At 32.3% G+C, this 128,682-nt stretch overlaps 1 protein-coding gene across 2 annotated transcripts; it reads left to right on the forward strand.

Moving 5' to 3' along the window:
* Nucleotides 1–33,341: 33,341 nt before the first annotated feature.
* On the forward strand, nucleotides 33,342–101,668 carry LOC129948026 (homeotic protein ocelliless). 2 transcript variants are annotated; one of them, XM_056058835.1, is made up of 4 exons: nucleotides 33,342–33,748; nucleotides 83,842–84,068; nucleotides 91,270–91,424; nucleotides 99,969–101,668. In XM_056058835.1, exons 2-4 carry the CDS (start codon nucleotides 83,897–83,899, stop codon nucleotides 101,094–101,096), a joined length of 1,455 nt encoding a protein of 484 aa, XP_055914810.1. In that variant the 5' UTR covers nucleotides 33,342–33,748; nucleotides 83,842–83,896; the 3' UTR covers nucleotides 101,097–101,668. The 2 variants fall into 2 exon arrangements, with proteins under 2 accessions (XP_055914810.1, XP_055914809.1); XM_056058834.1 differs by having other exon boundaries at nucleotides 33,352–33,748; nucleotides 83,842–84,077; nucleotides 99,969–101,666.
* The last annotated feature ends 27,014 nt before the right edge of the window (nucleotides 101,669–128,682 follow it).

Below are 128,682 nucleotides of genomic sequence, written 5' to 3' on the forward strand. Positions count from 1 at the left end.
TCGAATCGAGACATCAAAATCGAAAACATGATTATAAAAAAAGATTAGACAAAAGTTAATTCATCAGGTCATTGCAAAAAAGCAGTCAAAAGTTAGTTCAAATAATTAAAAAAAAAACGTTCTGTCAAAATGTTAAAATTAATTTGTGCCATTTTTAAGCATAGAAAGACTTAGCAGTGCACTCAGTAGGTTCTGTTTCGCCTTATGAGCTCTGATGTAAATGACCGATCTAATGAAATAAAAAGCTGAGTGTGGGTAACTTAATGGCTGAATCACAAACACGTTACGGTGGGCCTGCTTCGAGGTTGCTTTGAATGACATTTCTATTAGTTCATCCCTCCAAAGAGCAAATATTTTGTTTGTTGAGATTTTTTTACAGCCGTTGAGCTGTCAGACAAAGAAAATGTTCAGATAATTGAACTAGAGCTTCCGTTTGGAGTCACATTACGTGCTTTTCCTTACGATTGTCGAAGATCCATTGTGATAGTATGCATTGAACTCATAAACGTCAGGCGAAGCCGAAGCTGAAGCGTGTTTGTGTTTCAGCCATAAGGTATATTCGTGTTGGTTTGATAGAAACAGATGGCAAGTTTCAAGACTAAACAGTTCTGTTCTCCAGTCTATGTCATATGCTATGTTTCCATTCGTTATTATCAATATCATATTCTCTGTCTTCTTGGACGAAGAGATTTGCATTATTTCCATTAGTTTTCAGTTAAGCTATGAGAACCTCCAGTATTATCACATAAACGACACTCCCCATACTTTTAACGTATATGTTTGCTCACGAGTCCAGTCGTTAATGTTATAAGTAATCATATCTATAAGGGTCTCGTTTTTATCAAAGGATTGTAAAATTGCAAGCTTAAGGTTTTGAGTTTTGTTCCCAATCATTTTTGTTGGCTGTAATTTTTGGTTGAGTTGTTCTTCAGATCGAGTTTCTGGCAATAAATGTCATTAAGGCCAACTGCAATTAATTTCGTAGCTTTTTACGGTTTTGCAAACCTTTAATCTTTTTTCAATAATAAACTTCGGAGTAAGCTTTCCAATCTAGCCATTGTCAGGAGCGGTAAAAAGAGGTGTATGCGATCCGAATTACTAAAATTTATCCATACAACCATTCCCATTAACACGTCCTCCTCGAGGTGATGTTCATTTCATTGTAGACCCTTGAGTTCACTTAGCTTCAAAAAGTGTTTGCTTGAGCTATATTCTAGGGCTATGGTTTTTATTTCAGGTAATTCGCAACTAGCGCAAACAGTTGTTAGATTCAAAGCATTTCTGAATAAAATTGCAGCAACCATTGATTAATGTTTTCATATTCAGAAACGACGCAGGTCCCAATAACTTCTAGATCGTTTCAACACTCAATTTAATTGTACTTGAATACATAAAATCGATTATGAGTTTAAAGGTATCAAATTAAATTTCACTGAATACCAATTTTTCCGTGTTAAAAGAAGTTTTCTTTTCAGAAAATATATCCGTAAAGTACCCACAGGACAATTTTATGAATTTGAACAATGGATCTTTCCCGTGGAATGGTGGCATGGTGGTTAGTGCGTTGGACTGTCATGCCAATGGTTGAATCCCTGCCTATGCCATCTAAAGTCTTTTTCACGGGTACTGCCTCTTGCAAGGAATTGACAAATTCTCCAAGAGTAATTCTTATCATTAAAAGTACTTTCTCAAATTTGCCGTTCGGATTCGGCTTAAAAAACTGTAGATCCCCTCCATTCCTGACAACAGTACTCGCACAAAGGAATAGTTGAGAGTTGTAAGTCACTAGGCCCTAGTTCTCAACGGACTGTTGCACCACCCAATTTATTTATTTATAATGGATCTTTCATTTCCAATTCTAACGATAGTGTGTCGAAGAGTTTATTTTGATCGTACAAATTTTAAATATCTTGAGTAATAACTGTAGGACGTTGATCGAATTTAATGATAAATATATTTGATAGTCAATACAGTTCAATCAATTAGCTTTGATCAAATCTTGTTCAAGATTTCAGGAAAACGCCTTGTTAAAAAAAAAAATCAAAACCTTATCTTAAGCAGAATTTCACTTCTCCTTTATCTACTCTGGATTTTGTATTCGTTATTCCTTTATGTTTTCACTGTGCTACTCATGACTTTTTCAAGCAGCAAATTAACGTTAAAACTTGTGACGCAGATTTGCGAGATGAGAGGGCTTAGCTTAATTTTAAACAAAATTGTTTACAAAAGCTGAATTCAGTATGATACAAATCTAGTTCTGTGTAAACCCAGCATTCTTCAATGAAAAAAGAAGCAAGTTTAAGTTCATACAGTAAAAAAGTGAGGTAGCTTAAATTAATTTGGCCTATAATCAATTAAAGTAACATAATTTTTATTAATTTGTCAACGGCTTTCAGTCAACTTCAAGTCTATTTTTCAATTCATTCAAAATTACGAATTAGATATTCATTCAACAAGAATTACTTCCTGAATTCTGACCATGTTCAATGTCCAAAATGAAAAAACAAAACCTAAAAATAACAACCAACAACCAACATTACCTACACTCAATCTATGACCACATAAAAAACCACAATTAAAAACAAATATAAAATAATAAATGGTCTTTCTGTATAATCAATTTATAATGAACAGTTTTTTTTTCTTCCATTTTTTAAATCGATTGAATTATTGACTGAAAATAAAATTACATCTAATGAAACCAATTTGATTGATGATATTTTTTAGTTCGGTGAAGGTTTTTCTGCGTCTAGTTACAAAAATAAAAATGTATATGAAACATAAACCTGAAACAAACGCAGAAATACGGTAGCAGTAATCTGGACAAACAAGGGACTATACATTCCAATGGTACACACGTGAAGTCTCGGAGTGTACCGAACCGACCGACCGACGCACGATTGGAACAACGTTGAAAGGTATTTTATGTCAAGTTCCTGGGATGGTCATGTGTCGGTAGATAACCTTCTAATGCGTAACTCAGTTGACATTTTATGTCCATTAGTTTGAATGGACCGAATGGGAGAGGATGATTATTTGTACCTATGATGATACTACTCGTATATTGAGTTTCTCTTGTGGGATTATACTTTTGAAATAAATTTAATTGTTTTCTATTTTTTTTTTAATTGTTACAATTAGTCTGATTTTGTCTTCAATATTTAAAAAACAGAGTATTTTAAAAAGTTTATATAGTTGAAACGTGTTTTTTGTTTGAGGATATCATTTTCGTTAAATAAGTTCTCAATATTTACAGGGTAAATTAAACTAGCAATTAAACCAAAATACCGATATAGGGTGTTTTTATTTATCTATAGATGATTTGACACTTGAGAATGTCAAACTGTGTTGACTACAGAGAGAGATATTTTGATTTTGATCTAAAATTAAAGCTATATTTTACAATATTTTGATCTTTCAACACTGCTGCAATAAGCAACTAAAAGAATTGGCTAACAGTTGTTAAGAATTGTATCACATTTTAAAACCATTTAGGTAAGTTTTCAAGCTACAAAGATGATTTTACTAATTTTGTAAGGCTTACTTTCTCTTACAACCTAAAATTGAAGTCAAAAAATGACTTTTTAACTCATATAGGGTTTTCCATTAAAAACGGTCCGATTTTGAAATTAAATAAAACAAGTTGTTTATATCCTTACTTGAGGGCTGATGAAACTGCTTTTGCAGCATATCGATTGTTTTTTAAGCTGTGTGGTACGTAGCGTCATTCCGAATCATATGTACTTGGTTTCCATTTCATGCAATTCAGGTCACAAGAAGTTATTGATCAACGACATATAGCGGTCGCCGTTGACGGTTTAAAGAAGTATTTAGTACTTGATTTTTTTGCAAATAATTAAAGTTATGTAGAATTGTAAGTAAATTGCAAAATTTGCTAACTAGTAAAATGCTTGTTAAAAATTTTAATAAGGATACAAAATTGTATAAACTGTAGATACTGTATCATTTTTTGCTATTTTCTTTTTGGAAACACAGGTATTTTTCGCGTTGTGTATTACTATTAAACATTTAACCAGGAATCGTCTCACAAACGAATAACGAATTTTAAATTTTATTATCAAAATTCGTTCTCTGTTAAAAATCATTGAGCGCTTTTCCTATTTCTGATCATAAATATTCGATCCACTTAGGATGACTAAATTTGAATTACGGGACATTAAACCACCAATACGCTAATGCAGAGTACTAATTAAAATAAAGCAGCTGTATCGGCCAGTCTTAGTGATGACCTTGAATTATCGCTTCGGTGAAGTTCATAGTATTTGGGCCCAGGTTATTCCACCAACGTGGAAAGCTTTGTGAAAAAATATTGGTGGGCAGCTTTTCAAAATAAAAAAATTATATAAAAACGACCTACCATGGGCTTGAATTGGCTTTTGAAAAGGTGGCGACTAAACTCACATATGGCGAATCTGCCGTATCCGGAAAAATGTAACTTTTTAGTGCGGAGTGTGAGCTGGAGGAATCATTGGGCCTTATTTTTGCAAAGATGACGTTACTGTGAAAGGTGAGCGTTATCGTGCGATAATAACTTGGCTTTATTAATATTTGGTTTTAACAAGATAGTGCCACATGCAACACAGCACCAGTAACAATAGACCAATTTTGATAGACCAGTTTGTTGAACACTTAATTTTACATTTAGAGACGGGTAGGGGTTTGGTGGGGCTATGTTTAGGCTATGTCTATAGCATCAATTCAGGGTCCTGGATATGAGGTTCGCAGCGGATTGTTTTCAATTCTACCTTTTAAAATTCGAATAGCGTCGCATTTCCTTATTAACGAATTCGCGGCGAGATGAAAATAGTTCTTCCTATATTCCAGTGATTTCACACTTTTGGTTTGACAAATTTTGATTTGTTTTGATTGAAATTTTGAAAGTTGGGGTGATTTAATCAATAAACAATATTAAATTTTAAAAATGGAATCAATTATGGGGTATATTTATTCTGAAAGTGAGGAATACGAGGAATCCCAGGAATCCTAAAGTATCCAGGAGACTACTCAGAAACAAATCTTCTCCTCTGGATCTCCCTTCAACTAAGTAAGCATTGTTTCTTTTAGTTTAAATCCCACAGTTCACTTGTTTTAGCCCGATATTCATTATTATTTTTCTTCATAAACTCGACGAGAGCCAAAAATTGATGTAAATTTGTTTGCATGTTTTTATCGTTCCTTGAATGAATTTTAAAATTTTATATTTTATTCTGGATAAATTATAAGAAAATTAAAATAAAGCTATACCTCACATTTTTATATAATTAAAATGAAGAATGAATCCACGAAATCCAACAGTGAATAATAATAAACACTCTTTCACCTGTGAATCCGCAAAAAAGCTGTCGGATTTCAACTCGCCACCAAACATTGTGACATTTCAAATTCGCCTTCGAATTCGTTAATATGTCGAATTCAAAACCAAAAAGGAGAAAGCGAAAGCAATAATTGAAAAATGGCAAGCGCCCCAGCTTCGATTGACGCCCTGGATAACAACATTTAGCATTTATTCGTGACATAAAGTCCGAAATTTTAGAAAGAGTATGCCCATGCATGTTTTTTAAATTTCGGATAGCTCTTGAAAAAATCACTTGTTTTATTATTAAATGGTTTTCAGATCATATAAGATAACTAAAAACTTTTGAAAAAAAGTAAGAAACATTTTCAAAATGTCCAGGCATTCGGCTGTTTTCCTTAATTATTGATAGGTTTGCTTATTTACTCAAATGATAAAACTAACCTGACGATGAAATCCACTTGGGCTAACATACAAAATGAAAGGTTCTCTGTTTCTATTGATTCCTGCGTAATTTGTATGAAATAAACTGACAACTTTTGTGCTGAAAGATCTATTTTAAAGAGAACGTAATCTTTTATGAGTCGCGTTCTATACCAGCTGAAAATTTGGCCGGTTTATATTTTAAAGAACCCAGGGATTTCTCTATTCCCATAAATATTTACGAAATTTCTCGTTTTTTGGTGTCAGCTGCCAAAACACTGAGAATAGAATTTTTATGATTCGATTTTTCAAGTATTCTCTGTCGCACCTTTAAAAAAAAAAAAGGAATCAATGCTTAAACTCATTTCAATCCAAGGTAAGAATCAATGAATAGCGAATTCTCTCTAAACATATTTCATTTGTCAATCAAACTGAATTAAAACATTCGCAGAAATTTCAGATACATAAACCAGCCAATTTTGTTAGAATTAATTTTGTTTTTATTTGACAGCATTGTATTTCTTGATCTTTCAATCATTGGTTACTTCTACCGAAATATCATTATTGGGTTTGAAGTTGAAGTATTCGAAAAGTAAATCTTTTTCTTCTTCGTTAAATATTTTTTTTATCAAGAACTAAATTCGATTTTGACTGCAAAGACAGAATTCATTATTTCTGCGAACATGTTAGAATTTCAATGTCAACTTAAACACTACTAAATAAATTAGGTGGCGCAACAATCCGTTGAAAATTAGGGTCAAGCGGCGTGTAATGTTGGAAGGGATATGGGGGACCTACAGTTTTAAAGTTAATTCAAAAGGCTTATTAAAGAAAGCACTTCTCATGCGAGAATTACTCTCGGATGATTTGTCAATTTCTTGGAAGAAGCAGTACACATGAAAAAACTTTAAATGGATCAGGCAGGTACAGAACCCAAGACTTCTTGTATGACAGTCCTACGCACTTACTTGTAACCATCACGCCATGGATACTAAATTACCTAAAATCCTACTGAAATTTATTCTAGATCAACTTAAGTTGGAACCATACAAATTAAAATGATGCCAAATAGGTTAAGTTAGGTAAATGTTACACTTACTCGTAGTTAGAATAATCCAAACATTGAAGTTGGGGACAATTAATTGACTTTCGGGATATAATTTTCCACAATTTTTGTTCACAAGTGGCAAGATCTCAGATTTCATAATACAACAAATCCTCTGTTTTTAATTGAGTTAAAACTTGACGTGTGAATATTCGACACATTTAAAAATCTGGAAAAATAGTTTTTTTTTCATGTTTTTAACTAATGAGCTAGTTAAGTTATTAGACAAAGCTGTTAAATAAAAGTCTTAAAGCAGTTATCAATTTATCTATTTCTCATATTAAAACTTCTCCAAAAAGAAAAATTAAAAGATTGGAAAGAAATTATAAAATAAATTATCTTTCGTTGGTATTTGTCACTTTTTAGGTACCTTATGAAATATTTTTCTCAAAACTTAAAATACTAAGAAACAACTGCTTGTAGCAGACTTTTGAACATCCGAGAGTGGAGTGGGGTTGAAGGGCCATTTGTAATATTTGTTGCTGCCTGCATGTGACATGCGTTTGGTGTTTGGAATACCACAGACAGAGCGTATCATCTTTTCCGTTTATAAACTACATCATGGAATAAAAAATAACACCATCACTGTTCACACTGTTCAAAAAATGGTCATCGCCTTCGCCACTGACGACTGCATTGCGTATCGTTTCGGTTTCGGTGTCGGTAAGTGGGACAACATCAACAAACCCATAACATGCTGGACTAGCCGGGAGTCGAGACGCGACGCGATGCGAAGAAGAAGCGCATTAATTATTGAATTGGACTCCGACAAAAAGACTTCTAATGATAACTTATGGCCGGTATTAGAATTAAGCAGACTGCTACCGTGCGACGCTCCCTTTACTCATATTTATATAAAGTATTCCCAGCTTCGAAGATGTTCTTGCCACACCACTACTGTGGTCAAACACCCAATGCCCATTGCCCATGTCCACTCCACTCCAGTCCATCGGGTTCGACTCCATATTCATATACAGAAGGTACATAAATGTGGATATGTGGAGCCATTGTTCAGAACGCGGCTTCAATGGCTTAAGAATAAATGACTTGAAGCGAATGGCACTTATTATTATTTTTTTTATTTTTGTAAATTTTAATATGTATTTCTTTTTTTTTAAATATTTTATATGTCTTTGAAATATTCCTCGATTTGTCATGATAGTTTTTGGTGGTGGACTGGAATTTTTCGGCAGCATTTTTCTCTGTTTAGATTATGAGCTTTAACTAATTGAATTGCAGTTGTAGGTTTATTGATATATGGAATTTTGGGTTTGAATAAGAAGTACATAAATGTAGGAAGGTATATACGAAAATAAAATAAAAACGGTAGCTCAATGCGGGACAAATAAGACATCTTAGATGGGTGTTTTGGGATTTAAAAAAAATATACGAGTAGATACTTTTTATTTATTTTTTTGAAATACGTATATAAATGGCATCGATTTCAGTTTTATGATTTTTATTATTTTATGATAAATGTTAAGCCTGCTGAGATGTCTTAAAGAAATATTTGCTGTTTAATTGAGCTCATCAGAAGTTTATGTTAATCAAATCTATAAAAAGAAAATACTCACCTTAAAACCATATCAATTCGTTTTTGAACAAAAATTTTAAGATTACAATAACTGTAATAAAATCAGTATAGAAATAATATAGTTATGTGAATTTATTCTTTGAGTTCAGGTGATGATATTTTTAATTTTGTATTTATTGAGATAGAATTCAATTATGTATTGAAACGACAGTCGTAAAAATAAATACCGTTGTGGAAAATTTTAAAAATAATGTCAAACGATGCATTCAGTAATTTCTCAGCACTGAGCCTTATAAGGCAAAACATGAGCATTCAAATATTGTACAAACTTTTAAGAGTTGAAACTGAAGGTTGTTGAAACCTCCTGGAATTCATTTCAATTGAATAATTATTTTCTGTAAAACTAACATTCTGTGGCGTATGTAAATTAAGCAAAGTAGTTGCTTTAAGAGAATATTAATATTTTAAAAATTCTTATTTATTGAAACAGTTTGGTTTGTTTCAAACAAATATGAAATTTGAAAGTCACTTGCAAGCTCTTATAATATAAGGAAACAAAGAAAAGTATGTTCAATTGGTAGACATGTGCATTCAAGAGGACACAAGCGTCCACAGGTTTTTCTCAAAACTCACCTCTGTCTATCAACTCCTACTCTCACGTGAACATCGGGTGTCTAGTACCTCAACTGGAGATTGGGTTTCAACCCCAGTGGAAAATTGTTGGGGGCAGCAAACGAGAGAGGGGGAGGTGTTTCCACTAATGCATTTCTCCTTTTCCAGACGGCAGCGGAGGAATTCCCGAGATGGAATCAACGGTGGCGTCTACAGTTCCAGTAAGGTTTAACTACTTAGTGAACACCTTATAGGGCTTCTACGAATTATTCTAAGCTCAGGCCTATAATAAGCGGTTTTATCCGGCTCCCCGTCATTGGAGTTATACTAAGGATCTGGGCCTTCAGGTTGGGGATTGTGCAGTCAGGGTGACTTTTTGACCACGTACTAATATCCTATAGTTGCGAAGCACCAACAAGCCTCGGATACGGACGGATTTACTGTTGACAACCTAAGCGATATGCACGTGGAATGTTAGGTCCATTAACAGACCACGTGCAGACGAAGAATTAGTGGAGGCCCAAGACTGCTATAAAACAGACATCACCACCATTCATTAAATACGATACGATACGGGCCGGGCAAAAAGAGGATGAAAAACTACGATATTTACTATGTTGACTGCTACCGAAAAAATCAACAGCGCTTTGTCATTGGCCAGACTTAAGTAACAAGTCTTGAGCTATAGGTGCATCAACGACCGCCTCATGACCATACGCATCAAGGCTTAATTCTACAGCATTAGCCGAAGGCTGCACAGACGAAATTGAAAACATCATAGTTGAACCGCAGTCAATGCTGAGGATATGGAAGGACCACTTCTGCAGACTGTATAACGGCGACGACAACCCGAATTCCGCTGTCAGGCAGGATGATCCATTCAACATAGACGAAGAAAACCAACAATCCCGTCCTTCCGACGTAGACGAAGTAAAGATTGATATATCTGAGCTGAAGTCTAATAAAGCCTAACTAACCTTTTTTAAATTGAATTGCTTTATGTCGCCAGATCACTTTTGGCAGCCTGTTATTTAACATTTTGGATAACCTGATCAGATTTTCCGGTTTCAGCTGAAGGGTTGGAATAAAGAGTGTTGCTAAACCACTTTCTAAGTAAAACATATATTTTGGAGTAATTATAGAGAGTGAGAACATTTTTCTAAGAAACAAACGAAGTATGCTTTCCAAACCATCGATTTCTTTGTGTCCCAAACTTGTGCATTGCAAAACAAAAAAGATTGCGCAGTTGCGTTGAAAGCCCTGTACTTTGAACTTAGAGCAATGTTCTTATTGTAAAATATGTTTGTCAAATTTGCAACAATAGCTCTTCTTGCATTATTAGCTTTTAATTTTAAGTGTTTTTTTATATTGAGATTAAAAGTTAACTCCATTTCAAGGTAAATGTACTCTTTTACTACTTCCAAATCTCTTCGATCAAACCTCCATTGTTCATCACTTGAAAGTCTCCCACTGTCCCTTTGGAAAACCATAAATTGAGACTTATTTATGTTAACTTCTAAGCTCCATATTCTACAGTATTCTGGTAGTCTATTTATCATCAGTTGAAGGGATTTGCCTTCTCTGCTAATATTTCTTCAATTGTTATATTAACAATTTAAACTCCACATGGTAACCAGATACAGGGCAAAAAGTCACGGGCTAAGATTGCATCCCTGTTTAAGGCATTGTTTCATTTCCAATTTTTCAGATTTATTTTTTCCATCAAATACTTGTTTCTCTTAATAAAAAATTTTGCTTTACACTCCTAAATTGTACAACTTGAAGAACAACGCGTTTCGTTCAATTGCGTCAAAGGCAGCCTTAAATCAACGAAAAATGCATACAGTTTTTTATTGTAACTCTGCTTCGTTCTTGTCATACCATTTAATACGAAAATTTTATATAATGTAACCTCTGCGAAAGCCAGCTTGCCGAATTGAAAAACGATATATTTCGGTAGTTTTTGGGATCAGTTGAATGAGCCTTTTGACTGTCTCCTTTGGCTGTTCCGTTCTGGCCAATGTGGTTTTTAATGAAGTACCAATTAATTATACCACCAACCCGTACATCACACCAACTATAGTCAGCTTTTGTGGACAAAATACGGATGTTTTGATATTAACGTATCCATTAATGGGTACATTCATGTTCAAATGTCAAACCAAGCTAAAAATATATCGCTTAACATCTTTCAAAATGGCCGCCAGTCAAAAAGTATTGCCAGTTCAAAATTCTATGCCTCGAAAAAAAGCCATTAGTAAAAATAGTCATTAGTGAGAAGTTAACTATTTGTTCCTGATATGGAAAAGACAAACTAAATTTAATTTTAAGTCCTTTCTGTTTCGTGTGCACCAATAAAAATATATTTCACTACCTTTATTCACCTGTCCTGAAGTCACTTTTGTCTCATTGACAATTGCAGCAATAACGATGACTTCCTTCCTGTTGCATTGCATATGAAGTGATTATGATGTTTAAGGTGTTACTCTATGTTATTGTTCAACAAAATTCACCTGACCGAAGGATGACCATTAATAAATAACGTGTCACTATAAATTGACCCCCGGTTGCCATTTTCACATCCTCTCTCCGGTTTTATTTCACGTTCGGAAAGTCAGAAAATGAAATATGACTTTCTCTTCTCATCCGAGCTGATGCGGATGACCCGTCTGAACTCTGAAGAATATGGCATCCTTTCTTTATGACATCCTTTCTCCCATTTATGTTAGTCGTAACAATGACAGCGCATTAAAGTTGGACGTTGTAAGAAAGAGAGTCTTCTTCGGGGGAGTTCGAATTATTAATGAAATGACGTAACAAGGGTATCGACTCTGGACGATTTCAAATAAATACAATTTTTTGAATCTTTTGTTATGCGGTAAACTAGTTTTACCATCAAACGAATTTGTATATTCTCGCTCGATCAGTTTTTCTTCTTTAACTTTTCTTTGTTGGAATTCCAATTTTCTAGTAAAATGAGAAAATCATTCGGTAGCTCAGAGCAGTGTGTAAACATTCATCGGGTTTTCCCAGGCCAACCACTCTATTACAATAAACAATGGGATGTGCATCATGTGGAATCATTTCATGCATATCTCAGTTATGGAATGTGTCATGTGAACTCTGAAAGGATAAATAAACTAACCCTCGGTTTTTGGTCTTGGAATGAAACTAGTGCACTTGTGGTATTGTTTTTCGAAATCCAACAAAAAATAGAACTGGTCTAAAGATTCAACCTTTTGTTGTTTGGCCAAGTGTTGTAATATTGCTCCCTTGCATTATCGATTCTATTGTATTCACTTTTTCAATTTGAGATTCATATGTTTATTCTTTTATGTTTTTCTTTTAAATTGTATTAAGAAGAAAAAAAAATATATTTATCTGACACATCAGCATATTCTGACATTTCATAAACCATCTATAGCAGCTATATCTTTATGGAGAATGACACATTTCGAAGTTTGCCTCAGATCGGGTTACAAAATCTCTCTTTTTCGATGGCTAACACCGATTGCTCCTAATTTAAATTGAAGAAGAAAATGAGTGGGTCCTTTGAAGGCTGATGATGGTGATGGTGAAGATGATGCATGAATAAGCATAATGGTAGGTTTAGTTGGTTACCTGAGAGCATATAATTTGATTTGATGGAAAGATAATTAGGGTTTTTAGGAGAATCCTTGAGGCATAGTGTCACTTGTCACGGACAACAATTGAAGGTGACATGGTCACAATATTTGTATAATAATATTTCAATTTGATTTTTTTCTTATTAAGAAATGTATGTGTAGCATCAAGAATTGTTTGATTTTTCAAAGAATTATATAGTTTTCAATATTTAGAGTTCATTGTTACGGTTGATACAATTTTTTTTTTATAAACTCATGAGATACACATTTTTTTTATAAACTCATGAGATACAAATTGAATTAGGCGATTTAAACCGTAAATGCAATTTTCGGCATACGTATAAGAAAGCATTCTGGTTATGAAAATTATTTGAGGACAGATTAGAAATCGGAGAACGAAAGTGCTCCAAATTTTAAAATAAAAATACAAGGTCTGAAAGCAAAGAATATACAATTTAAAACAAATAATTTGTTCACTTCTTATGTTGAAAAATCTGTTGTTTTATTTTGTTTAAAAATAAGTGCTGTTCTTATCACTATTGTTCACAAACCAAAATATATTCTAAATCAGTACAATTTTTCGTTGTCAAGATTTCTCAATCGATTAGTTTACAATTTTGCTCATTTGCGTGTTTATGCTGAATGTTTTGTGAAAAATGTAATAATTTTTAAAATGAATTCTTTTTTATTTAGATATCTGAGTCAAAAGATAAAACTTTTTAATAATTTGTATAGTCTTTTATGTTTTTCTGTCACTTGAGTTTTTAACACGACGGCTCAACCTTTGATACCCGCATAGTTTTACGTTGCGTACTCTCTAAAACAAGACGCAAGCCCATTTATAGCTATAGACAGTTTCAGAGCTTAGTTTTAAAAAGTTTTTCCTTTAGCTTTAGCAAATTTCATTCTTATTTTATTGGAATTTTTTAATAACAAATTAAGAGTTTTAGTTAAAAAAAAAAACAGAGCGTTTGCAGCTTAAAAATGTGCACATTTAATTGCCGACTAAACTTAATTTCATCCAGTATTTAAAGTTGTAACCACTTACCAAAAAGAAACTTTAGTGGAAAATTCAATTATTCAAAAACCATGTGAGCTAAAAATTTATGATTTGCACATTGACTTAGCTACAAATTTTGAGACTAAAGTTTTTTTTAACTCTGCCAGAAACAGAAAGTGTGCGCCGAAATGATTTGTAATAATAGTGAAATGGTACGAGAGGAAATTGTGGCCTTATGCCCAAACTCCAATGGAGGAATACAACGGCCTAAAACTACAGAACAAAACTAAATTCACTCCTTTTTTCCGAGGAAAATTATATGTGTTTAAGCAAAACTGAATATTTCATAAAGGAGGCGCATAAGGTGCACACAAATGCTTATCGTCAATAAAAAAAAGAAATTTAAAGAACCTTGGTTTGATTCAATTTGTGCGCGAGCGAGAAAATTATCAATCATTTGCTTGGCTTAACGAGTTTAGACGAAGTAACGAATGCTATGCAAAAAACCAATATATTGAATACAATAAAATTTATAAAGCGCTTTATAAGGAAAAAAGAGTAAACTATATTATGAAGCTGAGGCAGAAAAGCTAGCTAGATGTAGTAATCCCTCTGAACATTAGAACTTGGCCCGAAAACTAAATAGATCGAAGTTTATTATCAGTCGTGGATTGGATACTTCTACTCTACGAAATCATTTCAATCAACTGCTAAACCCAGCAATGTTAGACCCAGTCATGATATACTATGCCCAACCCTATATTAATGACGAGATTTTAGACAGTGCAATTCCTAGCATGAGGTTCGCGTATCGATCAACTCACTAGCATATTTAGAAGCGGCAGGTGCAGACAGAATACCAGCGGAATTCTACAGATATGGCACTGACGAACTGATTAAGAACCTGGTAAACATACATAATCAAATTTTTGAAACTGGAATCATCCCTCAGCAGTTTAAAGATGCTTTTATTTTCCCGATACACAAAAAAGACAACATCGAAGATCCAGCCAACCATAGAGGAATCTAGTTTTTGAACGCTTCCTATAAAATATTAACTATAATTCTACTAAAGCGGCTGAACACGTGGATAGACTCGAATAATCTATTATGTGAGTCTCAAGCCGGATTCAGGTCGGGTTACTCAACCATCGATCATATATTCATTCTGAGGAGCATTTCTGAGTCCTTTTTGGAAAAAAATTAAAAGCTATACACTTTTTTGTAGATCTTAAAGCTGCATTTGACTCAGTTGATCGAAACGCATTGATGTTCTAGTTGTTTGGACCCGAGATGTCGTTTAAGTTTGGAAGAGTTATTCAGAACTTGTATACAGACACGAGAGAAGCGGTATGGAATAAAAAGGTATCTGAATGGTTTCAGACGTAGTCGGGAGTAAGAGAGGGTTGTGCTCTCAGTCCTAGCTTGTTCGCACTATTTATAAATGGCATCACTGACGCATTACCAGGAGGTGTTAGATATGCTGGAGAGGTAATTAGAGCCTTGTTTTTAGCAGATGAAATAGTCTTGCTGGTAAATTCACAGCTATCCTTACAGCTTATGATAAATCGACTTTCGGAATACAGTAGACGATGGAGCTTGGTAGTGAACCTGAACAAGTCGAAACTGATGGTTATCAAGAAAGGTGGAGGAAGGTTAAGCTCAAGTGAACAATGGTACTTCAACAATGAGAACATAGAAAGAGTGAAAGAATACAAATACTTAGGAGTATATTTTACCCAAAACTTAAGTATGGAAAAACATTCAACGTAAAACTTCTTAAAAAACCGGGATCAACGTGGCTTGGAAAGAATGTTTCAACAACAAGAACATTGCGCATAGCAGTAAATATAAAGTTTTCGAAGCAGTATCCAAGTCAATCCTGTTCTACGCAGCCCAAGTGTGAGGAGCAAAGAAATTTAAGACTGTGGAAAAACTCACAGAACAGGCATCCAGCTCACTTCATCGGATGATCTATAGCAGGCTGAATTAAAATCTTAATGAAATAAACTACTTCCAGGACATAAATACTGTAGAGCAAATCTCCAACATGTTTCGGCTAAGAGGTAAACTGCTAACCATAAATTACGTTCCACATCGCTAAGATCTTCCACTGCTATGTGATATTTGCAACATGGCTAAACGAGTGGATATTTTTCATTTTGTCGGAAGGTGTCTAGTCCTGAGAGAAACTAGAAGAAATGTTCTTGGTAGAGACTTTTTATCAGAAAACGAAACTTTAGCAGACGGCAAAACCATGCCTTAAAGATTGTTAATGAAATTGTTCAAATAATTGCAAGTAAATAAAAATCTAAACTATCTAATCTATCTATCTAATAATGGTGCCAATGTTGTTTTACAAGTCGTGAATCTTCTCTGCCTTAATTGTGTAGAACTGCGACTGCACATACCCTCACATAGTAATTCCAAAACGTGCGGACGTGGCAGACAATTCTTAGTTTAAAACGTAAAATTGTGCGCTTACCAGAAAATTTCTTCAAAAATCGACATCACCGACAATCTCGTTTTGACCCCATTTTCTGCGTTCAAGCTCAGACAAATAGGGTATCCGGATACCTTTTTGATAGTGTTTTACGTGTAAAATAACAGCTGATCGAAAACAGCTGAGATGTCAAAAAAGGAATCCAAAGGTGTCCAAGAATTTCTGGGGTACGTAGGTATCAGACAGAACAGCTGATTCAACACATGGTTGAATTTCAAGAAACTTGAAAACAAAAAAGATACAAAATGTTAGTTGAAGTTGTATTTGAGGATGTTCCGTACATAAAGACGATGAAGAAGGTATTTGCCTCAGAATTTTAAAAAGTAATTATGATCTATTTTTTGAAACTTTAAAATTGAATTATTTATCAAATTGTTACGCACATATGAATTCATCAAGATACCCTATCCAAGACGAGATTGATCGCAGCTATTCTCGGTTGTCATGATGAAATGACAAACCCAACTAAGGTTTATTCACATGACAGGTGAGGAAAAATGTCAATGAAAAGGAAGTTCGATGCTTCTAAATCAACACTGGTTACTAAATTTATTTATCTTGAGAATAAAAACCACCTTAAAGGGCATTTTTTATTCTTATTCTTTTTGAAAGCACCGTTCAACCTTTTTAACTTATTTTCAATTATAAATTGCACATCATAATTAGGTACCTATGAAGATTACAACTAAAAAAATATAGCCTTGAGGAGTACCAACCTGAGGGTGTGATCAAGTGGAGTAAATATTATGTTATGTGTCGTTCGTGGGAGAAAATTGTAATGTAATATAGACATTCATGACCTTCCGGGAAAAATATTGCCTCAAACTATGTACATTACATTTTATTATAAATATATTTTGTCGTCCTCATATAAACCGGTGGGAATAACTTGTATTGACACATCGCCTTCTGGTGCCCTTTCATTGCATCGCATTCATCCGAGATTATTGGCCTAATCCATCCTTTCATAAGCTGTCGACCAAGTTGTTGGTGATGCGACTCCAACTCCAACTATATACACATCAGAGGTACACAAATCCAGCCAGACATCATCCAGACCCAGACCCAGACAATAGGGTTGCCGAATGAGTTCCTTTCTTTTCCTTTCGATTTCATTCCTTCCTTTCACTTAGGTATATGTGCGAGCTTAGCAAATGGAGGAAATCTCCAGACTCCAGGACACACAAAGATACCAATAGAGATGAACATTTAATTTCGACATTCGCAATTGGCAAAACAAAGTTACATAAAAAAGAACTTCCTTTCAGGTGCATCAAGGCTAATAACAATAAAAAGGTCCTAATTCCCTCTTTGACCTATAATATGTGATGGCAGAGGAATAATTTCAATTTCTATGCAAGGATTTATGTAATTATTATTGTGTTTTCATCTTTTTGCTAAAAATAAAGGATAGTTCACATCATCATCCCAGATACGAGTAGGTATAGTGCGGGATCATTAGAAAGGCATCTGCCTGGAGGGCAATTTTGTGGCGGCAAAAAGGGAACAGTACTCATTCGCAGAGGGTAAATATTTATCGATCCTTTTGCTGATTGATTGGAAATGCAATATGATTGTCTACTTCTTGAATACTTAACCCAACGTTCACATATCGTAAAAGATGTACGTATACCTTTGGTGGCCTACTTAATTCTTAACCCACTACCCTTAACTTTTTCACATGAGTGCAAGTACACTTGGTTGGATTTAAATTCATATATGTGCTCGACTCGTTCGTGTACTTACCTTTTCTTCGTCTTAATATATACCTCAGGTAATATTGACGAAAGGTATAGTGTTATTTTTTGTTCTTTAACGCACAATTGAGCTCTAATGCATATGGCTTCGCATTTCTTTAAAGTAATAACACTGATGAAAACTCTGCCAACTATAAGTTATAAGAGTGTAACCAAAGCCATGGACTTATTACACTTAAAATAAGGAATAGCATGTAAAAGATGTATTATGCTTAAGATTTGGAAATAAAGCATCTTGCACATGAGCTACGAACTGCGAACTGTGGATGTTCGCATATTTTGACTTTTCTTTCACATGAGCTTTATTTTTATTGCAGACAGCAACGAATTGTCAATTTATAATTACCCTTTTTAACAAACAAAACAAGAGTAGAATAATTTTGAGGTTAAGTTGAGCGCGAACAATTTATTCGTTGCAGTGTGGATGGTATGTGGAACGTGTATAGAGTTTGACAGTTCGTAGCAACCACACTGCAATTCGTTACTACCAAATTGTTTTTACAAAATTGTCTTGTTTTAGAGAACAAAATGCAAATTTTATTTTATTTTGGGTTTTATGAAATTTGCTGCCCAATAATATAAAGCCAAGGTATTAAAAATGTCATATCGCCCAAAATAATATCTTTAAAGCCTAAAAACTTTTTCAGGAGAAAATGCCACAAGATCAAATTGCCCAAATCAATTTTGAAAAATCATAATAGCTTATTTACTAATCTTCCAAAAGATGTCATGTGTTTCAACATTTGGGCATTGATAAAATGTTTTTGTTATTTTGGCACTGCTAAATTTTGAGTTTTATTATTTATCGTCTAAAAACTTGGAACGTCAAGTAAGCGTAACAAAGCTGCTGTCAGAAAGTGAAATAAGTCCAATTTTTAAAGTGAAATAAAAAGAAAGAGCGTATAAACAGTGTAACATGTATCAGGGAACGCTGCCCCCAGCAACCACCTTCAGGGCTCAATATAGGATTTGGGGTGGATGTCAGGACGTGTTTATGTAAAGTTTCCTTAAATCCACAATCTTTAAAAGCAAAGAAACTTTCAATACACCAAACTTCGCACCTCCTAAATCCTATATTGGGCCTAAGGAAGGGGTTTGCTGGTTACGCCTCTTAAAGCCTAAGCACTCGAAATGCTTGCTAAGTAAAGATTTTGGGCGTTATGACATTTCTAAATTTGAGCGTTACGACATTAGGAAGTTGGTTTGAGTGATATGTGACTTTTCTTTGTGATATTTTTCAACTATGTTTCTCCTTTTGATTTTAATGTCATTTTATGATTAAGGTTAGTGTCTTTGCGTTTTAAGATATAAGAAACACAAAACTCAACTTATGTGTCATAAAACCCAAATTGAAAATTGAAAATTCTTTTGGCCAAATAACAACTAAAATGTCGGCATTTTTGTATTTAAAATTTATTTGTGCGTTACGATATTCGCTTTCGGTTTTTTTGCGATTTTTGGATTTTGTGACAATTAAGGATTTGGCTGTTATAGTTTTAAGTGAAAAGACCTTACGCCATCGTTATATATAAAATTGGTAATTTCTGCGTTTAACACATTAAGGATGCTTTTTTAGATGTGTGATTTTCATGAAGATATAAAACGCATATAATTTAATTATTTTTGCCAAGAATCTATCTTTGTTAAGGAGACAAAAACTGTCCACTATATTTTACAAATGATTTTGGGCAACCGGTCAACGCGGTTGGCTCTAATAATTTTCGAATAGATCCCTGATTTTTGACCACCGGATATTCTTTTTCAAGGCGTCAATCACCTCAGACTTAAATGCGAAGACAACCGACATCCTATAACCCTACACAAAATTTAAAAAAAAATCAGTGTTAAATCGCACGATCTCGGCCGCCACGTCACAGAACAATGATACAAGTGAGATATTTCGCTCACGAATAGGAGAGCATTATTATTAAAAAACATTTGTGGCCGTATATCAGAAATAACGCGGAGAATTTTGTCCTCCAAGTGTCCAAAAGCGTCGGAATTATCGGTGTAGAGTAGGGACTCCACATATCACAATTGGAAACCAATTAATGGTCCCGAAGTATGCGTTGCGTTTACCAAACGTTTCTTTAGTCAATACATTCTGAAACGAGTGTAAAGTGAAATTTTGGTGTCGACTTTTTGAAACCACTGAGCCTGCACTTGAATGGTTGTTTAATTGATGAACCAAAAGGTCAGTAATCAAGGCCCTTTCAGTGGTACGGTGACCATTCAGTGTAACGTTTTAGCTTCATTCTAAACAAAATGTTCGAGTACATAAATTGGACTCAACGGCAATCTTGTTTTGGGCCAATTTACTTCAAGTTTTGAAATTCCAAATCAAAGTTAAAATTAATCATTTGACAGATGACAAAATGGCCACCAATTAAAAAATAGTGTTGTCAACTTAAAGTTCCATACCTCTTAAAAAACACCCTTTTTCAAAATTACACCCATAGAAAAGCAGAGTATCAAACGAAGGTGACAGAAGAAGCAATAACGTTTGCATCATAAATTTGAATTTTTCAACTCCTTATTTAAAAATAAAGTATTCCCTTATTACTTGACTTTCTCAGGAATTACATTTTGCAAAATCGATACGATAAAGCTTCATTAAACCAACATTAAGTAACATGTGTAAATCTAAGGTGTTTTTCCTTGCCACCTCAGAAAATAATTATTTATTTATCATAGCAAAATAATGTCACAAAAGATTGATTAAACTCTCAAGACCGTAGCTTTACTCTTTTCATTTTCTTCGAATGCAAAATACCAACTGGTCCTAATAGGAGAACCAGCAAAACAACATATCCCAAACAAGACGACAGTTAATAAATTTGATATCATTTTTTTAAACTACCAGACCGCCGCGCCGCCCCCGCCGCTATCCTGCCAAGACCGCTTATGTCTGATGCTGATGCTGATGCTGATGATGACCGCGGCGATGAGTAATATTCGGTAGGGTGGACACCCGCTGGGAGGACAACAAATTTGAAGAAACCACACGCCGCTTTATTACGCTAATAATATCGATGTCTCTGCTCCCTGATATGTTGTGGTGATGCGATGGATGGCGTGGCGGGGAGATCCCGAACCTACGTCCAAGTCCCAGTCCCTGGTCCCATCCCTCATCACAATCTCACTTTCCTTAATTCCCTTGTGTTGGCTTGTTTAGTGCTTGCTCTCCCTTTTTGATGATTGTGACTTTGTTGTTGTTTTAGGTTGGACTCATCTCAAAAAGTTAGGGAGTTAAAGTCGATGAGGATCCCTCCTTCTGCATCAAGCATCAGGCATCAGGCATCACATCACATAACACTGGAATACGCGAGGTATGCGTATGTATAAAAGTTATATCCGTGACTAAAACACCTGGAACTCTGTCATGATTACGGAACGATGAAATGCCGAAGCTGGGATTTGGGGTCGCCTTTGTGGTATAAACTGCCATACGGAACGAATATACCTACAACAGCGACGTCGACAAAGCGGTGCACAGAAGCGCATTCGAGACACATTCCGGCCCTGATAATTTATGGCTTTTTCCCGGTCACACATGCCCGCAAACCCTTGCAAGGCCTATAACATGGTCCTGTGGTCTTTTGTGACTTATTTGCTTATTATTAAACTACCTCTGCGATTGCCCGTCCAGCAAGTCTCTATAGCTCGATGCATTCGAACTTCAGTTCAGGTATCATCATCGTTCCAAAAATACACCAAAAAGTTGTCAGTTTTCCAGTCGCCACTGTGACTGCGACTTCGCACAGCGCCGATCAAAGTGCGATCAATGCGAGCAGAAGCAGAAGCCTAAAGAAGCCGCACCTTTCTCGCTCTAGCGCGTTTTTATTTTTATGTCCACAATGGCCATATTTTATGTTCACAATTTAATTTTGTTATTTTGGTTTTATTGGGATGGGATGGTGTGTCGTCGTTTCGTTTGGCAGTTGTTGGAACTTTGGGAGGACCTGATGCTGAAGATCTGATGGTGATCATGGCAGGGAGTAGAAGTCCTTTTTCATAATTTTACGGGCGGCGCGGCGTTGATGTGTTTGACTGTATCTCTGTATCTCCAACTGGGTATCTGTATCCCTCGGACGATGATGATGGTGTATCTTATTTTGTCATATTCGGGCTTTTCGATTAAAAACTTTGAAGATGCAAATTTATGGACATTCTTCTGTTATTACTTTTGCACCGCGATCGCGAAGATGATCTTCGACTCTTGCTTCTGCTGTGGCTCCTGCTGCTGCCGCCGCCGCCGATGATGGTGCTACCTTATAACATTTTCGGCTTCGGGCTTGTGATCTTTTGTATATATGACCACTTTCCCCTTCCTCCACATAACCATTCATTTCTCATATCAATAATGTCGTTTATTGTTGTTGCAGTCTACAGATGTCCCCTCTCGGATCCGCTCCTGGTATTCTCTGCTGCCGCCGCTGCTGTCACCTCTGCCCAGTGCCGAGTTTTGGCGTGGGACTAATTTTGCATTTAAATGTTAATAACTGATATGCAAATTACAGGGAAGGGAGTTGGGGACATCCTGCGAATAATATACTCATGTTATGTGCACTGGGTGCCATTTGTTTTTTTTTAGTTGAGTTGAAAATATGCAAAGTTAATAAAAATTTTATTGCCGCCCCAGTGCAAGTTAATGGCTTCGAGCTGGCCATATAAACTATATAAACGGATACGCGTTAAACAACCAGTGGCCGTTTATTTATGATTTGAATCATTTGGAACGTGATGATGATGGCTTCTTGACTGTGTCCAACATACGTGCGCGGAACGAACGAAGCTTCCACTGCAAAAACTTACGATAACGACCACAACGATGATGATTATGATGATGATGATCAGAAATGTAATAAAAAATTAGAATGCCACCAAGTAAACTCATAACTAAGTCATGAACATGAAAACATGGCTGATGGTTGTCATAGTCGTTAGGAGAGAAGAATTATTATTCTACTTTCCGTGTCTCGTGCCAGTGCTGTCTGAGGTGCTATGAGTTAGTATCATGTAAAATATTGCATTTGGGAGAATTTTATCCTTCATTTATTTTGAGGTAACTATTTAAAAAATAGTTTTTAGTTTCATTTTGAGTTACAGAAAAAATATTGAAATATTTCAAATATCATTGTATTGAAATTAACTTTTTCCAGAGGTTATGACGAATTTTTTAGAGGAACTGAAAGACTAGACTAAGGTGTTTCTAGAAACGATGTTTTTTTATTATATTCTTAAAATTCATACATTATGGCCAAAATAATTAGAGAGTTTCTAACTTTTCAGTTCAATTCTTCTGAAGGATGAATTGATTGCCTTGAGACTGTTGAAACAAAAATAAATTGATTAGGAATGGATCTTAAAATTTTTGTTAGAATCCCAATGTTGTTTTCTTGGGTAATCGCGGGACCAATCGTTGTTTTTAAAAATATACCCCTTAGGTATGGTTTTAATAAGTATAACGACCTCAGGTGACTCTTATAAACAAAGCGCTAATTTTAAACAAAAGATAATTTGTTTTTGACTGGTATTCTTTAAAACTGGAACTGAATTGAGGTCAGGATTAAAGAACACTAATCAATAAATGAAATTCATTCAATTAAATTAAAGGACTTTTCAACTGTAATGTAAAAATTGTGTGTATTTTTAATTTTTAATCAATTGTTCTTATATTTTTAACCAGGGTTTTTTAAAGCCTTCAGCAAATAGATTCCAAAATCTTGAAAACAAAATATTTCTTTATAAAGGTCAAATGCAAGGGACATAATATCATAAAAGTATTTTAAAGTTTTAAAAGTACATTTTATTCATAAAGTTCTAGATCGTTCAGTTTTCCATATGAAATAGAACTGTTTTTTCCTTTTATATTAAAAGACGTGTAGTTTTAAGTTTTGTCGTGACCATAGCCATGACGGCGTGTAAAGAATTGTGTATATATTTTTAAATACAATTCGAATCTCAAACGTGTAAACGAATCAACGGACTATTGTGCCACAATTATTTATAATTTATACACTCGTAGTTTTACAAAGCCATAACTTAATATTCACCTTGCAAAAACAAACTTCTTAACATTTTTAAAATATTTAATAACTGGTAGGGTACTTATTCCCTCTTATTAAAATTGGACACATTTATTTGAAAAGTAAGAAACTCAAACCTTTATACGAAGATTTAAAATGATTGGGGACAATAGCATCACTACCACAATTCCGTCACTTGAACATCATCGTGAGGGTTTTTGTCTCTCCCTTTTCACTGTTATTTTAACGGACTATGTTCTAGTGAAATAGCTAGTTGGACTCGTTCACTCAAACAGTTCAACATCAATACCTGCGCTTCGAGGAATTCCTATCAGTTTACCCATAATTCACAGAGGGTCATTTTTTAGCCGTACAACGCGAATTTGTAATGCTTTACCGCGCTCTATTTTTTCCTGTAATTGCAATGTTCAAGAATTTAAAACCAATGTACACCGACACTTTCTTCCTAATCATCCTTTTTTTATAATGTTCACATTGTGTCTCCAGCATATTAAACCCTTTGAGTGTGTTCTTAATATTGAAAAAAGCAGTAACTAAAAGTTAATGTAGCCATCTTTTGATCTGCACTTAAGTAAAATATCTTAATAATTTACCAAATAGTAAAAAATTTAGTGGTTATGAAAAAAATTTTATCATAAATTCCAATTTCAAATCATTGTTATGGTCAAATGATTTGTCAAATTCAACATTTTCGCATTAATCGACGTCTAGAATATATGCAAGTCAATGATATTTAATGATATGTCTTTGTGTTCGTACGTACGTGATATCATTTAGTCTGTCACAACTAAAAAATAAATAAATTAGGTGGGGCAACAGTCCATGAAGAACCAGGGTCTAGTGACTTACAACTCTCAACCATTCCTGTGTCCGAGTAATGTTGTCAGAGATGGAAGGTAAGAACTAAAGTCACCTCAATCATTTACGAATGGAAAAAGAACAATTCATGCAACTAAAAATAACGCTTTTAAAAAAGAAGTTTACATAAAATCAAAGCTTCAACTCTGCTTCCAAACATTGTTTAACATTGAATTTTGGCTCAGAGATCTTGAAAATACACAAAAATGTATTTCTTCTGTTATATTTATGTTTATATTTCTTAAAAAATCCATTTATTGTTACATAGACTAAAATCCTTTTAAAAATGTTAATTAATTTATTTAACGTCTCGAATACTTGACAGAAAACAGCCCAAACTTAAATATTTCACTGAACACTTTTCAACGGAATAAGAAGTATGAGTCGTATTCCAGACTCTTTTCCATAGAATTTTTATCAACGACACTTATAATAAAAAAAAAACAATATTTTCGTAAACGATTAGGCTAACCAAAAAGCTACTCTTTTCAACTAGCCAACTTCTTTGCTTACACTTTCTGTGCCTTAAACTTTCTATAATTAATCATTAATCAATTGCTATTTGTTCTTCTCTTCAATCATTTATTATAATTTACGCCGACGACAGCACTGACTATCACCACCATTCCGCCCCTACTTCCCACACGCCCGTACTTAATTTAATATACACCATGCGTGCGGAAGCCAAGTGGAGCTAATTATTTGCGGCATTAATTGATTATACTAATTTATAATGAAATGAATTGCTGTTGGTATAACGTGTTTAAGTAGCAGGGACGGGCTGCCACTTTATTTAAAAAATTACTAATGGAACTTTCAATGAGATTTATGACAACCAACGTTCATAATATGGAGGTTTCCACAATCTATACAATAAATACATCGCTGGAACTACCGTCTTCCATATACCAAGCTCGGCAGGTGGTTTTGTAAAAGTATTGTTGTTGTTGTTGTTGTTGAGTCTTGACCTGAGATGAGCTGCGAAGCTCTTTAGAGACTGAATGATGCTGGTCACTCTTCTTCGTCTTCTTCTTCTTGACATCAGAAGCATCATATTAATTGATGTAAATCAGAAAAGTTTATAAATCCGTAATAATAATAAATATATGCTTATGCATATCTTATGATTGTTGTTTCTCTTTTTATTTTGTTCGTCTTTGGTTTTGAAAAATATTGATGGATTTAGTTCCATTAACTCTTTTGAAGACAAAACGAAATTTGACCGCTATATTCTGATTATCATCTTCATCTCCAGAAAAGAATTGCATCGAAACTCAGCAATAGACGTTATCTCCCAAAAACATCAACCTTTTTTGTTGACAAAATGGTTTGGCTACTTGAATTTGACAGATCGAAAAGACGGGGAGAGAAAGAGACAAAACACAACAAATTTGATTCACCTACTTTGACATCGAGCTCATTTTTAAGCCCGACTTGATGTGATGGGACAGGGAATCATTTCTTTTAATTTAACTTAATCAACCATCATCTCTCAGTTTTTTTTGTTTTGCTTTTAAAATGAAGGAAAAACCCTTTTCAATCAATGTCCAAAAATCATTTGGGTGTGTGAATGTGGACCAAAAACACCGAAAACAAAAATCCAAATGCTTTGTGTAGCTGTCTGGATGAAAGGAGTGCTGGAGCTGGAGTTGGAAGTCTTTTTTAATGTTCCAAAATAAAAAATTGTATTTTGTTCAATGCGAGCAACACCCGCGGAGATGGGTAACTTCTCATCTCATTGTTATGTTTTTTTTGTTTACTTTGTCTTTGGAGTATGACAAAGTATTTTTTGAAGTAAATATTTTGGAATTTATTTCACTTTAATTTTAAGCATATTACATATCAGATCGTAACTACAATATTGACCAGTTCAGTTCTTGTTATCTTCATAATCGAGTTGGGAAATAATGATTACTTTTTGTAATTGATTGTAATTAAAAGTAATTAACAATTTACAATATATAGTTTAGTTTAGTTTATTTCATCAATCAGATTACAATCTTATAGGCTAGATACTAATACAAAATATACGATAATTGTTGGTTAAAATATACTAATATTAATAAATAAATATTACATTTTTTAATTATAATTTACAATTAATAAATACAATTTAATGATTTAAAAAAAAATATTAAGTCTTAACATTTTTAAGGATGTTACAGTTTAAATATTATTTAAGACATATTTTTTAAATGATTCTCTCGAAACATCAAGATTAAAATCAATCCTATTGCAAATTAAATTCACTTCTCTTGTGCAACGCGTAATGGGTTCATTCCTGCCATAATTTGTACGATGAAACTGCTCATAAAAATGAAACCGGTAGCGTGTAGTTCTAGAGGGTGCATTTACACAGTTAACTAGTCTTCGTAGAGGAGGACAATTGATATGAAATGTTACAATGTCTCTTATAAACATTACTGAAAAATAAGTCCTACGATCATAAAGAGATTGCATACCAAACAATAAGCATCGCGTATAATAAGAAGGCCTTACAATCCTCCAGTTTAGCTTATAAAATGCGAACCTTGTAAAATGTTTCTGAACTTTCTGTCTATTGAATTATTGTAATAAGGGTTCCAAATAATGCTACAGTATTCAAGAACTGACCTTACTAGTGAATTGTACAAAGATTTTAAGCTATATGAATCTGAGAATTCCTTGGTGTTTCTTTTTAAGAAACCAAGCATTTGATTTGCTCTGTTTATGATATAATCAAAGTGCGGTAAGAAGGAAAGTTTAGTATCTAAGATTACTCCTAGATCCTTCTTTCTTGTTACACGCTCTAAACTTACATGGTTGATAGTATAATCAAACACTATGGGATTAAAACTACGGAAACACGACAAGACTTGACATTTAGAGGCATTTAACAGTAAGTGATTTAGCTTGAACCAATTATCGAGCCTTAACAGATCTTCCAAAAGAAGCACACAGTCGGCTTAACAAGAAATCTCACGATAAAGTTTAAGATCATCCGCGAAAAGAAGGCAGTTTGAATTATGAAAAATATCAGGTATATCATTTACAAATAACAAGAATAATAATGGACCCAAATGGCTTACTTGAGGAACACCAGATGGGACCGAGATATATGTCGAAAGCGAGCTATCAACTTTTACTATTTGAATTCTACCAGCTAAATATGATTCAAGCCACTTTAATAGAGAAAAGTGAATACCTAGAGAAGTTAGTTTGTTTATTAAGATTTTATGGTTTACTCTGTCAAATGCCTTTGCAAAATCTGTAAAAATAACATCTGTTTGCAACCCTTTTTCCATATTACAAACCAATGTTGAGAAACCGAAATAACACAGTTAACCTGTTGCAAACTAACTTTTCAAATTCTTTTGGAATGCAAGAAATTTTACAAATGGGACTGTAATTGGTTACATCCTGCTTCGAGCCCGATTTGAAAATTGGCGCTAAGAATGAAACCTTCCAGCAATCCAAGAATTGCCCTTTGGCTATTGATGGGTTAAAAATCCACGAAAGTGTTTGAGCTATTGCAATACCACATTTTTTTTACAAAACAGCAGGGATCCCATCAGGCCCTTCACTTTTATTAGCATCCAATTTAGATAAAACATCTTCTACTTCAAAAGGAGTAAAAACTAGAGAACCTACATTGACCAATCTACTCATATAAGGTAGATTCTGGATTTTGGGAGTATGTATCTAAAGAGTAAATCGATTGAAAATAGTCCGCGAATAAATTACAAATTGTAGGTATATCACTAGTAATTGTATTTTGATACCTCATACAACTAGGTAATCCGCTCGATTTACGCCTTGAGTTTATAAAATTCCAAAAACGATTGGCATTTAATTTGATATCACATTCAATAGAAAAAATGTAATTTCGATATAAGAATTTATTGAGAATATCGAATTCTCGTTGAAGATTTAGATAGTTTGCACGAAGCTCAGAATAATTTAACAATTCCACATAATTGCAGTTGAAATAAAATGCATTTCAATTACTTGTAATTTGGCGTTTTTCTTTTTAAGTTCAGAGCTGAGCTCTGAGCAGAGTCTGAGCGAGCAGAGTAGAGTAGATTTCTGAGCAGAGTATGTTTAGAGGTCAATGATATAATTATGAAACAACTTGAGAACTAAACTGTCATAATTTAAATGTCGTCTGTTTGAAAGCGTTCAAAATTTTCTTTAATCAAATTAATTAATAAAACAGTCATAGAGTTGGTACATTTGACTCCTGAAATAAATTTGATTCATAAAAATGCTATATACAATCATTTTTTTTCTAATTATCTTCCCTTTTACACTTATGCGACTAGCCTCTTCCGCCATTTTTATTGTTTTAACGATAATTTTTTTAATTTCCCGGCTTTCAAATACCAAATTATTTGTGTTCAGCATTTTACTCCGCTTACTCTGTAATTTTATTCTGAGCTCACAGAGCGGGCTCTGAACATGTTCAGAACTAAAAAATAAACGCGAATTCAAAGCTCTGAACGATAAGACCTCAAAAAGAAACACAATTATTCTTTTGACAGTTCGAGCTCTGCTCTGAACTAAAAAAGAAAAACGCCAATTGTAAATGAAATATGAACTTGCTTTATGACTTGTAATGAAAATTGTACTTCTTTTAAATTAGAGTCAAGGTTATTGATTTACTTATTTGTTTATTGATTTAAATCAATACATTTAACAGAACTTAGCATTTCAGGAAATTATTGCGCAAAACTTAATTGCCGATAATAATATTTATACATTTTTGTTTGATGATTACTGGAAATAATCATTACACAAAAATGTAATTTATTACATTTATCATTACTACTATTTTTTTGATCAGTACTTTTGTTTTCCATTACATTTATGTAATCTAATTGCAAGTAATTAAAATGTAATTAGCATTTCAATTATATTTTAAATTACTTGAACAATTGCTTGGCGATTTCAAATACAAGTTTTTTTGTAACAATTTTTTCCCAACTATGTGACAATTTATGTCTCTTTCTGATATGTTTTTAATAGAGAAATTTTATATTGATAATGTATTTTTTCTATTTCTGATAGTATTCCACTAATTTAATTGGAAAACAGTGCTATTTGAGTAAGAAAAAGTTAAATAAGTTAATTGCAAACCATTCCAAATAGTTTTGAGAAAATTATGCATGAAAAACTTACGTTCTTTCTGACACTTCGAAAAACCTTGACATTTTATGAAGCAATAATAGCACTATATAAATTTACATATTTTTCGAAGGCTTTCGATAGGATCAAATATTTTATATTTATAAATTAAGAAATATATTTCTCCATCTAGCCCTACTATTAAAAATTACTTTTTAATTGACTAGTTATATCTATCATTGGTTCTTATCATTGAAGCCAATCATTTGAATTTTTTTGACAGGTTGCCTATAGCTTTCATTGAAAATTTCTGTCATTGTGCAAAAATTTGTTGATCGTGATTAAGCATTTTCTGATTAGTATCAAGCATTTGAGGTTAGAGTTGATCATTGAAAGTAAAATTAACAGGTGGAAATAGAAAGACAATGGAAGCCTTTCAGTGGAACGATTTGTTCTGCAATGCGAAATCAGAAATGAGCTGTTCATTGAAATTGATTTCATCATGGAATTTTTTTAAAGAAAAGTTCTGGGTTAATAATACTTATTTTTTTACTAGCAAAAATCTTCAACTAATTTTCTTCATTTGGATTTCAAATTTTACAAAATTTTCAATGATGAAAACCAATGATATGTATAACTGGCCCCTTACTCTACTGTTTGGCCCGACAGAATTAACTTTGATTAAATAATCTTTTTAGGGACATATCTCAGTTTTTATCGATTGTCATACAATTTCAAAAACTTGTGTACAAGCATTTCCTCTCCACATTCAGTCAATTAGATTTTAGTCTTTAATCACAGTTTTCAACAGTTTCAATCCTTTAGAATGAGTTAGTGCCGAAAATATCATTTACCCACTTTGCATATTAAAACGAATAAAATCAAAAGTGACTTTATTTTCTTCAATCAAAATTTAGCAAATTAAAGAAAAGCTATCAATCGTCTGACCTGCGTCTCTATGAATATTTCAGTTCGATAGATAAATGAGAATTCTGGACACATCCCCTGCAAAATAAATTCAAAAAGTGACACTTGATGTGGCATATTCTTTGTTTAGAACTAAAATTAAGAGTGAGTTATTCTAGTGAGTATAGCGTTCTGTAGGTACTTGTATTGTTGCACTAATTATAAACACATATGTATTATAAAGACACACGATTAATAACTTATTCCTTGAAGTAATCCATGCAACGTTTGGTGTTCCTCAAGGCAGTCTCTTGGACCCTATTCTATTTCTGTTGTTGAAGAAAGATGACGCGAACTTTTATCAACAACGCTCTCTGCTTAATCATCATATCAACATTTTTAGTTGTATCAAATCTTTCGAGAATTGACTTTTACTTCAAAGGTACCTTGAGCGCTTATCTAAATGGCACAGCTCTTTTAAAAAGTCTCCAAATTTCAATCCCAGATCTATTGTCTTTGAATATGAAATTGAAAAAATAAAGCGAAAAGAAAATCTTTGGTGTAACATTTAATTCCAAATTAAGTTTGACGTTGATTTTGCGATTTTTTAAGTCAAACAGAGTAGAGGCCTACATAGGTAATAAAATGTTAAATGGTATCTCACTAATAAATGTTTCAATGTTGTCTTCCAATGAAGCGGGCTTGTCTGTATAGACATGAGCATTAACATAGCCCCACACAAAATAGTCTAAAGGCGTTAAATCGCATGATCTAGGCGGCCAATTGACCGTTCTCGAACGTGAAGAAAAATATTCACCGAATTCGCCTCTCAAAAAGTCCATTGCTGCACGTGCTGTGTCGCATATGGCACCGTCTTGTTGAAACCACATGTCATGCAAGTCAAGCTCTTGCATTTTGGTAGAGGTTATCTTTGAAGAAGTACGGTGCAATGATACCATCACCAGCCCATAAAACGCAAAAAACTGTGACTTTTTCTGGATGCATTGTTAGCTCTTGCAATGCTTCTGGCTGATATTCACTCCAAAATCGACAATTCTGTTTATTTACGTACCCATTGAAACCAAAATGAGCTTCGTGGCTGAACACAATTTATCGGTAAGAAAGTAGATCTTCGGCCAACTTTCCAAGTGCCCATTCACCAAAAACTTTACGTTGCAGTAGGTCGTTCGACTTCGTTTCTAGCACCAGCTGTATTTTGAAAGGCATTACACATAAATCCTTTCACAAAATTTTACACGTTGTTGAGTAACAAAGGCCCGATTGCCGATTGTGCCCGATTGGTCATCGATATTTTCTTCAGATCGCACTTTACGTAGGAGTGTTGGTGGTTCAATGTCCAACAATGTAAATTTGGCACGAAATTTAGTCACACTAGGTCAAATAGCCACTTCAGTGGGTCGATTAAACTGACCATAAAATGGAAGAAGCGCGATGAACTTTCTTAACAGAGCACGCATTTTGACAATAAAGTTCAATAATTTGCAAGCGTTGTTTGTTTGTAAGACGATTCAAGGATAAATTATAGACCAATCTGAAGATGTTCGACAGTGAAACAAAACGTGCATCAGTTGTTTAAACCAGTGTTGCCAAAAAGATAATAGCTAAAAAATCACCCTTAAAAACTTTGAAGCAACAGTTTTCCTATACCAGATCAGAGATCCTTTGAAACTTGCAAAATTTAGAAAATCTCAATGAAAATTATATAAATTAGGGGGATCAACAGCTCGTAGAGAACCAGAGCCTATTGACTTACAATTCTGAACCATTATTGTGTGCGAGTAATGTCAAGAATGGAGGGGACCTACAGTTTTTATATCCAAAAAGGCTAATTTGGGAAAGTACTTTTCACGACAAGAGTAGCTTTTGGAGGATTTTTCAGTTCAAATTAGACCGCTGCCACAACAGTCCTACGCACTAACCAACGCGCCGCGCCGCCGTGGGTACAACTGTTTATGAAAGAATACAAACAATTATAAAATTGTTATAAGTCCAAAAGAAAGCAACGAGGAAGAATTTACCCTTTTTCAATTTCACACGAGTTCAGTACGTGAGATAAACAGTTAAAATTTGACATTTTTATTTATTTTCAGAAGTGCTACTTTCTATCTTTCTTTAAATTCATCGATGTCACCTGTCACAGAAAATAATAATACAACAATTGGCAAAACTTGGAGCTTCAAACAATAAAGCCAAATATGCAATCCTCAAAATTTAGATAAGAACCACTCTTCTACTTTACAAATTTAACAAGGTTTTTTTTTGCACCTATGACCTGATGCCAAGAAAATTGGTGTTCCTAAATAAACTTTTGTAATTTTAACTCAGAACTCATCTTCTAATTTTTAAAACCAAACAGAACTTTTTACGTCGTTGGTGAAATGTTGTTTCTTTGTTCGGTGTTTAAATTTTAAATATTTTGTTCCTAAACTCAACAACAACAAAAAACAAAAACAAAAAAACATTGCAATTCACATCGTCCCGTGTTTAGGTTAGTCAAGGTGTAATATTATGATTGTGATAACGTTAACTGTAAACTTTATGACAGTTGATAAGCCCGCTCACAGTAGTTGTTGATAAAGCTTAATATTTTACTATTTTCATTCAATTCCATTGATAAACTTTTGTTTAAAGATTACTTATAGTTCTTATATCACAATCATATCGTCTATCGTTAATAATAGTTTTGTTTTTTCTGATTTAAAATAATTTAATTTTTCATTAACTACACAAAAATAATTACTATTGTTACAACTATTTTTGATTGGTACAGTGTTTCGAAAAAAAATAAAAGAACTCGCATTTCAACAGACGTGTGTTCCTTTAACATTTAATATATTTTAATATTCTTAAATCATATCAAAAGTCAAATAAAAATATTAATAATAATCATAATCATAACAAAAGCAGAAGCAACAACAGACCAACCAAAAATTCTGGTATGTATGTGCAACCTTTTTATAATAAAAATAAAAAAAAATAAAATTTCGGGCTTCTTCATCTGAACAAGTTTTTTAAATTATTTTTATGGTCAAAATAGTTTTAAAAATATAAAAGAAACTGAAATCCAATTAGGATTCAGCTGAAAATAAATCGGAAATTCCAAAATTGCCTGCACGAAAAAGCTATAAAATTATGATTTACATGGTTGCTGGGGGATCGCATTGGTTCAATTCTAACATAGAGTTACCACCATTTCATTTTCAAAATGGAAGAAGTTAAGAAAAATGTGCGTAAATTGATTGAAACTTTAGTTTACAACATTATAACTATAGGGCCCTGTCTAGATTGTGGATTAAGTATAGTGAATAAATAGTGGGTGTTGCGGGAGACGACGACTCTCGTAAAATTCAAAAAGAGATTAGATAAAATAGGTGGAATTTGCCTTATTTGTTATTGTTTTTCAAGTGGGTGCGAAGTGGTGAAATTGTAAGTGTTTCAATGGGTTTTTTCACTATCAATAGGGCGCTAGACAAGTTTCAAGAAAGTAAATAAAACTTGATTGCGTTTTTAAAAAGTGATTTAACTACCACGACACCTATAATTAACTTTTCGATAGCAACTTGTGAAGTACCTGCTTAATATGTTCTGATGGACATAATTTTTGTAAAAAACTATCATAACCTTAAATCAATTGATGTTATGAACAGTTTACACAAATTTTAATTTCATATTAAATCTTTATCAATAAATTACGAAAAATTAGTCACACACATAGCCTTACTTTGAAACAATGCCGAAAGAAAGTTGAGTTTTAGTGGAGAGATTAATTTATGCGTCGTTAGTACTGAACAAAAAGTCTCTTTCTTGAAGTGAAGCAAGAAAACTTAGGCAGTGCCACTGTTATATATTTTGAACCGTTTTTGAAGAATACCTTACAGCCCTTAAATTGAGCCCTACACATGAATATTGGATACATTATAAGCAATGCAAAATCTTTCTTCTCTCTCAAAATTTTTCGCGGTTCAATAATTCACTGAATGAAACGATAATTAGTCTGATATTCATGATTTTGAGATTTTTAAAGGTTGAAAGGAAGAATTCACAACATATTATGAGAACTATCTAAAACAAAAACTAAAGGTATTTGAGATTCCAGAGAAAAAGTCCAAGTTTTCTTCAATCGTGAGGTTTGTACGGCTAAAACCTAATAACTTATTGGGATATTCATATCATTGATTTTTAAAACATAATTGTTTCAAATGTTGCTGTTAGATCAATTTCTAAAAAATATATTCTTCTTGAGACTTACTAAGCAACAAGCAAGGTGGCCAGTAACACACTCGTGTTCGAACCTCTATATTTTTTTTAAGACTAGCAGAAAAGTACTAAATTTAAACATTCAATGTTTGGCTTGGAATGCTTATGAAGCCACAAATACTTAAAACTAGAAGAAATAAATTTTTTTTTCATTTTTATGAAAGCTAGTGATTTAAAAAAATATAAAGTGAACGAATTTATAGTTTTGTTATATTTATAAAAACAGTTTAATCATAACAAATTCAATAAGTAATAAAAATCAAAATTGATTTTCTCAAATTCCAAAATTTACTACGAAATATTGTTTTAAGAGATGTGTTCGAAATATTATAAAATTAAGGCAATGGCACAACTTTTTGCATTTTCGTTTTTCGTCAATTTAAGTATAGTTAATAAAAATAATTTGTTTTCATTTCATTTCAATTCGATAACTGTATTTTAGTATAATTCGAATACTTTTATTGCTCTATAATTTAAGTATGCATTCGTTTTTGAATCCAAGAAATATTTTTTTTTGGAAAAAGTTGTTTTCTGCCAAAATATATGACTTTATTGCTATTAAACACTGAGTTACATAAAAGGCGATCACTGGAAATTTCGCAATAATTTTAAATATGTACAAACGACTTTTTTTTAAATTCAGTATTGTTTATGTACAAAATAAACAAATAAGAAGAACGTTTAAATAAAACACAAAATAAAATAATTTTTGTTCACTGAGTAGAGTGATGTTGTCTCTTCTAACATCTATCAAAGCTTTGATTCGCCTCGGCATGCCTTGAATAAGGTTTTTACAATAGCGTCATCAGTATTATCCCACTCTTCAATCTGACCGGATATCAGTCAACTAAGTGTCTCGGGAACAGCAAGGCGCTTTCTTATCATTTTTGTGCAAAAGAAACCAAATACCCTTTCAAAATGTTGGTGATGTAATAATTGCACAGCATAGTTATTTCGTGAACGGAAATTCCTGTCCACACCATGACGTAACCTCCCCAGAAATTTTCCCGCTAGGCAGCTGTTGTCTAATATTAGGCCTCGGTTCAATCTTGGTGGATGCGAGCAAATTCCAAACTTTAGTGCTATATCGTGAGTCTTGATATACGACTAGATCACTCTCAATTAAACTCTTGCCGCCCCACCGTTTAAGCACTCAAAGTGATGTCTCTCACTGATTAAAGTCTGTGAGACACTTCAACCGCTGTTTGGTGACGATCTCGGCCTTGAGGCACCTAACATCCCTGCAAAAATAAAGCGGTATATTATTAAAATAATAACAAAACATCTTTGGTTTGACAAAATTCACTCATCTCCAATATTTTCGACTTATTTGTAATTTATCGTAAAGTTTCCTTGAGTCTATTTAACGCCCTCCCCGTCAAAATTGTTTGTTCAAAAATAGGACTTTTAAGAAGAGAATTTCTTCACAATAATTTAGGTTTCTTCGAAATGTTTCGTGGTAAGTTTTGTACTATTTCTGGTCTACTTGCCCATAATATTTTGTATGCTTTTAAAATTTTATGGAGCCTTTTAAATATTTCAGTGCTTCGCTTAAGTACTTACAACTTTCAAAATAGTTCAAATTGGTTTGAAACAGGCATAAGGAATTATTTTTATTCGAACGATACTTCGATTCTCAAAAGATACTGCTACTTGCTACATAATATTAAGGCTTAAATGATCTTAGGTACATTTTCTGTTCTTATAACATTCTTTTCTCTCTTAACCTTAACCTTAAAAATAAAGAAAATGTGTTAAATGACAATAGCTTAATTTACTTCATATAAGATTAAATTTTGAATGTTTAAAAACTACAAAACAATATGAAAAAAAAATATGTCTTTGAAAGCAATTTGACGCGAATGGTACTTTAAATTATTATGTTTTTACTTTGTTTCATTAAATTTCCTTTTGATACTATTGTATGTATTCCGTCATATTTGTTGAATTGAAAATTTTTGAATTTTTTACATTTCAAGTCGCCTAGGAGCCAGTATATAGCTATTGTTGGTTTCCATCATTGAAACAAATTATTTTATTTTTTTTATAGGTTGGTTTTAGCTTTCATTGAAAATATCTGTCATTGGATAAATATTTACTGATTAGAATCACACATTTAAATTTAGAATTGTTGATTGAAAGTAAAGCTGACAAGAGAAATACAAAGATAATATGACGCTTTCAGTGGAACGATTATGTTCCGAATTGAAAAATCAGGCATCAGCTGTTCATATTGAAAACTTTTTCATCATTAAAGAATTAAAATGAACTCAATGATATTTCTGAGTTATTTAACACCTTTTTACAGTAAATACAAATCTAAAACTCATAAGCTTCATTATAAAATGAAAAAAGAGGCTGGGATGCGACCCACACTGATAACTTCCCATCCTGTCTGTCGATTTGTCTTGCTTAAAAGTTTGTCTATATGTACTCGTACCAATTTTTACCAAATTTGCGTTCTATTTTTTGTAGATTTTTTTTAATGAAAAAACGGACTGTTGGATTTTTATATACAAATTACTGAATATCGAAAACAATATTTTCTGTGAAATAAATAAGTTTCAAGCCAATATTTTTAAGTTTTGAAAAGCTATTTGAGTCGAAAGTAAATTTTTACGAAGTTTTAGTATTGTTTTTTTTTTAGAATTTTATTTTTTGTAAAAAAAACTGTCAATTCGATTTTTTTCAAAATTTTATCAAATATTGAAAACAATATTTCTTATAAGATAAAATTAGTTTGAAGAAAATATTTCAAATTTTTGAAAATTTATTTGAGTCAAAAATTAATTTTCACCAACTTTTGGTAATTTTTTTTAGGTTTTTAATTTTTTGCACAAAAACTGTCAATTCGATTTTTTTCAAAATTTTATTGAATGTTGACAACAATATTTGTTGAAAGATAAAAGTTGTTAAAAGCCAATATCTACAATTTTTGGAAAAATATTTGAGTCGAAAATCAATTTTTACCAACTTTTATACATTTTTTTTTATGTTTTTATTTTTTGTAAAAAAACTGTAAATTCGATATTTCTTAAAATTTGTCCTAATGTTGAAAACAATATTTCCTATAAGTAAAAATTAATTAGAAGCTATTATCTCAAAGTTTTGAAAAGATATTTGAGTCGAAAATAAATTTTTAATAACTTTTATACCTTTTTTTTAGGTTTTTATTTTTTGTAAAAAAAAAACTGTGAATTCGATTTTTTTCAAACTTTAACTGAATGTTGACAACAATATTTTTTGAAAGATAAAAGTAGATTAAAACAAATATCTCAAAGTTTTAAAAAGATATTCGAGTCGAAAATCAATTTTTACCAACTTTTATTAATTTTTTTTTTTAGGTTTTTATTTTATGTAAAAAAACTGTCAATTCGATTTTCTCAAAATTTTTCAAAATGTTGACAACAATATTCTTTATAAGATAAAATAAGTTTGAATCCTTAATTTTAAGTTTTTGAAAAGATATTTGAATCGATATTCAATTTTTACCAACTTTGAGTAATGTTTTTTTTAGATTTTTATTTTTTATAAAAAAAAACTGTCAATTAGATTTTTCTCAAAATTTTATCAGATATCAAAAACATTATTCTTCGTTGCACAAAATTGTTTTGGAGATGAAATCATATTTCAGTCGTAAACATTTGGAGGTGACACTTTTTTTTCAGTTTTATTGATTTATAAAAAAAACTGTTATATTGATTTTTTCAAAAATATACTTGTTTGGTATCACGTTACAATCTATTATATAAAATTTAATTCAAGTCTCTAGCGTTTTTGGTTCGTAAGATATTTAGGGTTAACCAAAATTTTCACCTTTTTTTCAAACTGCTATGGTAAAAAAACCACCTACGCAATTTTCTTGAGAGCCCTTTCTGCATCTTTCTGCCTTATTATCTGTATAACAAAATTTATTTGAAATCGATATCTCTTTTGGTTCGTGAGCTATGGACGACGAAAAAAACGTCGCGAACGTACGGACGTACAGACGTACGGACGTACGAACGTACGTACACACGCACGCACAGACATCTTTCTAAAAATCTTTTATTTCGACTCTAGGGACCTTGAAACGTCGAGAAATCTCAAAATTTTCAATTTGACAATTCGGACCCATTACAATAACTTCCTATGGGAAGTTAAAAATGAAACATAATAAATTCGACTTTCTTAGTCGCTTTTAAGCTTGAAACTAAATTTTGAATGATGAAACCCAATGATAGCAACAACCGGCAACTTAGAACATTAATTCATGATTTTAGGATGTCATGTCACTCATTTCTCAATATTAATGTTTTGGCTTCAAAACCATTTTTCGTTAAAGATAATAACATTAAAATGTTACAAAAGGACTTAAAAAGGTGAACAATTTGGTCGATCCCAAAAATCTGATAATACAAAAACGATTTTGACTTGAATTTTATTTTGTTTTACCTTTTACATAATAAGCATTAATCCAAAAAACCCTTTTTCTATAAATCAAATAAACGGACACAAATATTTACCAGTAAAAATATTTGACAAACAGAATAATTCAGAAAAAATACGTTTTTTAAATATGAGGGCAACATTTTAAGAAAAATCCATTTGACGATGTTTATAAAAAATAAAACAACTGAAAATATTAAAAATTGAATTTCAACTAATATATCTACTTGAAATAAAATCCAGGAAACTAATCAATTTTCAGTACTCGGTATGTGTATCACAGATCACCTCTTATATAATGATCACATATTTGATATTTCCAAAAATGCTGCTAGGTGCTGAGGATTTCTCCGACGGCGCAAGAAATCTTTTACCCCTTCTGATCTGGGTGTATATTAAAAAGCATTAATTCGTTTAAAACTTGAATATAACGCGCATATTGGGGTAGAGGCCCCCAAAACAAGTTTAAGTATTTTGGACAGTATCCAAAAAGGGCTTTCCATGCCTGTCATTGTTTTACCGATATTTTTATAAACAGTGTTCTGTCGAAATATCCAATTGTAACCCCCCCCCCCCCCATTCAACCAATACAGCCGTAATACTGGAACTTCTAGGAATGCACATCATTTTAACCTTGAAATCAATTTCGGGCGTACTGTCAAGTATAGAGATTATTTTTTTAACCGCACATCGCGAATGTGGAATGCCTTACCCAACTCTGTTTTCACCTATTATTTTGATATTCAATACCTTAAGCCCAATGTGCATCGGTATCTCCTCTTTAATCCTTCGATATGTTCCTAAAGCTCGAGCTGTGTTTAAACTTGAAACATGTTAAGGGTATCAATAACCCCTTGAGCGCCCATTAATTATAAAAAACAAAAGAAAGATATTGACTTTAAATTAACTTCATCCCATACAAAATATATTTATTTTTATTGTTGTTAATATTTTGAGTATATTTGTTAAAAAACTTAACTATGAGATTGCTTTAAAGTCTCAAATTTCTGGACACAAAACGGCTTAATATTGACTTTTTTTTTATTGAAGTCAAGGAACAATTTGGCTTACAAGTAAAATAATTTGTAAATTTTTAAGTTTGTTAGTGGAAAGTTGCATCCCAAGCTCTTTTTACTTTTGATACAAACAATGAAAAATTATCATTTTCATAGCACATGAAAAATCTAAGTGAAAAGCTTAAAAGCCTTTTTTGATCTGTAAATTCCTTGGAGAAAAAATAGTACCATCCAAAATATGAATTGTTGCTTTTCAATGCTTTTCAATGTGTTTCAATTAAATTATTATTAAATTAAAAGTTAAAATTTTACTGATAATCTAGGAGTGAACTTCTAGTTTTGTAAGTGTACTTTTGGAAATTCAAGAAGTTAAGACATGTAAAAGATCAAATACAAAGCTTGTTTAAAAATTATACATATTTCATGGTAAAAAATTAGCGTCAAATGCAACAACATTTGAATTACTTCAACCCATATTAGTCTTTAAAAGAAATGAAGCAGTTATGTATATTAAAAGAATTTGAGTTATAAATTTTCTTCTTTTAAGGAGCTGTTCTGTGGCAACCCTGCCAGCTTCAACAGTGAATTCCAAAACATCCAAGGTTAAATATTTGATTTAAGAAAAAAAACTAAACTTATTAAAAATTTTTTGAAAAATTCAAGCTTAACTTTAAAAAGCCTGCATATTAAATTCATCTTAATCGCAGGAGTTACTTTCACCCCTCTTATAACATAAGCTTTTTTTTTGTTGTTCTTGTTGATATATTTTCAATTCAAATTCAGGTTCGCCCAAATATGTCGATCTTGTCACATCACATAGCACTGCTATGGCATGGCGTTGCTATATGCGGTGCGCGAATAAAAATTTTAATTCGAATTCGAACTCCCACATCTTGGCGCATATCTTATCTCCTCATACATATCTCCAATATAATTGTGACGTATAATTCCGTAAAATTGCTAATTAAACAAACATTCGTAGGGGCAACGCCTACACGCCTACTGTTTGACAGCCTCATATTCTATAGCAGCGTGGCATGGATGGCGTGGCGTGGCGTACACCTAACGAACAAAAATATCAATCAGCCTGGCACTCAACCCATTGTGTTGACCTTCCATCAAAACCAAAAGCCAAGTCAAGTCAAATGCTCAGCCAAATACAACTCCTCTCTAGCCGTCCGTCGACCGCATCTGAATCTGCGTCTGCGTCCGCGTCCGTGTTTTGTATACCTTTGCCCATTGAGATACCTCGTGTAGACGGGACGGGTTGTGATCGGTGGTAATATAGAAATACGAGCGTAGCTGTCGCACATCAAACTACCTCCAGTCCATTTAACACTTCTCTGACACTAATCCTGGCTTGATGAAACTAATTTTTTATGCCCACAAACAGTGACTGGCTTTTCGCTTGTGGATCTGGCTATGACTTTGGCTTTGGCTCTGGGGTATGTGATGGCTATGGCTCCGGCTCTAGCTGCCTGACTAGTTGGCTCGACTAGAGCTCTTGATTTTGGTTTGGTATTCCGTCTCCATTCCTCTTGGGATTCTGTGTGTCAATCAGGCGTTACGACCGACTCGGCGTCCGTCGCCGCGTCCTTTGCGATGCAGCGTCATGGTTGATTTCCTACTTGTCAGTTGTTCTGACGTTTCATTCGGACATTTGGTCATCTTGAGTAATTTAAAAAGAAAAATGTTGTTGTCCGGTGAGACATTGATTGTCGTCTGTTATACGAGTACACAGTCGAAGAAGGTGATGTTGTGTTTTGAAGCCCTCCCGGGGGAAGCAGTCTGTGGCTGATGGGATGGCTGCTGCATGCCTCTGCATAAAGAGAGATCTTATCCAAGTTCAAAATCATTCACAAAACGAACGGAGGTAGTGCCAATGTTGTCATATTCATTTCACATTCACTCTCGTGCTATATTTTCCTGAATCTGAATGACGACTAAATTTTGAATGAATTTCAAAAACAGTAAATTTGGGAAAAGCGATTAACAATTTGAATGTCGTATCTCCCGGCCGGATGTGTCAGTATAATTTCAGTTTTAATAAAAATTAATAAAATGTATAATTTGTGTTTTCTTGTTTCGTCTTCATATAAACTGTGCGCATACATAAATTTGTATTTTATTTTTATGACAACTTGATATGCGATACACTACTCGTATCGTAGGTATATGGCAACGTCGCCGACGGACGGATCTTCCATTGCTCAAGGCTTTCGCATCACAGCATCAACATCAGCAACAGCAACAGTATCATCTTCAACTTCAGGTATAATAAACGAATATGAGTCGTAAAATGCTGATTATATTCAAATCAACTGGTTCTCACAATTACTTTAATTATTCAATCAATAAGAAAACTACTAAAAGACATCAAAACTTTTTTGTTTTGATTTGACTGATGATTATACGAATGTGAAATTATGAATTTTTGTTTTGATTATAAACTTATGTCAATAATATGGCAAATGGCAATAAACTTTTAAAGATGAATTAAAAATTGTTTTTTTTTTTTATTTTTGTTGTCAAAATTTGAAATTGAAATTTTTATTGTTTTTCCATAAATAGATTCGATAAAATAACCCTAAAAGTTATTGAAAAATATTAATATTTATTTTTGTATAAGAGGAAAGAAAAACAACTAACAAATTATTGACTACATACAACATAGTTTAAAAATGATAAAAATTTGTATGCTAAATTGGGAAAAATGCAAAACCGGATATAAGATCTGAAAATGTGTACATTTTTGATGTCTTTTTTGAAACGTTTTGGTTTAAATTAGAAGAATGTTTTCTTTCAATTAAATCTTCTATATTCTTAGCTATTTAAGTATAAATTCCATTTTATCTAATATCAAACATAATTTATGATTTTTATATTAACATTAGACTTCAACACGTTTTCGGACTATTGCTCTGCTTAAACAAGTGCAAGGTCTCTTTCGTTTTACTTCAATTCTGCGATAAAGACTTCTAGAGAAATGAAATCACTGAAATTTGTATAAGAAATTGTGCTTGTATTTCTTAGAATACAGAAACAAAAACTGGCCAAATTGTCCAATATCTCAAATAGAAATTTTGACAGTTCCCGCCGTTTCCAACTCGACCTTTCTGCTCTAAAATGTTAAGAACAAAAATTGGTAATAGGATAAAATACATAATTGTATACTACGGAGAATATCATATCTGATATTTGATCAAATTATTCATGTTATATTTTATACCCGAATTTATTTTAACTGGAGTCCTAATTTAACAGACACAGCTGTTATTCATAAAGAATTTGTCAGCTCTGTTTAGTTAGAAACATGTTCAAGGTAAATTCTACAACAATTTCAGTACAATTTCACTTAAACCTATAAAAACAAACGGATTGTAGAGGGGAAAAAAAATGCGTTAGCTGGAGAGCTAAAGTCTTTGAAATCCTAACTTTGCTGTTAGGTTTGGAATTTCATGTAAGTCGCCTATTGTAACAAAATATTTGTGTTTTGTGGTAAAGATGCGTACAGTAGCAAACATCACATTGCATTTTAGTGAATATACGCGCTGACGCTGTTAAGACTTGGAAAACCTTTCATTGAATATCGATCTTCAATATTTAGAAGGCCAATCATACATTTTTTTTATTAAATCCATACCTTTCATAATTGTCGTCATCTATTTCAAAGGGGTCGATTCGGGTTAAGAAGTAAGAGAAGAAGGTAGCATTCCTAGTTTCCAACATTCAGCAAAGTATCAAAATCTTGTTCCATAATAAAATCTGTTCTTATATAAAATTTTTGTTTTTATATTTTATATATTTTTTATAAAAATATATCGAAACGTGGTTTTCTCAATTAGTTTGTTTATTTTTGAAGTTTTATAGGTTTGAAAAAACTTATACATAGGTCACCTCGTATTTATATTTATAGACTTCATCATTCTATAGATTTAAAATGGGTTTAAATTGTTTATCAATAATTTAAATTTGAGTTTAGTTTATGAAAATAAAGTAACTGTTTTACTTAAAACACATTTTAATAATACAAATTATTAAAACACGAGAAACAATTGATGATAAATTATTTTAATATTTCATTAATACTGAAGTTTAATTTTTCCTGTGTAGGGAACAGATGTAATACAATTTAGGTCTCAAAAAATACCCCAACATTTTTAAGCGTGATATTTTTTTAAGGGACAGTCCATGATGTTCAAATACCGATCGCGATATTTCAAGGAAATTTGTTATATCGACAAGAAGAAAATAGTGGGTTCTACAATTATTGTCTGATTTAAATAAAGGCAAATGCTATACGACAAAACATTCCATTCTTCTACAAATTCTGTGATGGGACATTTAATATAACTTCCAGTAAAAAGTACCTACATTTTGTTCTTTGATGTTTACATAAAGTGTATCATCAAGAACGCAGAGATAATATTTTTATATTTCCAAAAAAGTGTGTAACGCAAAGTGTACAAAACTGTTCGGTTGCCTTTCGTAGAAAGATTAAAGCTATGCATTTTCTTGAGGGAAGGGTTTTAAAAATTAAATTAATTACACTGAGCATTTATTTAATGTCCCGAGGCCAAGTAAAACTAAACTGAAATCAATTTTCGACTCGAGTCTGAAAAAAATATGATCAAGTTTTGGCACAGACAACTAATGTCGTTGTTTTGGTTAAGCTTGATGATTTAAAACAACTTTTAGACAGTACAATTATTTATAAAATCAATTTTTAAGTTTTTAAGTTAGTGGTCCAAAGTTGAGTTTTTCAAGAATAAATTAGTTTGGTAATTGTTCTGTCTTCAAATTGTTTTTAAATCGAATGTATAGACAGAAATAACTTTTTTCAGGATTGTAGTATTCGATTTCGGTACCACTCTAAGACTTGGTGTAATAGAAAATTGAAGGAGAGCGAATTTTTCTAAACTTAACTCAAACAAAAGTCTCTTTAATGAAACTCCAATGTTTCCAAAAAAAAACTTAGTTCTATGTTTCACATTTAATAAATTATAAAATTGTAATCGATTTATGATACAAATAAACGTTCTAAAATTTATTTTTATAAATTCGATAAGGAGAAATTATTTCAAATAATAATGTTGATTTATTAAATGGAAATGAAGCTTAACTAATTTATATAATAGACTTCATTAAAGGGAAGATGCAGGTTCTGCTTTGAATTTAAGACAGTGGAATAAACATTGAAAAGGCTTTTTCGGCGCAACAAATAACTTCCCTTTAATATTTCGAGTAGAACTATGTTGTTTTAAAAGCTCTCAAGAAACGTTAAAAAAAATGTTCGTTTTAATTAACTGATCCTTAAATTAATTTCTACCGATTTAGAAATCTAAAGGAAATAATTAACGGATACATTATTTAAGTGTATAAAAGGTCTGTGCAAAGTATGAAAAACAATTAACTTAGAAAAAAACTTAGCTGTCCATTTAAGAACTTTTAATTGTGTGGAAAACTTAAGGGTCTTTAAAAACCTGTTTTTAAAGATTGCCTTCTCTAATATTTTATTTAGTTAAAAGGCACACAACTAATAATAACTTAAGAAATTATATATACAAATTATTACAATTAACAAAATTGTTTAAATATAACTAGAAGACAATGAAACCCCTAGGGAATTCCAGCTTAAGTTCTGAAAAACTGTGGAAGGCATTGTAAAACTCCTCTACATAAAAAAGGAACAAAGGATCAAATACAAAATTATCAACCAACAGCTAAGCTTTTTTCAATTCCCAATATTGTAGGCATTTTATTTTTAAAAACACCCTGTGTTTGTCCTTGTGCAAACTCGTTACTTTTTAGTACTTAAAACCTGCATTAATGATTCTCCAACAATTGCTAAATACTCTAATCGTGTGATCTTCCCGTAAGCTATGTTAGACAAAAATTATTTGAAGTTATAAATACAGCCTTCGCTTAATATTTGTCCTCTTTCATCGAATAAAACTGTACTTGAACAAGCTCGAATTAAGTGTTTTCATCAATGGTCTGCGAAAAATTTAGTTTTTATACCAAATCGATCATTATTTTCCTAACCAACATAGTTCCTGGAAGGGCCATTTCGACTTTAACTATTTTTTGGAGTTAACGGACTTGTTTATGGATTCATTAAAACATAGAAAGCAAACGGAGTATGTTCTTAAAAATGTCAGCAAAGCATTCGATAAAATATTTAATGGCTACCATTTATTGTTGCCAACTCTATAGTTCCCTGGGCAGCTATTAGGGTCCAGTTCTTTTTATATTATTTATACTTCAGTTAGATATAATCTATCCAACTGAATTATCTATCCTTATGGTGTTAATATTTTAAGAACCATTTCTAATATAATCTTGACTGTGAAAAGCTTTAAATTGATTTGAATGCTTTTTACAATTGGTGTGTACAAAATTATTTGTTGTTAAAAATATTGACAAGTGTAAGATTATTATAGATTTTCCAAGAAAGATATTGCTTTTGTTTTTTGGTTATAGTTTGTCTTTAAATTTGGGGTCTAGATAGTAACAGTCTAAAAATTATAGATCTACCTACAGCCTGAAGAGAAGACGATATTATTTATGCCTTGTTTTTATATGGATGTGTTGAATCTTTTTTTTCGTGTTCATTTTAATATTCCAAACGGTTATCTTAGAGGGCTATCTGAGCCAATTCATATTTCGCATTATCGTACAAACTATACGAAAAGAATTCACCTTTAAATAATATGTTCAAACTATATAATGTTAATAATAATTTATTTAATACATTTTGAATACTTGTTTTTAATAATTATTGGATATCGCTGCTTAAATTTTACTCACAGTGAAAAAAAAGTAAAAAAAAAGAAAAATATTCGAAAACAATTTCTCACGACATTAAAGTTGGACTTTGATTTATTTTAGTTCGATAGATTCAGGGTACCTAGGTGATAATCTCTTTTGTGTAGAATTGTATACTAAAAGAATTGTATTTTTAAAAAATACAATAGTTTTCTAGTTTTCGAAACATTTGAGCAAAACTGCATCGTAAAATTTGTTGCTCCACTTAATTTGCATGGTAGTTTTATTGACGTTCCTAAAACTTGTGAATGAAGCTATTTACCTATTTTTCCACGATTTTTTGTTTTTGTTCAAGGCTTTATTTTAGAAAATGTATGTCAAAAGTTAAAATTTTATGTGTATTTCTAAATCATCAAAATCAATTGAGTGGATTCAGTTTGTCTGCCAATATTTCTGAATAATAGTGAACTAAATTCCTCAACCATTCAATTTTATTATAATTTTGAATCCTAATAAACAATTCCTGGTAGTCGATATATTGTAATCAGAGTATCAGGTTATGTATTTTTCAATGAATGAACAAACATTATAACAACTTTACCATCCTTTATTCATATTGATTTTCAAAAACCAAAATATCCCTTAAATCACGTCTACCTAAGAGTCGAATAAAATTAAACTCCAGTGAAATTAACATTTACCAACTTTTTTTTATGACTCTTTGTGGTAGTAAAACAAAAATTCTTTTGAATATTTGCTCAGCAAAAAATACAATGAATTGGCTACCGATTGAGCAGAACATGATATTGGGCATTAACCTAAACTCCATCACCTCACCATTAGCACTTTTCACGTTCATCTCCCATTCCATAAAATCAAATTTGCTAAAAAATTAACTTCAGCCCGATTTCAAAATAAAAATGTAAACTCGTAATTCGAACAGTGCTTAAAAGTATTGAAACAAAAATAAGGCATAGGTATGTAAGATTTTCGTAAAGTTAATAACAAAAACAACAAACGTTAAAATGTATTCATTTCTGAATTTTTATGATGCAATTACAAAACCACGGTCGTAAAATTCACTGCCGAACTTTTGCGGTGGCGAGCGATGGCGGCGGTACGCGGGCGGCTCTGGTGGTGGTTAATCCGTTTATGGTGCAATCACTTTTCCTTTATTTTTATAGACCATCTTGTTTGCTTTTTGTTAATTTTTCATTGGTTTTTATTGTTTGTGTTTTCTGAATAAAAATCCAGTCCGGAGGAAAAAGGATCCTAATTAAGGGGGAGAATGTAATTGTACCTAGCCTAGTTTTATATAGGGTAGGGTTGATTTATTCCTGGAAACACTAATGACCAATAAATCTAAGCTGCTTGTCATTGTCAATTGTTAATGCGAGTGTAGTCGTGATAGTTTGATATTTTACTTACTTTTCAAAGAATTTAATTCAATACAGGACACTTTGGCAGAATAGAAATTCTTTAAAACCTTTAAATAAGTTGAAATGAAGATATAATTCAACACCTTTACTGGTTTTTTGTTTAGATTTTAATTCTAATGTTTTTCTTTTAAATGAAGAAATGAATAAAAAAGTGACAACAGTCTGGTGTCATGCAGTATTCTAAAAACGTAATCTACTTCAGGATTATTTTTATACATTTTCATCCCTTCTTTTGAGACTCAAGAAGTCTAGCCTCTCTTGTGATGATTGGATGAGAAAATACAAAGGCATATCAGTGCGAATATCTGCGGTTTTATTTAACCAAATCCATCATCACAAATGACGATCAATGGAAAATCTATTCAATTGTATAGTTTTTCTTTTGATTACCTTGTTAATAGGCTTTATGGGAATAAGTCCTTGTGGAAACAGTCGACTTATAAGGAGATTAATTAAATCTATATTATATACGAAAGTATTTTTATGTTTCATTTATAGACATACTTGACATTTTTGTTAAGGTTTTCTTTTTATGTTGTTACCTAGAAGACCATAATGTATTTCTCGAAGTTTAATTTGAATAAAGATATTCTTGTGATAAAAATAGAAATACAAACATTTAAGTTGTTAAATAATTTATTGGCAAAGAAAAACATAATATTTTGGGATTTTAGAAAAAAGAGTAATAAAATGATAGGCATTTTTGATTTTGTTATTTATAAACGAAACATATTTATTTGTTTATGGAAAACAAATGATATTTCGTTGTAAATCCAATGAAACCATTTTTAATGGATTTGAAATATAAAGTGAAATTATGTAACATTAAGTTATTCAATCTAACAATAAATTTCATAGACATATCATATCATATCATCATAGTACAATCATTTAGCTATTTTTTTTAAAGTACGTAGTTAAAAAGATGATTCAAGTTTAACGTTTTTCATCTTAATTCATTAATTTGCTAGAATTGTATGAGTTTTTGACATTTCACATTTTAGTTCAAAGCCCCAAACTCTGATTTTTCGGAGGACACGCTCAGAACAATTTTTTTTCCTGAAAACTCAAATTTTCTTTCAAATCTTTAAGTTGGCGAAGTTCTAAAATAAAATTAAGCACTCGATCTAGTAATACTCGGTTTATCTATGCAAAGCTTTTTTAAAAATATTTAGATCTCGAGCATTTGTTCACATCTAATTGTGTCTGGAGAACTAGGTTTAATAAGATTTTTTAGTTCTAACAATTTTAGATCCTGGTTGAATGGAACATAGTTCTAACGTGTTTTTGCTAATTTGGTAAGACCCCGTGGATAGAGATGACTCAAAATTCTGAGTTTTCGTTGGTGCGGACATTTATTTTGGGATTTGATTTTAATATTGATTACTTTAAATTAGATATTATTTCTTGAGTTTATAAACGCTAATATCTATAATGTGCCCTTTATGCAATAATGTGTAAAGCTAAAATAAAGCGCATCAAAAGTAAGGATTCTAATGGGTGTAAATGGTCATGTAAATTTTACACTTGAAAGTGTCAGCGTCCACAATATTTTACATCATGCAATTGCTATTTATGACTGTTTGCGAAAACGTCCAGATATGTATTTTCTGAAAATATTTAATTATTGCACATAAAATGTTCTTCTCTTCTAAAATTTACTCCAAAATCGTAATTAATCTTAAAATAAGGTCTTTGCAAGAAGTAAAAACATTGCAAATTGAGATCTAAATCAGAGTTCTAACGCTTGAGAACTTGATGAAGAAATGAGTTAAAACTTAAACAATTTCAAATTTATCAATAAGCAGAGTTTCAGAGACTAGAACTTTGTCAAGAAATTGGCCATTAAAATCTTAAATTTAGAATTTTAGAATGAAAATTAAATATGATTCCATTTATATATTAATATTTGTCCATCTTTGATCCTAAAATCTTGAAAAATTTCATGTCCACCTTCATTTAAGTCTTTCTATTACGTCAATTATTCGGGATTTCTTCATTTATTATACTTAAGCTGGTTCTAATGGAAGGAAAAATCCTCAATGTATGGTTAAGAGTATATTGAGGATTTTTCATTTCATTTCCGTCTGACAGATCCTTATAGATGGCCATGTGATCTTGTAGTTAAGCTAAGAAAAGATGTTTTGTATGTTTTCTTCCTCCCTTAAGCTGCACACAGTACATAATGATGATTCGTTCTGGCCAAATCCGTTTCCATTAAGCTTGATCAAATGTAAATCTGTCCTCTTAAATGATCCAGATGTTTGTAGATGCGCGTACTACTCTCAAATGCTCTTTGTAGGTTTTCTTGTTGACCCTCTGATTTCAATTGCAGCAATAAATCAATACCTTTTTGGATCCAATCAATTTGAGAAACAGATCTCTCATCCCAACGCAGTCCAAAACAATATCCAAGATTGTTCAATTCTCTTACCCAGAACAATTTTTCTCTTAAAAGTATTTTTGTTAGCTTATGCGGTAGTCTTGTTGCACTGTATTCGAATATTGTTTTTGATAAATATCTGAGGTAAAGATCAAGGGTATAGTAATGTCCGTCCTTCAGTTGCTATTGACAAAGAGTAGTTTGGAGTAAATGTAGGCAATTTTAAAATTCGTTTCTAAAAATAGCTTTGAAGTTTATCCACTTCTTTGAACATTCCAAAGCCCCAGATCTGAGCACCGTAGGTTTGCATAGCTCTACAAACCGCCTAAAATAGTTTCCATTTGGTTTTTAATTTGATATTTCTTTTTGCTAGAAAGCATTTCCACGGCGAGTTTATACTGTTCTTGGCTGCAGTGTTCCTCTTTTCTACTTGCTTTGAAAACTACATCTGTGCTGAAAGTAAAACTCCTAAGTAAGTATAGTTAGAGACAATTCGAATTCTTTCTTCATTTAATTTCTTGACTACATAACCTTCCCCCATTTCTGATTTAGATATATTTACTTCTGGGCTCCATTTAATGCAGTAAAATTCCAGTATCGTCATCATCTGCTGCAAGACCGTGACATCATCAGCCAGTTGCATAAAGCAACAACCTTATGTTGAACAAGTCAATACAGAGTCCTCCTCCTAAAGATTCATGCAAATCGTTTGTATACAGTGCGAAAAGCAACGGTGATAGAAAGCATCCCTGTTTGACTCCAAAAAGTATCTTGAAACTAAGCTTAATATTTCTGTATGATAGATACATACACACATTTATATTAATAAAACAAGCTTTTGGAATAACAAAAATATTGAACTGTTTATTTATAAAAAAAATGTATCGTTCTTGACAAAAAACACCTGCTCTAATCACATTGTTTCGTTTGTTCTTTCCGAATTCTTTGTTGATAACACTTTAAACAAATATATCAAAAAGCGCCCTCTGGTCGAAAAAGGTAATAAAATGTGAACACATTGAACAGAAAAGAAAGTTTGACAATTCAGTATTTGTTTATATACAAAAAAAGATTTGTTAATACTTTAGTTTCCTTGATTTAGGTTTATTTGTTTTTTTATTTGCACGAACTGTCACTTTTTAGACGTGACTAATCTGCAAAGTTTTCAAAACTTTGAACAGTTACTAAATTGCTCAAGATTAACAATACTGTTAAATAAAAAAATTAGTAAACTAACAAATCAGTGAACTGCCTGCAATGGCCCAATCGACATTATGCAGCTTCTGTTATTGAAGGTATTTCTAAACCTTCTTAATTTTCAGTAAATTTAAACTCAAGGAGCTTAGCATTTACAAAAATATTAGGAATTTTCAAACATATATGTGACCCAAAAACACATTTATGATTTTAGGACCAGTTCTTAAAATTTCTTTACTCGAACTTTTTTTTCCATTAGAAATTTTTTTGACATTTAGGACTCAACGAAACACTTCTGTTTTTATTAGAACATCAGAAGGATTTCAAAAATCATACAACATTCCTAAAATTATTTCAAGACATTCCTGAAAAAGATGTCAACATAATTCTTAATCGACTAAGCCAATTAGCTATTCCCTTTTTTGCCACTAAGCCAATTGCAGTTTAATTTCCTTTCCTATATATCATTAACTTTTAAAAGGTTTTGGCTTTGATTAATCATCAAATCAAAATGGCACCCTACTGTTATTGGCCTCAACTCCAAACAAATGTTCACCAATATATTTTATACCTAGAAATTCCATCGATCCTTCATATATCACGCAACGAACATTCCGACCAATTGTTTTGGGCCTAAAAGATGAATGAACTTTGCAAAAACTTGGACTCAACTAAAAACCACAACAAAAAAAAGGTCCCAATTCTTTTTCCTAGAATTATCACTCCTGTTTCAGGTATCAACACAAAACATCGGAATATCAAAGTTCCAAAATTTTAATATAACATTCATCCGAATTTTATGTAAAATCAAATGCGGGAATGGGATACGACTGGAGAAGATTATAGGTAACAGAAGTCGTTCATGATGGGTCTGTTGATGGAGGAATTTCTTGTCTTCTTGGGTCTTCGGTCGGTTATATTTTTGTAAGCAATCAAAACGCATAAAGTAATAACAATAATAATACATTTTTGTTGGTTTGAAGAACTGAAAATAAAAAACGGCCTGTTAAAATATTCCATTGATACAATTCAATGAAACACCCAATGTTACGCACATCAACCTTCCTGTTTAACCCCGAATTCGAGAATCCGAATTCAGACAACACAATATATCGCCTAGTAGTAAAATTTAACTTTAAACCACACCGACTATATGAACTCTGAAAGATTGACCTGGCAGGGCTATTATAGACATAATAAAGCCTGTGCTGCTACATAGAAGCAAACATCGGACATTGGAATGCGCGCGAGAGAAGAGTCAAAGTCGAATCTAAACAAATTTCCGTTAATAATATGATATCGTTAGTTATGATAATTAAGGTGCATATAATCATATGAACAAGGAACACAGTCAGTGATGTTGCTGACCAGGTGGATAGATTTATGGCAGGGTTGCATTTGTGTTGATTGAGGCCTTCTGTATTTTAATAAATAGTTCTTCCAAAGAAATGCCCAACATTTAACCTCATTTAGACAAATCTAATTGTTCTTCCAATTTTAAACGATTTTTGCATCCTAATATTCTAATAAAGTTTAAATTACAAAAAGGGCTGCTTTAACTTTCAGTAATTTTCGAAATTAATTTCGCTTTTGAGTTTCTGATAGTTCAAATTAATGGCTGCGTTCCCCACTTTAAGGTTTGTTTGTTTAGCTTTTTTCACGAAATGTAATTGTTTAGATGTGTTCAGATGTAACGTTTGCAGTCTAATTGAGTTCTAAATTTCTGACGTTTTAAATAACTACGTCTGTTCTTCGAGTTAAGGTTTGTTTTTGTTTTCTCATGAAATGTCAACGTTTTACAAAAAATAGAAATACTGCTTTGGATTTGCTGGGAAATTGCTAAATATTGAGACAGTTGGAAACTAATAATTGGTCACGATATTTTGACAGGTAAACACAATTCTGAAACGTCATATAGTGTCATTTTTACTATGATTTGTTTACACACCAAAGGATCACGAAAATATTAGCGCCTTTCATTGAAAATGATCATTCATGTAACAAAATAAAAGATGGAGAGTCTGATTTTTGGCACAAAATTTTAACGAAGAGTAAGGTTCATTTAAAATTCTCCAGTGGATCTATTAAACGAAATTAGTGAATTTTAAGAACACCGAACAGGTTGGTCATTGAACAACACAACATAGACAAATGTGTTCCAATAGAATCATGAGGCCTTATTTCTTCAAAGTGTTGTCAACAAAACGGCATTCATTGCCACAACACAGACTCTACGTGCGACCAAGTTCTTGAGGGACAAGATCTCATTTTCCATTGTCGAGACGTGATTTTGAGTCTGCTCTTCGTTCTCCAGATTTGACAGTATCAGAATTTTGTCTGTGGTTTTTTTTTAATAAAGTTTTCGTCATCAAGCCGAAGAACGTTTTCGAACTTAAAGCTAATATACGAGCTAAATCAGCTATTACAACGCCTAAAAATGTAGTCAATGTTATTAGTATGAATGTCTACAAAATACCTGCTTTTTGTGTTTCTTAAAAAGGGGTGTTCTATTAATTGTTCGATTCTAAGCCTAGTTTGAAATGAATAAGATACAATTACCCAAAAATTCTAGTGCACTTCTTAAAATCGTATACAAAATGGCGGAGTTATTCAATGTTGAAATAAGGATGCATCCAAATGGCGCTTATTAAACTTGAGGAAACGATATGTTAAAACAGACTTATGTGCACTATTTTTAGAATTCTATAATACGTTTCAAATTCTTTAAATTGCATACATTTTAACTATTTTTGAGGCGCCCTTTTCACCTTTTCTTTTAGTATCTATAAACCAACCCTGTTTTTTCAAATGGTTATTCTCTATTACATGCGTGAATAGCAAAAGATGAATTTATAATTTCGTTGGGCGCGCATAAAATCATCATATATCTCGGGATGTGTCGGACTGAATTTTCCCATTCATATCCGAAGGTAGAGAGAAGGAACATTAAATCGTAACAATGTTATTAGCCACTATGGGATTAGGCTACCGGTCATACCAACAAAGCATCACCAGATCACCACCACCGACCGAACCTCCTTCGCTGTCCAGTCCATGGTACTGATGGTGTGCTGTGCATCATCCTCATCAACTTGTTTCTTTTTTTGTGTTTCTTAAGTTGTATTCTTTTTGTATTTTGAAAATTGATGCTGTGTATATTTCCCTTTTTCTAAATGCATCATCAGTATCATCTTAAGGCCTATATAGTAGGTATAACTTTAGGTTGTTATTGAATGTATATAGCTTGTGTTCCCGAGCTATACCTATTCAAAATCATATTATATGTTGTTTTTAGTAGGTACGGAAGTTGACCCAGCGGGGCTATTCACTTATAAACCATTAACCACTGAGTAGGAGGCTGTTCGAACTCATTCTTCTTTCGGAAAGTGATGATGCTGTGATGGGCTTCTGCATTGAATTTGGTATAATTTTGGGCGGGTCATCAAGCTCAATATTGCCAATGCGCTGTGTTGTTGTTGTTGGTGCTGTTCTGGGTGCAGGCCTCGTTTGATTAGAAATTAATGGTTTTTGATTAAATGTTACAAAGTTACAAAGTTTTATGATTCAAATGATAAATTGTTGTAGCGGAATTATTTAATAATATAGAATTTAGTTTTAGCTTTAGGTTTTTCAATTTTATGGGAACTTTTATTTGAAAGATATACAAGTATACGCATCTACCTCAAAATAAATGGGTATAGTTGTTAAAAGTTGTGAAAGTTTATATTCGGTTGGACTTTTGTGATATACCGTTTAATAAATACACTGCTGTAAATTGAATGAGTTTACGGTGGCTAACGGAAAAAGAAAATGTACATTCGGTATAAGATATAAAACTATCTTAGTGCAATATTTTGTACCGAACATTTTATAAATAAAAGAAGCGATATTATTTAAAGGGTATTTTAACTGTTTTTGAGAAGAGTTCATATCGGTTTAAGTGGTTACGAATGGAAATTCTAATTTTGAACAATGGAAAAAAATGCATACATTTCTGATATTTGTCAAGATTATCAGAAAGAACACTCGATTTTTAATACTTTAGAAATAAGTCATTGGCTGCGTTCAATCTCGTGTTGGATAGGATATCTTGGATAGGTGGATTTTTAAATACCTTGTTGAACGAGTTGGATAGCTGTATTGAGATAACTATCAAAAAATAAAAACAACTTTCAGCTGTTCACACAAAGCTGATAAACATTTAAGCTTCGAAGTCAAAATTGTTGTTAGATAAAACATTTAATGGATAATTCAACTTATTCGTTGGAAGATGATGAATTGATAGGTGCGTAACAATTTAATAAATAAGAAATAACCTTAATCTGTAATCTATTTTCTTCTTAGCTCAATTGGAATTCTATACGATTATTAATTTACATGCGAAAAAAGAATGAGGACAAAATAAGTCAATTTTTAAGTTTAAGAAAAGTAGATCATAATCACCTTCTAAAATTCGGAGGAAAATAGCTTCTTCATTGTCTTTTATCCACAGAACATCCACAAATACAACTTCACTATCATTTTGTATCTTTTTGTTTACCAACAAATACAAATAGCTGAAATCAATTTTCAAGTTTCATGAAATTCAACCATGTGTTGAATCAGCTGTTATGGCAGTTAACTACATACCCCAGAAATTCTTGGATACCTTTGGATTACTTTTTTGACATCTCAGCTGTTATTTTACACGTAAAACACTATCAAAAAGGTATCCGGATACCCTATCTGTCTGAGATTGCACGCAGCCATTAAATCGTGGTTTCAAGTTGGTAGCATTGGTGTTTGATACCTGTCAAACTTAGCAGTCATTTGAAATGTCATAATATATTTAACTTACTACATTGAGTCAAACTTAGCCAGCATATCTTGCACTACGCGATGAAAAATAGTCTTAATGTATTGACGGACCTATGTAAGAAATCGGTAAAGTTGTGAAAACATTAACAGAGTGTGAGGTGTTACTTATGTCATTGTGCTGCAAGTCTTTTCGATGATCCGAATTTATTGATTTAATCGCATTTACAGAGATTAAACCTGTTATGTACAATTGAAGGCCATGACTTACTCCAATTTCAAAAGAACCAATTATGGCTTTATTGAGTGTGAGTTTTAGCAGTTTCTAGATGTATCTATGTGTGTATACTTGTTCATATTTCCAAAATCTGGCTTAATCGGGCAGCTACAGAAATATTTGGAGTCTTTTCAATTACAATACAAAAATATCTAAAAGCTTATCAATTCAAAACGAAAAATACACAGGAGTTATAATTTACAGAAGAGAATTGCAAATATTTTCAATAGTTTGACAGTTTTACGAAATTCATATCTGGAATCAAAGTTGTTCTTATGATCCAAGTAACAGTTAAAGTTCCAAAAAAAACACAAACATATTTTTCTTTTAGTGAAATGTGTTTGATTGAAGACAAATTGGATGAAGTTGGTCCTAAAAGAAATCAGACAATTTACGTACAAACTGCCGATACAGATCAAACTAAAACATTTGACAAGACAATTTTTTATAAGAAGTGGGGAAATTTGAAAAGATCCGGGCTTTCGAAAATAACAAGAAAACATATTCAAACTAAAAGTTGTTTTATTTGTCAATAAGGGAGCTTTAAAAAGTCTTTTTTTCAATGTATCAAGTATCAATAGAATTTTAAAGTCACAATAAGGGTGTGTATTGAAGTCACGCTATATATTTTGAAATAAAAATCTAGACTTTAAAAGTAATGGAGTTCAATAAAAAGATTTGAACGCCCATAACCATATTATTGACTTTTTCAAAACCTGTTACAAACTGCAAAACAATATTTAAAAGAATTTTGAGTTTTAAATGTTTTATTAAAACGTAATCAAATCAAAGTAGTGTTTGAATAATAAATATTTCATCAACATTCAAATCAAATTGCAGATACCAAGACTTTAAACTCGAAACATTTTGAAGATTAGTTTTGTCGTTAGTTTTGAAGAATCTAAATAATATTTGTGTACTAATCAACAACGAAAACTTGCTTAATTTAATTTTTTATAAACTATCAATTGAAAGTTAACATTCGAAATAAATGTGCATATTTCAAGTATTTAATTTCAGATTTAATTCATGTCAGTAGTTTTTGAGCAAATTCTATAATAATAAATCAATATTAGGGCTCTATATAACCTTAAGAAGGAACTTAAACAAAAATACGAACACAAAATACTTTTAAGAAAATCACAAGAAAAACTTCCAGAGATATTTTTTGTTTGTTTTTCAAGAAAATAACAATGTTTCAGTCTTGACATCAATACTCAAAAATTTAATTTAATTTTCTGTAAAGGAGACTTGAGACTTCTGTTGACCAGCAAGTTATGGTCTAACTATTTAATTTGGTTGACTCTCTACATTCCAAGATACCAACAGTTTTCAAAATACGCCATATTAAAAGCAAAACACAATAGTTTAGATTGTTTTTACTGCTTTCACGCAGAAATGTAAGAAATTGTTGTTTTAGTCTCAGTTTTAGAACATCTAAAGCCAATTCACTTCAAAAATTAGATTTCTTTAATTTTTTAAGATCTTAAAATTTGTATTTAACAGGATATCAATTTTAGAAGAAATATAGTGCACGATTGGGTCGCTAAAACTTGACTAATTTCTTCAAAAAAGCCGTCCCGAGAGCTGAAGTAACCAGGGGTACTACCCCTGGTTACTAATGCTCTGATAAATATTTATTGAATTTTATTATTATAGTATTGTTCAATAAAGTATAATAATAATAATGAAATTCAAAAAAGTGCCTTTAAAAACTTTTACTATATTTTAAGATTTAAAAATCTGCACAATAAGTTTTTCTCAAAAATTTGAATGCCATTTTATTTATCTCTTTTTTAAACTAGTTTTATACATACAAATTAAAATTTTGTCTTTAAAATATTGTTGGAGTGCAGTAAAATAAATAAATATACCTTTTACACTTTCTACAAATTTCGTTAAAAAACATTCACTCCTTTTTGCGATATCAAGTTTTGTAAGAAATAATTATTTTAAAAAAACGACATTTTTGATGATCAAAAATCATCATCAATTTGAAATTTGGATCATCGACAAAAGCTTCCACTAAAAGAAAAGATTATTGAAATATGTCGATCAGTTCTTGAAAAAACTTAAAATCAAAATAACCGTTTTATGAGGAACCCTTCTGGAGCAATACCAAAATATGTTTTTCTTCTAGAAAGAAGGGAAATTAAAAAAAGAAAAAAAGGAAGTTTTAAAAAAATCTATCAGTACATTTTTGAATTCAAATTTTCGATTTTGAACCAAAAAATTGTAAGGGGACTGATGTTGTTTTCCGTATTAAATAATAAAACAAAAAACGCCTTAAGCTAATCGGCTGAAAACCTTGATTTCAATCGGCACAATGGTGAAGGCTATATGGGCCAGGACAGACAGACAGACGGACGAAATCGTGGACCAACTTTTTTCGACTTTTCTACCATCGTAATGTTTGATTCGAAATTGTTACGAATGCAATACTTGCCATGTATAGTTTCTATATGTCGCAAGTAAAAATCACTTCAATGTTCACTATTTACGTGCAACAAAAAAATAAGATTGAATTGAAGGCTAGTTTCAGGAATTTAAAGGCAATTTAATATAAAATTGACGATCTCTTATTCATAGTTTCTTCTTGAAAATCTGAAAACTAAAGCATTACTAAAATTATCAAAAGTTTTTTTGACACCAAACTACTTTTTTTTAACGTCGTTATATAACTAACAAATCTTTAGATGAAATCGTTGATTTTACAACTTAACTGTATAAGCCTTAAGGTTCATATGACCCCTCCCCCTGGATCGTTGGTCAAAATTTGATGAATTTTTTTTAAGTTTTGAAATAGGGCTGAATTTTTGATTCATATTACGTTCTTCGTCCAGTCCTCCGTTGAAAGTGGTACTTTATGACAACAAAGTTTAGGAATTAAAATACAAATTTTGTTCTTATATACAAAAATAAATAATTCAAAATCTAACATTAACTCAATACGATTAGTTTTGAATTTAAAGGAATTATTAAAAAAAAATACAAACAAATTATTATAATGGATTGAGTATTAATCTGTTACGTTTTTTACTTATTTATCTTACCACAACTCGAATTAATTGAAAAAATCGAACAAAATTTACTCTCTGGGAAATCTCAAAAATGTGATGATTGAAAACCTTATTCAAGCGTACCAGTTTTTCCTGAGGAATTGATATCAATGATGCGAGAGCCTGGAAGTTATTTTGTGTACTTATTTTTGAAGACAATCTTTGATTCTCTATTCAATTTATACTTCTTGTAACGAATTCCATTATTTTACTAGCATTAACTTTAAGAAATAATCTGTTATAAATTAATATTTCTTACATGAATCTTACCACAAGCTTAATCAATTAGAAAATTTGAACAAAAGTTATGCCCTGCGAGATTTTAAACACAAGCTCATGGAATGCAAACTTATTATTTTTCCCTGATTAAGAGACATTATTAAAGAGTTTCGAAATTTTTATTTCCAAGAAAACATAATAACAAACTATTGAACTCAATAGGCGCCAATTTTAAAAATCTCTAAGTAAATGAATTTTGTTTGTGCCTTTTTTCAAGAAAATATAGAAACAAATATTTGATATTTGTTATCAAGAATTCAAAACTCTAAAAGCATAGATTTTTTTGGAATCATACTTCTTGCAACAACTTTCATTTAAAATTAACTTTTAATTTTAGTAACAATCTCTTGTATATTAAAATATGCCAAACATCACCTTTACCAAACAAAACCTTAAGCAAATATTGCGTTTATCAGATCACGCAAATTTCATGGCACTAAGTTTTTAATTTTATAACCTAAAACAATAACTTTTGCCTCTTAAAGAAACGGACTTATACTTAATAATGAGCCTTTCCTGCCTCTTGCGTGCTTCTTTAAACAATATATAATTATTTGAATATATATCCTTTTACTATACTTACTTGCTATGCATGTAACCAAAGGACATTGCCTTTCTTTTGGTCTCGATATAGGTATACTCTATGTGTAAGTCTTTATTGCTTTAATCCTCGCATATGGATGATTAAGGTGACACCCTTATCCAGTATTGTATACCTAGTTAGAAGCTTAGCCTTTCCCGAGTTTATGAATAAAATTTCTCGAAATGAGATAATGATTTGCCAGTAAACTGAGTCCTTTTTGAAAAACTGCAGAAAAAAAAGAAAAAACAAATAAAGAAAACAGGTAGCACATATAGGGATGGATACTGAGTCTTGATGGTTTGCTTTGAAAACATTTTAAACCTATGTAGTTGATTTTTAAAACTCTCTAGACTTCCAGGTAAGATTAAGAGCAACCTTGCATATATTTTCCTCTTTCTCTCTCATCAGCCCTGAGTTCGGGCTCGTATAGAGTAATAAACAGATAATCATGTCCTTTTGTTTCTTCTATACTATGAAGGAAAAGCACTAAGCGCGGATGCCGAAATTAGGGTCAGTGATTTATGCCGCTGAGGAAGGTCCTCAGTCCCTTAAGCTGCCACTACTACCACTTGGCTGGATATTATAAGATGAGGATTTTAAAGAAAAACAATGCGTTCCAAAACCGCACAATGGCTGCGAATGCGGTTAATCCTTGCCCTCCTCCTTCGCTATTCTTGTCGTTCTATACGAGTTTATAGTCTTTCGCGGTTTACATTGTTTTATATATTTTCAAGATAGGCACGACTTTTTGCTTCAGTTTTAAGTTTTGTGCGAGAAAACAGAAGCAGCTATATGCTATGTGTAAGATAAGTCAAATATTATTCACCGATTTTAAGGGATTCAGGTAAGGCTTTGTGCGATATAGCAATAAACAAAGTTGTTCCGGACAAGAAAGTCACTTTAAAAGGTTTGTTCGTTGGTTGAAACAATAGATTTTATTTTATCCTGATGGACGGTCGTAAAGCTATCATCATTACTTTTCTTGGCTATTTGACAGGCTTGAGAACAATTGCATATCAGGTACAAAGTACAATACCTTACCTGATATGGTCTCCTCGTGCTATACCAGTATATAAGCACTTTTTGTTGTTGGTTGTTGTTAAGGTGCAGGTCTTTTATGTTATTGCGGTTACTATATTTTGGCAGAACAAGATAAATGCATTAATCTAGTTTAAGAAAATTTCGATCCTTCCAATTTTGTCCTTTCTGCACTTTCTGTGTTCGTGTTACAATACAAAGAGGATATATCTATGTTTTTGAACTTCTAGGAAGATATTTATTACAAATTCTAACGAAAATGCGTGAGGAACAATTAAGCAATAAAATTAAGTAGGAGTAAGTATAAGAGGAAGCATTATAATATTTCGCTGTTTTGAGCGAAAAAACAAAAATATTTCTGGAGGGAGAGATTTTAATAATTTGTGGCACACTTGGCTTATGAGGTTCCTATTTAGGCTAAAATTACAATGAAAAATAATCAAATTTATTAATTCGCTATGGCAAATGAGTTTAATTTGAACGTTTGTTTTTTTTTTTTTGTTATTCAACAGGAGTCAATAATTTTATATATTATTTCAGATTTAGAACGATTTTTATCAAACAAAATGCAAGGATTAAAGAAGAAAGTTATAGAGACTTCAAAACTTTCTTAGAAAAGTCATGATTTTGAGTTTTAAATTTTATATCATTTGTGTGTTCCAATATCAAAATAATATAAAGATCTTAGTATAGATACTGTTGCTTGAAATTTCCCTCAATATCGTTAACTTTTTCCTCAAATGTTTAGCAATTCTAAAATTTTAATTCCTTGTCACCTTTTGATATATTTATTCCTGAATTAACTTTTAACTTTTAAAAAGTGATTTCACCTCTTGTAAGACATTTTTGAACTTTCTCAATACAATTTTTTGAAACTGTATAATGTGGATCAAATACAACTGAAGCATATTCCAAATGAGGACGTGCAAGAGACATATAGACGGATTTTATTGCATATGTTAATTTTTCATTGAATATTACACCGAGGTCCTTATTCTCCAAAATTCTACATAAGACGACGTTTGAAATATTATAATTATAAATGATGCTTGTATGACATCGAGAAAAAGACATACAACTACATTTATTGATGTTAAGCGAAATATCAATATCATTCTGTATTAATACACAATCATTGATGCTTTTTACAGTTTCAAATATTTTGAAATCATTCGCAAATAAAAGACTATTTGTACAATTCAATTAATTCATTTTATGAACACCAAAAACAACAATGGACCAAGATGGCTTCCTTGTGGAACACCAGATGGTACATATATTGTTTTTGTTGATAGCAAGTTCAAAGTTTTCACAACTTGTTTTCTATTAACCAAATAGCTTGAAATCCACTTGAGAAATGTTGAATGAAAACCTAATCTATTAAATTTTTGAACAAGAAGTGGTATACAAATACTATCAAATGCTTTCCAAAAATCAGTATAAATTAAATCAACCTGAAAACCAGATTAGACAAATGTTGTGTAAAAAGTGACAAATCAATTTATCACTTACGAATCCATGTTGACATTAAGAAATAAATTCTTCAACATAAAAATAAATGTTCTTTTTTACAATCAACTCAAAATTCCCAATTTTATGATTTTGACCGGATTCGAAAATAGTATTTATAAACGAAAGCTTCCAGTCATCTAAAAAAATTGTTGGCTAAACAACGCATTTATAGAGTGGAATATTTTCCTTCAAAATTGTCTGACAATTTTTTGACTTTAGGCTTTAGAGTCAGAAACTGTTTTAGAGTCAGAAACTGCTCATCACAATGGGTCAGAAACTGCTCATCACAATGGGTCATTAAACTACTCTAAGTATGTCCTATTCCATCACAGCCACTTTAACCTAACCTTACCAATGCAATTTTTCTGATTTATTGTCTAAAGAATTATTTAATAAGATAATTAGAAGTTTTGCTAAACTTGAGTAATTAGAGAACAAAATCCGTTTCACAAGAAAAATGCACTAAACCCAATCAAAACATGAATTTTTTTGACTTAATACTCTTTTACCCAACGCCAAAGAAGTTTGAACAATAAAAGAAAACTATTCAATATAAAACATTAATTCTATGTTTTCCGAAGAGAATGTATTTCTCAAAGATTTGTTTAAAAAATTTAAGTCAGTCGGTTAAAACTATAAGAACATTCAGTTTTGAGACAAACGCGTTTGAGGTCATATGAATGTTAGCAAATCACAAAGTTAAAGGTTTTTTATAGTCTTAATATTTGAAGACACTATTTTTGAGATCCTGGGGGACCATTACAACAAATTGTATGGTGACCTTGCCCCTTAAGCTTGTTGAATTGTATCAGACAATAGCTGAAGATTTTTTATTTTATTTTCTCAGGGAAAAAGTGTTGAAACAAAACTTTATGAAACAACATAAACACTAACAATTATTTTAAGAAGTAGTTTTCAAAATTTGTCATCTTATGCTACGGCAACTTATGAAAAACTATACAACCCTATACCCCCTTCAACCAAATTTTAAATCTCAAAGAAAACTTATAGGTACTCAAAAAAAGTTAATACTTACTTGACTTTAACAGTCTTTTTCAAACATCTAAAGTAAAAAAACAACTAAAGAAGCCAATTGACTTACAGAAATTTAAAATTTACTGTTGAATTTTTGGAATCTGTTAGTAAATTGTCAGTTGAAAGGAATTAAATATTGGGAAAAGCTTATGTACATAAATAAATGAATTTAAAACATGATCAAAATGTAAATGAAAATATTTTAAATAAATCTAACGCCCATGTTCCGAATTTCGATCGAAAGTGAAATCACTTCTCAATTTCACTTGAAACGTGCATGTGCACAATTCGATCGATTTCGAAATTGTTTCGAACTTTAAGAACTGAAGGATCATCCATTTTTATTTTGTTTCTGGAGTAAATTTTTTGCTGTTTTGAAGATGGATATTATTAGCAATATTTAGTGAAAAAAGGGAGCAGAATTCAAGGGAAAAAATAAGAAGACGAATAATGCAAGACAAATCAAATGTATTGAATTTACCTGACACAATGTAAGTGTGTGAAAATTATATAGCATTGTTCTGATAAATTAGATAAATTCTTGATTTCCGCTTTTAAGCTTTCATTGTCATTTTAGATTAAGCAAAGACGCTTTTTTATATGTTTTAAAGGAAATAGAACATTTTGTAATACCTTCATCGATTTCTTCTATTCAAAAACCTCCTGCAACCCTCCGATTCCTAGTAGAAGGAAGCTATTAAAGATCAATTCACAGAAATAAAAATGTGATTTCAATGTGGTTAAAAAAGTCAAATTGATAATACTCACTTTGCACATAGTTTTTAACTCTGGAAATTTGGCATTAAAGCATTTGGATGAAGAAATTGGTAAGTGACATGTGACATGTGCAACATTTCGAGGTATAAGTACTCAACGTTTTTGTTCAGAACTCTTGTCGTGATCCAATCTTAGAGAATGTTGATGAAGAGAATATTAACCAAGAAAATCCATAGCTTTTTAACAATGTAGCCTTAAACTTAGGCCTCCTAACTGTCAAACATATCACTTACTTTATCCAAAAACTTCAATTAAAAGTTGATTTGCTTGATGTTTTTAAAAATTGACAGATTTTTATAATTGTGTTGAAAATTTGAAATTAGGATTTCTTATAATTCCTAAACAATTCTTTTAATTTATTGCCAAATAAAAGTGCTCAATATAAATACGGTTTTTTTAATGCAGCTCCGAGTCTGACTTAAATCGATTCTAGGATGAGCTGTCGCTGACATATAAAGTTCGCCAATCTGCATGAACCACAGTTCGCAAAAGTCCTATATGTATTTAATTTTATTAAAACAAAATGTACCCACCATACTTATTCCTAGACTCGTTTTTGGAAAGAAAACCGATCGGGTTTTTCGAGTTTTAGAGAGAAAACTGTAGGGGCTTTTCGAGCTTTAGACGAACAAACAAATAACACCATCTTCGTCTAATTTTCAAGTTGAATACTTGAAAGTATTTTGGAACGCCTTTTTTCAATTTAAAAATCTTTATAATTTTTGTCTTTATACTTACTTTATGATGATAGGAAATTCTCCCAAAAACAGTTTCTCCTAAGACATAATTTGAGAACTATTTTATTGAATTCAAAAACAAACACAGTAGTATGTAGGACTGTCATGCCAGAGGTTTTAGGATCAATCCCTGCCAGTGCCATTTAAAGTTCTTTGCAAGCGTACTGACAAATTCTCCAACAATAATTCTTGTAATGAAAAGTGCTTTCTCAAATAAGCAGTTCGAATTCGGCTTAAAACAGTAGGTCCATTCCATCCCTGACAGCATTATTCGCACACAGGAATGGGAGAGAGTTTTAAGTTACAAGGCCCTAGTTATCTATAGGTTGTAATTTATACATCAGACCATGCGTTAAGTTAGGTAGATCTTATTTTTAGTTACTTGTTTGTGCTGTTTACCGAACGCAAAATGTCCGAAAATCAGGAAAACTGTCCTCTGTTCGCTTATTAGTATATTTTGACTTAATGGAGAATATTCTTCTACGATTTTGAAGCAAATAATCTAATTACAATTTTACTCTAAAGTTGTTCAAAAATGATCTAAAATACATTTTTTTACAACAAATACATAGGTGAATTAAGATTAAAATAAGAAATAGAACAATTTGCCATAAGGTATACCTAAACTGTGGACTGAAAAGATTAAACCAAAAGATGAAACAATGAAATGGAATCTCTGGAGGTTTAATTTGTCAGATAAGTAAGTTGACAAACAAAACCAAAGATTGGACACAAGGGCAACATGTTCATTATTGTAATATAACTTTTCTCAAAGCCAAAAATCCATTCTTCCAGTAACTTTTTAAAAATGTTGCTTTTTTCATATTATTAGAAAAAAAAAATATATGATATTGAGTAAAGTTTTGTATTAGTTGTCAATTTCCTTGTCAATTATTGATTTAACACCAAAAGGACAAATCTAAAAAAATATTTTTGTTTTTGAGAAAATAGGAAACTATTACAATTTATCTCACTATTTTTTGATCAAGTAGTTTTCTCTCGACTAAAAGAGCTGTTTCCATAAATACGATAGTTCAAATTTTGTTTTTCTAGGTGTTTATGACGTTGGCCTTGTAAATAATCCAGGATTTCGAAATCGAAGTCTGAACGCCACATGGCAAAATGTTGACAGAACTGCGAAAATCATTAGTTTTAGTTCAGGTATTGTTGATTTAAACCTGATGGGCTAGTTTCTACACCCTTAATACACTCTACGATTTAAAGCCCAATTTTTTCTTCATTTTGAGCCCGATTTCGACTCTGTGCGTACCCAATACTTTCCGAAATCGAACCATAAGCGATTCTGATTTTGTGGACCTCTTGCTTCTTCGCTCATGGTCGGTAACTTGCATTATTAATATTAGGCCAACGTCATAACCTATAGTAACCAAAAAATTAGAAATACCGGATTTAACGCAAAGTCTGTTTTTTTTTCAAACGACTAAGTAATTCATGGACTACATGAGGTGGAAGAAAAAATTAACTTTCTATCACTTTTTAGAAGATCAGAAAACCTTAAGTTGATCCACTCTAGATTTGAAAAAATCGCTTTAAAATATCAACTTGGAATAAAAAAATATGGCTCCAAGTTTTAAAATAACATACATTATGTTACGGCAATTATTTTTGAATTAAAGATTTTGTAAGTAAAAAAAAAGATTTTCAAAATAAATAAATAATTCTTTGTTTTTTCCAAAAGAAAAATGTTAACATGACAAATATATTAAAGAAACATGTTGATTGATAAACAAAAATGGAAAACAATCTGTTTTAAAATTCGTTAGAATAAAAAGAATGCGTATACGTCACAGTGTACTTTTATTTCATTGCTATTTTCTAGACTGAATAATAATAATCAATAGTTTTTGATCCAACTTTCTTATTAGGTATAGGTACTTATTTTCTATCCAATAATATTTGATAATTATTTATTTTTTTTTATTCAAATTGAAACTCATTTTATTACACAAAATTTATAAGGAAATGTTTTAAAAAGTAATAAAGTACCTACCTAATAATTTTTTATGATTTTGTTAATTCTGAATACTTAATTTTAATGTTTATGTTTATGATTTTAAGGATAAGCCTGTTAAAATTCTAGTCGTAGTTGGCGTAGCTTAAAGAGTAGTGAATATTTTTATCATTATCCATCTTGAATTTAATATGATAAAAATGTATCTATAAAAATATTAAATAAAATTCCTTAACATCTATAAAAGAGTCATATAATAAAAGAGAGAAAGAGAGAGAGGTCATTTGATGAAGAACATGTCATTAACCAAAGAAATTCTTCGTTTTACATATTTTTCCTTTCTCAACCCATAACCAACAAAAACACAAAACATGTTTATTTAATAGTCAAGTTTAATCTGAGCATTAAATGAGCTCGCAAATATACACCACCATCACCGTCCAACGGCTCTGGCTCCGGCACCACTTCCAACCACCCTTTGTCGAATGTGGTATAACCACCCAAAACCTATAGATAAATAGGTACTACCATCAATTGCTGCATCCATAGATATATGAACATGTATATATTATCTTTCCTGCACAAAGAGTGATGGCATTCTATAGAACCATAGATAGGTATAAGACTTTTGTATCTAGGTATACCTCGAAGTATACATATTTCTTGTACTTTAATGAAACAATAGCCACTTTGATTGCATTTGCAACATCAATGAGTTTGCATCAAGTGAAGTGAGTATATACCTACCTAACTATCTAGTCCTCTTGTGTGTGTATAGTATTTTGAATGCATCCAGATCCAGAGAGAGTTAAATGGCGCCCAACCCAAGTCACACCCACCTATTATTTAGATTAGTACTTACATTCATCCTCCAACAACAGCCAGCGCAACTAGCACCAGCAGCAGCAGTAGAAACGTGACAAACAAAAGCATAACCTAAAGGATATTTATCTATATCTATACCTTTAGTTAGGTTCCTCTATACTTAACGAAAAGATATATATGTACCTATAAAGAGCTACGAATGCCAAAACCCTGCATCTATATCTAACAAGGAGCATTGAAGTGCGCTCCTTCAGCTTCAGAACGGTTCTAGTTTTAGCCTCTATTGTCCCAAATGGAGGCAACCCCATTTAATGGCACAAGTGGCTACCTCTTTGTAGGTAGGTTTGGAGCTTTATATCTCAAGGTATATAGATACGTCGAGCAGCGTCGACAACAACGACGACGACGTCTCCATGACAAAGGGATTGCGACAAACAAGAGTCGATTGTTTTTTTTTATCGAAATGAAGGAAAAAATATATAAAGGATACTCGTACCGTTCCCCGTATCCCCTCTATACCCCGCCACCATTCCTACTTACAACCATCCAGCAAAAACATGGCGAACAAAACAGATTCAGATGCAAATAATTTAAACATGACGGGACTCCTCTATACCAAGAGCCCGGGATCGGAATCGGGATCGTTATATTTCCACAGCCAACATTCTATACATATATGCGATATGAACTCTACCTACATATACAAGTCTTCACATTGCAGGGGCACATAAAAGTCACCAACGACAAACGAACGCGCGAACAAACGAAAAGTGCCTCATCAAGAAGATATTAAAATAAAAATGGTAGAACCAACCAGCCAACCAACCAAAAAACAACAACAAACAACCAAACAGCCACCGATTCCAGAACCCTTGCTCCTATAGCTTCTCTGACTCTGGTGCCGTGCCGCTGCTGCTGTTGAATTAAAATACTTCAAAAATAAAGGTTGATTTTTCAACATTTCCATGTTTCGCATTGAAAAATATACAAACAAAAATAAAACTAAGAAGACGTCTAAAAAAGTGCTGCACATTGATGACAGAGGCACAGAAGCTGAAGCCCAAAAATAAAAAAGCTAAGAAACAAAACACGACCAAGAAAAAAAAAGTGATTTCTTCAAAAGTCAAACCCACTCCCGCTGGGCAGGGAGCAGTTCAACCGAAACCCCCTATCACTGGATCCATTCCACAACCACAACGAACAACGTAGGTACGGGACGGGTATCTATTATTTTTACTCAACGAAGAAGACGACGACGACAACGGCGACGTCAACTCCCGCTGTGTTTATTTGTGGCATCGATAAATTTGTATCTAGATAGAAAGATACGGTACCAAATAATCTGCCCTTCTCACTCTCTCTTTTAAAGTCAAGCATATCATCCACCATTGTGCTATCTCACTCACATCAAGCGAATACCAAAATGAGGGTCGATATTTAAGGCGGAGCTAGCGACCATTGCTACGCAGGTAATTCCTGAATCTCATCGAATCGGATGTTCTGCGCGAGAGTGAGAACGAGACCTTATTGCAACAAGTGTGGGTGCAATAGTGAATAAGCTATAGCCATCTCACTCGAACGCAATTAACAGGGTGTATTCTCTGACGTACATAGCGCCCAAAGAACCGGTTTGCAGTCGAAACACAACGGATGAAGGTGTGTGGCCGAATCAAGTTTTAAGTCTCTCAGTTTCAAAGTGACGTTCGTTCGGTTCGAATATCTGCTTGATTCGCATTCGAATCTTGGGAATACGTTTATATGAATACAATATTTGCCTTAAACCAACTCGCTCCTCCGTCGCTCGTCATCGTTACGGTTACCCTATAATCACTTGCTTCATTTATTTTTGTTGTTGCTGGCTTTTGCGCTGGTGGTGTGTAAGACGAAGAAGAAGAAAAAGTGTCGCGTACTTGGATTAGTCGTATAGATACGTTTTACCTACTTAAAGATACAATAATTGTTGTTACATTTTTGTTTGTCAAAATCGCATCTTTAAACCGCGATTAGCACAGATAAATACCAACTAATCCAAAGACTATCAATCTCAGTTAAAGGATATAACTGCATCAAGCATAAACTATATTACAGAACTCTTTCGTCAGATACTAACTGGACCCTACTTCCGACGGACACGGACACTGCTCATTTATTTATATTTTTCGTTTTATATAATTTTTCTTTAAAAATTCTTTCGGGAAAAATACCATAATCTCTCTTAATGTTTTGTGTAATGCTGACCCTATATTCAATTCTCATAAATTTGGATTAAAGTTTTAAACAAAATTACTGAAAAATAACCCCGTGCTAATAAATAAGGATACCAACGTAAACAAAGCTACAAAACAAAATAAAAGATAGTGAAGTGCGCGTTAAGTTAACGATAAGTTCAACTTTAAAATACTTGTGTGTTGCTGAAAATCATATTTAAAAAGTTTTTTTCAAATCAATGTTGAACAAAATAAATTCAGTAAATAAATAAAGATTCAAAAAATATATAAACTCTTTACAAAAATTCAACGGACTTAAGTAAAAGTTATATCGATTGGACTGTCTCTAACTTTAAATCTAACTTTAAACAAAAACATCTAAACAACACTTTTGGAATATTCCTGCGGCAACTTTATCTTCTTTCAAAGGCACAAGCGCTGAAAAGGAGACTTTAGCAGTTCTTTGCTAATTTTTTCGGTAAGTTTCACGTTTTTGGGTTTTCAGATATGCTCGTATAACGGATGTATAGGTTTGTTTTGAGATTTGGTGCGCGATTCCGACGGCGGCGGCGGCGGTTTTGATTTTTTATTAGTTTTTTTTTGTGGTGAAGAACCCTAAAAACATCTTTAAATTTCATAATAATGTACATGGAAAATTTCTTTGATTTAGTGTCGTTAGGAATTTTTCAGACTTTAGTTCCCAAAAAAGTTTTAAACAAATAAAAAAGTGTTGAGTAGGTATTAACTTTTGCATAGGTACGTACCTAATTAAGATTTAAGTAGTTTTATAAATTTAAAATCTCCTAGCTTAAATTCGACTTTCCAAGAGCTTAACTTTTAGAACAGGTACTCATTTTTATGTAAGCAATGTTCCCGTAAACAATTAGTAGTTGATCCCGTTTAAAGTTAGCAAATATTGATCCGATGATCAAATAGAATTGGATAAAGCTTTGTTTTGAACATTTCATTTGCTATATTCTGACATTTAAATTTCAAAATTAAAATCAAACCGTTTTAAAATATAACTTTTGTATGTTTCGTCCACGTCGTTAAAATATTCGTAGAAGTTAAAATTCCATCCTCAACATTAATTGCTTTAATCAAACACATTGTAATCTATCAGATTCATCAAAGTAATGTTTGAGTTTTCATTTGGTTAAATTGACAGATTCGTTATAGTTATAGATTTGAAATAGATCTAAACTTATGTCAAGTCAACAAAATAGACCATTTTATTGGTTGAATCTTTTGACAACTGGATTTGTGTCTTGCAAAAAGACATGTCTAAAGTTAGTCCCAACTGAAAACCACAAAAAGTGCTTGTCTAAAAGGTTATTGTTTGTTGACGTTTATCTCTCTTAAGTGTCAAACTTTGATTTCTTAGTACTGTTTGTGGGAAAGAAGCGTATTCGGTTGGCAAATCAAACAGATTTGTTTAGGAAAGAATTTTACGAATAAGTTAAATTTTTAATAGAATTTGTTGTTCTATTTTGATTTGGTTAAAAAAGTCTAAAAGTGTAAACTCAGATTAAAATTGTTTTGAACATTTCCCGGCAGAAATTCGAAGCTGATTTTTATGGTCAACAAAGTTAGATGACAATAGAATCTTTGATTTTGTTTAAAATGTTGTTTCTTTTAACAGAAAAGCAACAAATAACACAAATTAACAAATTCGAAGTCAAAGTTAAAAGCTTCTTCCGAGTATATCAGAAACAAATAAATTATGTGAAATAGCAATACTTACTTACTTACTAATTTATTACGTTTCCGTGGATAGATTCATTACGTTGTGTTGTCTCATAGTGGTTTCAAGCAATTCGTTAAGTTTATCTTAAATCAAATTAAAGTTAGTCAATATAGAAGTATCTATTTATGGCTAGATAACTTAGATAAATCGACTTAAAAAGAGCATAAATTCATCAAAACTACGACTTTTGACTAATTCACTACGTTTCTGTTGATAGATTCATTACGTTGCCGTTGAAGCATGCATAACGTTGCGTTCTTCATGAGTGATAATTGTCAATTCCCCAAGTTTTTCAACTGTCAAATAGAAGTAAGGGAATATAAAAGTACCAACGCTGCAAATCATTACATATTTGAATTGTTTGGTTAGATAACTTAGATAAAGCGTCTTGAAAAGAGCGTAAATTCATCAAAACTACAACTTTTCACTTTTGATTCATTACGTATCCGTTGATAGATTCATTATGTTGCGTTGTCGCAAAGTGATTCTTGACAATTCGTCAAATTTGTAAAGTGTCAAGTAAAAGTTAGTCAATATAGAAGTACCTATTTATGGCTAGATAAGTTAGATAAAACGACTTGAAAAGACTACAACTTTGGACTAATTCACTACGTTTCTATTGATAGATTCATTACGTTGCCGTTGATGCATGCATCACGTTGCGTTCTTCATAATGATTGTTGTAAATTCATTAAGTTTTTAATCTGTCAAATAGAAGTAAGGCAACACATAAATGAATGAATTGTTTGGTTAGATAACTTAGATAAAGCGATTTCAAAAGACCGTAAATATCGTGTGCTTTTCATTTTATAGTTTTATGTAAACTTCAGCTTAAATTATATGTTTAAATAAAATGCAAGGTTTTTCCTAACTTCAACAAATACTTTAGTATAATGTTCATCACCTTCTTGCAGTTCCTAATTTCTTTCACCAAGTTTGTTTATTTTTGTAAGACCTAAATTTATGACTTCAAGAGCATTCATGTTAATTGTTCTATATACAACAATAACAATAAGAAAAAGACGAAGGTTACTATAAACAATACAATAACAATTCAGACTCCAGAAGATCAAGTAATTTATACTTATGCAAGTTTGTAAGGAATAACTAAAAGATTAATTGAATTGATAAATAGGCTTTTTTCCATTTGTGTTTTTTGTTAATTCCTTATGAGAATTTTTAATTTAAATTGTTTTAAATTTGTTTTTTAAGCTTGTGAAAAACTTAGATTTATTTTGTATAGCTATTTTTCTAAACTAAATCTGACATTTATGTGAACAAAATGGCGCTTATAATCAATAACTCTTCCGATTTCGACCGAGACGACGCAACAAGAAAAATTTGTTTGAAGAAAGTTTGTTTGAACTCACATTTCAAAATTACAATCAAACAAATTTGCGAAAATTTAGTTTTGTATTAAAAATACGAGCTTGTTAATTTGAAATGATCTTAGGATTCTAAAATATCTTGACACTTTCCTAAAGTTTAAAAGACACAAAATGGCTGGGTTGACTTTTGATGATTTACTATGGATTCTCTGCTTCTGACATTTCAAATCAAAATGTCCGCCGTTCAACAAATTTACGTTTGTTTGATGCGTTGATTTTTACCAACTGTTACTGATGTTAAGACGTGTTCAGTTGAAACAATTTTAATAAAAGGAAATTTGTAGGAAATTGCGAAATATTTAGATAATTGCCGAATGGTAAAACATTAACATTTTGCGCGGGTGTCTTGAAATGCATTCCTCTTACATTTCCATCATCTAAAGTCCACAATTCATTCACCTACTACCGTTACATAAATGTTTCTAAAACATATACCAGTAATAATATACCTCTGTTTATGACAAAATTAATGATGAAACATTAAAAAAGCTTCCGTATTTTAAAGAAAAAACAAAAACCTATAGATTTTCTTTTGTATGTTAGTAAAAAACAATAAATAAAACATATATTTTATTCAAATCAATATAAAATAAACAAACCTTATAAGATTATTAGGCATGGGAACCTTCCAAATTTTCCACTTTTTGTCACACAACAACAAAAAACTCTCATATTTTATAAATTCACACAAGAATCGAGTTTCACCAAAACCAAAATAAAAGACAAACGATAAAATCGAAACCATTTATGACAAAAGAAATATACTACAGTTTGGCATAATATCTTTAATTTATATTTCATTGTTTCTCTAATGGCAGCATATTATTTATGTCCGATAACACAGAATACATCAATTATTTTTGTCTATTTTTTTTTTTCGTCTTCAAATATGTAAATCTATATTTTATTTATTCGATGCACTAGACTTTTGTCTAGACTCATTTAAAACCATACACAGAAATAAATGCAAATTTTTACATCCAAACAAATGAAAATGTCAGATGCACATAAGCGTAGATATACAGTGAAAACGGTTAATTATAATTGCCTGTTATATTATTTAATCGAAAGCAATAATAGTTAATTAAAATTTCAGATTTCACACTGATTAAAAAACAAAAACAAAAACAACAACAAAAAACTATCAGAAAACTGACCACCGACCAGGGAAATGTTAGATATATTTGTATCTAAATATATAGATTCGATTGAATACCGAATCATGAGTATCTAAGTATCTATCTTTAGTTTAAAATTCTAAACAACAAATAAAAAAATATAGTTTTATTTTATGAATATACAACACAAGAACTACGGTACCTATATTTGACCATATTTTTGTGTCTAATATATGGCTTAATGCATAAATAATTAATTTATGCACATTTAATACAAAGTAATTAAGTCATTTTAATTCATCATTTGTATTCTGCCGCACAAAGTGACAGCACACTATACGGTAGTAGCTGTATAGTGGACGTAATAGACGTTAGACCACGAGACGAGTCTATATGGATGCAAATGATGGACCAAAACCAGTCTTCTTTTTGAGGCGTTTTGCTGCTGAATTTGAAGTTTATTTTTTGATATCACTTCTTCTTTTGTTATCACACAACAACAACAATACAAAAAAGATACAAAAATTATTATTTATAATTTGTTTTGAATTTTTCCTCCAATTCCGCCGTGTTTTTTGTCATGTTTCTGTTCATACAAAAATGATTTAAACACACATTTTTGAAAAAAAAAAAAATAGAATAAAATTCAAAAATTGCTCATAAATTAGCAGACATAGCTATTTTATAATTTATTGTCAAAAAGTCGGTTGCATAAATCTCCATAGTATCTCAAATTTTGGGTTTCTATTTTTGTGGCAAGAAGAATAAAAAATAGAAAAAGAAAATGCATAATTTATATTAAACGGACCTAACCGAGAAGAGTTTTCCCTCGGCATTGATTATGATATAATTATTAATTATTATATTATTGAAAGATAAAAAAAAATGTATCTGTTCCACATGTGAGTTTTTGTATCTATCTTTTAGTTCTACCTTCGAAGAAATCTTCTTCTTTTTGTTGTTGTTGTTTAAATTAGCATAAAAACGCAATTTCAAATATAAATTAGTTACATTAATCTAGCTGCTTGATTTCTATTGCTTTTTAAAAGATTCTGCTTGGGAAGAATTAAAAACACGTACAAAAAAACATCATTCGATAAAAATTAGTTACTATTTTTGTTGTTGGTTTCTGTATATTTATGTTAAAGTTATAGAAGTAGGTTGGTTGCGGACTCGTCTCGTACCTACTACCTGTTTTAATTTTTAAGTATTCTTTTTGATTGTTAAATGTTTTATTAATTTTCTTTTCATTTTATGATGAATCGCTACTGGCTGTGGTGTTGTAGAAGATAAGTTATCTTTTCGTTAAGGAAGTCAACTGATTAGAATTAGATTGTCTTGGGTTGAGTTTTTTATAATGTGTTTAGGAAGACGCGTAATAAACTTAAGAAAGACAGATAGTTACAGATATTCTATACGGTTTTTGTTTGTTGTTGTTTTTGTCTTTTTGTTTTGTTTCATAGATTTGTAAGACGAATTTTAAGTTGTTAGAAGAAATTTAATAATCTGACAGAAACATAGTTTTTGTGTTAAAAGAATGGCTTTTTGTTTCAAAAGTTAAGGCTTAACTTAACTTAACTTTAAAGGAAAACACACAGAAGACCGACATATAGTATTTTATAATTATGTTTACGTTTTTTGTTATTTTAATATTTTATAGGCATAGAATTTCAAAAAAAGAAGGATATTGTTAACAAGGAGTTGTGGATTGAATTTTGTGGTTTGTATTTCATATAACAACGCAAATTAAACTTGCGTTATGTTTTTTTAAAGAAAAAGTGACATTTTTTAACAAACAACAAGGACCAAAATATGTTAAAAGAGGTTTATTGAAGCTTTCCTAAAAATAAGATATGCTTAGGTGACAAAAATTGACACTTATATTCAGAAAATAGTTTTCTTAAGTTTTGTATGTTAGATTTAATTTGGCATCCAAGTTTCCGACATTTCAAATTAACTTCATTTGATTTAGATCTGTTCGCTTTGTTCTTTTTTTACAAACACGTTTTAGACGTGTTCAAATGCACCATAGTCACTTTTTAGTCGTATTCAGATGCATCATGCTCGATAAAAGGGATTTAGTATTTTAATAACTACCAAATGATTAAAATGTTGGAATACAGTTTCTTAATATTTAGAATATTGATAATTGCCCCGATCTTAGGAAATTACTTTTTGAGTAATCTTGAAGAACTCGAAGACTTAAAAAGAAACAGTCTTTTAGGCTTTATTAAAGTCTTTTATTGTCTGGAAAATTATAACAGACATAATCATAGTTCGTTAAGGTTTTTTGATATTGGAAATATTTTAAAATTTAGTTACGCCACCATTTTTCAGCACAAAAATAAACAAGATTCTTTTAGGATGTTTGTGGTCATTAATTGTATTCCAGGTTTAAAATGTCATTTAAATTACCATTCCCATTTAGTACACAGTAAGTAATCTCTTTTGGGAACATTCTGCATCATAAAATTGAACTGCATTTTGGGCATATTGTGGCAGCTATTTCAGCAGCTCAGATATTAACTTTGAATTCGTCAATAGTGTTCAGCTTCATAGGATACATTTTAATGTTAAATCTCAAAGTATCCTTCTTTTAGACAATTTGTCCTCTGCAAGAACTTAATGACAGCGGTTGCAGTGTTGAGAATAATCATTATCCGGCATCTATGGACAAGCACCAAAATTCGACGGTATCATATGCCGTCGACGCACGGTCTCTTCAAATTAGAGCAATATATTATCGTGCAGTAAACCTTTGGATTTTTTGTTTATGATCAAAGTTTTTTTTAGCGCTTACGATAATTTGGCGGAAAGGGCTCGAAATAATTTATCAGTAAGGTGGACTACTTACGCAATGGTGTTTGATGAATAACGTGAATATTCTGATTCTTCAAAATTCTCCAATTTTGTTTATTAACTCCGACGGAGAAGATGAGATGAGTATCAAAGACGATTTAATGATCGGTTTAAATATTTATAAAACGCTACGATTTCAGCGCCCTCTTTCTGTTTGATTGTATGTCTATCTGTGCAATAGGCTGAAAAATGGCGGAGTTATTCAATTTTGAACATAAAACGTACAGATGGCGCTCCCTTATGATGTTTCTAGACTTTTTTTGAAAATGCTGTAGGTTTCAGTTATAATCAGTCACACTCATCTTCTGCCATAATTTTAATTAAAACCAGAAACTACTTCATGGGTCTGATTGTAGGTTTGGTTGTTTCTATGACTAGGTCAATATTTGTTTATCAAATTAAAATATCAGCTTTGTCGTACCTAATACATAAGTTTCTATCAGCTTTTTATGGCTTACAACAACCATCTGCAGACATAATATAAAGAACAACAAATCTTTTAATTAAAAAAAATTCAAAAATTGATTTATTTATTTATATGCAAATACATACAATACATAACAAAACAACCAATTCTCCATCATCAATGATATTGTTTAATTTTTTGATGTAATCAAACAATAAAAATGTCACCGAGAATATTCAAATTATAATAAACGTCAAAACGCCTACTCAAAACTTTATCTATACCTCGTTTCATATAAAAAAAACATCATGACTTCGATGTTGATTCATCCGGTATATGAAAATGAAAGAACAAGAAAATCGAAACAATAAAAAAAACAACGTAAGTTTCTATTGTGGTAACGCGTTCTTATATATTTTTTTATACTCGTATATGATGAATATCTTTTGAATGCGAGAGACGCAAAGTGGATTTTTAAATCATAAGTCAATCAAATTGAAATAATCTAAAATGTGAAATAGGTCGTCACATCGTCATCGTCAGTCATCATCGTCGTCGTCGACAAGACCAAGACCGAAACCAAGAGTACTCACTTTTTGAGTTATCTCTGCTTGTTTCTTGGACTTGTATATGGTTCTGAAAAAAAGCCACAAACAAAAACAACTAAATTCAAATAAATGCGTTGCTTATAAAGAAATTCAATTTGGACACTTTTTTGATCGTTGAATTCGATCTTCGATATTCCCAACAACAATAACAACAACACAAATTATTTTGATGGTGCAAAGTGACACACCAACAAAAACAATATCTCAAACTCTCTCAAAACAGCAGCATATCACTTATATTCGAGTTCGAGAACCAACCTAAAAGATACACGCTAGAGAAAGAAGCAAGGTTCATATCTTTGGGAAAACCGTGACCGTGAGGTAACCTAATTCTCATCTCAAATTTCATCACAAAAGTATCTGAGGTAGTTCTTGAAAAGCCCTAAAATGCTTGTTAGGCACACAAAAATCGATCTATTCAGCCGTGTAATTACAAGTTTCCATTTCATTAAGGTATGGTTCTTCGCTGCTGTTCCTCTGCCTTTGCCTTTGCCTCCGCTGCCGTCCATGTCGCGTCGGTCTCATGTTCCATTGCTTCCCGATCCCATTTGAGTGCCTCTTCACTCGGATCGGGATCGAGATCGAAATCGGGATCATTACTTCAGTTTGATCATTGTTGTTGTTATTATTATTATTATTTGTGAGTAGGTGTCGGGGATCAAGAGAGGACGATGACTATGGAGTGTTTCTGATGTTTATTGACTTTCGTTCTTTGGCAAATTTGAAGGATACTTGAGAGATATGGGCTCAGGTTACTTATTGCATTCAAATTCAGAGTGCATTATCTAATTCTCTCCACTTAACATTTGGCACACGTCGTACGTCATCGTTGGGGGTTCCATTCTATAATAAAAGAAGAAAAAAATGTGTGGCAGGAAAAGTTCTTTAATTATGATGCATTGTGTTTTGATAGGTTTACTAATTTTTGCAACTTGTACAAATGTTAACATTTTATTTTAAGAGCTTATTCGTATTTGTAAGACCTATATTTACTTTTAAGTAAAAGTTTAAGAAAGGAATGAGATTATTGACTGGTTCGATAATTGAAGGCTTAACCTAGAACGATAGATTTTTAAAAAATGATTACAAGTTTGACCCTAGTCGCAGAAATTAAGTCTTTATTTTAACTTCAAAACATGTGCTTATTTTTTTTAATGGGAACATTATCAGATTCTAGAAGTTCATCTAAGAAAATTAACAGACTAAATCCTTTTTTTGAAACATTTAAATGCAAGTTTGAGCTTAGCAGATTTAAAGTTCGATTTTTTAACCAACCTTTGGTTAAGAGCTTAACGTTTTTTACTAGTTTGGAATGTTGGTAACATTTAGCAACTCACTACAGCTATTCCAAAATAAAGTATGTCTACAGTATCTGGAAACATATACTAATTACCTTTTAAAATACAATCGGTGCATCTGAACACGTCCAAATAGTGACAGTTCGTGGAAAAAGCAAACAAACCAAACAGAACTTTTAATTTGAAATGTTAGAAACTTAGTTAACAGAATTCTTGGTTTGAAATGTCAAAAACTCAGTTAAGTGATAATCTTTTAAGATCGTACAAATCGGCTTCAACTTATTAATTTACTAAAATAGCTTTAACATTTATTTCAACAAGTGACTTTTGAGTTTCTGACAGTTCAATGAAAAAGATCTGTTAGTTTTGTTTGCTCTTTTCATGAACTGTCGCTTTTTGGAGTTTTTGGATGTGTTCGTTTTTAATAAAAGGGAATGAATCCTAAAAATGGATTGGACAGGCTGGAAATTGTTTAAAATTTACAACGTTTATATATAGAAACGATAAGTGCACTACAACTTGACTTTATATATGAAAATTCTTAATAATTAAATTAGATAACAAAATAAAGAATATTTGAGCCTTCCAACAAATTAACTTCTCAAACAATTTGTATAGTTACAAGAACGATTCAAACTAATAATCGAAATAGAATTAAATCGTTTTTATCAAATTTTTCGGATTCAGTATTTGAACAGAAATAAGATTGTAATTTTCATTTTCATCGCTTTTTATTTTTTAATATAATAAAACAGGAATTATCTAGCGTATAGCTTTTAACTTAAAAGTACAAGTTTCCAAAATCCGTATTCGTGCATTTAATTAATTAGTTATTGTTGATTTTTTAAAATGAGGGAAAACCACTTATCAATTAACAAGCTCACATTGAACTTTACAACTCTAAAAATATTAATAGATTCAAAAAAATGTTTTCAATAATTATTTTTTTAATGTTATGAAAAGTTTTATGTCCCAAAAATACATTAGTTGATTGGAGACACAAAAATAACAAAAAAAGAACTTCAAAATCCACTTAAAAATACTAAAATACTAAAAAGTTTATATTAAGAAAAAAAAAAGAAACAATAAAAATAAAATAATTTTATTCTAACAAAATTTAACCTTAATTTTGCACTAATAACGTTCATTATTCATATATACAAACATATATCTAACTGTGATGTCTAGCATCAAGCTCATGTGTTATAGAATATTTATTTAAAAAAAAAAACATTTGTTATTTTTTATTAATATTTATCATCTTTTTATGGTTGAACAAAACAAGAAGTATAATTTTATTATTACCTTTATTCGATTAGCATAAATATTTTTATATACAACGAGTATCTCTATCTTTTTTTATACTCCCGGACATTTATAAAAAAAGATACAGCACAAATGAGAGTTAATACTAATTTAGTCAAACAATTTAGACGCAAATTTCATAAATGTTATATTCGTCTGTTTTGATATTGCCGAATCATCGACAAATAAAGGAAGGAATTATTTATTTAAAACTTCTACCTACCGTTTTGACAATATGGCAATTCATTAAGAGAAATACTATTAAAAAATGGAAATTTCGAATCGATGACAGCCACAGGGTGTTTTTAAGCCGCATCATCATAATTTTGCATTTTTGTTATTTCAATTATGTGATGGTTTCCCTAAATCTAATTAAGTTGAGTTCTTGTCAACGGTGCCGTCGCAACTCAATCATCAAAGTTTAAGTGTGTTTTTTCAAGAGTTATCAAAGCACTTATTGAGTGTTTGTTTGGATATCTAACGATGTTTTCTTGCTGACCATCATCGCTAGAGAGCTACTGTGCGTTCGCATGGTCATTCACCATCACCATCATCAACTGTCACACGGGATTTATATAGTAACACATGTGGATGTTTGAAATCATAACAAAAAGATTCATTAGGCGACTTTTTTTAAAGTTGTTACTGATCCAAAATTTTAAGAAAGTAATGTTTCAGACGTGACAATTTGGAAACGTCTCGAATTTGTATCTTTTTTTGTATATACATTGTGTCATGTGTATTGTCATTCAACTGACAGGTATAAGCGTAGGAGAATTAGTATTGTCAAAAATAGTTACATTTATAAATGGCAAAACGCAAGCGGCACGTTTTTCTATTTTTCTATTATTTCAAAATGCATGCATACCATTGTTTAGTATTTTTGGTGTAATTACATGCAAAAAGAAACCAAAGAAAGAACAAATACAATAAAACTAAACCACTTGGGTGACCTAACAAATTTTGGGTTTCCATAATCCTCCCTGTCATCTATTTTCTTTTCTGAGAACTAAGAACTAGGCTTAGCAAGCATAAGCATAATTGTATCTATTGACCTGTGAAATGTTCCAAAAAATTGAGTGCAAAATATTTAAATTTAAATTTTTCTATTACCGAGCTACAAAATATTGCAAATTTTAGACATTGCAGAGGAAAATATAAATCCCCACAAAGAAAAGTACCGACGGGACGGACGGATGGGATATAGGACGTTATTTGTCACTTTGCTTTTGCGATTGGGAAGGAAGAACCATTTTCTGGTTTTCCATTTTGCCACACCATATAGGATAACGTCTTTTATCACTCTTGAAAATGTGAATATTGGAAAATCATCGAACCGCAGGCAAAACAATGCCATGGTTTACCATGACGAGTAATCTATTGGTCTTCTATACCTATGGGGAAGTTATGTTTGATGTTTGTCCATAAGAATAAGAGAGGTCTCTTTAGACTTTATGGTATAGATATTTTACGTTTGAATGAGTTTTACTTTTAACACATCACATCTGTCTGGATGGTAAAGTTCTTTCTTTGTTTTCATTTTCGAAAATGATGATTATGATCTTTTTTCTTGTTTGAATGATGACGAAACAAAAAGGGGCGTCACTCAAAAGTGGTCTATGATTTCTGTTTTCACTTCCTTAATATTTTATGTACCTACTTAAACATATTTATAATTGAAAACTAATTTTTTTAAATTTTTTGATTTTATTTACAGAAACACAAGGAAAATAAACTCATTCACAGTGGCGCTGCATTCAACAGAAGCCCTCATGGCGGCGGGCTTTTTAAAATCTGGTGATTTAGGACCACATCCGCATAGTTATGGTGGTCCACATCCACATCATTCTGTACCACATGGACCATTACCACCGGGCATGCCGATGCCATCACTTGGACCCTTTGGGTTACCTCACGGTTTAGAAGCTGTTGGGTTCTCCCAAGGTATGTGGGGTAAATATCGCAATTTTTGTATAAAAAAAACAACTTAGATTCCAAAAGCTAAAATATTGTTGCGATTCATTTAAAATACAAAACACACATAAAATTGTAGTTTATCACTTTAAGTATCATTTCATTTAACATTGAAGCTTATTAGTTTAATTATCGTTAAATTAAATTTGTTTGTGTGTATTTTAATAAATCAAATCACTCTAAATAGATTCAATTTAAAATTCTTATAGTCAACCGAATTTACTTTTAAAATTTATTTCCAATTTTCCTTAATATCACTCAAGTTAGCCAGAAAAATATTTTTTACAGCTTAAGGAATAATCAATTCCGTAAAAGCAAACAAAACAACAACAAAAACATTAAAGACAAATTCGCAGCCAATTGAATTCTTAAATCAAGTTTTAACCTCAGCTCTTTTGTTTATTGCATTCAAGTCAATTTAAATTCAATTTATTGAGTGTGTAATTTGTTTTTCTAACACATTCGATAAAAATTGATGTGAAGTAAACAAGTGCACACATTAAATGTATGACTTACGAGTAACGGGTTATATTTCTTTCACATTCATTGCCATGTTTAAAAAAAATCGTATATCTCCCTTTTATAATTTTTGCAACTATCGCACAATATCTTTTACGTAAGATTACCAATTCAAAGATGTTTAGTAAGAAAACAATCCTCTTCATGAAGATGTTTTTTTTTAAGTTTTAAGTCATAAAAAGCAAAACAAACATAAAATCAAACAAAAATATTGTAAATTAGGTCACAGGCATTTATTATGCAATTTTCTTTAAAATATCTTCAAATTGATCTTATTCGTTTTTTGTTGTTGCTCTTGTTGCATTGTCTGGCAATTAAGTTCACACACATAACTCATGCTGATGCTGGTGAGGTGACGACACACTCGGTCACAACGGCGACGACAACGCGACGGGAGGTAATATGGTGCCAGGAATATTTATTGTGACACTCGAAATCCAAATCGAAATGTATATTACACTAAAGAAGGCCACTCTAAAGTGATACAACTAATGTATCTGAATTTTATGCAATTTTTATCTTTTATTACTTCACATATTTGTTACTCTCTCATTACTTTAAGTTGGTACTTTGATTTTTGTTTAAATTTATTTCCCGCTGCACTTTGTTTTGTTGTTCCTCCGTTCTGTTCTTTTCTGTTTCTTATTTTTTCGCTCGTGCTGTCAATTATATTTTTTATAAATTAAACTCATAAATATCTTTTATTTGTATGCTTTTTACGCTACCTTACCATTATTTTTAACCTACCTAACTTCTTCCTCCACCCTCTGCCCCTCCCATTACTCATGCCGTATAACCGAACTTGCATTGAAACTCGTGCATTTTATGCGTGAGGCAGAGTAAAGTATCATCTGTGTGCTTTTTTCCGTGTTATACGTTGGTTCATTATTCATTATGTCAAAAAATATTGATAATGATGCAATCCAATATGTACCTTGATTTGACATTAAGAAAAAGCTACAACAACAACAAAAAAATCACCGTAAGAGAAAACAACAATATCCAATAAAAAAGAACTAAATAAAAATAAAGTTGTGTGTCCGTCGCTTGTAGTTGTCGTTGCCGTCGTCGTCGACTTCAACTTCGAGAGATGCAAAAGATGGAAGTCGATGTTCAATGTCATTTTATGCTAATTGAATTATCAAGACATCTTGTATATGAATTTAATAAAAAGAAAAAAGAAAACTTAAATAAAATAAACAAAATTGTGACCTGTGAGCACTCTGTAGAATATTACTCGTAGAGTAGTAAACTTCATTCACGATGATTTTTTAAAACTTAATCGTGTATAAATCGGGACGGGACATCTTGAAAGGGAACTTTTGTCTTCTTTTTTTGGACTGGTTGCCTTATCTGCAGAAGCCATCATAAATGAGGATTTATTGAAAATCTTGTCAATATAGTAGAAACAAGTATAAACATTGAAATAAAGGATTTAATGTGCTATTTTTCTTGTGAAGATATTATTCTTATAGCTTAAAAAAAAGTGTGCTACTTGGATAGTGGCAACTTTTTTACATTTCTATCAATTATTATTTAAACTTACAATGTTCCTCAGGTTCAAATTCCGAGGCATTAGTATATAGATAGATAGTATAGAGATTTTTATTTTAACTGCACATCAATAATGTGGAATACTTTACTCACCTCTGTTATTCTCTTAAATGTTGGTACTCACAATTCACAAACTAAGAAGTCTTTAATTGCAATTTAGTTCTTTTCAAATTAAGTAATTTTTTAAATGTTGTTTCCAATTAATATCACTTCTTATTGTGAATAAAAAATCTTCAAAAATCCAGAAAAATTTCCCACAACTAACATTTTAATTTCTGAAACACATTTATTTTAAAATCAGTTAACGAAATTAGTTACTAAACAAACAAATTTATAGAATTTTCGAAGAAACCTATAAATAGTAACACAAATAGTTATTGTGAATTATATTTCTCCATTAAATTTGGAATTTTTAGAACATTCAAATTTCTCACTGAATTAAAGCAATTTTTATTTTAAAATCTACGAAATAATTGATGATTTGAATGTAAATTCCAACAACAAGTGTAAAATATTTTAAAACAAAAATTGACAGGATATTGAGTTAAATATTCATAAACATATCTCGATAAGGAATTCCTATAATTCCAATAATTGAATATTAGCGTTTTGTTTTTTTTTTTATTTAGAACAGTACTAATGTGTGTTTCAGTTTTGGTGACTGTTGTATTGCATGAATTTACAAGAAATTAATGTTAAAAAATAGCAATTTTCATAGACTTACAAAGTCTATTTTGAACGCATCATAAGCTACTGGATATTCATGACAACTTTTAGGAACTTTACCCCGTTTCATACGACAACTTCGTTGTTTGTAAGAAACGAAGCAAATTTCGCAAATATTATCGACTGATCTTCGATTTCAGGAGACCCATTCACGATAAATATGTAGTTATTGTGAGTTAGCCATCATACAAAGAAACTTTTGAATTTTTTTTTTAATGTTCCTTTCGACTATATCGATAAGATAGCTTTCTCTTATGTTTCCAGCATCAATTGTAATTTTAAACTAATCTATGGATTCAAAAGAAACATTCACAAATTCTATACACGCATTTTGTTCTGTAAGACCCATTCACATTGATGATCTTATTCAGACAATCACGTTAAACAAATTCACAGATTTAACAGTGAAGACATATCAAATAAGAAAGAAACTAATAATATTATTTTTTTCACTGAAGCTAAGATAGGTTTTTCGCGTACCATATTCGTTTATTTTTTGTCATCCAGATTGCTTAAGGCTTTCTCGAGACTTTAAGATTTTTTTCAAATGAAGTACCTAAATAAAGTCTTTAAAAAACAAATTCTTGTCCTGTTTCTATAAATACTTCAATTTATTATTATACTGTTTTTTGTCTTCATTTTTAACTTTCAAACTTCCGCAAGAACCAAAAAAATGTACAACCTAACAAAAAGAAACAAGTCACTCAAAAGTCAAACCCTCTGACAGATGTGCAAAGTTAATTTATCAAACAAAACCCAAAATTAAAACTTCATTTGACAGTTTGACTTTTGAAAGAATGTGACGTCTGCCTTATTGCCTGCTGTCTCATCTAAACAAGGCTTAAAAATTCTTTCTCTTTTTTATTTCATTATTTCAAATGAACGAGAATGTTACAAGAATAAAAAAAAAATAAAGTTAGAGTAATAAATTTTGTATTTCTTTTAATTAATTCCATTATTTGCTGCTCCCACTTGGTTGGGAGACACATTCATACATATATACCTTACATACTTTATTTTATTATTCCATTTTCTTTTTTTATTATATTATTATTATGATTATTTTCATTTCGAGAGTTGCTACTGCAGATGTTTGTTTTTTTTTTTTTTTGGTTGGGAAATGTGAATCCGTTTTTGGACATTTCCCATTTTGAATGTGACTTTTACATTAAATATAAATGAGGGTTCTGGTGGTAGGTAATAAGACTATATATATAAATGGTAAAGAGGCAGGGGTATTATTATTTAGGCACGCAATTCAAATATAAAAACTCCTATGAAATATAGTTGGCACCCTAATCGTTCCTTCTATACCTACTATATCACCTAAAATATGCCACGATCTATATAGCCATGGCGTGAATATTGTGAGCATAGAGTTGAGTATTTTTGGCCCTCTATATAATACTCTCCCTCCGTCGCATCGCATCGTGTCGTGTCACCACCGTTTCAAAAACACAATGAATCGAATTGAAAATTATCAAAAAAAAAAAAGAAAAAATATAGCTAAGCAAAGAAAGAAAGAAAGGACGAACAAACGGAAAAAATGCCTACTTTGATACGTTTATGAATAGAGAAGCTTAAGTCCCGAAATGGGTAAGTGGGTTTTATGAATAGCAATAGAGCATGTTCCAACGCTCTATTATGTACTCGCGGCGCATAACACAATGCAAAGGGGTAGCATTATATAAGTTACTCGCTATTCTGTTCTCCGATGCCTATGTACAATATATAGTATATCGAAAGGACGAGGACGACGACGATAGGAATGTCCTTATGTACTTGAAAAATATCTAAGTCCCTTGTTGTTTCAGTTTAAGGGAGCTATACAGCTACAGCTCTAGTTCTCTCTCATCATTGAACATGAAGATGATGAGAAGGGTAGGCTATATAGGGTAGGGTATGATGGCTTGAATATAGGCAGCCGTTTTACGTAGGTAGGTATATTGTGCTTTGACAAGTTGAGCATGGGGTTGAATTTGTTGAAATGGAGTGCGGATGAAAGAATAGGATGATGATGTATTCAGCCAGCCAACCAATTGTAAGTAGGTTGGAACAAGGGATGTTCTTCTAAACAAAAAAAAAAGATTTCAATCTTATGCTGGGAGGGTGGTGGTTGGTTGCGGTATATCGGAAGAGTCGAAGTAGTCGAAAGTTAAGCAAACATTTTGAGAGGGTTTTTTGTGCTGTTTTTGGGATTTGCGTATACTCATATTGCAATTGCTTTTCTTCTTCAGCTTCTTCTTCTTTTTCAAGCCCATTGTGTTTTTTTTTTGGGCTGAGATTTCGTTTATTTTGACGTCCAAGTATGGAGATGGAGTGTGGAGGACTTTGGAAGAAAAATGTCTGAAAAGTTGAACAATTATTATTATGTCTGCGAAATTAAGTTTGGGTGTTTTTCTTCTTTCTTCCTTCCTCTTGTCAAGTGAAACCGGAAAATACTTCACTGCTCTTTAAAGCCCATTCAATATAAAGATGTAAGTTTCATCTTTCATAAAGAGGGTGGTATAGAGTACTGAATGCTGAAATAATGTCAGTATAGAAAGGGGAGCTCTTTCTCTTTACCAAAACTCGTCCTTCTTTCCATTCGCATTACCCGAAAAACATAAGCGGCTTATCTTCCTTTCGCAGGTCTCTCTTTAGCAAAATATTTCGATGTCGATGACGACGAAAACGACAACGATGAGAACGAACGTTATGCCAACCAACCTCTCTATGAATATCATAGACTCCTTTTTATTTTGGCCCACTACCTTCGTTATTTATATTATTTATAGATTTTTTCGGTTCGGTTATAGCCTCGTTTGCAAAATTTAGTATCGATATCTGGTGCGTCCGTATATATGTACCTATAGTGTGGAAGAAGACATTACAGTATATGATGATGATTTATTTATTTGATATATGCTCGCTCGTGTACACTACCTACCTACATACAGTATAAAAGCTTTATACAAGCTAACTGATGAATAAATACAGTTTACAGGAAGGTAAAAATGTATTTTGGTTGAAACAATGTTTCATTTTGTTAAAATACACTTTTATCTACCTACTCGAATATGCAATTAATTTTTGGAACATTTTGGAATCTACTGTCTGCTTTTGTTGGAAAAAGTGTGTTTAATACACGAGTAGATAATATTTTATTGAAAAACAGGAGGGCTTTTGTTTTCGTTATGTCCTGAAATAAGAGTTTCTGATGTTTTATACAACAATTTTATGAAAAGAAATACTTTCTAAGAATGTAACTTTAAGTCTTCCGTTGGGCGCCATTTAATGCAGTTCTTTTCATATAATGGAGTAGACATTTTCTGAAAATCTTAAATTATACGTAAGAAAATGAAAGGTAATGTGTCTATTTTTGGGAAAGGAAGCTTGAAAAGTCCCATTTCATCAAATTCATACAAAAAGCACAAATTATCTGGCAACGTACATTTTCTCCGATATTTATCTAAAGCATAATTCATTATTTTAGCGGCTAAAGTGTCCTAGAGTATGGTTTTTGCTTTTCTTTTATGTTTAAAAATAAGTATTTTGGCGCATTAAAATTAACTCTTCTGTTGTTATTCATTTCCTTAATTTTGCCCATTTAAAGGATTTGAAATCATTTAAGAATCTTAAATAATAGGTAACATTTTGTAAGCGCGTCAGTTTTGTTCAAGCTTAAGTAGTTACTACGGCCATTGTATTTGTATTTTATTCCTTCATTAAAAAAATTTGTATGTAGCTATTACTTAGCTTTATTTTTTTGACATTTTTTAGACGTTTTGAACATTTCCCATTAAGGATTAGCAATTATGTGAGAGTAAAAATGTTTTTCATTATTTACTTTTTATTTTATATTTAATGAAAAGTTGGGCGCCATTTTAATACAAGAACTTGATTTTCGTATTCACAACATTTTCCTTTGTTCAACAAAAGGAATTTATTTATATATTCAAATTGTTGATGATTCTTTGTCTAAATAGATATTTTTTTAATTAAAAATTTGAACGTTGGGCGCCACTTAAATACAAAAAAAACTAGATTTGATCGTATTAACAACATTTTTCTTTGATTAATATAAGTAATTTATTTATGTATCACAACTGTTTATATATTTTTAGTCAATCAAATTGTGTCCTTTCCAAATATAAATTGTTACGTTGGGCGCCATTTAAATACGAACAATCCGATTTTATCGTGTTTAAACCATTTCTCTTGTTAATTACTTATAATAAATTTATTTATTTTAACTTTAAGTGATAGTAAACTACAATTTATCTAAATCTAATGATATTTGAGATATTTAAAGTGTAAAAATCGCAACAATATTTGATAGGAATAACTTCTTTTAGGCATTTTTAACTTATTATCTTATTTCTTTTTTTAGGTGTGAATACTCGCAAGCAACGACGTGAACGTACAACATTTACACGAGCGCAATTAGACGTTCTGGAATCACTTTTCGGCAAAACACGATATCCTGATATATTTATGCGAGAAGAAGTTGCTCTAAAAATAAATCTTCCCGAATCAAGAGTTCAGGTAAGTCAAAGTTAAATTTCTTTTCGTTTTATCTTAAATTGCACAATAAAAATCGAAAAACAAACATAATAGAATTTAACAGTCTCACATGCCACCCCACCCCTGCCCAACGCTGCCGCCGACTCCTTATTTGACTTTCCGACTATAACCATTTTGCTTTGTAACGTCACACATGTGTCATTCTGTATTTCATATAAAATGTGAAAATCTGAAAATCCAAAAATCTCTTACGCAAACAAACTGCGTTGGGTTATATTCCGAGATGCTAATGGTTCCTGGTTCAAAAACGATCCATCTTTTGTCCCAATTATTTTCATATGACACTTTGAGGGTTTCTGTTTTATGCTGTGTTGTGTTGCTTTTCAATGTTTGCACGCCCAATGTTTAATTTGAAATTGCGCCCAAAAATCTGAACAGAAGAAGGGCTGTTTTACAAGCTATGTTTGTTTTTACCTCAGATAACAATACGCAACGAGAATTATTTCCTCTTCAATGTTTGGTTAGGTGACGACGATGATGATGATGATGGTTGTTTGCGGGTATATTCGTACATCATCATGCAAAATATGTTCCATGTCCTTTTTTCCTTTAAAAACTTCCTTAACTAGAAAACAAAAGTGCAACAATAGAGAAAAGTAAGTCCTATATCTACACCACAGGGTAAAATATGTGTAATTTCATCCTTCGTATCGTATAGACGTCATCGTCCTTGTCGTTTTTGTCAGTACTCAATACTCAGTGTAAAGTCATCCCTCTGGCATTTGAATGCTTATACTTCCATGACCGTGTTCAATTGAATTGTCAAACAACCGCTTTTCAGTTGACAGTTTATTGTCGATAATGATTTCTGTAAACACAGCCGTCATTAGTATTTTTGCTTGCTTGGAGTTGGAATATAATTGTGAATAACCTTCTCTATGTCTGTGCTTATTTTTATTTTTGTTTTGTTTGTTTAAAGAAAAAGAAGAAGAAAAAGAAACAAAGGACATCGTCCTTTTGGAAAATGTACGAATAATAGAGACATTCCATTACATAAGTGAGAAGCGAGTGTACAATGACAATCGATTGAAGCCATAGATATTTGAAAAACCTGAAAGATGACACCTTTTTTAACAAAAATGTTCATAGTTCTGTTTTCATTTTTCACCCTCCGTGCCCAATAGTCCGTGTTAGGTTCAGTCCAAGTCTATGTCCAGCCGCAAAAAGAAGCAAACAAATTACGGCAAAAAGTCTGCACAGAAGTCATTAACATTTTTTCTTTCTGTTTGTCATCGATTCTATTTATTTTCCTTAAATTGTTATCCTGCATAAATATCTATGCATACAGTTGATATTATGATATTGATTTTCTTATAATAATATTTACTGTGAATTGAATAGTTTTGGCATGTGACACCTACGACCGTTATGGAGGGTTTGACAGATTGAGTGAGTGGGCAGTGTTATTCATTCGGAGTTTAGTTTCAAATTTGTCAAATTTTAGATGTGCCTCTTTATGGTGTTATCTTCTTCTTTTTGGTTGTCTAATATATCATTCAAGGTGAACTGTATGATGACACTTTAAACTAGACCAACATTAATGACAGCTGACATAACCTTAAGTCATTATTCGTTCACACTTTTTCTGCGCAGGGAGCTTAAATGAAAATGCCAGTTTCTTAACGCGATTGTCGATTATTGTGAATAAAAAAATTAAAAAAATTAGATATCGCTCAAACTTTAAATTCAGGAAAATTTCGATATGTAATAAACAAACAAAACAAACGTCACATTGTGTAATGGGTGTTATTCACAATAGATAAAATGATGAAAATTCAATATTTTGACACTTGTTACTCCATTTCTTGTTTTCTCTTTTTCAATTTTAAACCCCGCAACATTTTCTCCACTTTTTAGTCCAAAACTTAAAATGTTTGTGTTAATAAATCCTCACTAATTCATCACAGTATTTATTATAATTTATTATTGTTTGCTGATGCTGATTAATAAATTAATTTTCTAGCGCAATTTGCATTAAGATCTCTATATTTATGTCTATTTGAAGTTTAGAGAGAGAAAAAATAAACAAAATCACACAAATGATTAATAAATCATGCAAATTATTTGTGTTACTTTTTTTCTTAGGTTTTGTTGAAGGGAATATTTTGTATTATAAGTTTTCAACAACAAGTGGCGCTACTTTTTCGTTTACACGATAGATTTTTTAAAGTCTTGTTTATTAAAGGTAATAGTTTAGGCTTAGTTAATTTTAATGGTTTTATTTAAGAGTTTTGGAATAAAATATCTTTATGGTCGAAGGCTGAGAGAAGATTTGTGAAAAGAGTATAAATTATTGCTGGATTTTATTTCAAAAATTTTTGATTCTGATTGTTTTATAGAAAAGTGTTAAGATTAATAAATCTTTGCATCATACGGTGTTAAATGCCGACGGAACATTTTCTTAAATAAAATGATGAATTACTGACCTCTTTTTAAAGAATTTGCATTGCAACTCATAATTTAGACCTTCTTATTTTTTGTATTTCTGAGCTATAAGTAATACTTTCGAAAAGCGTTTTCTTTTTTTTTAAGATTGTATATCATTTCATAAGAATGAATAAATTGTGATCAAAAACAAAAAAATTAAGCACTTTAAACTTTTATATGTATGCTTTTTGACAGTAATATATGATGGATTTTAAGAAGTTGGACAGAAAGCTTCGTAATTCACAATGAGAAAACCATATTATTTATTGCTTCACAATTTTATTGATATAATATACTTAGTGGCGGCTTTCTCCAAATCCTACAACTTGGCGACAATACTGCTACTTTCGTAATCAGTCAACTCTCATTACCCGTTGCGCCAAACGTAACTTTTTCGCCTCGAAACTCAATACAAATCTTTCTTCTAAACAGCTCTGGAAAAATCTTCGTGACATTGGTATTGGTAAAAAGCCAATTTCTAAGTGTGAACTTGATCCTAATGACCTCAACAATCAGTTTACTCAAACAAATCAATTAGCTACTAGCTTTGAGCCCAAGGCTGGCTTACTTTATGATGGAGTTAACGATTTTTTCTTTGAGACGGTAACTGAAGACGAAATTATACGAACTTTTAAATCCCTGAGGTCCGAAGCTATAGGCTAAGATTTTTGAAACTTGTCCTACCCTGCTTGATTAACGCTCTCACTCATGTTTTTAATCACTGTATTGTCACTTCTACGTTTCCTATTGCGTGGAAAGCAGCCAGGATAACTCCTGTTCCGAAAAAGCCCACACCTTCCGAACTCGCCGACTACCGGCCAGTAAGCATTTTACCTTGCATGTCCAAAGTTCTCGAAAAAATCCTTACTAAACAAATTATTGACCATTTTACGTCCAAAAGATTGCTGTCTCCATACCAATCTGGATTTAGAGCTAACCATTCCTGCTCTACAGCAATGGTAAAGATCTTAGAGGATATTAGACTTGAATACGATAAAGACAATATCTCAGTACTGTGCCTATTGGACTTCTCGAAGGCTTTTGACAAAGTTGATCATCGAGTTCTTTGTCAAAAACTTGAGCACTACTTTGGTTTTTCGAATTCAGCTGTTCGTCTCATTGGTAGTTATTTGTGTAACAGAACTCAGCGTGTATGTGTTGGAAACAATTTTTCAGCACATACGTACTTGAAGATGGGCGTGCCACAAGGCTCTATTCTGGGGCCAATTTTGTTTTGTGCCTTTATCAACGATTTGCCTTCGGTTTGTGAGCACGTCTCTTTTCATCTATATGCAGATGATATACAAATTTATCTCTCACGTAGAATCAATTTAATAGAGGATCTTGTCTTTCGCGTTAATGAAGATCTTGAGAGAATTTCTAACTGGGCTAAGGAAAATGGTCTAGTGCTCAATCCCAATAAAAGTCAAGCCCTACTAATTTCTAAGAAGACATACAACCATAGAGATCTACCTTCGATTACTTTGAATAGTGCCCATGTTAGTTTTGTAGATTCTGTGACTAGTCTTGGATTCAAAATCTCTAGGGATCTCTCTTGCAGAGACCATATAAATTATGTCATTGCACGTATTTACGGAACTTTAAGAAAACTATGGGTATCTAATTCTTTTACTCCTTAAGAAACAAAACTTCGTCTTATGAGAACTCTACTCGTACCAATCATTTCCTTTTCTGAAGTCGTGTATCCGAAACTGGATTCTTTATCTGAATACAAACTACGTGTGGCGCTTAATGACATGACTCGCTACGTTTATGGTATTCGCAGATATGACCACATCTCTGCTTTCAGCAAAAAAATTCTTAAGTGCACTATGGTCGAATACGTAAATTTCTGTATTTGTATCTTTCTCCACAGAATTATTCGCACAAGAACACCTGAGTACCTTTATGAAAAAATTGAGTTCTGTACATCGTCAAGAACAAATAATCTAGTTATTCGAACTTTTAGATATCTAAATTCCTCACGGTTGTTCTTCGTTCACAGCATTCGCCTTTTTAACTCTTTTCCGGTTAGCATTAAGAGGATAACGGATGCAGTAAGTTTCAAGACCGAGGTTTTTAAACATTTTTCGAACAACTAGGATGTTAAGGGGGAAATAGGAAAGAAGAAGAGAGGAAAAGTCTTATATGTATTATTAATAAAAAAAAAAAAAATAAAAAAAAAATCAAAAAAAAAAAAATATTTTTAGCAGCCTAAGTATTATCTTATTGTATATAGAATCAAACAGCACTTTAATTGTTCAACCAAAGTACAAATACTATAAAAGACATTGTCTTAGTGAATTGTTTACAATAAAGAAATTGAAATTGAATTGAATTGAATTGACATATAATCTGTATCACACGAATAAATAAACATATAACAGTTAAATAATTTATGATAATCATTCACAATTACAAGAACAAAAAGACAGAAAAGACTTTATAGACATGCACTTAAATTAACAATAGTAAATTGCCAAACGGTCTTTTAGCATTAAAAAGTTGATGTTAGTTCTAACCCGACGGCGAAGTTAACACGCTTTAATTTTGCAAATGGCGGATAAAAATGTCAATTCTACTTTGACAATCGGAAGTGTCCAAGCAGATATAAAAACTGTCAGTTGATTAGCTCGCAGTTTTTGTAGAAGTGTTTCATGAACATCGTAAAAAGGTTTATTTCTTAAAAGTGATTTTCCACTATTTGAAAGCGTTGTCCTGACGATAAACGATTCATGATATATTATCGAACCGCGCTGGACAGAAATGTCAACGCAGTTTGACATTTTCCAAACGTCAAATTTAATTTTAGTTTTTAACCAAAAGCGTACTATGAATTCTTCAAAGCTTCACAAAAATTACAAATTTGAAATAAACAAATATTTCTTTCTTTTTCTCCAGTAGATATATCTTTCCCCCTCTTTCCCTCTTTATAAACTAAGAAAATCAATTAGCAAAAATCCTATGTAGGTAATAAATTCAAATAAATTATGACCTTGTTAGTTCTGTTTACTTATCACGATAAAACTCTGGTGTCATATCAAAACTGCCCTTCTCCTTTTCTATAATATGCCTTTCAATATTATAGAGGGTGACATTTCTAAAGTTTGTATATTGCCAATGTTGCTTCCACAAGGGTTACCTTCATTGAAACAAATAATATGAATTCATAACTTCTTTATACAGTGGCAATGCCGACGCGTCCGGCGGTGCGCGGTGCGACGACACTACAATGTGGCGTGGTAGATTTCCTCTATCACGCCCAAGTGATTATGATCCTTAAATTTGATAGCGACTCGAACGCGGACAGGGGGAATATAAACTTTATATTTCGGAACATTCCAACAACAACAACAAAACGAGTAAGACTACGATGACGACGACCGACGGTGACGTGGATGGAGGGAGAACGACAGAAGCAATTTCCCAAAGTAAATAACTGTGGTTATCCGAATGAATGCCTTCGCAAAGTCGCGCGTAATATAATCATTTTTTCTTCTCTCTCTCTCTTTGTCTTTCTATTTCTGTCTTTTGCACTCTTATATAAACTTAAGGTTACCATTCATTTTATTTCTGGATTTCTCTTTTATACAATTTCAATTTTATTCGTTTTTATTTCTGTTGGTTTTGTTTGGTTACTTCCTTGGTTGGTGTTGCCGATAATTTTTTTTATTAATGACCGAGCGTACCGAGAAATTTTATTATAGTCGTCGTCGTCAAAATAATCTCGACGAAAGTTTATTTTGTCATCGGTTGCTTGGGCACAGATGTTTTTGGTGATAAATTTTCTCGCACAGGATAAATAATATACAATTTGTAGCAATTTTTGATAGATGGTAAATAAAATCTGTGCTGTGCTGCGAATTCGGGGGTTGTATGGTTTTGGTAGAAGGACCAAATTGTATACAAATAAAAATGTATCACATGTATTGACTATTATGAACATGTACATTTTAATTTTATACACCCTTTCAATCACAGTGGCTGACTCAGAATTATGTTTTCATTTTTAGGAACTTAAGTTAAAGCGAATCGCATTTTCGAGAATATATAGAAAATGTTCATAGAATTTTGCGTTGAAACATGCATTTTACGTCTAATCCCTGGTTAAAACAACTGTGACTTAATTTTTCTGACATTTAAGATTAATACCTCCAATATAGATACCATTGTGAATTATGTATTTACGTAAAAGATTAGATCAGCAGTTGTTAGTAATTTCGTTCCTTAACACACTGACCACATTATTCCTAAACTAATTTTGTTAAATTGTCAAATAGTTACAAGCTATAACAATTCACAACTCTGCCCGAGATTATTGAACTTTCAAAGTTAATGCAATATTTTTTCTCTTATTTATTTTTAATAAGTTGTTTCTCAAGTATGTCAATTTTTCTTTTGTTGAGATTTGAAGTTATACAGTTTTATTTTTTCATTTTTGAAATTGTAAATTTGACAGATCAACAATTTCCAAATTCCAACAGAGTAGAGATATAAGCTGTCAAAAAAGACAGCGAATTGAGATGTCAAGAAAAGATCTGATGAGTTTCTTTTGTAGCTCAAATAAATCAAAGCGTTCTAATTGCTTTTCTTTTTTTAATCGTGAGCTAGCTCAATTCAATTCAATTCTGTATTTCGTATGACATGTCTGTCAGACCGACGTCAAATTCTAAATCTTTTGACAGTTTAGTTTTCTAGTGCGTTTCATAAATAAATGTAAGCGCTGTGATTAAAACCTGTTCAGAAAGTACTCGAAGTGGCCAGAAACTGCTCAGCTTAAAAAGAAAAACTAGCGATAGTCTCTTGATCCCAACAAATCGATACAATGACACTTAAACAATTTTGCATACAAAACAATACTATAAGAAAAAGAACGGATAGTAGTTTGGTTTACTCGAAGGTGACTTAAGAAGCTTTGAGGAAGTTTCAAAAACATTGTTAATTTAAATTTTTTACATCCAAAATTCATAACATTTTGGGAATAAGTCACAATATGCATACGCAAAGTTGATTTCAATGAATCTTCACAAAGTCTGAGTTTCATTGGGAATACGATCTAAGAAAGATTTCAATCACGTCAACTTTTCTTTAAACAAATTTGTGTATCCGATTCAGCTATAAAATAATCGGCTATAATTGTTACTAATTCTTTTGATGTTCCTTCTTATTCTTCTACAGCTTCTCTTAATTACTGTCATTTCAAATTTGATGCAATTCTCTCTTTTTGATTCTCAATCAGGACTAATAAATTTGTCAAAAACTCAAATAAATTTAACAAAATTCTGCTGATTTCATTTCTTCTTTGATATCAAAAGTTAAAAATTTCATTAAAAACCCGTTTTTTCTCAATCAAATCAACTATCAGTTGACTTATCAAAGAAAAATTGTTCACAACCAATATATGTACGTCCTGCTGTAACCTCTGTCAATTCTTCTATACTTCTATTTCCACTTTCAACTCAACTAGCATTTCAAGGAGATTTTGAGAGGAAAAAAAGGATAAATCGAATGGGACTGGGAATAGGAATCCTATAATGAAATTCGATACGCCTTTTTTAATGCTCTTTTCTGGCAATGATTTTAAAATTCAATAAAACGCTCGAACGCACGCACAACGGCACGACACGACATACGACAATGTGCATAAATATCACCCTTGTTTTCGAATAATGTTGAATGGGGTCGTATTGTTTGTGTAAGTTGCGGGCGAACGACGATTCCTGATTCTTTGCATCCATTAGCACCCCCGAAATTCGAAGCGTTTTTCCAGCCATCCATCCCCCTTGAAATAGCAAAAACGAACGCAAACAACAAGAAGCATTATCGTCAAACTACGGCACTTTGCGGATTGTTTTCTCTAGTGGTGGTTAGGTTAGAGGGAGTTCCGGGTTTTGTAATGTCTGAAGTCTGATGGGATGATGACTTCACTCTTATAGTATAGTCTTGAGAGACTTCTTGAAAAAGGACTAGGGTGGGCTAAATAAATACTATTTGTTTGTTATTTTAGTGCGATTGCTTTAATTGAATTCATCACTTGTGATTGTGTAAACTAATTTTTGTTCTTTTTTTCTTTAACAGGTTTGGTTTAAGAATCGACGTGCCAAGTGCCGCCAGCAACTGCAACAGCAACAACAATCGAATTCACTCAACAGTTCGAAGGGCAATAGTGGTGGAGTGGGATCCGGCGGTAATTCGGGCTCCAGTCGCAATTCATCGAATAGCAATAATAACAGCGGAAACGCCAACAATCAAAATAGCTCTAGTGGCAGCGGCAATTCTGGAACGAACTCATCGGGAACTCCGGCGAAATCGAACAATAATAATAACAACAACAACAATAACAATAAATCATCGGCAAACTCAGCGCCCTCTGGAGCTGGTTCTGGTGGCCAGTCTATCAAGTCACACCATAGTTCCTTCTTAAACTCTCACTCGCACTCCCACTCCTTGTCGTCGCATCATTCCGGCGGCGGAAGCATGGGTGGCAATACGGGAAATCCTGGCGGCAACTCGCTGAACCTCGGCAGCGGGGGTCACAACTCCTCACCCATTCTTCCAACACCTGCCACCTCCGTTAGTCCTGTCAGCATAGTCTGCAAGAAGGAGCACATGGGCGGCGGAGGAGGTGGTGGCTATCAGTCATCGGCTGCTGCCAACGGTGAATCACTTCGTGCCGCATATGATTCCATGAAGGATACGTCCGGCGGCGACATTGGCTCGGGAAGTCATCACGCCAGCCTCTATGGCAGTGCCAGCACCAATCCACGACTGGTGCAGCCAGGTGGCAACATCACACCCATGGACTCCAGCTCGAGCATAACCACCCCGTCCCCGCCCGTCACACCGATGTCGCCACAGAGCGCCGCTGCAGCACACGCTGCCGCCGCAGCCCAGTCCGCTCAATCGGCCCACCACTCAGCTGCCGCTCACTCTGCCTACATGTCCAACCACGACTCCTATAACTTCTGGCACAATCAGTACAACCAGTACCCCAACAACTACCAGACGCCCAGCTATTACTCCCAAATGGAGTACTTCAGCAACCAGAACCAGGTCAACTACAACATGGGTCACTCCGGCTATAGTGCCTCCAACTTTGGACTCTCGCCGAGCTCCTCCTTCACTGGCACCATGTCTGCGCAGGCCTTCTCCCAAAACGGCCTCGACTACATGTCCCCCCAAGACAAATACGTTAACATGGTGTAGGAGATCCTACAAACAGCAGCCGCCGGCAATGTGGCTCTAGAACGGAACGGATAGGTGGCGACATACACCCAGGCCCTCGAAACACACATATCCTAAAAATCCTCCTCGATAAATATAAATTTTGTGTAAGTTGTCATTCGCTCACACAGCCTGGATCAACGAAATTCATAAGTGATAAGCTCTAAACTTAAACAAAAAATAAACATATTTAAAAAATTTAAATTTTTAAATTCTCCTTAACCGTTATGAATAAATTGTAAATATGTATTTAAAAAAAAAAAACTTAATAAAAACGGCCAGAGAATTGTTTCATTCATCTTACTCATGAATATGTACCTTGAATTTAAAAAACAAAGTCAAACAAAATCTTAAAATTCGATCTTCTTTGTATTTAAGTTTTTGTTAAATCAAAAAATAAATGAATTAAAGTTTAAATTTTAAAATTAAAATCGAATTCTCCATAAAACAAAAAAAAAAACTTACACACGTCATCATATCTTTTTTGTATAGTAAAACAAATCTCTATATATATATACACAATCTATAATTATATTATTATAAATAAAAACAAAATTAAAATTAACTAAAAATAATAAACAACAAAAATATAAATATATATATATTTAAAATAAAATAGATAATTTGCATAGTTTCTAAGTAAAATATTATTATCTATAATGAATAAAAATGAAAATTAATTAAAAAAGTGAGTAAGTTAAATGAAATAACGAAATAAGAATTAAACAACAAAACAAAAATAAAACGTTATGTATAACAAATTGTTTGTAAAACATTTTTAATTTTATTATTATATTATAATTGGATGAATATTTTTATTTTTATTTTCGTTTTATTTTTAATTATTTTTTCAACTACCTTATAGTTTAGATTTATTAATGAAATACAAAAATTATAATAAAATATGAAAACTAAAAGAAATTTAATTGTATAAAGGCAAAAATAAACAAAAAATAATTATATGAAAAAAATCAAAAAATTATGGTATTTTTATTTGAGAAGAAGAATTCTGTTTTTCAGCTTGGTCTTTGGAAAAGTTTGGAGGGGAAACACGCCTGTAAATCTCCCGTTTAGTAATGGGAGAAACGAGGGATAGTGAAGGTTTGAATTAAAAGGAAAAGGAAATTCAAATATTTTTATTCATACAACCTTTGTCTTTGAAAATATATAAAAGCCTTAAAATAACTCTGAAGCCTACGTCCTTTAAAGGATTGCACTCACTTGACGTTTTATTTCAATTTTAAAAGGCTTTGTCCTGTAAATAAAATATTAATATTGCTCTTAAAATAACAAACTGATAGAAGTTGGTACAAACGGATCATTTTCGATAACAGTTATGTTTAAATTAAAAAAAAAAAACAAAACTTGACATTTTCTACCAATCTTTTGATACTTATCATTTTAGTTATTCAAAAACTTTAATAGAATCCTAAGTTACTCAACCTTATCACAAGTCCCGTCCTAGGACGATTCCATACGCTATATCCGAATAAATTCACATCAAAAGCCCCGAACGAAACTGAAACGGCATTGCTATACAAAAATCTTATTTTCCGACTTTTTTAATCAGCTGATTTACGTCAAAATGTGAAAAGAACAACAAAGTACACATTTTGCTGTTCATGATTTGATTCGTTTTTACAATTGTTTTTTAATAAAAACGGATTCAATAGCCATTTCATTTTTTTTAAACAAATGAGGAAAATGAGTAAAGAAGACGAACATTAAAATGACAACGCAGGATTTTAAGAGATACTTACGAATTCGATGACAAAATGTTGGTAAGGTTTTTCAAATTAGAAGAATTTTATAAATGAAATACACTTGCAGATTTAAAAAAACTTCAGTGTAAATAAGGTAACAGAAACCCAGAATTAAAATTACTTGAAGTTTAAGCAGACGTTTCGTAATTTTAATTTTGATAAACAAAATTGGTAGATGGATGATAAAATTGTTCAAAACAAGGCAAATCATCTATTAAACCTAGTTTCTTACTAAAATGGCTAAACATTTAAAATCAATTGTTTAAAAATGTGTGCCATTGTCTTCAGGAAAAAAATTTATAAGTAGGATCAACTCAAAATCAGGCAGAACTATTTAAAATTGACAGTATTTAAAAAAAAAAGCAAACAAGTCTTAAAATTGACAGTACTTAAAAAAGGCAAGTTAGCTGAAATTCAGACAAAACAAACTTCGTCATTAAGGCCTGATCAAACAGAACGCTGTCTGGTGGGACGATCACAATTTGCCACTGCCCTCCACATTCTGACATTGCGCAGTGCTTTAGTTCTTTAAGTAAAGGCAACGCTTTTTTCTTTGCTTTAGTACTAGTACAAAAAAACAATTTAAGATTTTCGTAAACGTAGCTAAATGTTTTTTTTTCTGTTTGACGTTTGACCGTCGTCGTGATCTTTGTTAAAATCTGCGACTTTAATTTGACCGTCGTGTTCTATTTTTAGCCAATGGTCGTTATTGCGTTCTGTTTGAACAACAGCGTATAATTCTACAGAAGACAATGAACCAAACGGGTAAAATTCTTTACCGTCCCACTGGATCGCCTTCTGCTCGACCAGGCCTTTAATTTTTAGTTTATATCTTTTCAAGTATTTTAAAAAAAATATTGTTTGTCAAAATAATACATATCCAACCACAGATTGTTTGTAACATAATTGAAAACGTTAATAATTTAAGGGATAAAGTGAAAATGATGAACTTACCGTTGCTCAAAAAAACGATCAAAATTTATGGTTTTTGATAAAGTCAAGCTAACTATCCATGCACTTGCATCAAGGACACATATCAACTTGCAGTACTCGGTCTATGCATCATCGATCAACTCTTTTACAATGATCACATATTCGACATTGTTAAAAATGCTTTTAGGTTTCTCTGAAGATGCAAGAAATGTGTCACCCTTTATGATGAGGCTTCAATTTACACAGCCTACATTCCTCTAATACTTAAATACAGTTCGCATATTTGAGCAATTGCTATACTAAAACAAGATTAAGTATTTTAGATAGAATCCAAAATAAAAGCTTCGAAAATGATAAGCAATAGAACTATAACCGAAATATTTACATCACTCGAACACCGCCGCAAGTTTTATGCCTTTCGTTGGTTGATCAATATTTTTAAAAACACTGCTCTGGAGAAATAGCCAGTTGTATTACCCCTCCCTCCCAAACAATTTAGCCGTTATGCTCATAATTCATTTGAGCTCAATTTTTGACGTACTATCAAGTATAGAAATTCATATTTTAACCGCACATCGAGAATGTAGAATACTTTACTTAAAGACCAATGTGCACCTGTATCTCCTCTTTAATCCTTTCCTATTTTAATAAAGCCCGTACTGTGTTTAAACTTTAAACATGTTAAGATTATTTAACAATCTCTTGAGTGCCTTTAATTTATAAATGTAAACAAAAATCTGGGCAATAATTTGTGTTCTCAATTCGAACACACTAAAGGGATTATACATTTGGTCTTTTGGTTTTGAACACTCAAATTGGAGGAAAACAATTTAATATTGCTGTCCACATTCTAGATGTACGGTGAGAAAAGAATATTTTTATTTCACAGGACGCCAAAATTGAGCTCAATCGAAGCTGATATTTATTTGTGGAAGATCGAATACTACGCCTGAATATCTGAATCTCGTAGACCACTGACAGAAACGGTTAAATAGGTCGCCGTATCTTTTAGTTGTTGTAGTAAACATTGTTGTTGCTGAGCTTTTACACTGGTTGGATACGAATCATTCCCATACGGTCGATTTATAATTCAGCCATCTCAGAAACTATAAACTTCCCATAGGAAGTCATTGCAACGGGTCCGATTTGTCAAATTGATAATTTTGACATTTCTCAACGTAATTCAGGTATAATTTTGAAAAAAATCGAATACAGCTTTTTTTATAAAATTACTCAAAGTTGGTAAAAATTGAATTTCGACTCAAATATCTTTCCAAGAATTTGAGACTATGGCTTCCATTTAATTTAATCTTATAAGAAATATTGTTTTCAACATTCGGAAAAATGTTGAGAAAAATCGAATTGACAGTTTTTTTACAAAAAATAAATAGGATCTTAAAAGAAAATTTAACAAAAGTTGGTAAAAATTGATTTTTGACTCAAATATCTTTTCAAAACTTTGATATATTGGTTTTAAACTATTTTTATCTTTAAAAAAAATATTGTTGTCAACACTCAGTGCAAATCTAATTGACAGTTTTTTTTTACAAAAAATAAAAACCTAACAAAAAACAATACTAAAGCTTGGCAAAAATGTACATACGATTCAAAAAGCTTTAAAAATTAAAATTATTGTCTTCAAACTCTTTTTATTTCACAGAAAATATTGTTTTCGAATTCAGTAGTTTTTTTTATAAAAATCCAACAGACCGTTTTTTCATTAAAAAAAAAAAAATAAAATTTACATGAAATAGGTTCGGTTCTTGATATCTCTCAAAATACAACAGTCCGTTTTTTCATTAAAAAATAAAATCTACAAGAAATAGTACGCAAATTTGGTAAATATTGATGTTTGGTTCTTGATATCTATCAAATTAATTTCATTCATCCATTTTGTAAAAATTAAAGAAATGCTACTTAAATTGGAAAAAATGTGTCTTCGACTAAAAATCTATTCAACAAAACTAGATTTTCAAACTAAACTATTTCTTTATGTGAAAAATATTGTTGGTAATTTTAAAATTTTTAATAATAATTCAACTAACAACTTTTTTAACCCATTACGAAAACCTTTAAACTTTTAAGCAAGATAAATAGACATACGGTGTGGGAAGTTATCAGTGTGGGTCGATTTTCGATTTCTTATTGGTCGTCTTCGTTCGTATGTATGAAGTTGTGACGAGTGAAATAGACCTAACTTTCGACGGACATTAGGACAATTACTTTTAATCAATTTATAATGCACGTAACAGTTCTAATTAAACAGGTTTTAAAAATTTCATAATATTTGATGGTAGGTACAAACCACATAGGCCATCTTCCAAAACTTAAATTTGATGGTGCCATTGAAATATTCAAAATTTCTATTTTCTAATTCTTTACATTCTTCTTATTAAGAATCAGCAAACTCAGGCACTTGATGATGATCCTGACTTAAAGGATAAGTTAGAGCTGACAGTTCCAGGACAAGGTTGAACGAGTTATCAGATAACTTTTTATTACGTCTTTTTAAGACTCCAAAGTATTAATTTAAGAACGAAAAAAAAAAACATTTCCATTTTAAACGTTTGTAAAAAAAACAGATCCACTATGAACGGAAGGCAAAGTTTTCCAAAAAAAAACACCCTGTTAAAGTGCTTACAACCAAAATGAAAAGAAAAAAAAAACAAAAAAAATCTCAATCAACTCAGTTAGCTGCGACAGTATCTTCTGGATTTCCAATTTCCATATCGCAGTTATATTATTATACTACATCAGCGGTGAAATCTCATAACCTCATATACCTGCACCCACATTTTTATTCGTATCCAGTATCCATATTCGAACCGAGTACGAAGTGGAGTATAGGCAAGGTAAAGGCAGCAGAGGTTTATTTTATTTTTCAATTTTCGACGAGGATCACGATTCATATATTCCAATTTCAATTCTGATGCCGATTCCACAGATTCCAAATGAAATTGATTGTCATTTACTTTATGACATCAACAGAGATGTGAGAATACCTGCTTTAAAGATAGGTACCCTACCTATATATAGTATATGTATGTATATGGCTGCTTATTGCTTTTGATGTTGGAAGTTGGATGGAGTCAACGAGGAGCTCACATAACTGGAGGTTGGAGCTGAAGGTGCCATCGATAGGCTACGCGACGGAACCATAACGCTTCATCTTGACACTTTTTGCTGCGTTTTGATTTTATTCTCAGCTTCGATTTCTAGAATGAAAGATGTATAATGAAATACATAATGCATTATGTAGGCTTGCCATGAGTTTTGAGAGTATACCAGACCATCAGTAACTGTACAATATAGTTCCAGTGAAAATGGAAAATGAGAAGTAACTTATGAAAAATATGATAGCTGTTATGTAAAGTAACAGACAAAAACCAACAATAAAAGACAACTCAGTGTAATCAGGAACATCAGATGAGATCTGAATGACTTGCTAAAATCAAATTTGAGGCATCTTGGTGAAGATCTTGATAGATTCATTATGAAAAGAAGAACGTCACACATTGCACGTGTTGTCCCCATGGGATTTAGATAACATGCAACCTAAATATGGTTAAAATATTTAATTTTGATCAGATGTTGTTTGTTAGGTTTTTGAAGAAAATAAAGACACAACTCTGTCATAGAGCAGAAAGAGAGCTTTGTAGCTTTTTCTACTTAATAAAACTTCCGGTCCTTAAAAATCGTATGCAGAAATTTACTCACGGCTGATTTGTTAGTAGATTCTTTAAAATCCTAATTTCTTTTTAACTTAATGTCTTCATTAAAGGAACGTACTTATTTATAGAAAATAATGTAGTTATAGTTATATACTAGCTGACCCGGTGAACTCTGATGACGCCATGACGAACAAATAGATTTTTCAAAAAATTCCAAATAATATTTTTCTTTTGATAAATCAAAAAAATTTGTCACCTCGAAAATTTTATGAAAAGAAAGAATATCATTTCCAAAACAATTCTGTGCAACGAAGAAAAACATTTTACAGTTTTTGTACAAAAAATAAAAATTAAAAAAATGTAAAAAAGTTGGTAAAAATAGATTTTCAACTCAAATATCTTTTCAAAACTTGAAAATATTGGCTCTGAAATAATTAAATCTTTAAGAAAATATTGGTGTCAACATTCAGTAAAATTTTGAGATAAATCTAATTGACAGCTTTCTTACAAAATTAAAAACCTAAAGAAAAATTAATAAAAGTTGGAAAAAATGGATTTTCGACTCAAATATCTTTCCAAAAATTTGAGATATTGGCTTTTAATTGGTTTTGTATTATATATATAAATATTACTTTCAATATTCAGTTAAATTTTGAGAAAAATTAAATTGATAGTTTTTGTTTTTTTTTACAATAAAATAACCTAAAAAAAACAATACTAAAACTTGGTAATTGTTTTGTAATTTAATAATTTTTTTTCTAAAAATCCAACAGTCAGTTTTTTCACAAATAAATCTACAAAAAATAGTATTTAAAATAGGTAAAATTTCATGTTGGGTTTTTGATATCTCGTGAATAATAGAAGATATTGAATTCAAATGAATTTATATTTGTTTATATAAGAAATAAAAACTTTTGGGAAATGCTAATAAAACATTTTAAGCAAGTAAAATGGACAGATGGGATGGGAAGTTATCTCAAATTTAAATGAATGCATTGTTCCAATGATCTTATTTTGAATTATATAGTTCAGGTTATCTCCATCTTTGTTCTTAGCCGTTAAACTTGCTCTCTCACTCAACCAATCATTATTTTTGTAGTAAAAAATAATGCTTGGAAATATATTGTTGATAATTTCGTTTTTTGATGATACAAAATTACAGAAATTATTTGGAAATGATATCAATCCACTCGATTCATCGATAGATACTTGCCCATTTCAACAGATGCATCATTAAGCAATGCAACTCTCATATTTTTCATGTCAACTGCGCCGTAGATTCGACTGAAAGCGTTTATTCCGTCGCCAGTCATAGATCTTGCAGTTACTGGCAGAGTTTAGTGGAAATCGCTAAACAGTAAAAGCATTGATACTCTACAACATTTCGAGTCATTGCGTAAATCTTTCAATGCTCGGTTAAGTGCTTCTAATGCACGTTTATGCGCATTGTGCATTTGTTTGATGCCGATAAAACTTTGGCCATTGCTGAGTGATTTGCAGTATTACACGTTGGTTCTTCGATAGTTTGAAGAGTTAACATTAATTCTAATCCTAACTGAGACGTACGGCATCCATCTAACAATGTGGCTACTATTCCAGAAGAAGCAACTGTAAGCGCTACGTTGGATCTCGCACGAACAGTGGATAAAACTACTGACATGAGGAATGTCTTACCTGTTTCACAAGAGGCATCTCAATACTTTTATTTGCAGCTCTTCGGATCCTTCTTGCGTTAAGGCTTTGTCGGGAAATATTTGATCGTCCTGGTCCTAGCATTGTTAATTAAACTTCACTTCAATTCGCCTAAAACTTTATTTCACAACTCAATAATTTTAAACCATTCATTCATAAATAAAATTACTTAGTTGTTTAACATTTCAGTAGCTTACAGTTTTTAACAAGCTGTCGTCTTTTAACATATAACGACGAACTGTACGGGCTGTACAGCGACACAGACCTAGTTAGCAGAATTAAAGTCCAACGGCTTAGATGGCTAGGTCATGTAGAGCGGATGGACATCAACGCTCCAGCCCGGAAGGTCTTCGAATCCAATCCCGAGGGACGGCGCAGTAGAGGAAGACCGCGACTCAGGTGGCGCACCCAGGTGGGAGAGGACCTCAACCAACTTGGCGTGCGAAACTGGAGACAGCTAGCTAGGGACCGAGCTGGCTGGAGACGCTTGTTGGTTGAGGCCCAGGTCCGCCCCGGACTGTAGCGCCACCTTAAGTAAGTAAGTAAAGTCGTCTTTTAACATTTGGCAAATAAAACATACATTTTTGAACATAGAATGGTACACATTCTCGAAACTAATGGACAAATTTTAGTTGTTGCTATTCCTCGTTGATCTTTCGAATTATTCATTCAGAAAGACTTAGATCTTAATACCAGTTAACATAGTAACTCAATTTGTCGATAGATATATAGTCAGTGGATGGGTCTCTCTTCGAAATCATAAGCCTCAAAAAAATTTAAGAATGTACGTTACTCTTTAACGTGTCACTGTTAGATGTATTTTTGTATTGGTGGTAATATTGGACCTTTACTTATTGAAAGTTAGACTAGTATTATCGAGATATGATTAATTAATTTTTAAAACGGAACTTGGATAATATTGATGTAGGCGTTAACGAATAAATCTTAACTTTGCAATATAAATATCCTGAGCGTTTTATTGCTGGAAGAGGTTATTATAGTTAACAACCGAAATCTTGCAATTTAACACCTTCAGACTTTTTCTTAAGAGTCACGTAAAATATAAGGTCAATACTATGTTAACGCTACATAATCTATTCAAAATCGTGATTTTGTGGGTATATCGAGAATGTGGGAATTGACCATTAAGAAGCAAATAAAGAGGTTATGATGCTGCAACTGTAGCAGTTGAGTTTATTTGGCTGATATCGTTTTCTATAGTTAATAGCATATTTATTTTTTAATGTCAACATGGATCTCCTGTCCATAAAAAAAAGCTATTTTTTCATTAAAAGGCCTTAACTTTTATTAGACGTCCCCTACTTTAGTAGACGCTTTGTGGTTGGATTATGGTTTTTGAGAAATTAATTTTTCCAAATAATTCTAAAGTTAGCAGACATTATCTTAAATAATAAACAGAAATTAAGTTTGGTCAACATCCACATTTTAAGCTTTTGAAATGGTTTTAAGTTGTAACATGTTCGTCTTTATAGCTACACCCTATCGTGGTAGCTGGTGGTTACCGCATGCGGAGCTAAATGGTGTTCTATAAAAGTCCTGTTCACGCGAAATTTTACTATGGGGTAGTGCTTGTACTACGTTAGAGTTTGGATCAGCACTTTTTTCTTTGGCCTGATATTGTCGATAGGCCTACAGTAAAATGAGTCCTTAATGGATGGTGTTCAGGTAAAGCTTATTAATAACATCTGTCCTACATAATCTTGAGGGTAACGCTCCAAAATGTATTCTGAAACTGTTTTTAACAGAAAAATACTTACGAGTAGCAGTGAAGAAATATTTTTTTATTCTTGAAACGAACTCGCCGAATATAACATCAAGTTTTTGAAGTATATTGAAATAACATTAAAAATAATGTTGAGAACTATTATTTGAAAATGTTTTATTCAGAGTTTGTATTCAGAATCAGAAATATGAAAGTAAACAATTTAACCTTGTTCAAAACATCATATAGAGTCAAATTAAATAACCAACTTTGAACTATATCTGAAAGCTATAGATTAGCCTTTAAAATATCGTATAATGGTTTTCTTTCACATTTTTAAAGAGGTATATTTCAAAAAACCTGACCTTACAGATATTATTATTAAAAAAGTTTTGCTTGGTTTTTGTGTCAGAAAAAAATTACTCAATTTTTTGAACCAATGATATATGAAGATTTTTAGTATAGTTTTAATATTATTTCCAGATTAAAGCTTTTTTATATACTAAGCAAGCACTTAAAGTGTTTTGTATATCTTTAATATGCCAAAGACTCAGTGTGAGCATTAAAAAAAAGGAAGGGTTGGATAGAAGGTGTCGTTGTACATTAATTGAACATTGCAATGATAGGGAAAGATATGGAATGGCAAGGCATCCCATATTCACGTAGTACGTCTAAAAAATGAATATCTGTACTTTATAGTACGGCCGAAGTTGGGCTCAAGGGTAAACTGATGGGCATTCCTAGAAGCGCGGGTATTACGGTTAAATTGTTTAAGGTAAGAAATGCAACTGACTATTTTACTTTAGCATAGTGTATTAAAATAACGGAAGTTGAGATTTTCCGTTTCGTTGATGCAAGTGTCACTCATAGATAGAGGCTTAGAGGGTATATCTTGCTTAAACGATAAAAAGACAGCATTGGGTTTCGATGCATTAAATTCCACACGATTTCTTATTCCCCATTGCACAATGCTGTGTTGGTCGGAATTTAATGAGCTAATCATATTTTGTCGTTGCAGTTCCACATCCGAAGAGGAGGGTTGTGAGTCTAGAAACGAATATGAACAAAGCCCTGGGACACACCAGCATTTATTTTAGGGGTTTCAGACTTGGACAGTCCAAAACAACTTGTATTGAACGGTTTGAAGGAACCATTCTAATCCAACGAAGAAGGGATTCGTCGATACCAAAAGGACGCATTTTCGATAAGAGAGCAAAATGCCAGACTTTATCAAATGTATTTGAAATATCAAGTGCAGTAATCTTACTTTCTCCAAAACCATGTACAAATTTGTTCCATTGTTCGGTGAGATGAACCATAAGATCACCAGTGGACCTAATGCTACAAAAGCCGTATTGACGGTCATTAAGAAGCTTCCGTGTCTCTCGATATTTCTTGAGCTGATAATTAATCAGCGTTTCCATGACCTTAGAAAGAAGGAACATTAGTGCTATCGGTCGATAAATTGGAGTAGAAGAAGATGAATAAGGAATGGTTGAAAGTTGTAATTCACTAGGCCCTAAGTTTTCAAAGGATTGTTGCACCACAGATATACAATTATGAAGAGCCTAAATGAATACTATGCATAATAAGTCTTCTGAAATAAAATTTGAAATTTTAGTAAGCCCATTGATTTTAGAAATCTACCTTTCTTCAATTGCTTATGACAGTCGAGTGTAACATTTGCCACTCTAGGTATACCCTGGTATCCATTATATCCTTCAAATATTCATTAACTATCGATAAACATAGTATAGGCATATTTTTGTTTCTAGATAGTCAGTAGTCACACTATAGCGAAGTCCTAGAAATGACTCTTAGGGTAGGTTTTGTGTGTGCTATACACGAGCGAGCTATACTCGGAGACGACGACGCGGACGGGTGACGACTGCAAGTATAAGTTTACTTTTATTTCAATTGTAAAAAGTGGTGTTAGCTTTTGTGTAAAGACTTGTTTTCCAACTGTTGCAACAACAAAACTATAAGAAACAAGGAATTTCAATACTAAATTGCAACTTCATCCTCATAGGTATACGAATTGTCACTTGAGTAAAAATGAAATTCTATGCAGTTCCACCCTGCTCCTGCTTGTGCTCCACTCCACTCTATTGCTGTTGGGTATATATCCAAGTAATGGAATATATCTGCAGTATAGACGGGACGTGAAGGAAGTGCGAAACCCCGCGCAAGAAACCAACAACTGCAGGTCAATTGCAATAAGCGAGACCTGCTTCCAGACGACAACGACGACGCGACGTGGTCAGTTTTCGTTGTTCTCGACTCTGGCTTCGACTTCAACTTCATCGGTCCTAGTTTCAGTTTTTTTTTGTTCATTTACAAAACGGAAATTATAGGTGGGAAGCCAATAGATGGCAGCATATATTAAATTTATTTAATTTTTTCAAACTAACGAAAGAAGAAGAAAAATAGTAAACAATGCAAAATGCGAAAAGGAAACCACTCGCAACTATTTTAATCCAATTGTAGAATGCCAGTAAGTTTTCTTGTTTGCACAGTCGTCGCTCGATGCACTGCTACCACCACCGCCTACCGCAACCCCACGCCTGGACGGCCGGCGGCCGGTAGTGCCATTGTCGTTGACGTTGTTGGTAAAAATTCTCGCCGATATGGTCGCTGGCAACATGTAATGCAAATGCAACAACGTTCCTCCTCCATCATAGCCTCCTATGCAGATATAGTGTGGACGTCAGCAGCGAACTGAAGACCGGTGCGGCCAAGTTTGAAACTAAAACAAAACCAAAAGAAAAGTCGTTGCAAAAGTGCATGTGAAGCACAAACCAAGCCTTATACAAACCAGCACTTAAATGTCGACCGAAATGTACTTTTCTATAACATGAACTAGTTTCCCTTTGCTGATGATGTGATGTGATGGCTCTAGGCGGCTCTGTCCGGTCCGGACTGCACAAATGCAAAATTCAAGCCATAAACAAAAAAAAAAAAAAAGAAGGAACGCAAAGAAGCCCCTTGAGGTGGATGGCGGCGACGAACGACCGACGACGACGACTACGTCCGCCTCGCCGTTGTTGCACCACGAGCAAAACAAGCCATCAAGTCCGGGAAAATTGCAAACGGAATGTAATAAAATAAATAATTGAAGGAAATTCTATTCGATTGAAGAGGCCATACTTTGGGGCACAACATGACGAGAATATGTACTCGTAGGTATACTCAAAAAAAAAGCTGAAAATGTTAAGGAAAACGTGAAAATGACCTCCCAAGGTAGGTTGGTAATGGGCATCAATAGAATAGAGTGGAAGGGGCTAAAGGAGGCTACCATATAGGCACATCTACAATACTCAAATGACGTTAACAAAAAACATGAATAACGACAACGACGGAAAGGTTCACTCTCTTCCGTGTTTTCGAGTACTTTGTACTTCTAGGTATTTCATTACATGAAAATTTACAAAATTTGTTAAGATTATGCATAAATGACTGTGCCTGGCGTTGCTGCATGCTTTTGGCAAAACTTATAATGTCCATCGTATTTTCAATTTATAATTAAAAAAGAGAAAACTTGTTTCGATTCGAGCATTCTGCAGAGAATAGAATAGGCTGATGGAAAATGTTTTAATGGTTTTCTTGATTTTGTTGCCATCAGTAATCAACGTTTCTGCGGATTCAATCAAAAATAGTCGTAACTGGATACAATTTCATAAAGTTCAATTCCGTTCATGATCAATTTTTAAAGAAGGACGAATGTGAGAACACACCTCGCATTGTATGTCAAAGAAGGAGCAGGCTACCACATATTTGCCAAAAAGGGGATTTTTTCAAATTCTAAGAGTAATTATTCAGAATACCCTTAATTCATAAGGTCTTGACTATACAAAGTCAGAAAATGTTAAAAGATGTATCAGTATATGTGTGTAAAAAAAGAAACATCAAAGCATTATTAAGAGAAAACTCGAGAATGACTAAACCGATTCGGCTAAATTTAGTCGTTTAAGTTCGAGGAAGGCTTTTAATGGAGAGTAAATTTAGAACTTACACGTATTAAGTAAATTACTAAGTAATTTATTTTATTTATTCTTTTTTTATCATTATTTTTTTTTCAAAAATAATAAATTTAAAAGCTATGGTTTTGTTGTCTGCTTGGTTAGAAATTGTGTGAGTGTTGAAAAATAGTAGAAAACCGTTACGTGAACTCGATTATTAATAACATCTCATATTTGTATTCAAGTCAGAATCATTTAGATTGTTTCTTACAACATTAATGTTTTCTTCCTGAAGTATTCTAGGCGTTGTAGAGAAAATATTGGAAAAATCCAACAAAGTAGAAACAGTTTCCTTTGAATCTTAAATCAAAAAGAAGAACAACATTTGTTGAAACCTTCATTGTATGGGTTTTTCGTTCTGCCCGAAAAGTTCACATCCCACTTTAAAAATTAACAATATTTCTCTGTAGTTAAGCAAGTCGTTCAAATAAGTTGATACTCTCCGATTTTAAGGCTTTTGCTGTAGAACTATCACGCAAAGAGTTTTCTTGTAGCTTCTTAAGAAGAAGAAAGTTGAACGAACTATCTGTAGTTATGCTCTATACTTTTCCATTTTGACATCTATCAATCCTCACTCCTAAAGTGATAGAGTATCATTTTCTGACTAAGACGTGTGACTTGGTGGGATGGAGTTTTCTCAATGTACTCTGCTTGTATCTTCGGCGTAAGGATTCATGCAGGTCAGTTTCTGGATAAAGCGCATAATTAGATGTTTTAAGTGGTTAATTTTGTTATAAGATTGCTTTGCAATTTTGCAATATCTTCATATTCGTCAATTCCCAACACCTAATCAGCGTAACACAGAGTAAACTTTACCACAACACCATATTAGGTTTTGCTTGTAGTCTGACACGTTCATTTAAGTATGCTTCTCCAAGATACTTTTATCAGGCTTTGTGCACTTTTTTATTTTTCTAAAAGATGTTTCTTGAAATAAAATTTACCTACTGTTCAATTTCACTCCAAGATATTTATATTCATTGGTAACTTCTAGACTAAATGAATTAAATAACCAATTATAATTGTTGAGGCTTTTAGCTGATTTTTAAAACACCTTTAATTTTTTGGATTCGTTGATAAGACAACATTTAAAACAATATTCTGCTAATCGGTTAATCATCAGTTGTAGATCTTCTGGTGATTCTGAAGCACATACAGTAGAACATTGATATTTGAATTATGAATACGGATTGAATTCAGGAAATACAGCTAAAGACGTCCTTGTTTAACGCCACGCCACTATTTGTTTCGAACCATTCACAGTGGGTTGTTCCATTTCATAAAACTGCTCTTGAATCTGGATATAAATGTTTATTTATGTTGCTGAGTTTCGAAGAAAGTCCTACATGGTTAGAATATCAAAAAATGTCTTAAAACAAAAAAATGCTTAAACTTTTTTGTTTCTGACTTGAACAGCTTTCACAATTAAAGTAAGTCTGAAAATATGGTTGACTGTTGAAAAGATTTTTTCTGAATTCAGCTTAATAATCTACAAATATTTTTCCGTGGCATTAATGAATCAAAGGTCTCGAAATTTCTTACCACTATTTAGATCTATTAAGATCCTCTCTGACGTATTATGTGAACGTCTTCGCAAACAACCTGATAGGTCCTTATCAGTGTGGCTTCAGACCAAAAAAGTCCACTATCGACCAAATATTCACACAACTGCAGATCTTGAAAAAAACCCATGACCTTCAAAGCGATACCCACCATCTCTTTATCGATTTTAAAGCCCCTTATGACAGCATCCATAGGGAAGAGCTCTACAGAGCAATGTCTAGTTTTAGCATCCCTGCCAAACTTATCCGTTTGTGCAGAATGACAATGGAGAATGCCGGCTGCTCTATCAAGTTCGGAAAAGATCTTACCGATTCATTTGATGTCAAAAAAGGTTTCAGACAAGGCGATACACTGTCATGCGACTTCTTCAACATCGTTCTGGAAAGAATTGTGCAAAACTCAACCATCAACTATAGAGGCACAATCTTCCAAAGGTCCATCCAATTACTCGGATACGCAGATGATATTGACATAATTGGAAGATCAAAGCGTGATTCAGTGGAGCGTTTCTAAACGGAAGCGAAGAAGATGGGTTTTGGGGTCAGTGACGGCAAGACCCAGTATATGCTCTCACCAAAAAAGGACATTGAACAACGACGACGGCTTGGACAAAACGTCACCATGAACAACTATAACTTCAGGGTAGTTAAGGACTTTGTCTACCTTACCTAGGCACCGCTATAAATACAGAAAACGACACCAGCGCTGAAATAAAACGGAGAATAACCCTTGCAAGTCGCTACTTCTTTGGACTTAGAGGGCAATTAACAAGTAAAGTCCTCTCTCGAGCATCTTAAATCACCATCTATAAGGCACTCATCATCTCGGTTCTCATTTATAGCGCTGAGACCTAGACCCTGTCAAAGAAAGATGAGAGCGTCTTAGGATGGCTCGAGAGAAAAATTCTTCGGGTGATTTTTAGTCCCGTACACATAGATAGATGGAGAATGGAGGAGAAGATATAACGGCGAACTGTACGGGCTGAACAGCGACACTGACCCTTGTTAGCAGAATTAAAGTCTAACGGCTTAGATGTAGAGCGAATGGACATCAACGCTCCAGCCCGGAAGGTCTTCGAATCCAATCCCGAGCGACGGCGGCGCAGTAGAGGAAGACCGCGACTCAGGTGGCTCACGCAGGTGGTTGAAGACCTCAAACTGGACACAGCCAGCTAGGGACCGAGCTGTATGGTTACGCATGTTGGCTGAAGCTCAGGGCAGCCCCAGACTGTATATTGGAAAAATCACAGACCTCTTGAATGACGATGAGGCTTCTTCTCTTGCGAATATTTTATTGTTAATAAACTGGACACAGCCAGCTAGGGACCGAGCTGTATGGAGACGCATTTTGGTTGAAGCTCAGGTCAGCCCCAGACTGTAGATTGGAAAAATCACAGACCTCTTGAATGATGATGAGGCTTCTTCTCTTGCGAATATTTTATTGTTAATGTAAGTTGTTCCTAAACGTAAGTCTCATAAAGCTTTTAACCGATTGCTTTCAAATTTTAGAAATTTGGACACAACATTGCATTCAAATACGGATCTTCAAATACATACTTAAAATAATTTTTCCGAACATACAATCCGTTATAAACTATATAAAATAAAAAGTCGTTAAGCGAGAAATATATTTAAGTCTCATAAAAGTACATTGGGATCAGTTTTAGATGCAAAATTGTCAGGATCTCAGTATTAGGTACTTATGTACACAGGGAACTTAAGTGAGAGGCACTTATTTGGCTTTTACTTCAATTAAAAAAAAAAATTAACTTTGGTTTCAAAAACGGCACTATACTTATAGGATATAGGACCTTTATTTATCAATAAAATATGTTATAAATTCTGTGTACTAAAACTTCAAACACTTTTTTCTCGAAAATCCTTTTTGAATATGGCAAGACTATTACCTCAAAAAGTAAATTGATCTTATAAAGTTCGGCAGTCTATTTCTCCATATTTGTATTAGCTTATAGTTTACCTAGAACGTATATTTCACATTAAAACTGTTAACTTAAAATTTCTGATTTTAGATCGCTGTAAGAAAATCTGAAAACTCCCGGCTTAAGCGCCTCAGGAGGTTAGTATTCCTTCAATTTTTAATAACCCACTGAAACACGATAAACATTCAAGCGGTTACGTTAATCGCCCCTTAAGAAAATTTATTATACAAAAATTGTATTAATATAAAACCAAAAGTTATGAACCTCCCAACATTTCGTAGTGATTGAAATAATGTCGGGCAAAATGGGAGGGTAGTTAGTAATTCTATAAATTTACATCTTTTAGAGGATTTTCAGTTTTCACTTTGAACTTTGAATAGTAATGCTAAACCTTACTGAACAGAAACATCAACTCAGTAAGATCACTGGTTTGAATTATCAAAACATAGACAACGAAGCATCATAACTTCTCATAAAACTTTAAAAAAGGACCCTATTATTTTCGCTTTATATTGAGCTCAAGTCATAAATCTTAGAAATATCGATTTGAAAAATGAAGCCTCATAAATACAATCCCAATCGAATATTGTTAGGTGTTCGAGCCCAGGGCTACATATTTGAAACTGTTTGGAATATGCCTCTATACAGAAATAAGCCTTGATAGACTACATAGTGACTAGCCAAAAGAGATTCCTCACTCTTGCATAATCGAGGATCAAAACTAAGTGTTTTTTTTTGCTAAAAACTTTCACATCTTAAGTATTAAGCTAATGAGCCTTAGTTAAGAAGGTCAGGATTCAGAAGTATCAATTATAGAAAATCCTTTAAAAAAAACATTTATCAAACAGATTAGTTTCCATAAATTATTTTCAAAACTCTTTTCTGTTCTTTCTTTTCTGTTTCGGTTCACATCCATAAATAAATATTTACAAATTTATTTTCGACTGTTCTGAATCTGAATGCATATTTTAATTCTAATTGCCTACCAAACGCACCCTCTTTAATAAATAATTTCATCAGTCGACCAAGCATGCCACCAAACGAGCGTTCGCCTGGGAGCAGGGTCTTCAGGATTAGAATCATATTTCATAGTCGAAATCCGCAATGAATTAGAAATCTGTTAAGTCACGTGTTTCGGTAGACACAGATTAAAAGAGGCCAACAAACAAAAAAGGTATGAATTCCTCATCGTCGTCCTCGTCGACGTCTTCGTGAGTGGCTTCCTCGTGTATTCACCAGCAACAGCCAGGCAGCGCCTCCTATGTCCTATCCTTTGGTTTCAATTCTAATTCCTAATGATTGGGTGTAACTTTATAAGGTGCACGCGCCCATAGATAGATTATAGTCTTCCTAAATGAGGTCCTTTTGATGTGGGAAAAAACCGAGTAAATTGAATTGTTCAATGGGGAAACGAATCGTGGGGCATCTATGTATGTGTATGTTGTAAGGACGACGACGATGAAGATGACGATACGACACGGCGAATAGTGTTTCGAGAAGATAACGTCGTCGTCGTCTCGGAGAGTACTAATTTCTGTTGTATTTTATTTTATTCCTTCCCTTGCGAAACAAAAAACAAAACTTTCATATCTTAGCTGAACATCAACATCATTGCTACGAGCAGGAACCTTCCAGGAGCACAACAACACACGCACGCTCTGTGTTAGTTCAACCACATCCTGAAAATAAATGAACGTTAATCTTCAGATTGAATCCGATATAGAACAGCATGCAACCGCTGCTGCTGTGCTGCCTCCGCTACTGGTGTTCCTGGTGCTATGCTGCTGCGAAGAACCAGTTGAAGTTCTCGAAACTCGAAATTCCATGCATTGTTTTCTATTTTTTGGTCTTGGTGCGTAGAGAGTGTGAGGTCGACAACTATGGCGATTATTGGACAGATTTGGAGATACCATCAAATTCCGTAGTGATTCTGATTAAGAGTGTGTGCCACATGCTGAGTTAGTGGAAGTCGGTTGTACGGTGACTTGGTGTCTGTCGAGTTAATAATGGAGATATTTGCTTGGATTTCTTTCAGTGCTCGTATTTACTTCCTATAATCCTTTTGCAATTGTTTTCTTCACTCACTCGCTTGCTATGGTTGTATTTTTGTTGTTGTGCTACAGAAGGAATTTTATGAAAAAGGACATTCAAAAAGTGGTTTTAGAACGCTTTATAGACATACATCAGGGTTCAGGGATGAAACGTTGCACAGCGATGATGGTTAATGGATCAATTTCGAGTGGATAATTAGGATAATCGAATTTTAGGTATAGCGATGCATAGTCAAGGGTTTAATGAAATGCGTGTAAGGACTCCTTTTTTTTGAATCAATTATGTTAAGATTCTTCACTAGAGTACTTATCAGGGCAAACGGGAGTTAAAGCATATTGTGCACCGAGTTAAATTTAATTTATCCTATTCACCCAAGAATCTTTCTAATTTGAAATGTAAGCTCGCATTAAAAACGATTAGAGTTTTGTTATATTCATTGACTACACACAAGTTTATGTGAAATTAAGCTGACAACAAACATATTGAAAAGATCTTAGACATCGAAAAGTTGTTATTTACTTACCAAAGTCTTTGTTTTCTCCCAATTGACTTTAATTTTAGACGAAGTTCTTAAATAACTATGAAATTCTATCTGATAAATCTAGGTTAATTTTTGGAACTTCTGAAAACATTTAGAAATCGAGTATTTTTATTTAAATCAAATCATTTGTATAGAAAACGTTTTAAAGCCATTTTTCAGTTCTAGCTAAAGGAACCTTAAATATCTCGTGAATTGAATTGAGTTCTAACGTGTTCGTTGATGTTTTTGCAGCACTACAATTTTGAGTGCACAAAATCCTGACATTCTACGGCTAAATCACAAAACATCTTTGGTTTTTGATTGAGCTGAAATTTATTTTAAGATTAAGTGTTGATATTTTGTCTATTTTTGAAATAAAAAGTTTGTTATTTTATTTCAATAAATCCATACATCAAAAGCTTGTCGTCACTTTTTCTTGAAAAATCGAATCATACAAATTTTAAAAAATGCATTCTGATTCCAAATCTCATTTTGGACTGATAATTTTATGATGATTCAAAAATCTATTCCAATATTAAAATGAAGTCGTTTAAGGATAGAATTGGAAGCATTGCTAAGCCGAGTTTTAATATTATAAACCATCCCTGAAGTCTTACCTAAACTGAGATCAAAACAGAGTTCCAAAACTTTTGAAATTGATGATGAAGAGCTCAATCGAGTATTTTTTTTTTAATTTTCCGAAAAATAGAGTTTTAGAGATTAGATTGTTAAGTAATTGGTCAAATTTCCGACAGCTTGAAGATGAGCCTTGGATATTATATCGAAACATATTGTCTGGCACTAAGCACTCTCAAAAACTTTTTACGTTAGGAGTACACTGATTTATTTCTAGAGTTAAATTCAATTGTGATTTAACCATTAACTAAAAAACTGGACCGAAGGTAACAAGTACTTTTGGGTCTATTGAATCCTGCTAAATTTAAAATCGAGCTTTTAAGTGATTACATTTCTGTTTTCTTAATTATTGCACTTAACGTTGAATTTTCAACAAATTATTATTTCCTTACAATGGTTGCCTAATTCACTGGCTCACTTTATTGTAAGATAGCTCCTGATAACTTAAACATAAGGATTTGGATATTTTATTAAAACATTTTGTGAAAACTCACCTGAAAATATCCTTTTAAGTCTTTCAGAGTTAACTTACGCTGGTTTTCCTCAGAACTAAGAAACAGGAACAAAGTTTGTTGAAGTCCTTTTATGATTGTTACTAAAGACGCTGTGGTTATCTAACTTGGATAAATAAGCGTGTAAGCAAAGGTTTTCAACATTGGACATTTTAAGAACGACGATTAAGAAAGTTAAATTTTTTGTTTGGTATCAAAAGCAACCTTTTTAAACAAAGACATTTTATCTAAGTCATCTTAATTTTTTTTAATGATGAAAACGCTTTCAAAATAAACAGTTGATTTTATTATTCCGAACATAATTGTTCCACTGAAGCTGTTCCATTTTCTTTGTATAAACACCTATCAATTTTACTTTCAACAATCAAATCTAACATAAAATGTTTGATATCATTATCATATCAGAAACATATTTTTTAATAACAGAAAATGTTAGTGATCGGTAGAACTGAAGTTCTAAAAAATTTCAAAGAAACGTTTCAATGTTTAAAGCTATAATTTGCTTCTTAGTGAGTTTATATTCAATATTAGCGAAAATGGTAACAAAATATTGTGCCTAAAATATTATGTAATACTTTATAAAAACAAATTCGTCAAATATCTTTTCAAAGAAAAGGTATTTTCTCGACACCCAAAATAATTGTCTTTAAAATCAAACAAATCAGATCACCAATTTAGCTTCTGTTTGTATTTTTAAATGTCAAAAATGACAGCTATGCAAATAATACATGTAACATATTTCATCCCAAAATGATTAATATTATAGAAGAGCGAGATCTCTTTCCGTACAAAAAGAAAACATAATGAAAAGCAATTTCTTCAAAAAGAAAAATATACTTTGTTTTTTGAAAAATGTTTATTCCAGGAAAAGAAAATTCCCACACTATTGCCCCAGCAGTAAAGATGAAGAAAAACAAGTTAAACCAATTTCTACGCCGGCCGCACCGGCCATCAGCATCAAACCCCGCAGGAAGTTCCCAGCGCTTAACTGCCAGCCACGGTGCGTTCATTGATAAAAATACCTGACAAGCCAGTCTCTTTTGTAACGAACTGAACACCCTCGTTTTTGAACCTGCCTATGTAGCCAGTGTTTACACCGGAGCGGAGTAACGATAACAAAACATTGAAATATTAACAATGCTACAATGAGTTATTTTCGTCCTTTTGTCCGAAAAAGACAATTTTCAACTTTTAAGATTTGGAATTGAATGTTTGAGACGGGACGGGACGGGACGGACGTAATGTACCCATAGTTTTCTATTATTCGGTTACTTCCTTCAAGTGTGGAAGCTGTTTGCAGGAGGTTCATAAAGATCTGTTAACTATTTCATAATAGGTGTTGATAATGAAGGAAGGTAATTGCTTTTTATTTTACTTCCTGACAGTTTTGTATCGTGATTTTTTCTTTTTGTCGTGATTGAATGAAGAACAAAATTTAATTTTGTAAGACGGTACGGTGCGGTGTGCCTTGCCGACAGTTTTGTGTTTTTGTTAGAGGACATTCATCTTTGCCGCAAAGTGTAGCAGAACTAATTAAGAAAGTATTGTAAAAGTGTTAAAAATAGTCTAGAAAATTAATTTGTACGCTAAAGAAAACATGTTTGGAATTTTGGTGAATGCAATATTCCCTCAATAATTTTGATTTGCGATAGCTTCATAGAAATCAATTGGATCTTACGAAAACTGCGATAATTTTAGAGTGAATAACAAACTAAAAAAAATTGTACTTTATTTTATTGATGAAAAAATCGCCACTTTGGAAGATAGATTTTCAGAAGCCTGGATTTTGTATAACTTATTGTCTTTTCTGTGAATGAATCAATCAACTCCTAAAAGAAATAGAAAAAAGCCCATTTTGGAGAAAATAGTTTCAACAAATGGAAACAAACAAAAATATCAGAGCCCAATTCCTAACGTAGATATTTGTTATTAGATTTCGGGTCTTATTTTTTGATCTAAAATTTAAAGTAAATATTTCAATTGAGACCGGGTAAATATTAATTTGTTAATCAATTTACAGCTCTATTTCTAATTGCTCTTTTAAGTTTGATTTAGACAAAAAAAGTATATGTAAATTAAAGAAATGGCGACGAAACAAAAACATTCTTATGTTCGCCAAAATCTCACCAAATAAGACCGTTGTCGAAACGAAACCGACAACATTAGGAATTAGCTACCGTACTGTTGAACGGTGGCGAGGGCTATCAAGCCGTGGAAATTTGTATTTCTAAAAATTAGTCAGCTAAATATTGACGCCATTTAGTTTTAACAAGACGACGTTACTTGTTAACAAATTGCTTAACCATCAATTCGTTGAAAATTCTAGTTTGATAAAATAGCTACATTTGAAGCATTGGCCAATAATCAAGCCTTCAAAAGGACAGATTTATTTTAAATAGTTCTGTCAAAAACTTTACTCATCAAATAAAATATGTAATTCGTAGCCATAGCGGAAATATGCTGAAAACCATATCTAAAAAATAAATGCCATGAATAAGAAAGAAAACAATTTAAGAGTTGTACAAACTTCTCGATGTTTAAAACCTTATTATTCAATCAGCTCCAAATAAGTTTGTTTCATTTAAGAGGTGCACTTGTTGTATTTACCTCTTTTTCTAGTCGCTTTTACAAACTTTGATTAATAACTGCAAAACATTATTTCATAATCAAAGGTACGTCCGTATATTTATGTAGTCTTTCACCAACATAACTGCTTATGTACGTCCATTTCAATATTTACTCATCTATTTATATAATTTAATAACAATTTAAAACTAATGAGCAATCTATTATTTGGATTCAAATACATCTATGATGTGCATATTGCGTAACTGGGAATTTTATCTCAATGTTATTCCTCAAATTGTTAACGGATGAAATATAAGATAAAATGACATAAGACAAATCAGCCATCATTGATTTTCTATTTTTATTTTCTCATAAGATTCCAAACACAGCTCTTAACAAAATGTCCCATAAATGTTCCCCAAACAAAATGAACGAACACTAATTAGTTTCACAAATCAAAATGTTACATACGCAACTATGGAGACAATTAGTCTAAGGATTATCCTGATGGCCCAGACCAAGTCCAGAAGAATGAGGAGCTCTGATAGAAGATACAATAAAAGAAAGAGGGAAAAACAATATATGAAAAAAGGGAAGACGCACATTCACTAAAATACGACAGCAATTTTTTATTGATGACAATGTCCGATTGAAAAGTCACCAACGCACGCGCAATCCGATTGAAATAAAATAATAATAAAAATTAGAAATACCAAAAAAGAAACCAAACCATATCGAATAGAACCGCCATATTTCTCTTCGTCTAGAGTTATAGCACCCGCCTCAACCCAAAATCAGACTTATGTTATATGGGTACAGAGAAGCTGGGATAGTATAGAAATAGATGCAATACCTCTAGAATTTAATCTCCGCACAAAGCCGGAAGTATTGAAAACGTATAGAGCGATTTGATTGGGAACCGTGAACGTGAACGCTCCTCAAAAAACAAAACACTAAAAAATCTCGTTAGCTTGCTTCGCCTCATACTAGAATCGTAAAAAAAAAAACAGGAGAACCCAAATAAATGAAGAACAATACGAAATCGAACTGACAATCGAAGACGGCCCCGACCATAGAGCTACACATATGAGACCTTAAAAAAAAGAACAACCATCAAAATTGGAATTTATCGAAAACATATAAATTATCGTTTTATATATTTAATAGGATCACGTTTAATTGTGTTAAATGGCTTCCGGAATTTCACCCTCAGGACAGAATATGTGGAGTCCTAACCTATGCATGTCAAGTAATAACCTGGGTCGGTCACACTCAGTTCTGTTGTGCGACAACGGCAACGACGACGACGTCGGAAACGTGCACTTTTGTATGCGGAATTGACAATGCCAACAATAAACAACCGAAAGGACCTTCTTGTCAATTAGCAGAAATTAAAAAAGAGTGACATTTGACATATAGTAGAAGTTATTGCCATCGCGGAGAATATATTTTTCAGGATGCGCTGGAGTGGCCAACGAGTGGCCACACGCACAGTGGCGATAGACCTGTGGGAAATGTCAATCTAGTAAAATATCTATACTTAAACTGTCATTGAGCTCATCGTTTATGATTATTTTTTAATTATGAATATTGAATCTCTTTGCTTGAGCCTCGTGAAAAGGGGAAAATATAAATTCAACCCTTAAGAAAGATTGAAAGCAAAGAGTTATTAAATACATGTCTTTATTATATAGGTAGTATTAAATCATAGCGGAAGCGTGTTTCTTTTTTAATTCAGCGAAAAAACGAAGCTTAAGAATTTTTATTAAGTGTGTATTAAAATTCAGTGAAATTAACAACAATTTTCAAATAGGTTAAAAATACATTTAATTATGTATATGAATTGCTCATTTTTATGTGTGTAATGAATTAAAAATAAGGACAAATTAATTTAAAAAACAATTACGGTATTCATACAATTTTGTGAGAAATTCAAATATATTCGCCAATTGGATAAGTTTATAACTTCGTTAAAAACTGTCAAACTTTGTACGGAAAATTGTTTAATGAATTTGGTTAAGGTTACACAGGGATTTTACTGTCTACTCTAAATTTATTCTAACTCTCAAGTCACTTTCAGAATTATACTTCTTCAAATATACATATACAAACATACATAATTTCAGAAAACTGATGAAAACAAGCCTTACAATGCTCCGTAAATTAAAACATTGTTCTTTGGTGATGCACACTCGTGTGTATTTTCACTTTCGAAAGTTAACGAAAAATAAGAAACTGGCAACATTTTTTTTAAATTCTGAAACAAAACAAATTCCAAAATTTGAAACGGCCAAATCTTTCAAAAAAATAATGCGTCAAAAGAAAATTTCTTTATTAAACAGATCAAATTGGTAGTTAATAATAATTGTTTTTTTTTTATTTTTATGATATTTAACGACTTAAGGACATTCTTATCCTTCTACCTTTCCAAAATCATCAACCTTCCCACATAAACAAGACATACAAGCCAACGCTTATGTCACCAACTTCCATCCCAACTCCCACGATGTAATGGCGAAAAAGCTAGATAGTGCTCCACTCTCCGGTTCTCCTTCCCTTCCCACACTAGGTAACCTAGCTTAATTGCGGCCAACGCAGAGAAGGGAGTAGTGGCAATCCATGTACCCTCTTCCTCAGTTGGAAGCAACGAGAGTAGGAAGGCGGAATGAGAAGCACTTCCAGAAATGGGAAGGATAAACTCTCGAAAAGCCTCTATAAACAAAGGCGGCAAGCTGCGAGAATCCTGAAGGCCTCTGGTGAATCATTGGAGACGGGAAGGACACCGCAGCAAACCGCTCGCGTTGAATGCTGTTGGAAGGACCGGAAAAGACTTCACGTCTAAAAGAGAAAGGTCTCTTGAGGAGTCATGCCGACCGACACCAAAACTGCTTCGTGTTCGCAACAAAAGCACTCCCCACAATCCCACCAGAAAACCAGCCAGTTTCAGTGACGTCACGAAGGGCTAAGTAGTGGTTGCGGTCATTGACAGGAGTGATGATGATGGTACAATATCGCCTGATCGTTGACAGCTGGTCAAGGTAAAGCTATGTGGCTCTGGTTACTTTTTAATAATTTTGAGAGACCTTCCAGGAACACTTCCTTCCATAAGCGATGGGTTGGCATCAAGGTCGTGTCAAATTCATGGTTTGTGGCGATCAGAGGTCTCGTGACTTGTACAAGCTTGCTGTCAGCAAGCAAGAATCAATTCCAAAGCACACAGACCATATCATCCCCCAACTGCAATTCGACAAAAACTTCTAGATTTCTATGTCTTCCAACACTTTCTGGGAGGATAGGGCATTCCTGGAAGACGTCAGTCCACTTTTATACGGATGGATTAAAAACAAAAGAAGGGGTTGGTGGAGGTGTGAACAAGGAAGAGGAGGAAACAGTGCTAAAAAACGCAAGAATAACCTAGGAGAATTCTTTCATAATGATCTAAATCATATTAGCATAATCAGCCTCTCACGTTTCGTATCGTAAAGGACTCAAAAAGGTTTAATTGAGCTTAGAAGGAAGGCTTAAGATTTATGTGGTATCACAATGGGCCATTAAACTGGCCTAAGTGTGTCCTATTCCATCATGGACAGCCTAACCTAACCTTTCCCAGAAATCAAGCATCAGTGAGTGCGTTAGCAGGAGGATGATGAAGCATTTGAAAACCTATTATAAACTGTTGTCATGTCATATATAGCCAGAATAAGTTAAATGACTCAGAATCGAAATTTTTAAAACGAAAGGAGTGTGTCATAGCTTGATTAAATTTGAAATTACAAAAAAAATTCTTATAGCAAGAAACTATTTTGTAACCTTTTATTCAAAAAATATGCTGAAAATGTTTCCTTAACAAAATCTATGTTTTATAAGAAATAAGTACATTTCATAAATTTCATCGTTTTTGAATATTTACACTCCGCTTCAAATGAACACAAACATAAAAACATTTCTTATTTTTTTTAAATATTGCGAGTTTTTGT

Source organism: Eupeodes corollae, chromosome 2 (assembly GCF_945859685.1).
Source record: "Eupeodes corollae chromosome 2, idEupCoro1.1, whole genome shotgun sequence".
Lineage (NCBI taxonomy): Eukaryota > Metazoa > Arthropoda > Insecta > Diptera > Syrphidae > Eupeodes > Eupeodes corollae.

Excerpts from the sequence above, each read along its gene's own strand:
- LOC129948026 (XM_056058834.1), top strand. The coding sequence starts at position 83,897 with ATGGCGGCGGGCTTTTTAAAATCTGGTGATTTAGGACCACATCCGCAT. Across the intron at positions 84,078-91,269 it reads GTTCTCCCAAGGTATGTGGG|GTGTGAATACTCGCAAGCAA; the intron begins GTAAATATCGCA and ends TTCTTTTTTTAG. Across the intron at positions 91,425-99,968 it reads TTCCCGAATCAAGAGTTCAG|GTTTGGTTTAAGAATCGACG; the intron begins GTAAGTCAAAGT and ends TTTCTTTAACAG.